This window comes from Polypterus senegalus, chromosome 16 (assembly GCF_016835505.1).
Source record: "Polypterus senegalus isolate Bchr_013 chromosome 16, ASM1683550v1, whole genome shotgun sequence".
Taxonomy (NCBI): domain Eukaryota; kingdom Metazoa; phylum Chordata; class Cladistia; order Polypteriformes; family Polypteridae; genus Polypterus; species Polypterus senegalus.
Window position 1 is genome coordinate 100748318 of NC_053169.1, and position 122571 is coordinate 100870888.

At 43.4% G+C, this 122571-nt stretch overlaps 2 protein-coding genes and 1 long non-coding RNA gene across 5 annotated transcripts; 2 read left to right on the plus strand and 1 right to left on the minus strand.

The window, feature by feature from the left end:
* Positions 1 to 26999: 26999 nt before the first annotated feature.
* LOC120516551 (thrombomodulin-like) lies at positions 27000 to 29374 on the plus strand. The gene has a single exon (XM_039738301.1). The coding sequence runs from the start codon at positions 27573 to 27575 to the stop codon at positions 29130 to 29132; it is 1560 nt and encodes a 519-aa protein (XP_039594235.1). The 5' UTR covers positions 27000 to 27572; the 3' UTR covers positions 29133 to 29374.
* Positions 29375 to 52981: 23607 nt separating this feature from the next.
* On the plus strand, positions 52982 to 98981 carry susd4 (sushi domain containing 4). Of its 3 annotated transcripts, none has more exons than XM_039738338.1 (9): positions 52982 to 53142; positions 53289 to 53705; positions 82237 to 82440; positions 84809 to 84988; positions 87979 to 88167; positions 90227 to 90418; positions 92071 to 92215; positions 95867 to 96252; positions 98946 to 98981. In XM_039738338.1, exons 2-9 carry the CDS (start codon positions 53579 to 53581, stop codon positions 98972 to 98974), a joined length of 1452 nt encoding a protein of 483 aa, XP_039594272.1. In that variant the 5' UTR covers positions 52982 to 53142; positions 53289 to 53578; the 3' UTR covers positions 98975 to 98981. The 3 variants fall into 3 exon arrangements, with proteins under 3 accessions (XP_039594272.1, XP_039594271.1, XP_039594273.1); XM_039738337.1 differs by having other exon boundaries at positions 53542 to 53705; XM_039738339.1 differs by having other exon boundaries at positions 52987 to 53142; positions 53542 to 53705; positions 84815 to 84988.
* Positions 92998 to 120901, minus strand: LOC120516573. The gene is made up of 4 exons (XR_005630864.1): positions 120866 to 120901; positions 116517 to 116789; positions 116027 to 116168; positions 92998 to 93783 (listed from the first exon to the last, which is right to left on the minus strand). It is a non-coding gene; the product is annotated as an uncharacterized LOC120516573 (long non-coding RNA).
* Between the last annotated feature and the right edge of the window lie 1670 nt (positions 120902 to 122571).

Consider the following 122571-nt stretch of genomic DNA (forward strand, 5'->3'; position numbering starts at 1 on the left):
GACGAAGAGCATTTGCTAAAATCAGCCTCACGCAAGGGGGGATTCAGAGGTCGTCATTGACAAATGGGGTATGCGGTAAGTTTAGGGAGGGAGGCGCTGGTTCAAGTCCAGTGAAATGCTTGGAGTTTTCAGGGACAACGTGGACTCCATTTGAACTGCGGGCTCACTGGCCGAGGCGCCGGACTGTAAACGGGCCACGCAAAAATACACAAGCTGGAGCTCTGCGCTAGTAAAGGGTTTTGTGAATGTTTGAAACTGTTAAAAAACGAAAACAAAAGATGATCTTTGATGGCTACGTGTTTTCCGTAACTCATTATGTTATACAGAAAAAGAAAATCTTCCGCGCTCCAATTGCACAGAGAAGGCGAGAAAAAGAAAACAAAACGTCTTGTAAAGTTCGCCGTCTAGTTTTCACTATGAAAGGCCATTTCAGTCGAATCTCACCCTGTGCCACCCTGAAGGGTTCACTTACCAAGATAAAATATGGCTATGTATGTGTTCAGCAGCATTGTTTTCATTATGAAAGGCGCTATATAAAATTACAGGGCTGCCACGTCAGTCACTTCCATGACTGTGGTGACCCTGAAGAAATTACTTAGCCTGTCAACTCCTCATTGAATGTGCGCGTGTTTGTGTAACCAAAATGGCTTTGGATTGGGTCTCACCATGAAAGGCACTATATATAACTGCCAGTTCAATCCCCTCTTTCGCTGCATGACCGTGAACAAATCACTTAAACTGTAAAATAGGAACAGATAAAAATAAAGAGACTTGAACCTTTTTTTTTTAACTATGAAAGGCAAAATTACAAGGTTGTTAGTTTGGTGCCATTCGGATTCACTCTGTGACCCTGAACTAGTTAACAACCATGCCACTGATCTCTTTATGAAACAGAATTATATGTAATTGTACTTTATAGTTATCAATTAATGAAGTGTATGGTAACTTTTTCATTATGAAAGGCACTATATATATTATATATATAATATTATTATTGTGCTTTTTGATTCACTCTGTGACCCTGAACCAGTTAACAACCACAGATCTCTTTATGAAACAGAATTATATGTAATTGTACTTTATAGTTATCAATTAATGAAGTGTATGGTAACTTCTTCATTATGAAAGGCACTATATAAAAGGACAAAATTATTATTTTTTGATTCACTCTGTGACCCTTAGCAAATTATCTATCCACCCAATTATTTATTTATGGAAAATGCTTGTATACAATTGTACATTATAGCAAGGAATTAATGCATGTTTTGTCAAGCTTCTTTATTACGCAAGGCACTATATAAAATTACAAGGTTGTCAATTCAGTGCCTTTTCTGATTAACTCTGTGACCTCAAACACATTATCTACCATGCTATTGATCTCTTTATGAAAAAAAAATTGTATTGAACCGTTTAACACTTAATTTGTCATTTTCTTTATTATGAAAGGCACTATATAAAACCAAAGGGTTTGATTCCCCGTTTCATGGTGTGACCCCAATCATTTTCCCTATCACTTTTCCCATTTTAACAATGAGCATGCAGTCATATTTCAATAGAAATGATGGTTTTCACTGTGAAAGGCGCTATAAAATCACAAGATAGCCAGTTCAGCCCTGTGTGGCACTGAATGAGTTTCTAAAGTTGTCACGTCTGTGGATGAATCAATACGCACAGGTAATCGACTCAGCTGTATCTCAGCAGAAGTAAAGGGCTTAAAAATGGATCTCATTATGAAAGGCACTATATATTTACAGGTTTGTCAGATCAGTTCCCTTTTTCATGGTATGAACCTGAACAAATCACTTAACTGGTCTTTTCAGGAAAACATTTGAACACGTAGAAGTGATTTGAAGTGTTTCCCACTATGAAAGGCGCAATATAAAATGACAAGGTTTTAGGTAAGTTCCTTCTCTGATTCATACTATAACCCTGAATAAGTTAGCTACCTGGCCACTCGTCTGTTTATGAAATTCATCAGCATGCAATTGTACCACAGAGCACTGAGAAAATAAAGTGTTTTGTCAAGCCGTTCTTGATTAATTTGTGAGTAATTGTATCGTACTGCTGTATAAGCTTAAACACGTTAGACCCCCGGGCCACGCATTTCATTGTTGCAATGGAGCATAACGGAACACGTTGAAACGGGGGAGGATTACATCAGGCGAGCTGATTTGTTTAAGTTCTGTTAAGTCACAGCAAATTAATAAGCTCTTGTGGGAACGCGTTGCGTGTTTCTTCAGCAGGCCACTCTGTGCTCTTGACGACACCTCCACGTGCGGCGCGGCGCCAGGCCTGAGCTTAGCAGCCTGCGGAGCCCCCTAGTGGGCAAACGGCAACGGCAAGCGCGGCACGTTCAATGAGTGCGAGGCGCCTGTCCTGACCGAACTCCACTTAATTAGAACCGTTTATCACGAAGGGGAGGCAGCATCTGCGTTTAGTTTGTGCTGCAAAGTCAGGAAGGAAATTCTAGAAGCAGCCTTTCATGCACAAAGAATCCTGCTGAGTTAATACAAAGAATAATAACAGCAGGAAAAAATCAGATACTAAAACAGAATACCCCAAAGACCAAACCCCACCATCTCAGACCTTCACACAACGCGATGCATGTGAGCTAACAAGGCTGGGAACTAAGATGGCCGTTACACCTGGAGTCAAACAAATATGAAGTGCTGTAAATTCAAAGTACAAAAACAAGAATAGACATCCACAAATGTCCACTTGTCTCTATTACAGATGTCTATTGGCTGATTCAGAAACTCCGAGCCTGTAATACACAGACACATGTTAACTAACATGATAGATAGATAGATAGATATGAAAGGCATTATATATAATCCACTATATAATACATAGATGTGGAAGGTATAATGTGACAGACACATACTGTAAATAAATGAATATAAAAGGCATTATATAAGAGACAGATATGAAAAGCAAGGAATGAGAGAGAGGTCGATATTCTGTATGTATATGAAATTCATTCTATAACAGGCAGATGTTTATAAAAGACACTACGTAATAAATAAAGAGACAGATATGAAAGGCACTGTATAATGGATAGAGAGATTTGAAAGGCTATATATAGCAGATAAACATATACAGTACAGGACAAAAGTTTGGACACACGTCCTCATTCAATGTGTTTTCTTTACTTTCATGGTAGATTCTCACTGAAGTCATCAAAACTATGAATGAACACATGTGGAGTTCTGTACTTAACAGAAAAAGGTGAAATAACTGAAAACATGTTTTATATTCTAGTTTCTTCAAAACAGCGACCCTTTGCTCCGATTACTGCTTTGCACACTCTTGGCATTCTCTCGATGAGCTTCAACAGGAAGTCGCCTGAAATGGTTTTCACTTCACAGGTGTGCCTTATCAGGGTTATTTAGTGGAATTTCTTGCTTTATCAATGGGGTTGGGACCAGCAGTTGTGTTGTGCAGAAGTCAGGTTAGTTGGACGATCATTTATTTTTCAACAGGACAATGACCCCAAACGCACCTCCAGGCTGTGTAAGGGCTATTTGACCAAGAAAGAGAGTGATGGAGTGCTGGAAATGGTCATGAAAATAAAGAAAACACATTGAATGAGGAGGTGTGTCCAAACTTTTGGCCTGTACTGTAGATGTAAAAGGCACTAGACAGATGGCGTAGTTGGCAGGATTAGATAGACAGATAGATGGATAGCATAGTTGTCAGGATTAGATTGACAGATAGTGTAGTTGGCAGGATTAGATAGATAGCGTAGTTGGCAGGATTAGATAGATAGCGTAGTTGTCAGCATTAGATAGATTGAATACACAAGTAAATATGAAAGTCAATTAATAAACACGAAAGATTTCTATATAGATTAAAGGTACTATCTAAAGATTAAGAAAGCTAGATATACAGTATGACAGGTGCTAAATAAGTCATAACATAGAGAGTGTGTCCATTAGGTGGCATCTCAGAACCCCAGACCTCAGCCACGACGGCACCCACAGCCCTCCCACCTTCAGAAGACTGTTTTTTTATTTTCTTCCTGCACTTCTCCCAGATGAGCTCTGTCCTTCTCCTCTCTCAACTCCGGTTCTTTGGGTGGGATGGAGTTTCTCCTTTTATGCCTGACCCCGAGTGTACATGTGGGCGCACACATGGAAATCTCAATACAGAGATGCTACCATCTGGTATACAGGGGGAACACATGTGGAGAGGCAGCCTCCATCTGCCCTTCAATTGCGGTAAAATGAAATGCCAGCTACCCCAGTCAAGATGCCTCTACACTTATGTTCTTCATCTATGGTAAGGGTCTCCTGGCCAGATGAAGTACTGATGGGGGCTGGAGCCTATCCCAGCTAGCATATGGCACAAGGCAGGAACAAACCCAAAAAACGGGGTGCCAGTCCATTGCACAACAAACACACACACCATACACACCCTTGGGCTAATTGTATCATTGCCAACTCACCTAATCTGCATATGGAGAACATGCAAACCCCATGCAGGGAAGCACCAGAGCACACACTCCAGTCTCCATTCCCCTAGGCAGCAGCACTACCAGTGACTGTGCCACCATGCCTGCATGTGGTTGTAGAGAATCAATTATTTCCATGAGTTCTCTGCATTTACTTTTCCATTTTTTGCCACAAGCCCCCTGAACCTATCCCAACAGCATCAGGTGTCGGGACGGACCATACCCAAGATGTGACTTCACTTCATTATAAAGCACAATGAGTGAGGCAGAGACTTGAGGAAACCATACTTGCATGTTAGAGGAGTGAGCGAACTGTCATATCTCGAGTAAACCCGCATAGGCGTGAGGTGATATTGCTCATGAAGAAAAGTTGAAAATCATGGAGTAAATCAACCTAAGAAGCAGAATACAGGATCTGCAGACAAAAGACAACAGCGAGCTTTCATTTTCCCATCAGAGTTCTATTAGTTCCACTGAAGATCAGAATTAAATTCTTTAACTGACATCTCCCATACATTCTGAAATTCAATTCATTTCTTAAAATCCTGAAGTCCAAGTAATAGATGCAAGACTTCAACCCTGAGGACAAATAAAGTGCCACCTAATCTAACCTAACCTAATCTAATCTGATCCAATCAAATGTAATCGATGATGTTAGAGCCGATTGCAGCAGCGTATGACAGACAAAAAAACCTGGAGGGAGACCAGCCGTTCCTGGACACATCACCTTCCATTCCAGAGTAAGTCATTAAATGCTAAGTCAGAGTTTGACATTCTTAATTATTCATGAATCGACTGTATGGTGACTAATAATTAAGTCAAGGTACAAAATGAAAATGTATCTGATTTGAGCAACGAAACAGGAAACATTGCGTTAGCTGAGATGATGAGGACTGTGGAGGTGTTCTTACTCAGCTTGCGTCTGCTCTCCAAGTTGTTGAATGATGCGCAAAGTGTGTCCAGAGTAGAAATGGTTTGTTTTTTTCCTTTTGTGGGTCGGGAAGACACTCATAATAAAATGTGAAAAAAAAATTCTAAAATCCTTTTTGACAGGTTTGGAGTGCGTAAGGCCGTTCTTTGGAAAATATTAAAGGATGAGTTAATGGAGTTGGGAAGGAAGATGAGACGTCTGCTGACACTTCATGATTCATCTGGGGGGCAGTTGTGAAATTGGATGCACATAAACAGAGGACCAGATGCGTTTTTTGGATTCTGCTTTTTCCATTACAAGGTCGTAGAGACCTGGGAGTTCACTCTGGGGGCAGTGGGAGTGAGATGGGGGACTAAACCTCGGCGAGACGCCAGACGATCACAGGGTTCAAACACACACATACACACACACACTGGTGTGATATGGACACTGAGGTGCACTGTTTATGAAGGTTAGGGCTGGGATTAGTGCTCAGAAATCCTCACCCCTCCCTTCTGTGGTATGGACACTGAGAGGTGCCATTTTGTTAACTCAAGGGGCGCATGTTCTGGATACTGAGGGAGATCGGGGTCCTCAAAGTCTAATAACACTGAAAGTACTCTGTCGATACCAAATGACCTGTTTTATGTCACTGAAATGGCACACATTCCAGAATAACCCACTAATCCTCACTGCATGATTGACACCGAGGGGCACCATTTTGCTGTCTCAAGGGGCACATGCTCTGGACACCGAGGGAGACCAGGATCCTCAAAGTCTAATAAGACTGAATGTACTCTGTGGATACCAAATGACCTGTTTTACGTCACTGAAATGGCAGACATTCCATAATCACCCACTATCCCCCCATCCTCACGCACGATTGACACAGAGGGGCACCATTTTGTTAATTCAAGTGGCGCATGTTCTGAACGCCGAGGGAGACCAAGGTCTTCAAAGGCTAATAAGACTGAATGTGCTAAATGGACACCAAATGGTATTGTTTATAGAACTCAAGCGGCACACTTTCCAGAATCCTCCAGTGCACTATGGACACTGAGGGGTGCTGTTTTGTTAATTCAAGGGGCACATGCTTGGGTCCTCAAAGTTTAATAGTACTGAATGCACGCTATCTACAACGAGGGGTATCGTTTATGTAAGTCAATCAATGCGCACACTCCGGACCTTTACGCCCTCTCCTCTGTGCATGCAATGGACTCCAAGGCGTGCCATTTATGTAATCGTTTATGCTGCAGAATCCCTCATCCTCAGTATGGGGTGTGTGTGTCTGAGTAGTGAGGGTTCCTGTGATGAGCTAGTGTCCTGACCAGGCCTGTTGCTCAATCCTGCTGAGATAGACATTGGCCACCTCAACCTTGAAATGGATTAAGAATGTTCTAGATTCTCCCTACTAAACTCAGTCCATTGAGGGCCATGGCTGCCTGCAGAGCTTTCAAATGTACCAGAGTGTGGCACCATGTGTTCATTATGTAACAGGTTTAATATTCTTTTCTTGAAGACACACTGTCCAGAGCTGACTACCGGACATCACAGGTCAAAAGGAACATAGCAGGCCACGGGGAGTTAAAGGGGACTCCTATTAAATTCGAGAGGTCAATGTACTGCAGGGGCATCAGGGTGGGCATAGACCTCCTGACAATGATTTTAGTAATTCGTTCAAAGCCACAGAAGAGTTTTGAAGGGCAGTTAAAAATGCAGCTGATTGAGCAGAGGAGCTTCCTTGACATCTGAGGACCACCAGAGGTCATAGCTGCCTGACGTCACTCATAATTGCTGGCAGCCGCACCACTTTTGTAATAAAGTTCCTGTTTCTTTCCAAGTAGAGGTGAACGTTGAGGCTTTTGAACGTACTTTCTCACTTTAGGACTCTGATGAATGCATTTGGCACCCAAAGGAAAGAGAAAGCCAACACATCTTAGATTCAAGAACTTAGGGGAATACAAAATGAGATAATTGTGTGAACGTCTGTGGACAGAGGTGGATGACGCAAACACAATGAATTCCTACTCTGACATCTCATTAGTGGACTTTACTTGCTATTATTTTTATTTATACGCCCGAGGCTCGCTTAATTTTTCCATGAGTGCTTTAATACAACTCACTCAACGTTTTACAAGTAATGTGTGGGCACGACTCCACTACCCGCTGCTTTTCTCCTCTTTCCTAAGTTGAGTACACCATGTTCCTAGACCTTCTCTGTGCTTTTGACAAACTCTCCTGGTTTTTTTATTTCTCACAAACAGGACGCATAGCAATGCTACATTTTGGCACACAACACACTTTATTAGCTCATACTTTCCAGCCTCAAATTCTAGAATCCCAGCCCAAATTATTAATAGGCCACACTTAAACTGGTCACTACATTCCAGTTCTTACACGTCACCTTGGGTCCAGTTTAGGGTTCAAGTGCTTCCCACTTCTGCACTTAGAAGGCCACTGTGGTCAGTCCCCATTTTTCCACCTTGCTTAGATTTTGGAGAAGCGGGACCCCAACTTTTACAACACTTGTTAAAAGAGAACACCACCCTGGGTGTGGTGGAATTCTAACAGATGTCACACTTACTCATTCACAGTCACACTGACTGATTTGCTGGTAATTCAAAATCCTCAATCAACCTGATGTTCCTACTCTGGGATATGGGGGTGTTAATGAAATTACAGTGGACTGAGCCCTTCACTTTCTGCACACATTACGGTGTTGTAGATTTAATTTCAGATGGAGAAATTTGCCATTTTTGCCCATCAATCTGTACTCAATAACCTGTAATGACAAAGTGAAGACAAGTCTTCAGAAAAATTTGCACATTTTTATGGCTACTGTTTTTACTTACCATAGATATTAACATTATTTTGTGAAAAATTATCTTGGTTATTAATACATTATCAGTTGTGTTGATCATCGAATTTCGCCAAAGTATTTTTCATGTTTCACCGGTCACCTTGTTTGCCAAATATTTACTTGGGAATTCGCTGCCTTGCCAGCTTAGACAATTTTTTTTTTCCCAGAGCCCCATGATGCTTCATCATAGGACTGTAGTAGCCAATGCTGGATGTATATAATGAGTACATCATGCTAATTCTAGTACTGGGCTAAAAATTAACAGAAAATTTGTAGAAATATCTTAACACCAAATGCACACGCAGAAGGAAACTGGAAATGTGTCTGTGTATTTGTATGGACTTGTATGTGACCTGAGTGAAATATGTGAGCCGACCCCTTCGATCACATTACCCAGAATGCTGTGCTGCTGATGAAAACAGGAAAGAGTGAAGGGTCCACCTGCTTTAGCATTGTCAGTGAGTGAGAAAGCAAAAGTGTTAGGGGAAAAAAAAAGCAAAGTGTACTGGTGAACACAACTGAATCCATGGGGGGCAAATCCATGGAGAATTCATGCTTCCTGTCTGCCACTTTCTGCAATAAATGTTACTGTTCTGATATTTAATTCTATTAACTTTTTCTCAGGGAGGCACAGTGGCACAATGGTTAATATGGCTGTCAAACAGCGCAAGTCACATTTTTGGCCAAAATAATTGATCCAGCACAGCTCCCAGATGTTTTCCTAGACTTTGGGGACACTTCAAAGACCACTGCACTATTATAATCCACTCAATTTCTCGTTTCTCATTGACTTAATGATTTTTTCTGAGTTTTCTGAGGTGAAGTTCCACAAGAAACTGAACAGGGCAGCCCTATGGAACCACAATTGCCATGCTGTCCTGTGGGTGTCCAAACAGGGCCTCCACATAAGGGATGCTAAAACCCAGTGATGACCTGAGTTTAGGAAGTAATGTTCCACTGTCCCTTATTTCTTCTAGAGTCCCCAGTAGGAAAGAGATCACTAACCAACCCTGCCTGGATGCCTGTCTATCCTGGTCATCTTTCCGCTATGTTGACCTCCCAGTCAGATAAGAGTATTCTATCTTCTATATGTGGGATAATAGTGCCAGTAAACCTGGTGCCCCAGTGTCCCTAACATGTCCACCTCCTGGTCGAGACAGGGAACTTCACAGCTCCCTTCCAGTCCATTTATTATCCTATCTTCCCATCTAAGCTGGGCAGATGGCCCACCCATGAAAACAGCTGGAATCCTGTTAAGGGTAAATTTTTCACAAATGTTAACAAGTTTTTCCTGACCGAGGGGACCACTCATACATGGAAGTTACCAAATAGTATGGTGGAGAGAAAGACTTAAGGGACCTTCAAACTTTGACTTGACGCTATTTTGGAGAAATGATTCTGAAAGGCCTGGTGACCTTTCTCGTTGTTTCAGATGTTGTAATCACCGGTTCTCTATATTCTACAAGAGTGATACCTCCACCCCACACTGTCCTTTCATGCACAACATTTCTCTAACTGGTAGTTTCACCGTCACCATCTGTGAGGAATATTAAAAATGAATTCAGCATACCCTTGGAGGTGAACCAGAGGTTGGAGGACCAAACTGTTTTCTGATAGAATGAATTTATTCAGCCAATATGGAAGTGGCCATGCTTAGTTCCAGTATGTATTTAATAGACCTTCCCTGTGAACATTCTCAGTGACTGGGGTTATGAGGTGAGGGGTGTAGAAAATAGAGTGGGGGGGCAGTCACGGAACAAGATTATTTGAAACCCAGTGGCCTTCAAAGCTTGTGAAATGTCTCCAAGAACTAAACTAAAGCAGCCAACCATCTTTTTCCAATGTAAAAAACTAAAAATAGTGATGTGTCATGGTGTGACAGACCAACATTTGTAATGATCTCAGTGGAACACACTCAGTTGTTGTTGTGCAATTTCACCTCCACAATTCTAGGGTGGAAGTATCAATAACTGACCATAAACAGCATGGTCATCATGAGCTAATCTGATGGCTCATTCACAAGAACATAAAATTTCCAAAAATAAGAATCATTGGATGCTTGTGAAAAATGAACATGATGAATGTGAGCTGATCTCCTTGATAATTCTGATTTCCCAATATGTAGCTACTCTCCTTTTTCAGAAGGTTAACGACGGTCAGACATTTCATACTGGATATCAGACATGAGACGACAAAACCTTAATGACAAATAGCAAAATCAGAAAAGAGATTTCTTCTTTAACTAGCCACGAGAAAAAATGCGGCTCTTATGCCAGGTACTTCTGCCAAGTTCAGGGTTAACTACTTCCCAGCTGATTTCCTCAGATGCTTTATGTTTGTTGGCTTTGCCATCTGAAGTCACTCTTATCTTTAACGTGGGCGAGATAGTGGAGCAATCGCTAGAACTGCTGTCAACATCTTCCTGGTCCTGGGCTCAAATCCCATCCTGGTTTTTCTCTGGAGTTTTCTTATTGATTTCTTAGAATTTCAATTTGAAGTGTAAACAGATGTTTTGTGTATGTAAGCATGTCACCAGAGAGTGGAGGTGTGTTGCATGTTCATTAGCACAACTACTGTATTGAGGACTGGCAGTAACCATCTGAATTCCTCCCTGCCACTGATTGGCAGCACGTTTATGCCCTATAATGTCCATCGATCCTTCCATTTTCAGAGCCTATTTTTCCACTGAATGGTTATGAAAGTAGCCTCAGTCCATTACTGTAAAGGGTACACTCACTCTTACGGCCACTCGATAGTAATTTCCTGTCTTGTGGCTGATCCACAGGGATCCCTTAAAATGGATAAACAGGTTTCATTATGTTAATATCAGTGTCATGATAATCGAAGAGGATGACAAATTCGACATGTGATGAGACAGAGTCTCTAGTCTTATTGGGAGTAACGAAAGGATGAGAAGATGGTAACGTGAACCAGATTCATAGTCAGTGCCAGGAAACGTCAAATTCAAGAGATTGTGGCATCCGGCTGAGGGTGGAGCCCAGCTGGGACGCCCAGGACGACCAGAGGAGGGCTTGTACCTCCTCCAGACCGTGAGGGGGCGACCGCCCTGGTTGTGTTGGGGATAGAGGGCTTCAAAGCCCAACCCTGTATGGACCCGTGGCCACCGCCAGGCGGCGCCCCAGTGCCTGAAGAAACCTGGAGCCCAGCACTTCCGCCACACCAGGAAGTGCTGGGGGGAAGAAGACAGGGGACACCCGGAGGGCTTCCGGGTGCGCAGCTGGCACTTCCGCCACACTGGGGCGTGTCTGCGAAGGAATGCCGGGAAGCAGCTGGAGCCCATCCGGGTTCCTATATAAGGGGCCGCCTCTCTTCATTCAGTAGCGGAAGTCGGGTGGAAGAAGGACCGAGCTGGAGAGAGGCCTGGAGGCGGCCAGGAGAAAGGCAATCGAACTGTGAGGCCTGGACTTTGGGGGATCGGTGCTTGAGGCAGTGGGGGTGCCCGTAACATAAATATTGTAAATAATATTGTAAATAAAAGTGTGTTGGGTGAAGAAATGATGTCTGTCTGTTTGTGTCCGGGCCATGTTCCACAGTGGCGTAGTCGGCAGGATGCTCCATCTGGTGCAAACGGGGAACTGCATTGAAAAAACATTTGTCTGTGGACGGCCCGGTGCAGCAGCGGACCCCACACACTCGCCGTGGGAGCGGTGCGTGCATAACCCCGCGGGAGCGGTTCACCCCATGGACCGCCGCCGGTCTGCTGTATGGCCATGTTTCCCCTGGTTGCGGAGGAAGGAAACTGGACGTTGCCTGAGTGCAACGGGCTCCAAGAGTCACGCTGTCGGGAAGGACAGCCCGGCCGGCGTTGCGACGCAGAAGGCCACACCGAGGCAGGGGCCTCGGAATGACGGGATCCGGGAGGTAAGTGCCCTGCCCTACGGTAATTGGCCCTGCGGGGTCGGCTTTACCTTGTTTTCCACAGGCAGGGACGATCCGGATCCGCGTCCGTGGCAGGAGCACGCCGGTCCACAGGCTGTCGGCAGCGCGAGGGCGGCAGCAGAGGAGGCTGTGAAATCGGAGCCGCTGCAGCTCAAAAACGCGCAGCAGCTGCGAGGCTGCCAGGAGGCACGCCACCGCACCCGGAGAAGGGGAGACAAGATGGCCGTGGACCGGAAATCCCACCCGCTGACAGGCACGGGATTGGCCGGTGTGTCTTGTGTGCCTGCCAATGATTGTACAGAGGCGGGACCAAGGAATGCCAGTCTCGTGCCTGGAAGAGACCTGATTGGGCCAGAGGGAGTGGCCCACAGGAGGCAGATGACGAGTGCAGCTGATGGACAGGTAAGCCCACCGACGTCGGTCTCCCTGTTTTCGCCAGTGGCTCTGCGCGAGCGAAGGAGTCCCTTCGGCCCGCAGAGTCACCTTTTTTGCAGGTGCTTCGTGCTCTCGCTGTCGAGCTGGGGAAGCTGAAGGGGAAGGCGGTCGCGTCATCGGAGACGCCGTGTGATACGGAGGAACGGCGTGACGCTGGAGACTTTGGCCGGGAGAGTACGGCGAGGAAGGTGAGTCTTGCCCTCCCCGTACAGCATGAGGCAGAATTCGCCGAAAATGGCCGTGACTGTAATAAGAGTGACCGGCGACGAGTATGCAATTCTCCAACAGCGAACGCGACGGTGCAGACTGCCTGCGGAGCGAGGAGAACGAAATCGCACGGGTTGGCAGGACAGGAGCTGATGAGTGCCCTGGGTCCTAGCGCCCTGCTCTCCAAGCCTGCAGCAGTCTCCTGTCGCTCTGCAGGGACGCAGACGGGGCTGGATTTGAGCTTTCACCATGCTCAGACCCAGACCGTCAGAGAGGAGAAGGAGGAATCGAGGGGTGAATGCCGGTTCCTCCGATAGGATGGGACGTGTCGCTGGGTGCGCGCGTCCAGTGAAGGGCCGTCCTCTGCAGAGGCAAACCCCTGTGCGGGTGGAGGAGCCACCTGTGTGAGCAGTCCCGCCAAGGACAACTGAACGGGCATGGAACCTGCGGCGGAGGAGCTGAACGGGCAAGTTGCGGGCTGTCGGTGGGATGCTCGGGGCGGGTGTGTCCAGGCAGTGCTTCTGGCCCTCCCTTTTGTCTTTTTGCAGGACCGAGGCCCTGACGAGCATGAGGACCGGCGCCGTTGGAAACCTGCCCTCCTGGAACGGGCTGCTCCACGTGAGGACTCTCCATCGGAGAGCGGATGGTGCCCTGTCTGGCGGGGACTGTGGAGGCGAGAGCGACAGAGACCAGAGGGGTGCGGCGGCCGCGGAGGGGGTGCTGAAATGGTGTGTCCCAGGGTGCCGTGATAGACTCTGGGTACGTAGTAGGACCCACTCCGGGGACGTGCTGCCCTCTCGGGATGTGCCGCTCGACCGACATGTCTTTGCTGGCAGTGGGGCACTGTGGCATCCAGCTGGGGGTGGAGCCTAGCCGGGATGCCCAGGAGGACCGGAGGAGGGCTTGTACCTCCTCCAGACTGCGGGGGCAACCGCCCTGGTTGTATTGGGGGCCACAGGTAGAGGGCTTGGAAGCCCAACCCTGTAGGGGCCCATGGCCAACGCCAGGCGGCACCCCAGTGCCTGAAGAAACCTGGAGCCCAGCACTTCCGCCACACCAGGAAGTGCTGGGGGGAAGAAGACAGGGACACCCGGAGGGCTTCCGGTCGCGCAGCCGCCACTTCCGCCACACTGGGGTGTGTCTGCGGAGGAATGCCGGAAAGCAGCTGGAGCCCATCCGGGTTCCTATATAAGGGGTCGCCTCCCTTCATTCAGTAGCGGAAGTCGGGTGGAAGAAGGACGGACTGGAGAAAGGCATTCAGACTGTGAGGCCTGGACTTTGGGGGATCGGTGCTGGAGGCACTGGGGGGTGCACGTAACGTAAATATTGTAAATAAAAGTGTGTTGGGTAAAGAAATGATGTCCGTCTGTCTGTGTCCGGGCCATGTTCCACTCTTCCTGGCGAAACCCTCCCCATTTATCTGGGTTTGGGTCCGGCACGAAGAAATACAGTAGACTGGTTTGTGCATCCCCTGGTTGCATCATAAAAGCAACAATCATGATCATGTTGTGCATAATTCACGGTGGATAAATAATAAATGGGAAAAATAAACATGGAAATGTTTCCAAATGAGCTCCAAACAATACATTCTACAAAATGATAATGTGAATTATGACATATCCCTCCCCCTAAGGTGCACACTTACGATGAGACCATCAGATTTAAAATGGAACTGATGAGGTTATTAGCAAGCAATTTTAAGGTGGGATATATGAAAGGAAGAATGCGTTCTCAGATGGAAAGGAAAGACTGGTTTATATATGAATGGAGTCACTCGCCAGAGAATGCTATGTGGTCCAATGAACCTTGGACCCAACTTTCGAGGCGGAAATTTTAGATGGATGTTACGGTGCACAAGTCACACCTTCTGTCCTAGCTGTAATACGGGATGAAGATGCCTCCATATGTCCACAAAGGATTTAGAGACCGGATTAGCCTGCAAAAACCACGTCCTTTAAGTGATGAGACAGACTCTCTAAGTTTATTGCGTGTGGCGAAAGGACCAAGAGATGATAAACACGAACCGGACTCATTGTCAGTGCCAGGCAAGGCCAAAACCAGGCAATGAAAAATATATCGAACAACCAAAGCACTGGGGCTGAGTCAGAGGCAGACGATCGATCGAAACTGAAATGAACCTACCACTTCACCAACTTAGAATTGGAACTAACACTACAGATTGTTTTGATTTTTTATCCAACTGAAGGATAATTTCAATATGCGCAATACCTTATGTACATCAGAACTTCCAGTTTTATCACAAGAACAACAATTATGGTCACGTTACCCAAATTTGTGCCGTGTAAATAATTAATGAGAAAAAATAAAAATAAATGCTAATCGTTCTCAAATGAGTTCCAAACTGCGAAAAATAATATGTGCTATGACAGGATGGCTGCAGTTGTTGATCTTGTCACCTGAGAATGTCCGATTGCATGACTGGAAATTGCAGAGCATGACAAATTACATGAATCTGTGACTACCTTGGTTTCCCATTTCCAAAATATTATCCTGACAGCCAGTAATGGGCTGCCTGACAGAGCCGCTGCTGTACGAATGCTTTTCAGGTATGGAGAGTTCAGTCTCGGCCATTCTTTTCTTGTCTTTTCATTCTGCTGTGGTACATAAAACATGAGACATTTACACAGTTGAGACTGTCTTATGGTTGTGACGTCCAAAACCTTTGCACTCCTTTGTTTCTGAACTTATGTGTATTGTAATTCCAGGTGAGCACTCATTGGTTGTCATCTCACACGTGTACACAGAGCCCGACCCAAAGACAACTTAAGACTTGGGGTGAGTTACAGGCTTGTTGGACTGAGTTTCTGGGGATGTCAGACTCAAAGGCCCCCTGACTTGCTAGGATTACGTAAATGAAATCTGCGACTCAAACTTCACTGGAAAAATCGTGTGGTGTAATGGAGGCTTGAGAGTTGCCAGCCCACTTACCCTGGATAGCATCATCTCTGAGAGTCCCTTCTCTGGACTCTAAGTTGACTGATTCGCTTATCTCAATTTGGGGCTAAGTTATTATGACAGATGTGAAGTGAGATTTTTCAGGTAAGGTAAACAGAGGTTTTAAAGTAACGTAACTTTGGGAAGAAAGTTTTGAGGTCAGGTAGATCTACTCATTAATTACTGAGACGTGTCACATGTGAATTAGCACGTGAGTATGAATTTTACTGGACTTTGTACAGTATATGGGACAGTAAAGAATCCTAAGAGCCACTGATGTGTTCATTGCATTGCCAGATTCTGTCAAAGGCAAAGGAAGTCTGAGCATTTTTATGTAGGAAGACATGGAAGAATATGAAAATACTGACCTGTTCAAAGCCATCCAACATCTACAAAATAACATAACCCTCAAATGATGTGTAAGGAAGGGAAGTCTCTCTGAGAATGCACAGATGTTTTCAAGTGTTCATTGTATTAACAACAATCTTGACCAGAAACAAAAGGCAACACACCCCAAGTGGGCTACTCCACATCTCAGTGGAATAAACAGTGCAAAATATATTGCTGTGTGTCAAAGAAATTACTCATTAACAAGTACTTTATCAAAGGAAATGGACATTAGCAGACGCTTCCCCTCATTCAGCTCTTTCTAATATCATCTGTTCAAATGAATTGTTTAAGTGTTTATGTTCTTCTCTTAACAACATAGCAACTGCTTCTGACTTGTTTGCAAAATGTTTTGCTTGGGAATCTCAAGTCAGCCTAAGCAGATTTGGGGATGTGGGAGTCAAACCAACAGTCCCAACAGTCCCAACAATCCCAATTGACTGTCCACTGTCTTTTGAGTGCCTGGCTCTTAAACTAATAACGGAAACAGGTCCTGTCTCACTCATTGTTCTTTATCGTCCCCCAAAATACAATGCATCCTTCTTATCTGATCTGATTGAACTTTTAACCCACCTAAGCTCTTACTCTCAGAGAATTATCCTTCTTGGTGATTTCAACATCCATATTGACATTACTACATCTAAACTGAGAAATGAATTCCTATCCTTACTGGACTGTTTTGACTTGACACAACATGTTGATTTTCCCACCCACTCTGGTGGTCATATATTGGATCTGATCTGCACTTCTGGACTATCTGTTGCCAATATTTACAGCACTGATTTGGGACTCTCTGACCATAAAGCAGTATTTTTTACTGTCTCACTGCCTTTACCTCCTCTTACCTGTAAACGACAAATTTCTTACAGAAACCTTAAAAATATCTGTCCCTCTATCCTTTCTGGATCCATTTCTGATCTTTTACTGTCTGCACCTATTCCGTCAACACTAGATAATCTCGTTGACCACTATAACTCAGCCCTTCATTCAGCATTAGATAAAACAGCTCCTTTAAAACATAAAGAGGTTTTCTTTAAACGTTCAGCTCCTTGGTATAACTCAGAATTGCGATCTATGAAAGCAGCTGGCCGACGCCTTGAGAGAATGTCACGTAAGACTGGCCTCACTGTGCACATCCAGGCTTTCTCTGACCACCAAAGAGCTTACAGAGAAGCACTAACTGCTGCTAAGAACACCCACTATGGCAGAATAATAGAAAGTGGCCACGATAACCCAAGGGTTTTGTTTTCTGTAGTTAATAAACTACTCGGCATCTGGCCCAACTACCTCTTCTACTGAAGTCTGTGAGGATTTCCTCCACTTTTCCGTAACAAAATTAAAGATCTAAATAATTCAACTAGGGTTTATATCTCTCCCTGTTTTCCCACTCCATCCAGCTCCTTCTCTAAGTTCTCACCAGTCACATCTGTTTGTTAATGACCTGCTTTGTAAGATGAGGCCACTACTTGTGTACTGGACCCCATCCCCAGCACACTACTTAAATCCTGCCTTCATGCCATAATCCCGACTGTTACAACAATAATAAACTCATCCCTTGACACTGGCTCTGTGCCGCTCACTTTTAAAATCGCTTCTGTAACCCCAATGTTAAAAAAGTCTGGTCTTGATGCTGACAATCTTAACAATTTCCGCCCTATTTCCCACTTACCTTTCCTGTCAAAAGCTCTTGAGCGTGTTGTAGCTTCCCAGCTCACCAATTACTTAACTCTAATAATTTGATGGAATCCTTTCAGTCTGGTTTCAGGGTGCAGCACAGCTGTGAAACTGCTCTGCTACGGGTAACCAATGATTTGCTTATGGCAGCAGACTCTGGACAAACCAGCATATTAATTCTGTTAGACCTCAGTGCAGCATTTGACACTGTCAGACATGATATTCTACTGTCAGAATGGAGAACATGCTGGGTATCTCTGGCACTGCCCTCCAGTGGTTCAAGTCCTATCTGACTGATAGGCAAGAGTTTGTTAGTCTTGGCAACAGCAGATCCAGCTCGGCGCCAGTCACACAAGGAGTTCCTCAGGGCTCTGTCCTGGCCCTCTTCTCTTCTGTATTTATATGCTTCCCTTGGCCATATTATTCGTAGCTATGGACTGGGCTATCATTTTATGCAGATGATACTCAACTCTACTTCAATGTTAAAAGTGGAACTTCATCAGAGCTTTCTCAGCTCACAACCTGCCTTAGTGAAATTAAAACCTGGATGGAGCAGAACTCTTTAAAATTAAACTGCAACAAAACTGAACTCCTGCAAATTGGGACTAAAATGCAACTTAATAAAATGAGCTCCTTCCCAGTCCATCTTGGTGGTGATCTCATCAGACCTGCCTCCACTGCAAAGAATCTTGGTGTCATTTTTGATTCCTCCCTTTCTTACTCCACCACATAAATCACATTAAGAAACTTTCTTACTTTCACCTCCGTAACATATCCGTGTTCGCTCCTTCCTTCCTTTTCTAATGCTGAGAAACTTGTCCATGCTTTTATCACATCCCGCATAGATTATTGTAACTCGCTGCTGGCAGGTGCCCTTCTAATCTTATATCACAGCTCCAGCTTATTCAAAACTCAGCTGCAAGAGTCCTTACTCGAACCAGCAGCAGCGAGCACATCACACCCATCCTGCTCCGTCTTCACTGGCTCCCTGTGTCTTACAGAATCGAATATAAAATCCTACTAATAACCTACAAAGCCTTAAATAACCTCGCCAAACTACATCAGTGACCTTCTCCATCACTATGTGCCTGCCCGTCCACTAAGGTCCTCTGATTCTGGCAATCTTGTTGTGCCCCCCACTAATCTTCACTCCATGGGTGACAGGGCCTTCAGCTGTATAGCGACTCTGGAATGACCTACAAATTAATCAGGTCAGCTGACTCCATGAATTCTTTTAAAAACAACTTAAAACTCATCTGTTCAGGAAGGCTTTTAGCTCTATTTGACTTCATTCCCCTTCTCTCAGTTTACCTCTCTGTCAAGATGCTCATGTAACCTGTGTGTGTGTGTGTGCAGACCATCAATTCTGTTGTCTGTTAGGCTTTCTCTGAGTTTACTGTCTTAATCTTCTTATTTATTAATTTGCTTTGTACTATGCTATATACTGTATACCCTGCCGTTCTTTCTTATGTTCTGTAAGTGCCTTGAGCATGGGAAAGGCGCTATATAAATAAAATGTATTATTATTTTTTTTTTATTATAGGGGGAGAACGGTAAAAACACCAGACACGACCAAACCGCTTAATCCACAGGACTTGCACAAGGTGACAGAACCTCTTCAGACTACACGGGGCACAAGGCAGAAAACAGCCCTGGAGGGGACGCCACGTCATGTCAAGGCCCCCTGACATTCAATCTGACACTAATTTGGGAGCACAAGTTAGATTAACCAACTTTCAGGATGTGGGAGGAAACCCAAACAAGCAAAGGGAGAATAGTCTACTCCATTCTATTCTATTAAACCATAATATATCAGAGCATTCTGAGGCCCATTGAATTCAGTTGAGGATACCAGTGTGGCAAAACTGGCTGCACTTGGCACAAGGCAATTCTGTTATATTCTGCATTAGGCTCTTTGAGCAGGGTGAAACATGATATATAAAAGAATTATGAATTAGTATTATTGTGTTATATTATATTATACTAGACATTAAGCTCATTACAGTAACGGGCGCTAGAACAGTAGTGCATAAACATTATAAGGAACAGTCTATATTAAATGGCAAGGGACCTTGTATGTGGCTGTAATATGCATCACTGTATTGTGTGCCTTTAATTTTCTCTCTCAGTAATACTGGTTTGTATTTCCGTAAAATGCCTGTAATTTTCTCTGACAGTAATACAGTGGAACCTCGGTTCACAACCATAATTCGTTCCAAATCTCTGGTCGAAACCCGATTTTGTCATAAACAGAAGTAATTTTCCCCATAGGATGGTATGTAAATACAAATAATCCATTCCAGACCATACCAACTGTATGTAAATATATATTTTTTTACATTTTTAAGCACAAATATAGTTAATTACACCATAGAATGCACAGCGTAATAGTAAACTAAATGCAAAAAGATTGAATAACACTGAGAAAACCTTGAACAACAGAGAAAACTAACCCTGCAAGAGTTTGTGCTGTAGCGCTACGAACCGCTCGCTAAAAACACTTGTTTTTAATGAGTTTTAAGCACAGGGAAAAAAATAAACATTTGAAAAATCTGTAATTTAACAAACAACCAAGAAAGGTAATATTGCAACAATGCACGCACGCGCCTGTGTGTGTATGTCTGTCTCTCGCGTGCCTGTGTGTGTGTGTGTCTCTCTCTCACCCACGCACCTGTGTGTGTGTGTATGTCTGGCTCTCGCGCGCCTGTGTGTGTGTATGTCTGTCTCTCGCGCGCCTGTGTGTATGTCTGTCTCTCGCGCGCCTGTGTGTGTGTGTGTCTCTCTTTCGCGCGCCTGTGTGTGTGTATGTCTCTCTTTCGCGTGCCTGTGTGTGTGTGTGTCTCTCTTTCGCGCGCCTGTGTGTGTGTGTGTGTGTGTCTCTCTCTCGCCCACGCACCTGTGTGTGTATGTCTGTCTCTGACGCGCCTGTGTGTGTGTCTCTCTTTCTCTCTCTCTCTCTGCACAGGGAGAGACTGAACACGTGCAGCCTCCCGCGCATGCACACTTCACCAGAAGACACACACACACGGGCACCTAGACGCACACAGGGGTTTTATTAAAGAGGATTACACCACTCCATAGCATATCATATCATCCATCCATCCATTTTCTAACCCGCTGAATCCAAACACAGGGTCACGGGGGTCTGCTGGAGCCAATCCCAGCTAACACAGGGCACATCATAACATTTTCAAACCCATTTAATATGATTGAGAGTTACAACATGGCAGAGTGCATGGAAGAGCCTTTTTGAACTGCATGGGACAAAAGGCAGGAAACAGTGTGGCAGAGGGCGTCAGGTCATTTCAAAGCCCGCCAACGCACAATACGATAAGCATAAGTGCTAACTGGGGAGCCCAAGTCCACCAAACCAGCTTTAGGAGTGTGAAAGAAGAAAATGAGAGCATCCAGAAGAAAACCCAGAAGGACATGGGGAGAATATCCTGTTCTATACTATTATACGTTTTTTTGTTCACAACATTCTATTCTATTTTATCCTGTTCTACAGGCTTGTATCCTACAGCATTCTATTCTGTTCTAGAGAATTTTATTATTCAGTATTCTATTCTAGTCTATTCTATTTCACAATATCATACGTGATTCTTTCCTATTCTTTTCCACAGTATTTTATTCTGCAACATTCTATTCTAAAGTTTTTTATATTATTCCATATTATACCATAAAATATCGTTCCATTCTGACTCCCATTTAATTCAATTGAGGGTTACAGTGTGGCAGAGCCAATTCTGGTTGCACTGGGCACAAGGCAGGAAAAGCTCAGGAAAGGGGGCCAGTTTATGTCAAAGCCCACTCGCACACAATCCCACACTCACACTCATACAGTGACTGCTTATTTGGAATCACAATGAACACAAAGAATGTTTAATTCTATTCTATTCTATTTTACAACAGAAAAGAATTCTGTTCTGTTAATTTAAATATTACAATCACATCCTAATCTGCTCAGTTCCATGTTATATTACGCCATATTATACCACAGCCTACTATCCAATTGCACATCATACCATTTTCTGACCTGTTTAATCCCTTTGAGTGTCTCAGAGTGTCAGAGCCTATTGTGCCTGCGCTGGGCACAAAGCGTGAAGCAACCCCGTTTGGGGCATCATTCTCCCTTTGGGCCCTGTCAAGTAGTCGGAGCCAATCTGCAATTGCCAGTCAGGCTAACCTGCACATCTTTAGAGGTGTTGTTACCCATAGTGAAATGCACACAAACATAAGGAGAACATACAAAACAGCAAATGGATAATGTCTGCGTGTAGGAACTAAACCCAGAACACTGGATCTGTGAGCTAGCAGTGCTAACTACGGTGCCACCCAGGAATGGCACAATATAATATAAAATGTACTTTAAGAGAAAATATGTCTACCCTTTACAGCTGGGCTCCACCAATCTGCAGGCATTTTAAAATAAAAAAAAAGCCACCACACAGGACAGAAAACAAAAGGGCGCAGATTTTTCACTTCCATTACCACTCACTGACAGAGTGTGACAACATGGGTGGAGGGCTGCTGTTTGTTCAGCTGTGTGCTAACATCTTGTGGTAACTCTGGACTTCTCTCGTGAAGATTTTATTATTGGAGGCATATCTGATCTAATTATTCCAGTAATTGGATATATTTTTAGTATCCGAATTCTGCCAAGCAGCACAACATGAAATAGTAACATTAAGCAACACACTGGAGGCCAGTCCAACAGTCCATTATGGTCACAGGAATGGAGATCATTAAATGGCTGCATGGGTGGACAGTCCAGTCCCCCTCAGCCGTGGCACCTTGTCATCGCAGTCCCCTTTTTCTGGTCACCAGCTACAGCTCATTACATTTGTTGTGAATGTGAATCATACCTTGAGATTTTGATTTGAAGTTTCATCTCCAGTTTCACTGACCCTGCAGCTCAGACAAGTCCACAGATCGTCCTCACCATAACTTCTCCACTCACTTTTAAAAAAGGCCCTCAGCTCCATAAACGTCGGCACGGTGAGAGACCAAAGCACATTTGTACTTATCGCGGCCCATTCGATCTGCATGTTGATGTTCTCCTAGTCTAATAAGTGACAGTGTTTGGCCAGTGTCACCTTGCTAATAATGTCACTGCAGAGACTGTGAGACTCTGCTGAGGGAAGAAGGGCTGTGCCTGTTACTACTAACATGAAGAGGAAGAAAAGGAGAAGATGGAGTGTCAGACCTATTGACCAAAAGCAGTGAAGGAAGGGCGAGTGGGATATTCTCATGACTGGGGAGGCCTATATAGGATGACGCATGCTTTTCTATGTCTTCCACATAGTTAGAAACATTTCCTTGCATGGCGGTTTGTCTCCAATGCTAGAGCCATTTTCGCCATGTGGTCCTCCGCATCAACTAAAATCTACGCTTTAGCTATGAGTAAGCAAGTGAGCAGCTAACGGACTGAATGGTCTCCTCTTGTTTCTAAAAGTTGGTACACGGGCACACTGTAGCAGAGGCACCCTTAGGGGTGTGCGGGGGCCTAGGGTTGACCAACCCCACGCAGGGCTGGTTATGTCAAACGCTGTTACCGGTGTGTGTGGACTGTATAAATTTGCGTGCGACTTTAATAAAAATAATGTTAACATACACTGGATTTTCTCATTACAGTATTCAGCTAAATAACAAAATAACATGCGGACTTTTTCAAAATATAATGATATAATCTATTAAAAAAGTGCGCCTCGAGCTCTTCCACTGATGGCGTTGACAGCAATACGGCTAAACCAGTAATAAAACGTTGCTGTGCATTCCACGACCAAACACTTCCCGCACTGTTTCATCTCGGCCTACTGAAGTAAACTGAACCAAAGACTCCACCAAGAAATGATGGTGGGCTCTCCGGACACGAAGGAGTCATAAGCGACAAGCCATCAGTTGTTCCCAAGTCAAAACAGAAGCCAACCCAGCGACTAATGGGCTGTAACTATTTTAGGAAGGGATTATACTTGTGACCCTTTTCGGGTGATGAAGGTGGATGTTGGAATGTTTTCAAAGACGTACATGTACAGAATTTCACTGTGAAGATTTTAAAAGGGTTCCCCTTAGAAACATATCAAATATATGTATACTGGAGAATATAACGTGACAAATCCACTCAAACAGGACACGCGGACCTCAAAAGTGAGGCCCTATTCAGCACTGGGCCCCACTTGCCAACCCCAGATGCCGCTCTTGTACTGTAGTAATCCCCCAAGGAATATTGTCTTTTTGCATGACCTTTGGGGGTCAGAGTGCAGGGTCAGCCATTGTAAAGCACCCCGGAGTAATTTTCAGGTTAAGGGCCCAACAGAGTAGGTTCTTAGGTTTATGGGCCAAACCCTATAATGCAGGGGTGACCAACTCCAGTCCTGGTGGGCCGCAGTGGCTGCAGGTTTTCATTCTAACCATCTTCTTAAGTAGTGAGCCATTTTTTGCAGCTGATTCACTTGTTTTGCCTTTGTTTTAATTGACGTGACGCAGACCCCTTAGTCATTTCTTTTTCCTTAATGAGCAGCCAAACAATAATAAGACACAAAAGCCAGCTCACCTGAAAATAAAGAAAGGTGAAGGTCTCGGTCATGTTGGTCTGCTCAGGTCATCAAAATATCTTGATGGTGATCTTAGAGAAAACAAAAAATCAACAGAACGAGAGCAGAAACAAATTCTGATATTCAATAACGCCTTTAATTAACAGCAAGAATGAAAAAACTGGTTGGAGTGAAACTGGCTGGAGTTTGATGTTCCAATTTAACTGGTCATTCGTTGGCTCGTCTCACATCTCATTTCTGTTTGGCTGCCATTTAATAAGGAAACGGATCAATTCAGTGGACTGAATCCTTAAAAACAGGGCTATTAAAAGGAAGGGAAAAGGAGTTAATTGGCAGTGAAAACTGATCACTGATTAGGAAAAGGGTTAGAATGAAAACCTGCAGCCCACCAGGCCCCTGCAATAATGGAAATGCGGGTCCAGGAAATGGCTGGACGGGTGTAATTAGAACATCTGAACAATTGAGGGTTGTTATGATGTATAAAATCTACTAATTATTCTCTATACTTTAATTATTATATTTTGTTCAATCCCAACAAGATGAATTCAGATGTAGGACACTTGTAGAGGCATTACAATAAAAAAGGCATATCCTCTTCCTTTACACCTCACTTTTATAAGAGTTGTTTACAGCATTGTGCTAAAATGGTTTTACAGCCTGGGAAAGGAAGACTGAGTCGATACCTCAGGATATTGATTACTTTGTGGATGGACATCTGGGACAACAATTTGGTTGACAGTCTGGGAAAAGATAGAGGAAAGAGTCTGAGCAAGATTCATCCATCATATCGACAGCCAATCATCTGTTGTGAAACCACGGCATGAAACTTTATAATAAATATGCCTCATTTGAAAGCAATGTCAGAAGAGAAGCAGTGACGATGGAAGAGCGACATCAGAGAAGAAAACAAAGACACGTATGACCAGTTTTCATCCGATCGTCAGTTAACAGCATTTTAACGAACATCGATTGCTAAATCAAACACCGCCCTGGGACATTTATCCTTGTCATCTCTACTTTTTTTCATAAGCTTTTTCTAAAGACTATATATATATATATCCAGACTTTTCTATCAGCCTTATTTTCTATTATTCTTTGTTCCAGTGGTATTATTATTATTCCTGTATTAAATACCATGCTGCTTTTAACTTTCTGTGCTTTGTCTTAATGTCTATAGAGTGATCGAAATAATAAGTTAGATTGCTTTGAGCACTTGGTGCAGCTGGAGATTTGCCATACGCTTTGTGCTGCGAGGTTTATTAAGGCTGAGGGTGAGAGCTCCACCCAATAGTAGGGAAGAAGATGTCAAGTAAGGCATTCTTGGCTGATAAATGGCCGATAGTCAAGAGTGCTGAAGCTTTGCATGTTTAAATGTATTCTTGTAGACCAAAAGTAATATTTAGGTCTGAGATATCATTAAAACATCATATGTTGTATGTGTCGATAATAAGTAAGCCTCTTGAAGTGCTGAGAGAGTGACAGGTTGTGTTATTCCTAACGCACTTGTGTGGTTTAAAGTGCTAGAGGTTGGTCAGTGTGTGCGTGTCATTCATGGGGCACTGTTGTGGTTAGGGTCTGTGTGTATGCGTATAGCTATGTATGTGTGTTGTGACGGTCGGCTGGGGGGTGTACCCAGCCGGGACGCCTGGAAGGACCGGGAAAGGGACTATGCCTCCCCTGGACCACGAGAGGGCAGTCGCCCTGGTTTGTATGGAGGCCACGGGAACTGAGCATGGAAGCTCAACCCTGTAGGGGGCCATGGCCATCGCCAGGGGGCACCCAGAGGATTGAGGAGTCCTGGACGTCAGCACTACCACCACACCCAGAAGTGCTGCCAAAAGGATTACCAGGGTACTTCCGGGTACTCATGTGGCACTTCCGCCACACCAAGAAGTGCCACAGGAAGATCGTCAGAGGGAACCTGCAGCACGTCTGTGTTGGGTAATAAAGAGGCCACCTTCCTCCAGTCACTAGCCGGAGTCGGGAGGAAGAGGATAAAGCTCGGGAAGGAGGAACAGAGGCAGCAGAAGGAAGGGAGACCCATTGGAAGGTCCGGACTTAAGGGTGATTGGTGCAGTGGCACTATGTGTTGTGCCAGACTGTTTTGTGGACTTTTATGTAAATAAACTTGTGTTTGTTGGACTTATCGGTGTCTGCCTGTCTGTGTCCGGGCTGAACTTTCATATAATATAATCCGATAACGGACTTGATGAGTACCCTTACCCTTGAGAAAACAGGTAAAGAGTAAGTAGAGGGAAATACTATGATAATACAGGGGTGGACAGGCCCTTCAGACCCACAAGCTCAGCCCTCCACTATTGTTCCCCAATATGATGAACGCCACATAAAGCTCTACACAAAAGCACTGAGTGTAACAGGACCATACATGGAAGTGCAATGAAAGGACTGCTTTATCAACCGCCGGTTGACAAAGCAAAAAAGCAGGTCATTGTTATTCATCATTGTCCACTCTGCCAGCCAGCGGGGGTCTAAGTGCTTTCGTAGGGATGCCAGTGTTTCAGGTACTTTTGGCGCTCACTGAGGGCTATTTTAGACCAGCAATGGTGTTTAAATATAAACTCAGACGACACGTGGAAGTAACGCAGCAGGGTCGGATTCCCAGTTGAACAGCAGATTCCCTTTTTTGCAGATGGATCAGTGAGGGTCCCGTGCCGCGGCCGCGTGCTTCTCTTCCACTTCCAGAGCTGTGAATTTTTTCGGTTTACTACAATTCTCTTGGTGAAAACCTTAAAAAAAAAAAGATTTCCTCTCTGACCTAATGCTTCTGAGAAAATGAATGCCACATGCGGAAAGAAGGGGGGATAAAAAAAAAAGGAAAGGATGTTTAAAAGCAGCGTGTGAGTGTGTGTGCCGCCCTGTCTGGCTGAGACTCTTTGTCGAAACAGGAAAGCCAGCGGAAAGCTCCATCGACTCCTGACGGCGCGGAGTGTAATCCAGGATATACGGGGTCCCAGTGATTAAGTACTTCGAGAGGAGGAAGAAGAAGAAGGCTTCACTTGGGCTCCGCTTTTCCTTTCCACCAACAAAGCTAAGGACTTGTTTTGTTAAGTGCTTGAATTTCTTTTTTGTGTTCGTGTGTGTGTGTTGGGTTTTCGTCATATAAACTTTCACCTCGATGGCCAGGATGACCCTGAGGTCAGCGAATCAGAGGGGCTCGCAGCCTTTTTAACGCCAGCACATTTTGCAGCATTGCTCATCGAATCATACAGTCAGAGGATGAAGAAGCCTGCTGCTGGAATTTTAATCGCCCTCCAGCTGGCTCTGCTGGCAGCAGGGCAGCAGCAGAGGAAGATGTTCTGCTTCGTGGACAGCTGCTACAGCGTTCACGAAGAAGCCACGGACTTTCCGACGGCGAGAGCCGCCTGCGACGCCTATGGAGGCCACCTCATGACCATGAGGTACATGCCGGCCGACTTCTTGAGGTCGCTCTCTGGCGAGGTCCAGAAGAGGAGCTTCTGGATTGGACTTTATCTGCCCAAGGGTCGCTGCGTGGATGATTTGAAGAAGCTGAGGGGCTTTCAGTGGGTAACTGGGGGCGAAAGCACCGAGTTTTCAAACTGGAAGGAGACCCCTTTCACGTGTGAGGAGAGCTGCGTCTCGGTTTCTGAAGAAGTGCGGTGGCAGCAGAGGTCATGTCTGGCAAAGGCGGACGGATTCTGGTGTGAGTACAACTACAGTCGTGCCTGCAATCCTCAGGTGCTGCAAAATGCCTCCTTCCAATACGCTGTGGAGCCAACCAAAGAACTTATGGCAGTGCCCCTCGGGACCGTAGGTTTGTTGAGCACGGGGTATAAATATTATTGTGCCAACAGGAGCAATGGTAATGCCGAATGGCTACAAGCTCCCTGGAGCTGCCAACACGAATTGGGAGGATGCAGCCACGGCTGTGAAATGGAGGGCAGCCAACCTAAGTGCATCTGCCCTGAAGGACAACTGCTACATGAGAACAGAGTCACGTGTGAGATACCCGACCCATGCCGGGGCAACCCGTGTGAACACATCTGTGTCCCTGAGTGGGACAGCTACAGCTGCCTGTGCCGAGAGGGTTACACACTGGACAAGGGTGGCTCAAAATGCAGGGATGTGGATGAGTGTAAAAAAGGGCAAGTGTGCCACCCCAGTCAGGTGTGTACTAACACCCCGGGCAGCTACCAATGCGTCTGCCGGACTGGTTTTGAACTGGTGGATGGCAAGTGTGAAGACGTCGATGAGTGCTCCTCGGCGCCTTGTGAGCAGGAATGCCAGAATACAGCGGGCGGGTACCAGTGCTCTTGTTTTGAGGGTCACGCTCAAAACGCAAAAGGAGATTGCGTCGTCTACTGCAACTCGAGCCAATGTCCACCAGAATGTGACCCCAACTTCCCGGACTCTTGTACCTGTCCGAATGGATACATAATAGACGATATGAATGGTTCTTATGTATGCCTTGACATCCAAGAGTGTGATAGCCCTACATACTGTGACCAGCTGTGTAATAACACCTATGGAAGCTACATATGTTCATGCTATGACGGATTCCAACTCCACAGTGACGGCTTTAACTGTTTCCCGATTGACGACGAAGGCTCCGGGTTCACGACATTACCGACTGTATTCACAGTCACTGCCACTCCGACGGCCAACGTCACAATGGAAAAAGTTATACTGCCATCTGTCCTCCTTGGGATCATAGCTTGTGTCCTCATGGTGACCGTATTGGTGACCTTGCTGGTCATCTACATTGTTAAGCGAAAAAGAAAGCAGCACGCGTCATTATACAGCAAAGATGACTCTTAACGAGTAGCCGCGTGTGCCGCCATGGCTGCTTCCAATCTGACATTTGACAACTGCAGTCCAGCTGCAAAGAAAAGTAACTGTGCGAGCTGAAAGAAAAGAAGCAATAAAACATTCCGCTGCAAATGTGGAGCCTGACGTTGTCCAGTGCATGTAACACTAAGAATGGCTTATAAATCCTCTTTTTTTTACTTCTGTAGACTGCAGTGTAAGTTTATTACATTTTCATTATTTTTTTAAATGTCTTTTTATGTGGCTGCAATGTTTATTTAATTACAGGGAGCATCATGGGTAATATCCTACAACCCGACTCTAGCTAAGTGGGTTTGGAAAGCAGATGGATGGATTATGTGTGATCAAGCAAAGACCCACTGGCTTCAAAAAAAGGGCTGGGGTACGAGTTGGTGACCCTGTTTATGTGGTGAACTGAATAAGAAATACACGAGAGGGTGCAAAAATGTATCGGCATGCTATTCAGAAAGGAACAAAGTTGCTGAGGGGGCAGATCTGTCTACCTCTGGTGTTGGTCATTTACTAACCCAATTAATCCCGACCGGGGTTTCTAGGGGGCTGCTGGTGCCTATCCCAACATGCATAGGGCAGAAAGCAGGAACAAACCCTGCACGTGGCACCAGTCCATCTGAGGGTAAACACACGCACACACTCAGACCAGGATCATGGGGGGGTGGAGCCTATCTCATCAAGCATAAGGCACAAAGCAAGAAAAAACCCTGGGCAGGGTGCCAGTCCATCTCAGGGAAAACAAACACACACACATACACATAAACACTAGGGTCAATTTAGGGGTCTAGGGTCACCTGTACGCAGGTGATGGTCCTCAAATGAATACCCACTTCTGGTGGCTTTGGGATCTTTATCGTGCCAGCCGGGAAGGGAAGGGGCTTTGTGGCAGAAGTAGTAGTTTGTGGTCTAGCTGGTGAGCCCCTGAATGGCAATTGGAAAAGGAGACGGCGGTAGTGACAACGAGGTGTAATTGCCTGCCTTTCCAGAGCCCCTCAAGATGTCTCCTAAGTGCACCTGCTTTACAATGTTTAGTTCTGCTGTTAGTACAGAGTATTATGTGTCTGATGGTAACTGCTTTATTTTTGAGGTGTCCAAAATTCTACAACTATTGAATTAACAAGGTTGTGGTGTCTAGGGGGCATCTTACACCCCTAACCTCAGACACAAATGACCACAACTCAGGCTCTGGTCTCAAAAGATAATTTTATTAAGGCATTGTACAATTGTTATAAATGGAGACAATGATGCCAAGCAAGCAGAAATCTACTCCTTCCCTTTTGCCCCTCCTTCTCTTCCCCAGATGAACTTCGTCCTCCACCACTCCCGACTCTGACCCCACAGGTGAGATGGAGGGGGTCCTTGTAAAGCTGGATCATTGGAGTCTTTCTGGCACATCAGCACCATAGCTAGAAGCTCTTCCAGGTCAGACAGGTCTGCAGCTGGACTGTCAGGGTCTAGCTGAAGACCTCCAGATCTCTGTGATTCAGAGAGAAGTGTCTAGCTGCAGATGCCCACAACTGTCATTGAGGAGCTCCACTGAATGGCCAATCAGATTTCTAGTTTTACACAATGCAAAACTCCTACATGACACTCCCGTTACAAGACATGCCTACTCAATAGCTGGCATTGCTCCTGAGTCACATAAGCTTCCCACAGCCCCAATCTTAACCACAGTGTAAGGATGTTTCATGAAAACATCTCACAGGGTACACCTTGAAATGAGCGTGTTGAGAAAGAAACAAATGACTGGGCAACCTGACTGACGTGTAAATCATAGGCTGCTGAATCATCATCAGATATGAGCAATTTGGGTGGCTCATCAAAGGAGAAGAGCTCTGGAGGTCTGCATTTGGAGTGTATTGCTTCCAGTGGCACCTGAGGACCCCAATAGGGCTGCCCTCCAGAAACCTCAACTCCTATGCAGCTCAGTGGGTATGCAAATGGGGGATGGGATGGTGCCACCCAGTATACTAGGGAAACCCACACCCCTGGGAGGTAGTCTTCTTCAGTCCTTCCACTACACCAGTCTCCAAAATAGGAAAGGGAATGGCAAGCAACCAGGCTGGGATGTCCTTCCATCCGCAGCGCCCATCCAGGTTGCCCTACTGGACAGATAATGGAACACCACCCATTCAGGCTGAGATGCCAGTCCATCCACATTATCTATTATAATAGAGTAGGAGCAGCTGTGCTGTAAAGCTTAATGAATGGGCCAATTTAGAAAATTCTTTTCCTGTATAACAGTGACTTTTTCTGAAATCGTGGCAGTTTTATGTTATTGTCACTTTTTTACCTTCAGGGACAAAGTTTATTTTATTAATCTTAAGTTTTTTTGTCCCACAATGCCATTTTTGTTTTGTCTATGTGTGCCCCCATTTCACGGATTATGTTGTTATGACGCATCTCTTGGTCACTCATCGTGACATCTGACATCATTTATATGACAGTTTAAATACCGACACTCCTCTCACTATCCAAGATTTGCATAACAAAACCCATGCATTCCTTTTCTGTGTGTGTTTTTCTAGTATTTTTAAATCCTTGAATATGATCTTTGGTATTTGACGGATGGTGGGGACAGACTGGTTTCCTGGCCAAGATGAACCCCATCCCCTTACCTGGCCACAAGTCTGGGATTTTGGATGGTCAGGGGGAAACAATCCCCTGTTACTGGGTGGAAGCATTCCTGGGCTGGTAAGCTCATTCATGCGCCTGCAGAGCATGCTGGGATTTGGAGTCCTGTGGGGCAGCCCTGATGAGTTATCTGGGTGCCATCAGGGAGAGCTGGTAGGGAGGGTTTTTCCTGACTTTTCGGGGCTCCCTCCTGGCATGTGTCACGGTGGTGTTTGCAGTAGGTCACTGCTCCAATGATCGTGTTTGACCCCCCATCTCACTCAAACAACCTCAATCAATTCACTTAAATGGGAAAAAGTGGGGCACAGAACCAAACAGGTTGAGGAACCCTGAGCTAATGTACCCTCAAACAAAATTACTGAGTTTTTTTTTTTATTTTAAATAAATGCAGGGTTCAAATCCAGCCAGAGTAGCAATTGGGTTGTGACATCACACATTTGTGGGTACAACATAAATTATTCATGCATGCATGAAACAGTTAGGGGCAGCATTATAGTGTGAGGCCAGGTACACTCAAAGTACGCATGTGTTAAAGTTCTGAACACGCATGACGCAAGTCGGACATGTAACGTAAGTCGGGTAGTGACATCCTCATCCAACATTGGCTGCCAACTTGCAAAGCATTATGGTTGCTGGGAAAAATGTTGGTCCAAGCTCTCTGAGGAATTTTTAGGGAAATGTTTGGTGAAATCAGGCAAATTTGCAGCTAAAAACGTTTCAGTGGATTTCGCCAATCCACAATACTTCTCATTTAGTATTTAAGGAACCATCTGTACCAATAAAAAGGAAAAGTTGCTGAAAGTGTGCATATCCTCAAATATAAGACAATCGCTAAATACCTGCAGCGAGGTGATGGGGTTTGGCAGTGGTGACTTTCTGTGCGCAGTGATGGCCACACCAGAGGGTAGTGGTGGGCCTTATTGAGGAAAACACGTAGCATATTGTGATTTTTAAAAAACATACGGCGCTCCTCTGTAGTGTTGTGATCGAAAGGCATAAAGAGAACTGAATTCATTGAATTATGTGCTTTACGCAGCTGCAGAGTAGATCACCTGTGAAGACAGAAGTGTGAACGAGGCATTAAGAAGTGGCATTCCTTGTTTTCCACCACCCCACCCACCCCCAAAATAAAATCTTTAGTGATTTTCACATATTGTAATTGCTAAATCACCTGCAGTGCTAATTTTTGTGTCAAAGTTGCAATACCTGTTCTTTCCATCATTACAAAACTAACATCATACAGGAGAATTTAATAGAAAAGATTAAACTTCTTTTTCTGTAGCTATTCCTATTTTAATATTGGATCGATATTTTTTTTTTTTTTTTGTAATAGACTTCTCCAGTAGAGGTTTCTCAATGATTTCTATGGCCAGATTTAATTCGTGACACATACCCTCTCCATTTACCTGGGCATGGGACCGGCCTCAAAATGGAGTCTGCGTTAACAGAAGGCATAACATTATCGAGAGAATATTACAAATTAACAAAGGCTTTGCAATGCTGACTGAGCCAAGTCTCCACAACGGTACTTACGGTAGGACCCACTGGCAGTGATGTCACTGGTATAGACATGATGGTCACGAGGGGTGGGACTTCTGTCGAATACATCCTGCTAATTGGAGGAGAACACTTGTCAAAATGGCTGGATGTATCAAGGGCTCACCTTACTACTGTTGTGCCCTTTAGTTATGATGGGGTTCAGATGAAGCCTCTTTCTACTATTAGACTCCTAGATTACAGCTATGGAGGATGCTGCTTTGCCTGCAAACCTTCTGACTCCTCGCAGAATGACCACCTCACCACCGGCTCTCCCTTTCTCTTGTTTTGCTATCACGGTGAGTCATGTGGCCCTGATGTCTCCTACTCAGACTCCTACATCCATTAAAGACAAAACAAATTTTAACTTGAAGCCTCACTTTGGAAGTGTAACTGAACACTGTGCAGATAACCAATGCCAGCCATTTAACAGTTTATATGGCCACCCGTGAGATTGCGCTGATTCATGGTTAACTCCTTTGATGGAGATTCCCAGTTACGTGTTTAAAGTTCAAAAGCAGCTTAATGCTGACCAGAGTTACGAGACTAACTCACCATTCTGGTAGCGCCAGGCCCAACAGACAGCAACAAAGTTTTTCCAAATTTCTGTCTCACTGAAGACACTTTTAAATGGCTTTTCATCTTTTCCAAAAATTTGCCATCCAATCCAGAATGGTTTACCATGGGGCAGTAAGCCATGTGGATGGTAGGGCTGCGTGTTTACTAGTAATGAAAAAAAAAAATTAAATTTTAAATGGTACGGTGCCAGCATTTCAGGATTTGTGGTACCGGAAGTTAACGTCACTTTTCCTTTCAAACCCCTGCCAGTCTCTTTTAGCAGCTGTATAAAAACGTTTGTTTCATGGACTTGATGAAATAAAAGTGATCAGGACTTCATGCACATTCCATACAAGCTAGTCAAATTTTACAACACTAGGTTCCACCTTACTGCTTCGATAACATGTTTGGGACTTCACGAAGGACCTCCCTCCATTGTTTCAACATTAATTGTCGCTTCATAGGGAATATTGTTTTGACACAACTGGGACTTTATGGGGAAACCCCCCTCCAATTTTGCTTCAATATAATCTTTAAGCAATGCATAGTATGGTGCAATGGTGCAGTGACCATGGAGGCAAGCAATTACGACGTGAATCAGGAAGACTGGTGTAAGTGTTTCGGAGTTCTCCATTTTTTTCTTTGGAACTAATTTGGTGCTGGTACTGATGTCCAAAAGCTGGTATCAATACTAAAATCAAAGTGTTAGTACTGATCCAACACTAGTAGATACAAACTGAACTAACAATCGTTAGACTAGTACAGGAACTAAGGTTTCGACTTTGGTCACTGCCATTTGCTCTCAGAGTCTTCCTTGTAGATGAGCAGTTCTGACTGTGACTTCATGAAATTGTACTGCATAAGGCAGTTTATTTTTATCTCCTATATAATAAAACAGTAAGGTTTCTGTGTGTGCCCTGTCCCTCTGAGCAATCTGATTGATCAGTTTGGCTTTGGTGACGTGATTGAAAGGGGAAATGCAAGTATGAGACACACAAGGAGGGGATAAGAGGCACACTGAGAGTCGCCTTCAAAAACAGGATGCATAAAAACGGATAATGAGAGTCTGAGAAGGAGGCTTTACACAAACATACTTGAGAGACGGAGCGCCAGTGAAGAGGGGTTCTGACACATATGGATAGAACACGTTGGGCAAAAAAAGGCAAATATTTTGAGATTACTCTGTTTACTTAGCAAATACAAAACGCAAAGTTGACTGACTGAGTGACTCACGCATGCACTCACTGACTGTTTCCCGTTTATTTAAAAAGTGTAAATTTAGCAGAATGGTACATCTAATGCAGTAGCAATCCACTAAGGGACATTTCGATATATCAATATTTAGGGATTGAACTTCCTCTACAATAGGAAAAGTAAATATCCCAAAACCTCAAAAATCCTTGATTGGTGACGTTATAGAAAAAAGAAAATTGGACAACCCGCGTTTTTGTATTTGTCGATGCATGTTTTCATTTGTCAGTATTTATTACTATTATTCTAACGTACGTGATCTACACTATCAGGGAGATTTATGCAAATGAAAGAAGCTGCTGAGGGGCTACGCGAACAGCAGTACTAACCAATAGGCGTGGACAGACAACTGAGAAGGAGTGGTGTCCTGGACAGGAAAAAAGAGACGGGATTGGCCTGTACAGTCAGGTGTGATATGGAAGGAGAAAGTTTGGCAAAGCTCAACGTTTAATCAAGCGTGTTATAAACCACAAGTGCTGGTGCCAGGCACTGTGGCTGTGAGTGTAGGTGCTGTTTTACTAGAATTAAAAGGAGAGGGAGAGAGAAGTTAGAAGCGTAAGTGGCCTCCTCTGATCCAAGACCAGCAGCCACTGATGGCGTCAGTTTAAAATTAACGGGTCCCCGACCAGCTACTCCATTGTCATGGACATTTACATCACTCTGAAAGGGGATCCACAACGCCACCCATCAAAATCATTTACATTTACATGCCTCGACTGCTTACTTTGAATGGGAATCCCCCACCACCACTGTTTAAAATTCTTTACACATCTATTGCTTCCTATAGAATGTTAAAAAATACACAAAAGGTCATACTTTAATGATAAGGTAAACAAATGAAAATCGCCAACATCTAATAACGATAACAACATCTACTCAAATTTCCTACTGATTTCCCATTTTAATTCAATTAAATTGTATTTTGCATTGACTATCAACAAAATTGACCAGGAAAAGCAGGAATTGATCTGATGCCGGCATGTTTTCCTCACAGACAGTTTGTGTACAGCAGCTCCAATGACCTCATACGAATATTACTATTATTTATTATTGGACTTACACCTTCATAAAAGGTGACTTGCCACATTTGAGATGCAATTGGTGACCTTTGCTCTGTTGTTCCAATTGGAGCGCAGGCAGGTGAAGTGACTTCCTCACATGGTGTCAGTAGTGGGCAGGGAATACAAAACATCACAAACTACAGAGGCTGTGATGCAACAACAAGAGATCTGAGTGCGCTGCTAGCAGAGGAGCTAAACTTTGAATCATCACAACAGCAGCAGTACTCACCTACTCCAGCCCTGCTCCCACCCTCACCGGGTTCCTGCACCACTCCACTCCCTGTAAAGGGGCACAATATCAGACAGGTGCTCCTGGCAGTGAACCCCAAGAAGGCTGCCGGCCCAGATAGAGTTCCTTGTAGGGTGCTCAGAGCGTGTGCCCACAAGCTCACCCTTATCTTCACCAAAATCTTCAACCTCTCCTTAGCTCAGGCAGTCATTCCATCCTGCCTAAAATCAGCCACAATTATACCAGTGCCGAAGAGGTCTCCCATCACCAGCCTAAATGATTATCGCCCTGTGGTCCTCACTCCATTAATCATGAAGTGCTTCGAGACACTGGTTCTCCAGCACATCAAGGACTATCTCTCCCAAGACTTCGATCCCTACCAATTTGCAAATTGCACGAACAGATCCACAGAAGACACCATCGCCGTAGCTCTCCATTCTGTGCTGAGCCATCTGGAGCAGCAGCAAAGCTACATCCGAATGCTGTTTGTGGATTACAGCTCAGCTTTTAATACAACCATTCCTGACATTCTCATCACCAAACTGGTCACTCTTGGTCTCCCCCCTCTCACATGTGTCTGGATGAAAGACTTTCTTACCAACCGGCTCCTGACTGTGGGGCTCGGCCCTACCTTTCCTCCATTTGCACATTGAACACCGGTACCCCACAAGGCTGTGTGCTGAGCCCCCTCCTGTATTGTCTCTACACCCATGACTGCAGTCCGGCCCACAACAACAACCTCGCCGTCAGGTTTGCTGACGACACCACGGTGGTCAGACTTATCTCAAAGCGAGACGAGGCAGCTTACACAGAGGAGGTCCTGAAGTTGGCAGCCTGGTGTTCAAAGAACAATCTGGCTCTGAACAACGGGAAAACCAAGGAGATCATTGTCGACTTCAGGAGGCACAGCACCAACTTAGCCCCCCTTTACATCTACAGCAAGTGAGCGGTGAGGGTCCATACCTTCCGGTTTCTCGGCGTCCATATCTCCGCTGACTTCTGGATAGACAACATTACAGCAGTCATCAAGAAGGCTCAGCAGCGGCTACACTTCCTGAGGGTACTCAGAAAGCACAACCTGCTCTCCAACTTACTACTGACCTTCTACCGCTCGTCCATCAAGAGCCTGCTGACGTGCTGTATCACAGTATGGTACGGCAGCTGCACCATGGCAGACAGAGAGAGGCTTCAGAGAGTAGTAAAAGCAGCACAGAAGATCATCGGATGCCCTCTCCCCTCCCTGATGGACATTTACACCTCAGCAGAGCAAAAAACATAATCAAGGACAGCTCCCACCCTGGTTCTGATCTGTTTGACCTGCTGACCTCAGGGAGGCGCTACAGGTGCATCACAACAAGGACAGACAGACTGAAGAACAGTTATTTCCCAAAAGTCATAACCATTCTAAACTCACACATGCACTGACTACACAGTCTAACCCCCCAATCCCTGGACTTCCTTCTATCCATCAACTGTGCAACATCCAATATCTAAATGGTACTGATAATAATAACTGTATACTGTACAATATTATTACTGTCAGGGTCCAACATCCACTACTCACTGCACATGATCATCATTATTGTGCAATAATTAAATAATGTGTTATAATCCAATAGTGCAATAGTTATTCTTTCCATATGTATATTTTCTGCAATTGTTTTTCAACTTTTTGCACCATTTGTTTATTTATTTGTTGTATTCTACATATATGGAGGTGCTGCTTTTAATCTCACTGTACATGTGTATAGTGACAATAACAAGCATTCTATTCTATTGAACCCACAATCTCAGGATTTGAAGTTCAGAGTCTTAAGTAGTCCATCACAGTGCCTGCCAATAATATTTTCACTTGGTTCAAAATTAATAATTCTGTACAAATGTCACACACAAATGAGCAGGAAAGTCTCTGTACTTGTACTTCGATTGTAATACCACCCTGGGATGTGAGGGGGCGCTGCCATTTACACATTCTCCACTTTTCTCTAAAGAACGAAGGATCCGAGAGAGTCCAAGGCACTTGAAGACACACCCACTTCCTCACCAAGCCCCTCCCTTATTGGGATAGAACACACATAAAGTCCACCACTGCCTGAAGATGGCAGTCTGTTACATGGACTCCCGTCTAGGAAGATGATCTCCATATTAACTGCAAATTTTGCTCATCTTGCACACTTTATTTTTACAATATACGGAGATGACAGGCTGGTGACTGAACTCTTCATCTACGTTGTGCCACCTCTTTTACAACAGAAAGGTTCCATAGCACTTCTGATACACCCAACTCACTGATAGCGGTAGAATTGAAGCCCATTGTCTTGTGACAATTACAGTTAATAATACAGAAAGCTCAATACGTGTTTGTGTGCTTGTCCGGTATGCTGGATCCCATAGACTCCATGTTTGTTCAGGGGAAGATGATTGGCTGTGTTTTATTTAGGAAAATGTTCTCCTTGGGGAGGTTTATTTAGCAACACTTTATATTACAGAAGTGTCACTAGGAGGGATTTCCTGACGGCTTCCTACAGTTCTAATGCGCCACTTCTGGCATTTCCTGATTCTCAGTCTCTTTGCGTTTTTTTTTCGTATCTGGCCATGGCAGCAAACACCACACTAGCAATATAACTCATCGCATTTCCAATGACTAGGGAGGGATAAACTTAATGGAATTTGTTTCTTTTATTTGGATAGGATATAATCCAGCTAAATGCATCATTGATAATATCGAGAGGTCACCGGAGTGGTGATGTGGTTAGAGAGGAGCAGTCGGTGTGAACTCTGCATATCATCTCCATTGTGACAACACCTTCTGTGCAAAGAATAAAGTTGGTAAAAATGGTGTGCTGTACATTGTGGGGCATCGGCCATGCTGTTTATGGCAAAATTAAAGAAAATACCTGAGACTCACCTCAGACAACCAACTCACAGCAAGACTGAAGCCATCTTAAAAGTAAAAAGATTATTCAAGTACAGTGGTATGGAAACGTCCTTAAACCCATAACCACATCTCTGTATACATTTATGTTAAAATGTGGTCTGATCTTTAGCGTCATCTTCTTCTTTCTTTTCATCTTTCCCACTTCTATGTGGGGTCAATGTGCTTGTCAAACTTCTCCAAACAGTTCGGCCCTCTGGCTCCTCGCCAGTCAAGCCCTTTTCCTTTAGATCTTCTTTTACTTTATGGTCTGATCTTCATCTGAGATGCAGTAAAGGACAAACACAGGCACGTTAGGCTACCAACACACAAGTCATAGTGCTGTCCTTCTACAGAATAGTTCATCATCAGCCATTCACAAGTGTAGGCTGGAAAAAGTAACAAGGTGAACCCCTTTCAGAAAAAGTTAATTGGATTCTGGAGCCCGACCAATGATATGAGATTGGAGGTGTGGTTAAAAGCTGTTTGACCAATTAAAAAAAAGACTCAAGCATTTTGAGTTGGCTGTTGACAAGAAGCACCTTCTTGCAAGAAAGAAGATCTGCTATCAACCAAGAGCTGTGGATGTGCATAAAGCTGGAAAGGATTACAAAGTCAAAGAGTTTAGATGTTCATCAGACCACAGCCAGACAAACTGGAGACCATTAACTAGTGTGGCAACTCTCCCTAGAAGCGGGCATCAGCCCACTGAAAGGCTCTATATAATAGACAGATAGCTAGATTTATAGCGTAGTTGGCAGGATTAGATAGATAGATAGATAGATAGATAGATAGATAGATAGATAGATAGATAGATAGATAGATAGATAGATAGATGTGAAAGGCACTATATGATAGATAGATACATAGATAGATAGCATAGTTGGCAGGATAAGACAGACAGATATATAGATCTAACACCAAATAAATAGATCACTGAATCAACAAGCTAAGTAAAATGGCAGGCTCGGTTATTAGGCACATTCTGGATCTCCTGGAGGTGGTAATGGAGAGAATTTAAACAAAACTAAGTACCATCATGAACAATGCTGCACATCCTCTCTGTGACACACCAACACGGAGAACTTTCAGACAACGGATTATTCATCAGAAGTGTGTCATGAAACACTACTGGGACCACTTCACACTAACTCTATCTATCTATCTAATCCTGCCAACTACGCTATCTATCTATCTATCTATCTATCTATCTATCTATCTATCTATCTATCTATCTATCTATCTATCTATCTATCTATCTATCTATCTATTTTCCTCAAGCCATAATACAGCAATAAAACACTGCAAACAGAGAATGCTGTCTTCACTACAAGTCAGTAATAAACCCCAGGGGATCAGCAGCTTTCTAAGGCTGAAATGATTCTGTTTTTTGAGGTGACATTGGATTTAAATTTTTAGAAGATATTTTCGATATGCAGTCATAGGATGGATAAAATGGATCCGCAAACAAAATCAATCTGAATGTAGCTGAACAATCCTCTGAAAATAAGTGGTGACACAGTGACACCTAGTGGAAAAGGAATTCATCTTTCCACTATGTGCATTGAAAGGCATCCCCTTAACCACAAATTATTTCTCAGAATTCTTTATATTTTCATTGTCGTTTGTATGAATCTCCTTAAAAGCCAAGATGGCCACAGAGGGAAAACTCTGACAAAATATCCAAGGGATGATAAGATTTGGAAGGTTTGGGGAGCAGGCAGAGGGCAAGCCAAAAGGTCTGTCAGGGTTTCAAAAAGGGCAAAAAAAGAGAAAAGAAAGCACAAAAAGAAAAACAGACTAAAACAACAAGCATCGATACTGAAACGAAATCCACAAATCAGAAATCAAAAATTCATTGCAAAAAATTTCAGAAAGAAATTTCTTTTGTATTTATTGTCATTATTACATCTTAAAAAGCACTGCACGCTACCAGTGAAAAGTTTGGTGTCAACAAGAAATGTTGAGGTTTTTGAAAGACCTTGACATCATTTTTTATCAGGATAGCATTAAATGAATTGAACAACAGAGCCAGAGTCAGAGTCGGACCTCCTGGGCGACACTCATCAGGAGGACAGAAGGAGAAACAGGATCTTTGGTTATACGTGTGTGTATGGGCTGGTTGTTGGTTAAAAGTAAAAACCTTGATTTGAACCTGGGATAGTGTTGGGTTTCAATATGTCAGTGGTTTGGAGCTCAGTGGTGCCCCCTTGAGGTATTTATTTATTTATTTATTTATTTATTTATTTATTTATTTATATAAAGTGATCCCAGCTGTGGAACAACAACCAGGCCAGACGTCCAAGAAAAACGTTTTCTTAACAGTATAAAATGCCCTCGTAAGGTGAACATTCCAGTTCACTCTTCATACAAGAAAGCAGTGAAAAGCTCAGCCCCACTGGCCATTAATAAACATCAACTTCTCAAACCTACAAATTAAGAAACTGCACTCCCACTCAAGCCCCCCATTGTCTCAATGCGCCCTCCTACCTCCAAACTTTCCGTTGGTTTTTTTCCAACCCTCTTTCATAAGCAGCGCCATCAGAAGGCGTTTTCCTAATTAAATAAGAGCGCAGTCCCTGGTGTTTCCCTTAGTTTATGATGACTAACAAGGGACAAACGGGCCGCTTTAAAAAAAATTTGCTGTTGCAGAATTTTGTGAACAGGAAATGTTTGGTCTCTAAGTACGTCTTGTCTCTGCAGTCACTCACACAAATGCTGACTCCGCTTCCCTCCTCCAGAAGTGCCTTCCTGTGTTTTGACATCCAAAAACCAGATAGGAAATTGGAGGATCCCTGCAACTGTCAGATCACTCCCTGTCCGCTCAAAAACGTTCCTTTCCTTTTTCAGATATATTGCTGAATTAATGAATGCTTCCTACAAGACGTCAGGGTGAGAAGATCATTTTTGCTCATTTTTTCCTATGACAACTAAACCCATTGAGGGCTGGGACACTGAGGCTACATTCACACCTCCGCTCCGCTCGTTTACACTCGTATGTGACACAGACAGGACTTTGACAACAGTTCCAATTTGGTTTTTGCATGTTACACATCTCTCAGTCTTTGTTAGCTTAAACTGAAAAGGTTCAACTCCTTCAGTCTCTGCCCTTAGCTCATACCTCTCACTTCTGGAATCAGCCTGGTTGTTCTCTTCTGGACTTTCTCAAGTGCTGCTATGTCTTTTTTATAGTAAGGAGATCAAAACTGAACACAGTACACCAGGTGAACCCTTACAAGTGCATTTTAAACCTTAAACTTAACCCCCTTGATGTATATTCCACACATCCACCTTAATAAGAGGATTATTGTCTGTGTATCTGTGTGTCTGTCCAGTTGCTATGTATCTGTCATTCCAACAGATGGTGCATCATAAGCATTGCCACTGCTTTTACGAATCCCATACCAAATAGCATTCCACGGAGACATATGCATTGAATTTTTCATTCCAGCAGATGGCTAATTACAAATATTACCACTGCTTTTATGAATCCCGTAACAAACAGCATTCAAAAGAGACATGTGCATTGAATTTTCCATTCCAACAGATGGTACACCACAAACATTACTACTTTCTTTACAAATCCCATAACAAGCAGCATTTACATAGACATATGCATTGAACTTTTCATTCCAACAGATGGTGCATCGCAAACATTACCACTGCTTTTATGGATCCCATAGTGAATGGCATTTAACAGAGACATATGCATTGGATTTTTCATTCCAACCGGTGGTGCATCAGAAAACATTTGCAGTAATGTGCTCCACATTTTATTACCACAAATGTTTATGATTCGCCATCTGTTGGGATGACAAATGTAATGTGTTTTATTACTTGAAGCATTACTAAATATATCGTAGTATGTGGTGCATGGCAAACATTAACTCTGAAATTGACTATTTAGATTTCAGCCCATCTTAGACAGGTAGCACAGATAGTTGTGATATCTAACCAAACATCCTGTTTGCTTTTGTGATCGCTTCTGTACACCGTTTTGACGTAGATAGTGATGAGTCCGCTGTGACCCCTAGGTCCTTCCCATCGGGGTACTTTGACGTTTCAGACATTCCAATGTGTACTGAAATCTAACATTTCTGCCTCCTATTTGTAATACTTCCCATTTACTTTCATTGAATTTCATCGTGCCCAGATCTGCCGAGTCCCACATGCCATCTCGTTCTTTTGTAACAAGTTAGCTGATTCTCCTTTACCTGCTCTTCTGTCGAGTTTGGTGTCATCCACAAACTTAACCAGCGTCCTGGTTCTGTCCTTATCCCAATCATTTATGTATATTGCACCACCACTGACCCCTGCTGGACACCACTTAAAACATCACCCACTTCTCAAAAGGTTCCCCTCACCATTTCCTTTTTGATCCCTACGTTTGAGCTCATTTTGTGCCCACCTACAGATGGTGCCCTGAACTCCCACTTCTTTTATTTTCAATCACAAACCTTTCATGTGGTGCCTTCTGAAAAGCCTTCTGAAAATCAAGGTCCATGATCTAATATGCAGTTCTCCTGTCATCGGCTTTTGTTTCTGCCACTTTGAATTCCAGCATACAAGTGAAACTCAACCTTCGGTGTCTGACCCGCCGGTAGAGCGTTTGTTAGCACTCCTGTTCTAGAGGTGGGCTGCTCAGTCTTTTCCTTAACAATTCCTCCTATTAATTTAGCTGTGATGCGTGGTAAGTAGTGTGCCAGTCTGGTTTGAGTCTCAGGAGCAAATTCACACGCAGCAGGACTTTGGCAGATTGGAGACTCCATTTGCTCAAAGGAACATCCTTGAGATGTAAAGGAAGTTCAAAAGGCTGCAAGAAAGACAGCATGGACAATAAAGGCTACGCCAAGAGCACATGGTGATCGTCCAGAGATTCCAAGCCCAATCGTGTGCCACCCATCCACTTTAATTCCGTGCCAGATCTGACAAAGGCGCCATTGCCAGGTGGTTGTAGGCTGAGATCGGAGATTTGTGTCGTTCCGTCTGGGGGCGTCATGGCGTATCTGTGCCGCTCAAAGGGTTCCAGAGCTACTCACATCTTATTTTTTTTTAGTAGAAATGAAAATAAGTAAGTCTTAAAGCCATCGCCAGGCAGACTGACGTTGCTAACTGGAGAGCGTAGGTTGGAAAAGACGCTCCTCTGAGTCAGTCTGACAGTTTGTAGTCACCCACCGCATTAGAAGCTCTGCCATGCATTTATATCGCCACTTGTTCAGTCTTTTGTTCAAAGCCAAGACAGATGGGACCTCCTTCATGTTGGCTGCTGCATTTCTCTGAAGTGTTCACCGTGCTCTACCGCCTATTCGTTTTTTTGTTTTAACCTACACGTGGAATCCTACATGAAGCCACCTCTTGGGCAGCCCTTTTATGTAGACTGGCATTGTTTAAAGGTGGCACTACCCAAACTTCAATGCACCAGACCTTCATAGCTCTTCCTGAATGGGGTGGACCCTCTGGTGGATCGACACAAGTTGCTCCTTGAGGCCGTGCCCGGCCAAGTGCCATGGCATAATGAATCACCAATGAGCGTGGCCTGGCTACTGGGCAGGACCTCGGTGTCTTTTCTGGGTGAGGTGACGGGGGTCCTTCATTTGATTTTCCAAAGAGGTCAATATGAGCAGCAGTTTGTCTGGACCCTCAGCCTAGGACCAATTTGACCCTAATTAACGTGGACAGAATAGCTCCTAGGACCACCGGAACATACAGACCCCTCCATCAGGGTGGAGAAGCGTTAGAGAGTCAGGAGGAACTCAAAGGTAGAGTCGCTGCTCCTCTGCATCGAAAGGAGCCAAACTGAGGTGCTTTGGCCATCTGATGAGCTTTCGGGCAGGTCTAACATGGGACAGCCTTCCTGCTACTGGAGGGCACTCGATTAATGACACCCTCATTCTGGCAGAACATGAAGGGAGTGTTTTTGACATCTAGTCAGTACTCTCTGGGTGGCAGAGTTGATGGCGGGTGTTGTATTTTCAGCTGGGGTGCATATCCTTACTTTATGGCCTTCCTGTTCATTTTTGATGTTTCTTTTGTAGGTCATTTGCTTTGTTTTTTATGCATTTTGTTTTGTGCCAGGGACTGCCCTCTGCCCTACAAAGGTGAAGTATTCCCTCAGCTCCTCGTATCAAATGTGCCTGGGAGTCGGTGAGTTACTATGATGTTTTTTTCTTTCTTTATTTTTTTTTAACTCTGTTTAGAACATTAGAACTTTAGAACACTCTGGACGAAAACAGGCCATTCAGCCCAACAAAGCTCGCCAGTTCTATCCACTTATTTCTTCCAAAAAACATCAAGTCGAGTTTTGAAAGTCCCTAAAGTCCTCCTGTCTACCACACTACTTGGTCGCTTATTCCAGGTGTCTAACGTTCTTTGTGTAAAGAAAAACTTCCTAATGGTAGTGTGAAATTTACCTTTAACAAGTTTCCAACTGTGTTCCCGTGTTCTTGATGAACTCATTTTAAAGTCACCGTCTCGATCCACTGGACTAATTCCCTTTCATCATTCACCACTTCAATTAGGTCTCCTCTTATTCTTCTTTTGTTTAAACTGTAAAAGCTCAGCTCTTTTAATCTTTCCTCATAACTCATACCCTGTAGCCCTAAATCAGCCTAGTCGCTCTTCTCTGGACTTTTTCTTGTGCTGTTATGTCCTTTTTGTACCCTGGAGGCCAAAACTGCACACAGGACTCCAGATGAGTCCTCACCAGTGTGTTTTAAAGGTTGAGCAGAACCTCCTGTGACTTCTACTCCACACATCAAGGCGCTATATAACCTGACAGTCTGTTAGCCTTCTTAATGGCTTCTGAACACCGTCTGGAAGTTGATAGCTTAGAGTCCACTATGACTCTTAAATCCGTCTGATTAGGTGGTCTCTCGATTTTTTGACCTCTCATTGTGTATTCAGACCTCACATTTTTACTTCCTATGTGTAATTCTTTACATTTACTGACATTAAATTTCATCGGCCACCAATCTGCCCAAGTCTATCAGCTGTCCAAGTCCTTCTGTGATGATATAATGGATTCCAAATTAGATAGATAGATAGATAGATAGATAGATAGATAGATAGATAGATAGATAGATAGATAGATAGATAGATAGATAGATAGATAGATAGATAGATAGATAGATAGATAGATAGATAGATACTTTATTAATCCCAAGGGGAAATTTCCATACTCCAGAAGCAGCATACTGATAAAGAACAATATTAAATTAAAGAGTGATAACAATGCAGGTATAACAGACAATAACTTTGTATAAGGTTAACGTTGATTAATTGAAGAGTCTCATAGTGTGGGGTCTCCTCAGTCTGTCAGTGGAGCAGGACGGTGACAGCAGTCTGTCTCTGAAGCTGCTCCTCTGTCTGGAGATGATCCTCTTCAGTTGATTCTCCATGATTGACAAGAGCCTGCTCAGTCGCTCTGCCACGGATGTCAAACTGTCCCGGTCCATGCCTACAATAGAGCCTGCCTTCCTCACCAGTTTGTCCAGGCGTAAGGTGTCCATCTTCTTTATGCTGCCTCCCCAGCACACCACCGTGTAGAAGAGGGCGCTCGCCACAACCGTCTGATAGAACATCTGCAGCATCTTATTGCAGATGTTGAAGGACGCCAGCCTTCTAATGAAGTATAGTGTGCTCTGTCCTGTCTTGCACAGATCATCAGTATTGGCAGTCCAGTCCAGTTTATCATCCAGCTGCACTGCCAGGTATTTACTGGTCTGCACCCTCTGCACAGTCACCTCTGATGATCACGGGGTCCATGAGGGGCCTGGGCCTCCTAAAATCCACCATCAGCTCCTTGGTCTTACTGGTGTTCAGTTGTAGGTGGTTTGAGTCGCACCATTTAACAAAGTCTTTGATTAGCTTCCTGTACTCCTCCTCCTGCCCACTCTTGATGCAGCCCACAATAGCAGTGTTGTCAGTGAACTTTTGCACGTGGCAGGACCCCGAGTTGTATTGGAAGTCCGATGTATGTTGGCTGAACAGGACCAGAGATAGCACAGTCTTCTGTGGCACTCCTGTGTTGCTGACCACAATGTCAGACCTGCAGTTCCGGAGACGCACATACTGAGGTCTGTCTGTAAGATCCATGGCACCAGGTGTGAATCTACTCACATCTCAGTCAGCTTGTTCCTAAGAAGCAGAGGTTGGATGATGTTGAAGGCACTAGAGAAGTCCAGAAATATAATTCTTACAGCACCACTGCCTCTGTCCAGGTAATTGTTGATCCACCTATCTCAGTATCATCTTCAAACTTCACCAGTTTGTTACTTATATTCCTATCTAAATCATTTATAGACATTAAAATAGCAAATGGTGCTTGTGTTTCTTGTGAGTTTTTTGAACCGCCACTCTGTTATTTTAATTTTGCCTTGGATTCTGTATTAGGAATTTGCTTGCTTGGTTTGATTTTGATGCTCTTTGGAGCTCATGGGGCATTTTGTGAGAATAAACTTTTTTTATTATTATTATTTTATAAAGACCCTGTATTTGTCTTTATATCTAGCCAGGGGTTTGAAGAGCTATCCCCTAAGCAGATATTTTTGTAAGTGTTTCCTGGACGCACATACTTGGGGACTCCTAATCATAATGGATGGCAAGTGCCCTGCTGAGAGGGTTGTAGAAACCATGGGGCGTACGTCTCCGCAAAAACTCGACACCCCAGACACAGAGGCACAAGTCCAGCACAAGATGTGTTTATTTATGGTGTGGAGCCCTTCTTGCTCCCTCGCTCCCCACTGCAGTAAGCACAGTCACAAGCACAGAAACACCTTTCATCCTCCACTGTCCAGCTTTGTCTTCTCCCACCTGACTTGGGCTCATTCTGTGAGGTTGTTGGCTCCTTTTTAAGCCGCATCCGGGAGAACTCCAGGTGGCTCGTTAGGGAATTCAGGAATTACTCCCAGTTTGGGTGAAAGCCCAATGTACGGCTTTGCAGTTCCCCCCAGTGGCATCCCTGGAACCCAACAGGGCTGAGCAGACCAATACTAAGTCCCATATTGCCCTGTGGGACTCAGAGGTGCCATTACACCCCATTGGCTGCCAAATAGAAGTTTGTGGAAGACAGCACCCTTCAACAGCCATCTCACCCTGTCCTTCCCATAAGGAAGCATCCCTTTGAGTCAGATGGCCCACCCACAACCCTAACCTTAACTAAAGTGTAATGGGGCCTGCGATGGCCGTTTGGTGATGTTGGGGCTTCAAGTGAGGGACCTGTGGTCTGAAATGCCACTCTGTGGCAGGAGGAAGAATGGCAGATGCAAGAATCCAGAAAGTCAAAGGGTGTGATGAGAAATTGAGACACCTGGATTTTGGAGCTAAACTCGCTATGCCCCACATACTCATTTCACAGATGGTATCTTAATCCACTTTTATTAGCAGACGAGAACTGTACAGAATTTCTATCCAAGCAAATCAATATTTTTTTAGAGACAAATACAGAGGTAATACTTTAGGAAACCCTGAAGGCCTTCTTAAGAGGACACGTTTTCTTCTTTCGGCTGCTCCTTTTAGGGTTGCCACAGCGGATCATCTTCTTCCATATCGTCCTGTCCTCGTCATCTTGCTCTCTCACACCCATCACATGCATGTCCTCTCTCACCACATCCATAAACCTTCTCTTAGGCCTTCCTCTTCTCCACTTACCTGGCAGCTCTATCCTTAGCACCTTTCTCTCAATATACCTCTCATCTCTCCTCTGCACATGTCCAAACCAACGCCATCTTGCCTCTCTGACTTTGTCTCCCAAACGTCCCACCTGAGCTGACCCTCTAATGTCCTCATTTCTAATCCTGTCCATCCTCGTCACGCCAATGCAAATCTTTAACTCTGCCACCTCCAGCTCTGTCTCCTGTGCCACCGTCTCCAGCCCATATAACACAGCTGGTCTCATTACCGTCCTGTAGACCTTCCCTGTCACTCTTGCTGATACCCGTCTGTCACAAATCACTCCTGACACTCTTCTCCACCCACTCCACCCTGCCTGCACTCTCTTCTTCACTTCTCTTCCACAATCCCCATTACTCTGTACTGTTGATCCCAAGTATTTAAACTCCTCCATCTTTGCCAGCTCTTCTCCCCTCATCCTCACCACTCCACTGACCTTCCTCTCATTCACACACATACGTATTCTGTCTTGGTGTTTCTACTGAACTTCAATTCCTCTCCTCTCATATCTTCACCACTCCAGGTTCTCCTTAAACTTCTCCCTACTCTCTCTACAGATCACAATGTCATCAGCAAACATCACAGTCCACGGGGACTCCTGTCTAATCTCGTCTGTCAGTCTGTCCATCACCATTGCAAATAAGATAGGGCCTTCTTAAGAGGACAGATTATCTCGTATCTTTGCCACAGAAATAAATTGGAAACCAAGAAGGTGTTAGAGCTAACCAGAGAAATTACTAGAATAGACCAGGAACATGCCAGGTGACCAAGTGAGACACTTCATAGGAAAAGTTACTCCATTTATCTTTTATTCATTTATCTATGTACTTATTTTTAAGCTGTCACACACGTGTGCATAGGAGGCAGCTGAAGGGCTTAGAGAGGACTGATTATACATCTGCCCGGGTGGGGCGGGTACGCTATTTCAAAGTTCCCTACAGGTCTTTCCTGGGAAATCCCACCAGGTGCCACCACCTCGAAGCGGGACACATCACTTCCGGTCCCGGCACCGAGGACGACATCACTTCCGGCCCCGGGCCCGAGGATGACATCACTTCCGGTCCCGGCCCCGAGGACGACATCACTTCCGGTCCTGGGCCCGAGGACGACGTCACTTCCGCCCAACGTCCTATAAAGCCTCCCGCCGTTGCTCTGGGAGGCAGTTCTGTTTTGGACTCTGTCATGTAAACTTGACTTACAGGAATCATTTGCTTTTGCAGCCAGGAAACCGCATTAAACGGGTGGCTGCCCCAAACCTTGCCCTGCCTCGTGTCTCTTCTTGTTACAAAGCTTAAAGTTTTACTCTGCTGGCCTAGCTCACTTTCTCAGGTGGGGGTTGATTTGTTTTTGAACCATTTTAGTCTTTTTTGTTTTTTGTAAAACTTGGGTTATTTGTATGGAATGTTATTTGATTTTAATATAATCAATTAAATTAAAAAAAGAACTTGAGAAGCGTGGGCCTGTGGGTTCGCCACTCCATGAACAGCACCTAACGGATGCCAGCTGCGCCCTCAAGAGGCCAAGAATAGAATCAGTGTTTGGTGTTTTGGAGTTTGAGTTCCCCTTTGCGTTCATCACTCTGGTTTGTAAATACGCCCATTTCTCCTGGCATTTTACCCCCCCAATGGTAGGATTTGCAGGTCGGGAACTAAGAACGGAATCTTCTAGGTGACCTCTGCCAGTTGTACATCTTCATGCTTCCTAGCGTATGATAAGGAGATGAAGTAGGGCAGAGGTTTGTCTGAAAAATGTCTCGGCTGCTCTCTACAGATTTTAAAAGCTGTGTAAATTTGATTAGAGAACGTTTACATCGAGAAATGGATTACAATTAGCCAGACTCCAGTCGACGGATTTAAATGCAGCTCTAATTATAGCACATGAATCAGAGGACGCTGGGCAGGCAGCACAGCAATAAACATTTTTTATGAACCAATTTCAAGTACGCCAGCACTTTAAGTGATCCTCATGTGGGAATCCCCCACAGGATAAAAGATAACCTTAGAGTCACAGTTTGCACTAAAGGCAATAAAACAAATTAAAAAGGCAAATTTGGTCTTTCGACCATCCTGGAGAAGGACAAGGCCTGTTCTCATGTAGAAATAATATTTCAGGGTTTAAAAATGCTCAGACAACAGCGTCTCGTAATGCAGCCATTTGTCATTGTGAGACGAGCAAAGCACACAAATCCATCCATCCATCATACTATATCCTAACTACAGGGCCACGGGGGTCTGCTGGAGCCAATCCCAGCCAGCACAGGGCACAATGCAGGAAACAAACTCCAGGCAGGGCACCAGCACACTGCAGGGCGCACACACACGGGACAATTTAGGATGGCCAATGCACCTCACCTGCATGTCTTTGAACTGTGAGAGGAGGAAACCCATGCAGACACGGGGAGAACATGCAAACTCCATGCAGGAAAGACCCGGGAAGTGAACCCGGGTCTCCTAACTCCTAGGCAGCAGCACTACCCACTGCGCCACCATGCCGCCTACAGACAAATCATATATTTTTATTTTTTTAAATGTAAGAGAGCTCTTTTTCAAGGAATCGTCAAATCATGCAGATGTTTCTAGCAGCTCCGCGTGTTTCCTTTTGGTTAGAAGTTGATGATGGCATTTAAGCTTCATCTTCTTCTTGTTAGGATTGGTCCACCTGAGCAGCCCGGCCTACTCTCAGTAGATTCATAGCAATAAAATTCATCCATCCATTTTATCAGCCTACTTTTTTGCCAGTTAAAGGCTGAGGTGGCAGATGCTGGCAGATTTAGGTATGGGTGACATATTCAGAATGGTCATTACAGCTTGTGCCGCTCAATCCATTAGTTGGCGCCGTTTCGTAAAGTTAAGGGGTGTCATAAATTTGGCAGTATATATGGATGAGGGGTGGGGGGTTGTTCTTCAGACAACATGTGGGGACCTCCCATTCCCCGAGTCTTTGAAGACTAAAACTGACTGCCTGCTAATGAGGCATGCCATCTGCATACATGTTTATGGCTCTAAATGGGCTTCGACAGGCACTGTCAATGGGCAGCAACAGGAAAACAACACCAGACTGAGCGCCAGACCACCACAGTAGCCATGCCCACCGGGCCATGGCAGAGTCACTCTGCCAGAGTGATCTGGTGGCTGAGCTGAAAGAAGAAACCAAAGTACATGAAGAAAGCTGAGGGGGCACGAGGAGAAGCTGGACACACCGACGCTGACCCCAGTCGTGCTGGTGAGGCCAAACCCTGCCTTTGAGCCTTTTTTTACAGGACACCTCATGGCATCCGTCTGACTGAAGATAAGGCATGGGAAGGTCTACCAGCAGGGCCTTCTAGGTGTGTGCCCGTCACAGCTAGAGGCCTTTGAGCCAAACCCACATTGGGCCAGTGTGGTACTTAATCGGGTTCTGCCAAGCTCACACTGCCCATGGACTGTCCACAGGGGGTGACTGTGTGCATGTTTGTTGGGATACAACCAATTGTACTGTACAGTAATGTAGAATTGAGTATTTTGACTTATATTTATTAAGTACGCATATAAATGGAGAGTTAAATTAATATTATTACGAACTAAACGTGTTATGACAAATGAGCTGAACTGCTTACACAGACAGACAGATTGGTAGCTTGATGGCTCTGTGTAGGTCGACCTTTACAGATCGCGAGTGTGTTTGCGTGTGTTCATTTCTTTCTCTTCGTCTTCCAGCAAGTGCTCTGGCAGGGCCATCAAGCTGCCATCTCTGTTTCTTTCTACATTTCTTTCAGTAGTGGTGTGTACGTGCCAACGTGCCCTCCATCATCCAACTACATGGAAGAAAAAAAAGTCTGAATACTTTCCTGTATATTCATGGAGATTCCAAATACAACATTTTCTTTACTTGAACGCCTTCCTCAGTGAGCACCGAGGGCTGCGGCATCAGTAGCAATGCCTGGAAGCGGTGCGCGCGCGGCGCGTGAACGGCACCCACTCAGAGCGCAGAGCACATTTGTCGGCGTCGGCTCGCTCCCGACACCTGGAGCCGCGCGCTCCCGCTTCCAGCCGCTAATTTTCCTTTGGAAATCAGCCGTGTCCGAGAGATCGACCCCATGCATCAGCAACGGGGGAGGCGAAGGAGAGAGGAATTTTCTTTAATGCTTGACATCTGCAGGTAAGGAGCCCGTCCAAAGCAGTAAATCAAGTCAAGGGCAAGCGATCGAGTCTGTGTCGCGGTGGGTACGGGGGACTGTAAGAGATCAGAAAAGCGTCGAGGACTTCCGCGTCAAAAAAACAAAAGTGCATTGTGTTTCCTGACAGGTCGCTATCAGGCTGTGCAGTGACGGAATGTGGCTGGTTGTAATGAAATAATCCGCTTGGGCACGGAGGCCTATGGGAGTCCACATCTCTGAAGACACGTGCTTTTCAAATTCTTGTCATTGATTACGTTTTACGGCTGCGGCTTGCGAAACTGAAGAGGGACGTTTCTTTATTACCGGCTGTATCACTTCGCAATGACACCGCTCGGGATCCCCGACTAACCAGGAGTGCGCAAATTCATTTTTTCTTGCAGACGATTGCAGCGATCAGATGTTTGTGGGCGGTAAAAGATGCATCACCATGTAATGAGATCAAGGTGTGGAGATCCTCCGGTAGGCTCTGGTGTGCCGCCACTGCTGCGCCTCGTCTGCCGGCTCAGCCTGTTAAGCTGCCTCGGCTCTGCGGACTTTGCTCTCGGTAAGAACTCTCTCTCTCTTTATTCTTATCTGCACGGGGCTTACAGCCGATGTTTGTGGCGTGACATTCTGAAATCCGCTTAAGCGCACTGAACTGGAGTCCGTCCCGGCAGAAACCAACCCAGGACGGGGCGCCAGTCCTCCGCACGACGACCCACCCACCCAGGACATATGGGCCGTTTGGAATATTCACGGGGATGGGGGGCTGGGTAGGGTGTGGGTGAGCCTGCCCTCTTAAAAATAACGCAGCTCTGCAAAATGAAAATCATCAAAATTGTTTTGTGCTTTTTTTTTTAAAGTTATGAATACAATGAAAAGATAATTAGAAAATTACAATCACGTCACATTAATATACAAAAAAGTACAATTTAACTAATTGCATAATTCATGCATACAATATTCTTCTAAATGAATTAAACATAGTCAATCTAACATTTTCTAACTTGTGTAAAGAAATCTTTCCTGTTGTTGGTTGATTTCTCTCTTGTTCCATTCGGTATGTTTGCTTTATGAATTATGATTGTAAATGTATTAGTTACTACATCTTCTCACTTGTGGCGTAGTTCTCTGTCCTACTGCACTTGCTGAACAAAGAAGGCCTCGCCAGATGTTACTAGATTATGATTACCTGTCTTGTAAGTCGCTTTGGATTAAAATGTTTGTCAAGCAAATAAATGTAAATGAGTTATATACAAGGCTATTGAAAATGAAAGAGCAGATTTAAAAAATGAATTTCCAACAAACTATAGAAGACAAACACTTTCCGCACATCACTGGATAGAGGAACGTTCAAAGTTTAAAAATTCAACTTCAAGAAGATTCGAATGACGTCATTTTTCATGCAAGCAGGTGCCCCACCTCATTTCCACTTGGAGGTCCGGCGTTACCTGAATGACACCATCCCAGGACGATGGATTGGAAGAGGCAGACAACAACATTTTGCTCATCGTCTTTGGCCTCCCAAGTCTCCAGACCTTCACCCCCTGAGATTTTGTATGTAAGGGGGTACATTAAAGAAAAAAGAGTGTTTTTTTTCACCCAATCTTCAAGATTTGCGACATCAAATTGAGGAAGCTGTGAATTCAGGAACTCGGGACCCGTTGACTCGTGTGGGGCTAGAAATGGTCTATCGTTCTGATGTTTGTCTCGCCACACGTGGTGCTCATGTTGAGTGCGTGCAACCTCAAGGACCACAGGACCACACTTTGAACGTTCATCTATCCGGTGATGTGAGGAATGGGTTTCTGTCTTATACTGTATGGTTTGTTTGAAATACATTTTTGAAATCTGCTCTTCCATTTTGAATAGCTCTGTATATACACGTTCTCCACTTTTTGGTCCCATTTCAGTGTTTTTGATCCTAAAGTTGGTTTTGGTGACCCATCTTTTGTCCAATTTTTCGGACGTGTCCCCATAAGTCATCCAACAGTACACTCTTAAAATGGCTGGCTCTTTACATTTAATGGTTCCTTACTGGATGGTGTGGTTCTTCTTGCTTCACAGAGCTCTGTTTTATTCTGGGAACGGTTATTTGCATTGGAATTTGACTCTTTGTGCTTTGAAAAATTTCCAAATTTGTAGAGGAAAAAAAAAAACCAAATCTGAAATCTTAAATGTATGGTAGGTATAACCAGCAGGACAGCAGCAGATTAAGAAATCGTGGACTTCGCTTGTGTTCCTGAACGTATGCCTGAAGAGTCGTTTAAAACGTGCGGCCCACTGGTCTGTCACAGATCCTTTACCGGCGATTCAGGGTTCTTCACGCTTACGGAGCTTGTTATGGGTCTACATAGATTAAAGTTGTTTCTAGAACCATCATGTGGATGGGTATTTTGGGGATCAACAAAACTGTTCCCCTATGGCAGGGGTCCCCAACTCCAGTCCTGGAGGGCCGCAGTGGCTGCAGGCTAACCCTTTTCGTAATTAGTGGCCTGTTTTTACTGCTAATTAACTCCTTTTCCATTCACTTGAATTGCCTTGTTTTTTTTTTTTAAGATTTGTTCCCTTGAATTTCTTCATCGTTCCTCCGAATTGCTTCATTTCTTTCCTTAAATGGCACCCAAACAGAAGTGAAATGTGAAGGGAGGGAGCCAACAGAAGGCCAACTAAGTCAGGGCCTCAAACTCAAAACCAATTTTGTTTCTTCAGGCGCCGAGTCTCGTCGTTAATTTAAACCCGTTCTTTAATTTCACAGCTTGTTGCTGCTCTGATTGTGCAATTGCAGACATTTTCAAAACTGTAGATATTCTCTTTTCTGAGCAGATCAGCACTCCTGAGACCTTCATCTTTCTTTATTTTCAGATATTGCATGATGGGCACAGTTTGCTGGTCATGTTTTGCCTCATTTTGTATCTCGTTATTATTTGGTAGCTAATTAAGGGGACTGAATCTTCAAGAGCTGCGGTGGGCGGGCACAATGCCCAGGATTGGTTCCTGCCTTGTGCCCTGTGTTGGCTGGGATTGGCTCCAGCAGACCCCCGTGACCCTATGTTCGGATTCAGCAGGATGGAAAATGGATGGATGGAATCTTCAGTAGCAAGTCAATTGCAGTACTTGCTTTTATGGTGCGCCATTTGTTGGAATGAAAACTGCAATGCATTTTATTAGTACATTGCATTACAAAATACATTCCAATAGACATTGAACTGCAAACACTAACACTGAATACATCCAGACAGAGAGTAACCACTGGATGAGCAGAAGTCAGCTTATCCACCTTAACAAAAGGACATAATGTGTGCCTACCTGTCTATGTGGCATTCCAGTTGCTCTGTCTCTGTTTTATGCCATTTGATATGGGATTCGTAAAAGCAATTCTCGTTTTAATGATGCACCATCTGTTGGAATGAAAATGCAATGCATTTTATTAGTGCAGGCATTACAAAATGCATTCCAGTGGAAGATGCACTGCCAACATTAACACTAAATATTTTCAAAAGGGATCAACCACCAGACAGTCAGAAATCGGCTTATCCTCTTTAATAAAAGGACCAGTGTCCGTATTTCTGTATATCCATCTGGTTGCCAGGCGTAAGGAAGAAAAACTTTAAAAAATGGGTAAAGGTAGAAGAAGGGTCAAAAAAATATATATATATCAAAAATGCTATGGGTCTTTAAAATAAGAAAATTAATCTTATCAGCATATTCTGCTGTCCGACGTTATACCCAAGCAACAGAAGGATGGTAGCAACTTCCTTGAACCCACTTGGGCCACTCAAACCAACATTATAGTTGTAATTTTAATGAGTGATAGCCTTCTGTAGGGGAAAAGTGGATGAGTGAAAATAACGATAAATCGACAAAACCAAAGTTTCAAAAATGACTAGGCTAGTGTCGTTATACTAGGCCAACATGGCCTAGCAAAACTCATTGACTATAAGACTGGTCAGCCGACACTGTGAGGAAACGGACGTCTCTATCCGAAGAAGGAAAAGGGAAAGCATCGGGTGTGCATTATTATACCTGACCAAATGGACAACCCACTTATCAAATAAGAATCCTGAGGTCCACATTGATTATTTAGATTTCCACCCATCTTAGATGAGCAGCACAGCCTTCTAAACTTCTGAAGGCTTGTTATCTGGCAGGGCCCAAACTTGGATTACTCAGATTTGATAATTCACTGACGGCGAACCTCCCCTCGTCAAACCAAAGCTACTCAAGCTGGGACCTGGGGTTGCTCAGGGGATGGAGGTTTTTATAAAGCTCCCATCTCCCTGTCCTTTTCTACCATCTCAGTATCTATTCATGCGCGGATGTTCTTGCTGAGATTACTTTTCTGCTAACATCCTTCATTTGACACCTCGTCTTGCTAATGGGCTTCTACAAGGCTGTGTGTGTGCGACGAGCGACCACAGAGCAGACAGGACGTGTCCACCGTGCTGCTTCTGCACATTACTGGTGTCGCACTGAGTGAGTTCAATTAATCCTGCCGTGTGATCTCAGACGACACAAAATCTGCATTGATATGTTTAGAGGGGGAATCCAATATCCCCCCTGTCAGCAATATGCAGGGACGAGGCACGATGCTCCATCACAAGTGAAGAGTGGCCGCTGAAGGCCAGAGTGCGTGCAGCCCAATCCCTCCTTTTAGATTGTGAGGACCTTTACCAGATGTGTGTGTATAAGTTATTTTAAAATATTTCAGTTCTGAACTGTTTAAACAGTCCAGAAGAGATGATCGTGTATTGTTAAATATTAGCACAAAGTTTTATGTCATCATTTCGAGTCTTCATTTTTAAAGGGGAAACTTCACTGTTGTTTTTTTTTTTTTTTGGTGTAACAATCACCAGGGGTCCATGTCGATCCTGAAACATTTTTTCATGTAAACGTTTTGTATTTTTTCCTCCAAATTATTCATTTTTATTCATCTGAAGTCTCATCACTGTTAAATATTAGTATTGTCTAAAGTTGTTGGTTTCGCGTCTTCAAAAGCACAAGGTGTTTTGCTGTTCACACCTTCGCCCCCAGGAAGCCTAAAAATCAAAAACACGTTCTGCTGTTATAAGTTGCCTTCTTTGTTTTGACGAATCATTCAGTTCAAGACTCAAATGAATGAGAATCGTGTGACTCATTTGTGGGTAATCATTCTGTTTGGGAATCGGACGAACCCCAGTTAACGCTTTGGACCCCCAAAAGCTTGAAAATCAAATTATGTTATAATATTATAAACCACTGGGTCTGCGAGGAAAGAATTATAGAGGCCAGTGCTCTAAAATGACATCACATTCATGGAATTGACTTGCTCTCGATGTCTGTGTAGGCTGGGCGGCTTGTTATGATTTGTGGACGTTTAAAAGGATTTCCTCGTCTCCTTGAGATTTATCATTGACATTCTGTCTGAATATTGAATAATGATTTTTGGAAACAAAGAATTAACTTGTGGCTTAATTTCTTACGTTAGAAGTCATTTTCTAAAAGCCGCATATTTTTTGTGTCTCTTTTTTCGATGCCATCTTTTTTCTGATGAATGACTCAGTTCGAGAAAGAAATGAAGACGAATCTTGTGACTCATTTCTGGGTAAAGATTCAGTATGAGAATAAAATGAATGAAAATCGATTGATTAATTTGTGGGGGCAATAAATCGGTCCATGAATTGATTCAGAAACGTTGGACTTATTCTTGGGTAATGATTTCATTTGAGAACTATAGGCATTTGTGGATAATGAATCGGTTTGGGAATGAAATAAACAAGAATAATGTGACTTATTCATGGGTAATGAATGAATATCGATTGATTAATTCGTGGGGGCAATAAATTAGTCCATGAATCGATTGAGAATCGTATGGCATTTGTGGGTAATGATTCTTGTTTATTTGATTCCCAAACCGAATTCATCACCCACAAATGCTGTATAGTTCTCAGATGGAATCATTACCCAAGAATATGTCCAACAATTCTCAACAGATTCATGGACTGATTTATTGCCCCCATAAATGAATCAATCGATTTTCGTTGATTCGATTCTCAAACTGAACCAATACCGATGAATAAGTCACACAATTCTTGTTTATTTTATTGCCAAACCGATTTGTGTGACTTATTCATGAGTATTGATTCAGTTTGGGAATCAAATCAATGAAAATCGATTAATTCATCTTTGGGGGCAATAAGTTGGTTCATGAATCAATTGAGAATCATTGGACTCATTCTTGGGTAATGATTCCATCAGTATGGCATTTGTGGGTAACAAATTCAGTTTGAGAATCAAATACACAAGAATCATGTGACTTATTCATGGGTATTGATTCAGTTTGAGAATCAGATGAATGAAAATGAATTGACTTCATTTATAGGTAATGAATCACTTTGGGAAATCAAATGAGCGAGAATCGTGTGTGACTAATTCGTGGGTAATGAATCAGTTTGAGAACCAAATGATTAAGAATCATTCATGGATAATAATTCCATCTGACAATTGAACGATACCTAATGACTACTTTGGACCCCCACCAGTTAAGATGTTGTAAATCAGGGTCAGGTAAAACTCCTTTTCTTCATCCCGGAAGCACTTCATTTCTTCTGTCCATGTGACTAGGACATACTTCCGGGGTGTAGGGAAAATAGTTCCTGGGCCTCCCTGCAGCGACTCCTGGCTGCCCCCATGGTATCCAGCAGGGCTGTGCATTAAAAGTCCATTGTCCATAATTCCCTGCTGGAATTCCGGGCACCTCTATGCTGCAAGGAGGGCTCCATCTGGTGGCCTGGGGGTATTGGCCGGCCATATCTCACAACGTCGATCATTTAAAAGCCTGTACAGCAGCTGTCCTTTTGTCTCACTGCTTTGTCTCGCGGGACTTCAAAGTGTCTTCTGAGAAGATCCGAGAAGATCTGCTCTGCATGTGTACCGCACCAACATTTTTTAATTCTTTACAACGTTCTACTTTGTCTTCTACTCTTTGTCCTTTCCAGGCCCCAGACCTGGTTAAATGTCTTTCTCGCAGGATGTATAACGATGCTCGCGTTGTGAAGTGGGAGGCTAAACACACGCTAAGGAGATGCGGTAGGATCAGCTGCTGGCTTGCTGCTGCGTGATCTGCTTGTCGCACTGCGCGTCGATCATTTAAAAGCCTGTACAACAGCTGTCCTTTTGTCTCACTGCCCTGTCTCGCGGAACCTCAAAGTGTCTTCCGAGAAGATCACGTCTCGTCTCCCTCCCAAGATTTTTTTTATAATAGAGAGATGTGTTAATTATCCCTGTGTGATTGTTCTGTCAGCAGATAGACGTTTTGAGCAAAAACCAGGAGATGTGCGTAAAAAAACAATAAATATAAAATGAAACGAAACCCCAATACAAGAGACAATAATTGTGGTTGTGGGAACAAGAGGGTCAAAACCAAAAGTAAACAAATTTCAGAGTTTTTTTTTCCGCACATTGGATAAGGATTTTCCCTCATAAGCCATCGTTTGATCCTGTCGCATCAGTTACGCATGTGTCCCAATCTCTGAGGCCACGCCCCTAGAAACAAACCTAACGACGGGGGGAGTGACACTGACGGCCTTCAAGGACCCAAAAACAAACCATTATAACTGTACCAGTACCAGTGTGCGTGAATGCACCCTGAATAGGAATTGCACCCCATTCCGGGCTGATTCCTGTTTGCATTGCTGCCAGTCCGGGTCAGAGTGTAGGGTGTATATACAGTAAGGGACGTCTCAATGCCAATTTCTGTTGCTGGTTAAAGGGTGTTTGGATTTAACACACATTTAAAACTCCTCTTTAATATGTCTTATTATGCAAGACCACAAAGTGCCATTTATAGCATGTTGTTCCCTGCAGCATTTGTGACATCCCTTTAGAGGCTGGTTGGAGTTATTAATAATAATAATAATAATATACTTCTCATTTAATATGCACCGTACACAGCCGGCTTTGTTAATGGATCACTAAGGAGAAAGTCCATCTGACGTCCCTCAAGGTTGTTCCCGCGGTGTTTTTTATCTTTTTGCTGTGTAATTCTGCAGCTGGCAAACCAATTAATGTTCCATTTTGATGTAAAATGTATGACTAACCTTAACATTGCCATTTCAATTAATGCTTTTATAGTCTGCTTTGTCCTTTTGAAGGTTAAGATTTGAAAAGATCAGCTGATCAAAAATATGAGAGCCAGCACTTGGACGAGCTTTCTGCTCCACTTTACACTGCGTATGTTTCCTGAAGAGGCATTAGCTCTCCTGGAAATGTGTTCTTTTGAAATTGCGGCATATTAAGTAGCTAAACAATATAGTAATATACCAGAAAGGGCGATATCCCTCTCATCGTGATTACGGCGCTACAAGAATCACATGAGAAAAAATATACTTTAGCTTACATTTACTGACGGTTAACGGGGTTACAGACGGAAGGCATATGACAGACTTTATCCAGGTGGGAATCTGGATCAACACAGGCTGCCATTTTTCGTCCCCACACTGGGAGGTTTTTCGGAACTTTGCCGACTCAGCCTCAAAGGGTCTGGCTGTTGTCCGAGGCTTTTATACTGTTCTTGTTCAACTTGCTGGTCCTCTCTGTCTCCAAACAACGGCAGGAAAGGGCTGAACCTTTTCTCCACAAAATACAGAAATATCATAGTGCTTACATGCCAGTTCTCATTCTCCCAACAAGGAAATAAGACTTTGTACTGACAGAGGACAGAACTACTCTTCTGTGTTTAAGCTGAGTATACACTCCTCCAGTTGTCTTTGGCTATCCAATGCTTGGCTAGCAATTCTAACTGCTGATCCCCTGTGTACCAAATTTAACATGCACATGTGAAGAAATCCATACCAGTGAGCACAGAGACAGTGACATTAATATTAAAGAAAAATGTAGTATAACAGCATAGTTTGACACTCTGTGGTCTTTTAACATAAGATCTAAAATGAAAGGCTTCAGGTTAGACTTACTTTATTTGTCCCGAGGGGAAATTCAAAACTTTACTGAAGTTCAAGAGAAGAAAAAAGTGTGTGCATGTGTTTGTGTGTGTGTGTGTGTGTGTGTGTGTATGTATGTGTCTGTCTATCCATCCATCTAATCCTGCCAACTACACTATCTATGTAATTTTATGATCCCTCCGACTACACTAAAATTAATATCAATCTATCTAATCCTGCCATATCTATCTATCTATCTATCTATCTATCTATCTATCTATCTATCTATCTATCTATCTATCTATCTATCTATCTATCTATCTATCATGCATGCACACCAGTGAGTTGCCTTCTCGGCTCATGTAAAGTATGTGGTATCACCCTGGCACAAGAAGCGGGCACTGTCACTACAGAGCTAGATAAGCTTTGCACCTTCCGGTCCTGCCAATATAGTGAGACGTGATCGGGAAGGCAGCATCTTATTTGGACCCGAGAGCCCAACTGTCAGAAATGACCAAAGATCTGTCCTACCCAGAAACCCCGCTAGAAGATGATAGCTATTGCCCGCTTTTGCTTGCTAGTGCCAACCTGTGCCTGTTAAGATTGTTTTATTTTTATTTGATATTAAACAGGGTTTACCCGATTTGCACCACAACTATTTTGGGACTCACTCTGATCTCTCACTCATCCCCCTACACTATCTATTGATATATCTGTCTATTGTGTAATACCTTTCTGTTCTTTCTATCTATCTAATCCTGCCAACTATACTAAATACTGTTTATCTTTTTTACTTTCTGTCTATTATATAGTGCCTTTCATATCTATCCATCTAATCCTGCCAACTATGCCAAATTCTGTTAATCTGATATGCAATATTTATCTAATCCTGCCAACTACACTAAAATATCTATCTATCTATCAAATATATAGTGCCTTTCATGTCTATCTCGTAACCACAAGGGGCACAACCAAGCCCCAACTCCAAGACACAGTAATACCCGACACACTTTTAGAATAAAACAACAGATATTTATTCATCCCTGTGTTTCCATCAATCACCTTTCCAAAGACCATCCAAAATAACCCAAAAATAAACAATTCTTCCTTCTGTCCTACACTGAGTGTTGTCCGCTGCTTCTCGACTCATTGATGTGATTTTATTTTATTTTTTTTTATAAACGCATAACAAAATGTGTAAAAGTGAAGGGGTCTCAATACCCTCTGAACCCTCAGTGTATAATATAGTGTAGTATAGTTCATAGAGCGTTGCCACCATCTACCTTAATAAAAGGATGTGTTTTTTTCATCTCTGTATCCATCTGGTTCTTATGTCTCTGTCATTCCAACAGGTGGTACATCACAACCATTGCACTGCTTTTATGAATCCCATAACAAATGCCACATAACAGAGATGTGTGCACTGCATTTGTCATTCCAAGGGGTGGTACCACACAAACTGATGTGTTTTATTAAAACAAACGTTTGTGATGTGCCATCTTTTGGAATGCCATATGCAATACATTTTTTCACTTCATGCCAAATACAAAATACATTCCAATAGATGGTGCACTGCAACGTTAAACACTGGGGTCTACATTGATTAGTTTGTTTTCAACCCATCTCAGATGGGCAGCACAGCTACTAATAAAGAAGTTAATACTTTAATATGTGGAATTTATTGTGAAAGAGGCCGTTGTGCGCTATAATAAATTCTCTCAGATGGTCACAAAGTGCATCTACATGTAAAGTGCTTCACAGATGGCACCCGTATAAAAAACAATCCAGCAATCTGATAGATCACCACTTGGTGTTAAGCAGCGCTGTTAACGAGGTAATGAAAGGAACCTGAGAAGATTATCCAGCGGTAGCCGCAGATGTTCATCTATGAATTATGTTAATTGTTGCTATTAACAGCATGAAGTGTACGAGAACAACAGTTCACTTAGGAGAATTTCCGTGATGTTTTTGTTACTGCCTATCTTGCGTGCAATTATTGTTTGAGATTTTAGATTTAGTTTTGTCACAATAAGTCACATACAATGTGAATTTGCAAAGTGACATTTTGCAACATCACCTTGAGTTTTGAATGTCCCAAAAGTCCAACTTTCTACCATACTACTGGGTGTTGATCTTCAATGAGCATGTTGTGATGGTCTCTTGGTCGTGCAGATTCTCTATTTGAGATTTCCGTGAATTCAGACCGTATCTGTCAGCGTATGAGGTGCAACTCCTGGTCCAGGCTTTGGCCTTGACACTCTCAGCTGGCAGGAGTTCTGTCTGGCATTTGCTGTACATTGGATTATTGGAGAGACACTCGGGTTTAACCGACTTTATATAGAAGAAGCCATCGTACCTGTTGAGTTCAGGCAGTGTAATAATTTCAAAATATGCGCTACCTCTTTCCCTACTTGTTCTTTCATTCCCTTTCCTTCATATTCACGGGTGTCTGAACCTCTCTTCACCTTCCTCAATTGTGTTCCTGTATACAGCCTGCGTTTCAGACGTTCTCATTATCTATGGAGGTGCCTTTTTTGATTCCAATCCAGTTTTATTCTTTTCATCTTTGAAGATGTCTCTCTCAGCTGTGGAAGGGAAGCAAGGAAGCGGAGAACCGAAAGAAAGTTAGGGTGCCAAATAGGGGTCACTCCGTTTACCACCAACTCCCTGAAAATCATGGCAGCACAACAGACAACTGACTCTGAAGCCTCAACAGCTTCTCAAAACACTCGGCTCTGCCGAGCAGGTCTGGTCTGGGACGTAGTTCCTCCAACTGAGACTCGGATTTATATCTCCCCATCTGGAAGGGGCGTCTCTTGACTGAGTGGGGGCATAATACAATACAATACAATTTATTATTGTATAGCCCAAAATCACACAAGAAGTGCCACAATGGGCTTTAACAGATCCTGCCCCTTGACTCTCTAAGAAGATAAGAAAAAGCTCCCAAAAAAACCCTTGTAGCGGAAAAATGAAAGGAACCTTGGGAAAGGCTGTTCAAAAAGAGATCCCTTTCTAGGTAGGGTTGGTGTGCAGTGGGGGTCAAAAAGAAGAGGGATCAATACAATACAATGCACAGAACAGAAGTAATCCTCAGTACAATATAAAAATAAGAATATTACAAGCACAGAGGGTGTCCTCCTTAGGCGGCTTCTCTGAACTAAAGAGGAGAAAAGTGATGAAATGTTTAGTGTTGGCGCCCCCTTCTTGTCCTGGCAGGTTACTGCATACCTAGTAAGTGATCCTCAGACACCCATGTGCGACACAGCGGGCGCCTTTACTTCTCATCATCCGTCTCATACTCGCACTTCTTCCTCTGTTACATCACCAAATCTAAACACTGACCAATCACAACCAAAGCTACAAACTGACCAATCGCAGCAAAGCCAAAGCGACCAATCAGATTGCTGTGAGGGACTGGACACACAGACCTTTGTGTTTTAGTCATTTAGTCGTTTCTGAGCCGGAGAGGTGCTCAGGATTAGTGCCAAGGGGGTTAAGGGTGGGCAACCTTAACAAGCGAGCCAACTAAGCTGAAGTGTAAACCTGCTGCATGACCGTTACACACTTCAATAGCATTCATTGACTTATCATTAAAAATTGGGTTAGGGCCACTATGGCCATCTTGGACTGATTTTTACAGACCCCCTGTCCAAAGACAACAACTGCACTTGAGCCCCCTCTGCTCCTGCTTATGTTTGTTTATTTTCTTTGAAACTGTAATTTGATTCATTTTGCCAATTGCCTGCATGTTTCTTGTACCCGCTGCACACTTCATTTAATGTACCCACACTTTACATCCCCATGTGGGCTTTGCCTCCTTCATTTTTTCCTTCAGATTCTGCCTTTCGCTTAAGAGTAATATATTTAAGTAAGCTAAATATTTTATCAGAGCTCCAGACCGCTTTCTAGTAATTAAACAATAAAACAAATTGAGTCATTCCTGTTCCAGATCATTTTGAAATTTAAATTTGGTTAAAGCAGAAGCTGAGTAGGGGTGGAAAAAGAGCGGCAGCTGAAAGGACAGCGAAAAATAGTTGGGTGGGAAAAAATGCACAGTGAAGTGCGAAAAAAGTTGCTAATGTGAATCCTGAAGAATGTGATTAAATCGGAACACGCGGGGCGCCGCGGTGGCAAAGGGATTTCTGTAAGCATGCAGGCTGTGGGGTGAAGTTTCCATATGTCGGCGAAGTGGCAACCGCGGGCGACCCCTCCTTGTTGTAAATCCTCACTTTGATGGGTCATGTCCAGTAGGCCAGTCGGGGATTTGCTGATTGCTATCATGTGACTCTGATCAGGTGGTCCTCAATGTTTGGACTTCGTTTAGTTAAGATGTGCGTGTTCTCGAGGTGGATTTGATATTTTGGGTGTAAGACCCAAATCCTTTAAGGTCATGTCTACGGTAAATTCATTTCAAATTTTGCATGGTTTAAATAGAATCCCCTTTAAGCTAAATACTAACGAAATGTTCTTAATGTTTTCACTCTGTGTAACGATGGAATAGCCCTCAGATTATTGTTAGACCGCCAGAAATAAACATAAAGCCCTGTAGCAGTGCAACCATGGGAAGAACTCCATTTCCCAGCAGCCCAAGGGGTATTACCTGCATAGGATGACTGGAACAGAAGTAGGGGCTGCTGGGGATGAAAGAGGCCAGCGGGAAAGTTGAAAAGGGGGGCCAGACGGAGCAACTGGAGATCAGTGTTTTTGTGTATCGTGTCCTACGTGTCGCGTCTGAAAAGTCAGTTGTGCCCCGGGATCGTTTCCCGTTCGGGTGAATGGGCTGTCTCGTGCCTGCCTGTCTTGTGTAGAGTGGTGGATTCATCGTCGTGTGTCTTCAGAGGGAGCGCTCCTGCAAATCTAACCCCTTGCTGCTCAGGACCACCGGCAGGACCGTTTTACTCATTTTCTACAAAAGCTGTTCTCATGATTCTCATCTTCACACCAAACCATTTCACCTGCTTTGGCCGTATTGGACTTCATAAGGAGGTTGTCGTGAGTGTTTGTTGTTGTGGTTCATTGTTATGTTACAACTGTCTGATTGTTGTTGTGTATTGGATTTGCCATTTAATATATTATTTATTCACTCATTGATTTTGTGTGTCTGCGTGTGAGTGTGTATGGGTCGGGCTGCGTGTGTCCCTGGAATCTTTACCAAAAAAATTAACTAAATCACCGTCTCTTTGACGGTGTGAATCTTAGCGGCACCGGACTGCTGCAACCTCAGACGTCTGACCGTTACATCACGGTAACTGTTCCTCCGGCCCTGGTGGTGTGACAGCATATAAAAACTTTAAGAAATGTAACTCTTGACATTTAGAAGTTAAACGGAAAGCTACAGACATCGAACTGTGTGTATTATTAAGTTTCATCATTACTTTTTGTGTGAACCGCTTGCTTTGAACTTCACTAAAATGTTAAAAAAGAAGACATCGTGAGTTTTCCTTATTATTATTATTATTTTTTCTTTAACACAAGTTATGTGAAATGCTGGAATGTTTTTCCAGTAGCTGCTTTTAAACTCTTTGGAACTATTTGGACAAACGCAGCTACACCCGAGTTTCTGTTGTTTCTGAACAATGAACAATCATTCACGTTTAGCTTTAAACCCGGCTTCTGCCGTCATAAAGAAAGGACTTTATTCTTAAAGCCATAACAAGTCAAGTTGGGGAGCATGCACTGGTACTGTGAGTTGGCGCACCCACTACACGTGGAAACAGCTCGGGATCCCGGTTGGCAACCCCCCAGGCAGACACGCGGTCCAGTCCTACCCTCCAGAAATGACCCTCTATCTGCCGCAGTCAGGTGTTACATGGGCGACCTCTTGGCCTGGTCCAGCCACTCGGGTCCCCAACAATCTTACGAGCCGGATCACCCTCGGGGAATCGCACCACATGGCCGTAGTGCCGTAACAGACGCTCCCTCACAACGCAGATCATGTGCCTCATTCAGGACTCCGTGAGCAACACAAAGTCAAACCAACGGTATCCAAGGATTTTCCGGAGAGACACACATGGAGTCCAGTCTTCATCTCAGGTCACTGGATAGCGTCCATGTGTCACAACCATATAGCAAGACAGGAAGCACCAGGACTCTAAAGATTCGGACCTTTGTCCTTTTACAGAGATGTCGGGAGCACCACACACACCCCTTTCCAGTGACCTCATGACCCCCTCATGCTCTCTCAGTCCGTCTACTGACTTCATAGGAAGAGTCACCAGAGATATGAATGTCACTGCCAAGGTAACCTCCCAATGACGAGGTCAACACTCTCTCCGCAGACAGACACCCTGCTGATGGCCGTGCCCAAGAGGTCATTAAAGGCCTGGCTCTTGATTTTTATCAGGACCCTCACAAGCCCAGACACTCGGACTTCTCGCTCAGTCTCTCGAGTGCCCCGATCAGAGCCTCCATTGACTCCACGAAGATCACAGCATCGTCAGCAAAGGCAAGATCAGTGAATCTTTCTTCACCAACAGATGCCCCACAGCCGCTGGACCCCACGACCTTGCCCAACACCCAGTCCATACAAGCATTGAACAGAGCAGGAGGCATAACAGATTAACAAAAATGGGGTTATACCTTAACCTTCTTGGTGTTGACCCCAGGCTTGGAATTGTATGTAAGTGCGGTTATGCCCGAGTCAGGCTGGAGGTGACGTGTAATGATCTGTTTTACAGCAGTAGGCCTGAGTATTCTGCTGCGGGTTTCATGGATGAAATAACATCATGCTGAAAAAAATCAAGAATATTTCTATGCAATCTGAAACTCTAAGGTAAGTCATTAATTTTTGTGTCTGTCTGTGTGTTAATTCGTAAATAACTTAAAATATAAGCTATGTGGCAGTCCAGGGAGATGGATTGTAATGAGAGGAGCACAACCGAACACCAGCACTGACGCAGAGACTACAATTCCCACAAGGCAACAGGAGAGTCCCAGGAATGATGGGAGGACACCATCATCAGTGCGTACAGAGTGGGCTCTCCTCTGAGTGTTTTGTTCTTGACTAATATGGATAACAACTTCACGGTCTTGCTGGATTGTTTTCATTACTTTGTGTGTTTTGTAAATCCATGTTTGGATTTCCAGATTTAGAGTTTTTCCTCTGTTTATTTATGCCCAGTTAACACCCGGTACCGGTTAATCCGTAAATGTTAAAATTAGCAAATTTGCATACTATGCATATATTAAAATATGCATGCAAACATTCATTTTATAGAAAAAAAATCAAATGTACCAGTAAAATGACAGCAATAATAAAATGGCAGTGAAGGTTTATGTGCTTTAAATCACAAAATACAAATATTTTATGTGAAAGTAAAGCATAGGTGTGTACACTTTGTCGACCTTATGCTTAAAACATTCTACATTTTTTACGGTGTCTTTAAAAGCAGACCGGTCATTGATCACTCAGTATCATCATTATTATGAATTCTATTCTTTATCAGATCTTTTATGAATATTAAAAAAAGAGCATCCCTGACCCCTGCTGGACACCCCTTTTAACAGCACCCAATTCCGAAAACGTTCCCTTCACCATAACCCCTTGCTTCCTGTGTTTTTTGAGCCCATTTTGTGCCCACCTTCCAACCACACCTTTAATTCCATCTTCTTTTGGTTATTTTGCCATCCTCTCTTATCAAAATCCTTCTAATAAATAATATCATAGGGACCTCATGTCTTTTTTTTTTTGTTTCCTAATACAATTCCCGCATATTTGTGAGACTCGACCTTCCTCATCTGATCCCATTGCAGACTGTCAGTGGGCACTCCTGTTCTTGACGAGTGTATTGCAAACACTCGACGTGGGGTCTCTCAGACTTGCACTGAAATGACAAAAACAAAAAAGTTCTAAAAGGGGGGCAACAAGGGATGTGCAGAGAATATCGGGACCTCATCTGCATGAAGGACTGATCTGCAAGTCCTCCTAAATGACACCAGGCATCTTAACACCCTGAACGGCTCATGAGAGAAAAGTGAAGGGTTTGCTGTCAACACAATGAGGAGGATTCTGAAAGATGGGGCTTGTGGTTGTGCCAGGCTGTTTCTCAACTTTGCCGTCTGTTTTGAGAGCTTACTAGTCTAATGGACTTAAACGGATAGCTCTGATGTGTCCGTGTAATTTTGGGGAAGCACAGCTACGTTAGTCAGTTACCTGACATTGTGCTTTACGAGTGGCTGTGAGTTGACCACAAAGGGCGAGATTCATAGAAACTACAGGAGCACTGGTTATGAGTTCTCATCTGTAGAAATAAAATTGGAAGTTGTCTGTTCGATTGCTCGCTTATCACGCAAAAATATCTGCCCCTGTTTTCACTAAATTTTGCACGTGTGTGGCAGCCTGAGAACATACAATTCCCCCAAACCCGGACACAGACAGGCACAGAGACACAAGTGTAGAAGCACCACATGGTTTTTTCCTTTCCTTGCCTTTTCAGCACACAATCCACAAATCACCAACAAATACGGCTCAGCCCCTTCTCTCTCTTTTCTTCTTCTCTCTCTTTCTCTTCTCTGCCACCTCCACTCCACGCAAGCTTTGTCCTCCACCTGCACCCGGATCTTCTTCTGGCAGCACTTCTGGGTGTGGCAGAAATGCTGCAGTCCAGGGCTCTGGGACTGTCCAGGTGCCCCCTGGCAGTGGCCACGGTCCCCAGCAGGGTTGAGCTGCCAAGCTCCCAGGCCGTGGACCTCTTGGAATCCAGGGGGATTTGCCCACCTGTGTTTACGGGGGAGGTTTTACTGTGGACATGTTCTCTTCCCCTGGTTCCTTCCATCATAAGGGGTCTCGACCAGGCAAGGCCCCTGACCATCCGCCACACCTGCCTTAAAATAAAGGCTGTAGGTCATATTAGAGGACAGGGGTGTGACAGTCCAGGCGGGCTGCAGTTGCCATACTTTTTGAACCCATGACACAGGATGAGCAGGGCATGGAGGACACACAACACGGCAAGTGGTCGGTGCTTAGGTGCTTTCATTAGCCGGGAGATAAAAATTCAATCAGCCAATCAGTGCAATGCAGTTCTTTAATAAATTATTAATCCATTAAAAAAGAGTGATGATGGTGTAATTTAAAAGCAGAAATAAACAAATAAATCCAAATCAAGGTTAAAAGCCACATTAAAACACCTTTAGGACCTTCTCTTTAAGATCATTATAAGCTTCGATGACTCCTCAATTGTCCCTGCTGCTCTCACTTCTTCAGGTCTTCTCAGCCCACTGGGAGGCCCACCAATAAGCACAATTCTCTCTCCCACGGGCTTCCACTCCAATCATCTCAAGTGGGTCACCACTGGGGTGCCCCGAACCGAGCTTGGGTCCCTTGCTGCCATACTTCACCATCCCCAACCCTGAGCCCTGCTGTGACTCCCACTATAGCCATTTTTTAACATGACCTCCAATAGCAGCCCCCCTCTCCCACTTCCTCACCACTCAGCAGGACCGATATCACTCGCTTTATTTGGGTCCCCACCCCAACCACTTGCCTCCATGTTCTTACTCCTGCTCCTCCTAATGCCGAATCTCTCTATCAGGGGTTCTTAACCTTTTGCTGACTTCCGACCCCCAATGGATTGTCCAATATGGTCCCATACCCCCTTTACTTGACTGTCAAAATAATCATCACCATTCCTTATACTAGTTACCAGAATGAATGGTGGCGCGCAGTCGCCGCCTTTATATACAATGCAAAACGCGCTTCTAGAGTCTTCGAGATACGTACATTGCCAATAAACGAGTAAATACATGCTTGTTCAGTAAATATACATTTATTAAATTTAAATATTGAAATTAAAATTTATTAAATTTAAAATGAAAGTTGTAGTAAATACACACGTGTAAACTTAAATACAAGCATTTGCAGGAAATGTTGAATGTTCTCGAAGATTCTATCGCATTCCATTCACGTCCTACCCAAGTATAACTTAATACATGAAATAAAATAAATACTCGTACCCAGAGATCGAGTTCCATACCCCCAGCATTTGGTTCCTGTACCCCTAAGGGGTATGAGTACCCCCAGTTAAGAACCCCTGCTCTATATACTTTTCGTCCTCTTTAACTGCTGTACTTTTCCCTTTCATATTTGTTTCTCGCTCCTCTTATCTGTTGGCAAAGTATCCTAATTATGACCCGCGAGGAAGAATTGAACATCCTCTTACCCGGAACCCGAACTGCACCATTTTTTTCATTTAAAACTTGCACCACCAAGGACATCTGTCACTACAGATGGTTATAATGAGAGGAAGGCAACCGAAAACCAGCGCTGATGCAGGGACAACAATTCCCATTAGGCAGCAGGAGTGCACTGCGGTTGATGGAGGAGATCACAGGCATGTACAGCATGTTCTTTCTCAACTAATCCAAGTAGCAGCTTGTCTCGCTGGATTAAACCTTTAGTCTGAGAGTACATCGTCTTTCGTTTCTTTGTGGGTTGTGTTTTAATCGTATTGAATTTCCAAATTAATATTTCACCCTGCTTATTTTCATCAGGTACTTTGGCTGGTTAATCAATATAAATGAAATCTCTGTCTGTTTTGTTCACCAATCATGCGCATTTTCACGTAAGTTTGTGTATGCGTTGCTATTGGTTCAACTTATAATATACGTTATGTGGTGTGTCAGGGAGAGGGATTGTAATGGGAAAGGCACAACCCAAAACCAGAAACCAATGTGGGGACTACAGCTCCCATCAGGCTGCAAGAGAGTCCCTGGAATGATAGGAAGATGCAGTCATCAGTGTGTACAAAGTGGGCTCTCCTCTGAGACCAGAGCTGCAGTGTTTTCCTCTCCGCTGATGTGAATAATAATTTCTCGATCTTGCTGCGTTATACGTTTTGTCTACCAGTGAGTCATTTTGTCTTATCATGCATTGAGTTTAGCCATGTTGAATTTCTAAGAGTCAGCTTTTCCCTCATTTAGTCTTACCTGGGCAATGCCTGGTACTATATTTGAAATCTGCTTTACCCATCAACAGGTATGGGATTGTGGAGGGGGTAACCCAGCAAGAACCCCTCAATAAGACGGTAGGCCATGAAGCCGAAACCTTGACAAACTTGAAGAAGAATCTGGATGAGGTGCTGGGATAGCTTTGCTACTAGTCAAACAAATGAGGTTGATGGGTTGGATGGTGTCCTCTTGTTTGTAAGATTTCTCACATTCTTTTTGCATCTGTTTTCTAACCCAGGGTTTCAGAGGCCAGTGCCTATCCCGGCAGCATTGGGTCATGAACAGGAACATTTAGCAGCCATACGACATGAACTTCAGAGCAGGTCATCCATCTGTAGCTAAGCATCTTCAGGCCCGGCCAGTTCTTGGATGGTGAGGCCAGCTAGGAAAAGCTGGGGTTGCTGCTGGAACTGGTGATGGTGATGCCAGCAGCAAGGGGGGTGCTTACCCAGTGGTCCGTGTGTGGATCCCAGTTCCCCCAGTGCTGTTATGGGAACACTGTGCTGTAAAAAAAATAGCGCCATCCTTTGAATGAGACGTAAAACCGAGGTCCTGTCTCTCTGTGGTCACAAGATTTCTAGGCACCCTTCATAAAAGAGTCAGGTGTTTCCCCGATGTCCAGGCTAAATTGCCCACCTCGGCCTTGTTATGCTGACGGGCTTAATCATCCCTTGTCTATATCTCTCACCCCTTCTCCACCTAATAGCTAATCTGTGGTGAGCGCACTGGCGTAAAATGGCTGCCGTTGTATCATCCAGGTGGATGCTGCACATTGAAGGTGGTTGAAGTGTCTCCCCACTCACTATATAAAATGCTTTGAGTAGCAAGAAAATAGATATATAAGTGTCATGTCTTCTTGAAGACAGTCACACAAGGCCAGTTATAATGAGAAAATGTGGGAGAACGTGCCATCTCCACATAGACAGGGACCAGTGTGGGCTTCTTTCTCTCTTCATCTCCTTGCAGTCCTCCAGGCGAGTGTTGTTCAACTCCTCTCCCGAAGTAGCTTCCATTAAGCCCAACCTGGGAGTACTTCCAGTGTCACCCCACTCCAGGTTTGGTAGCACTACCAGGTCAGGTGAAAGTTACTAAAAGTGGGGATGATCTCTCCCTGCAGCTCCCCCTGCTGGCACCCATAGAACACCATAGGGCTTTCTAATAGGACTACAATTCCCAGCGTGCCCAGGAATATCTACACAGGTAATGCCTAAACCCAGCACATCTATCTATCCATCCATCCATCCATCCCTGTCCTGCCAACTACTCTTTCTTTCTTTCTCCAATTAAAAATCAATGCACGTGGGCTTTTATGCTGCATGGCTGATGTTTGGAGACTTCCCAGCGTCGCTCTGCTCTAAATTTTTAATGCCCTTTCCTCTGCACACATTGACTAATGGAGTGACTCCTAGCTGTCTTATAAAGCTGTTAAGCGTTTAAAAGGTGCTATATAACATTCTTCCCAAAGGACATGTCTTTATTGCGTCCAGCTGACCAGACCCTCCATATCTGGCAGGTCTCCATTGTATGTGTTATAAAATTAAGCTGGCAAGTCACAAAATGTTTAAAGGACCTCCTCAGCCTGCTTCAAGAAATGCTTCTTATTAAACCAGGGCATCATTTTCCACAAATTTTTGATTGCACAGTTCCTGTGAAGCGTAGTGTGAAAACTTTAATCCCAAAAGGTTCTTTTGCAGACACACTTCAGAAATTAATTTCTCATTTACCCCGCCCCCACCAAATTGTATCCGTGGAGCAGTGCCAGCCATTCTCTTTGGCTTCATGCACTCTGAAAAGCAATGGGGAAAGAGATTTTTTTTGTTTCCCTAAGCACTGAGATGTTAGTTTGTTGGATGCGAGTCAAATTATAAATTGAAAAAATAAACTCAAAACATTGTGCGGCAGCCTCCAGCCAGGCCGGGCATGATTGCCCATTTCTGTGTTCTGCTAAAAGGGGGTGGGTGTGTGAAAGCATCCATCCATCCATCCATTATACAACCCGCTATATCCTAACTACAGGGTCACAGGGGTCTGCTGGAGCCAATCCCAGCTAACACAGGGCGCAAGGCAGGAAACAAACCCTGGGCAGGGCGCCAGCCCACCGCAGGGCGCTGTGTAAGAGCAATGTAAGTCAAATAACAAACCTTGTTCATAAGTGGAAATGAAAATTGCTCTTTAATTAAACCAAAAAAAAAAAAAAAAAACTATAGTCAAAACACAATTTGGAAACGTCTTTATACCAGGAAACCAAAATGCACTTGCTAATTTCATAATCAACCGAGTTAATTGGAAAAATCCAGGGAAAAAATTGGGGAGCCAATTAGACCACCCTGTTTAATTTTATAACGGGGAAAAAAAACAAAAGGCACTATGGCACCACCTAAGCTGAAATTAGAATAAAACAGGCCCTCAGTGCCCACCATGCAATGCCCAGCAAGGCTCTTACTAATACTACTCATCTTAGGTAGGTCGAGTTGGGCCCTTCCTCTTCTGCAATGTCCAGTTTCAATGTGACACTACCTTTTGAGGGCATCCGCTTTTATGAGGCTCCTCCTTGAAAGGGGCGGGCCTTCTCTGGGCACCGTGGGCAGTGCTCCTGTTGGCTTTGTAGGGTGATGACCTCAGATGTGCAGCCAAGTGTGAAGTGGCCAGCAATGAGAATTGGCAACTTCAAATCTGAGGAGTGCCCTGTCTAGGTTGGGAGGGGGAGGTTTTTTGCGGCACTGTCTTCAAGCAGAGAAGATTTTAATTAACTCAGGGTCTTGTTCACAGATTGACAGGTGGAATCGGAGCAGCGTGGCATGCACATTCCAAGAAATTCAACTGGAAATTGGTGAACCCCTAAAAAGATATCGATTTGATGGACCTGGAATAACGTTCGTAACAAATCTCGTACATTGCATAATCCCACCATTTTCAGGAGGAGGCCATGAGCGGTCAGCAGAAATGAAAGTGTTGGTAATGTTGCATGTAAAATGCAGTAGTGATGATTTTCGGTGTGTCACAACCAACCATTTCTCAGAATTTGCTCCCAACTTGCCCATTCGATTTTTGAGGTAATTTGCAGATTCCACGTACGGTAAATGTTAATGGAAACTGCAGTAATGCAAACTGCTGGTCTCCTTGAGCTGTTGGCGTGATTGATGGCACACACATTGAGATCATTTCCCCAAACTTGAATGAACACACACACGTGAATCACAAGCAGTCAGATGGTCATGGTTAAAAAGTGTATTTTTATTACAGTAGAGGTGAGGTTCAAGACCCCACAGAGGGTAGCTGGCAGACAGGAAAGAATAACCTGAAATGGCACATCCTGAAAGATATTAACTGGCAACTCTGTGCCAACCTGAGTGTGTTTTTGGCCACCCCCAAACAGTTTCACTGGAGGGTCTGATCGCGTGTGAAGGTCTCGTTGTGGCGTTTAGGAAACCTTCTTGTGTTAATGAAGGTCCTTTGCTGACCTCTTCTGGCTCCACCTTAGTACTGCAGGAAAGGGACTCCCTGAGAGGTCTGGAAATCAGCCACACAATGATTTATTTTTCTTTTTTATTAAAACCAGTAGAGAACAAAGTGTAAAATATTATCATATTGAAATAATTATTTCGATATTTGGTGAGATGGTTTTGGGATGGGTTCTGTGCATGTGCTGCTTGCCAAATGCTGGAGTTTGCCAATTTCTGATGTTGCTATAATAAATCAGAGGAAAGTTACATGGAAAACAATCCTAACAGCCAGAAAAGTACAAGACAGCAGAGAGTTGTCGGGATGTGTCAGCTTTTGAACAAGTTGGGAAATCTGAGCCATGGCGTGGCCTTCGGGTGAGTTGGGGGCCTTGGTTAACTGTTGACTAGTTTGAAAGATGGATCATTTTTGGTTTATTTTTTAATGATCTCATTCAAGTGGCAGTGTGCATATTTTTGTTAAAAGTTGTCTGTAAAAGGGAGCCAAGATATCTAACAGAGTCCATCTGCAGACCTCCAGGTTGTCGCTTTGTGATGTTCTGTGATTAAGATTAGGGCTGTGGGAGGAGTTATCTGTAACTGTGATCTGTCAAGTAAATCAAGTGACAGAAACATGCAATTTAATTGGCTGCGGTGGCCTACAGCTGGACCCTTCTGAAAATATCAGTGAAGTGCCTGTTTAGTAAAACGGGCACAATGGTACAATGGTAAGTCTGTCTGTTTCAGTCACATTGTACGTTTAAGGTTAGAGTTAGGGCCAACCCTTACCCCCCTCATTCTTTGTGTGCCTTGTTGCCTTTGCTCATCGGACATTCTAGTCTTGTTTTAAATGCCAGGCAATATTTCTCCTGGGCACGGATAGGTGGCAGACATTTTGTCTTTTTATATGTAGGACAATGTGGGCATTGCCCATTCTGTAATGCTTTATTGGAACGCCAGGCCTGTTTGGATTTAACCAGATTGCAGATATCCAGCGTCATTTTTTCCTCCAACTTACATTCCAAAGTAAGTGGCTGAACTCTTTGAACGAGGACCACACTGCACTTCATCTGATTAACAAAGCTGCTAATTAGTATAGAACTGATATCTTTGCAGAGGCCCCTCTGCAGACTTCTTTAGCCCGAGCAAAGATCTATCATTCAAGGAATGGACAGAATAACTCGCCTGTGAGGAGGCCCTGACTGTGTAACTGGAAGTGACTTTAATCCAATCACGGGAAGACACACCCGTACATCAGTTACAAGAACCAGATTGAAGTTTACAATCGGCGGGAGCTTTTCTGGTGGCCTGGCCTGGCCTGGCATTCTGAGCAACCAGTGAAATAAAGCAATGGTTTTAAATAAGCAGGTGTTATTGCTCTGTAGTGGGCACATATCCTTTCAGTTTAACGTTGGATGGCTTCTTTTCTGGTTTCTGGTTGGATGGTTTTTTGTTTTTGTTCAAGTCAAGTTTTGACTTTGCATGCTTCTCGTACTCTGAGGGTTAAACAGGAGCACTAGGATAAGAGGTGCGTACGTCGGGTGCGTTTGTGATTAAAGTTATGTATGAAGATTGTTTAAAAATGTATAATATACAGTGGAACCTCGGGTCACAACCGTAATTCATTCCAAAACTCTGGTCACAACCTGATTTGGTAAAGACCCAAATTCATTTTCCCCATAGGATTGTATGTAAATACAGTAGAGTCTCGCTTATCCGACATAAACGGGCCGGCAGAACGTCGGATAAGCAAAAATGTTGGATTAATGGGAGGTGTTAAGAAAATGCCTATTACTATAAACGTCAAACTATTTTATAATATTACACATTATGAACCTAATCATGTTTTACAACAAAATAGAAAAAATTAACTAAAAAAATTAACTTACAGTTACAGAATAGTCTGAAGTTAAATGCAGTATGTACTGTACTTAAAAAGTTCAGTCCTGTGATGATTTAAAGAAAGTTTTTAATGCAGTCTGCATTCCTGATGAATGCTGTTTCATTGCTGCCAAGTCTCTCCATCTCTCTCTCATTATGTCGATTCCTATAGCTTCTGCTTGTTGCTCAATGTATTTATTGCAGTTTCTAGAGCCTTAAGTCCTTCACTCATATAGTCAACATCCGTACAAGTGGACGTCTTGCATCCAAAAACACAAAGCTGAGTCTCAGTACTTTAGCGACACCATCTTTATTCAGCTTGAAACAGCAACAGCGCGGTTATTTATTGTAGCAGGATCTGCCACTCTCCTATACACAGACACAGCAGTCAGGCAGGGTCGTGACCAGGTTAGTGACCAAGTAATACTGTGCCCTCCGCATTTGTAATGTTCCTTATTCCTTGTATCACCCATCGACGGCAGGCGCTTATAGTATGTCCGCGATCTTTTCGGATTCGCTTTTACGGCGAACTGCTACAGCGCTGGGAGACTGCGATTGCTTTGGGACGCTCTTCCGCGTATCGTCCTATTGGGTGGAATCCCACAAGAGTTTAGAAACTCACCCCAGCCATGATTCTTTTCAAAGGTAAAGTTCAGGTTTAATTTGTTTTATGTATGTTTACTTTATATTTTGTATTACTCATTTTTTATATAAATAGTTTTGGGTTGTGGACCGAATCATCTAAGTTTCCATTATTTCTTATGGGGAAATTCACTTGATATACGAGTGCTTTGGACTGCGAGCACGTTTTCCGGAACAAATTATGCTCACAAACTGAGTTCCACTGTAATTAGCTGTGGTAGAGTCGGGAGCAACAAAAAATAGACTACGCTCGCAACTTGCAGTTCTTGTTAACGATTGATGCGTTTTTTTTGTTTTTTTTGTGGTGGGACGTCGGATAAGCAAAGGTAGGATAAGCGAGACTCTACTGTAAAATTAATCCGTTCCGGACTGTACGAACTGTATGTAAATATATATAGTTTTTTAATTAAGCACAATAATAGTTAATTATACCATAGAATGCACAGTGTAATAGTAAACTAAATGTAAAAACATTGAATAACACTGAGAAAACCTTGAACAGAGAAAACTAACAGAGTTCATGCTACAGCTTTACAAACCGCTTGCTGTAAACACTTTTTTTTAATGAGTTTTAAGCACAGGGGAAAAAATGAACATTTGTAATTTATACAAAAACTAACCATAAACAACCAAGAAAACTAACTTTGCATGAGTCGGGTTCTGGCATGAAGGAAGTGAGCAGAAACTAGGTGGAGAGGAGATTACAGTTTTATGGTAAAGTCCCACTGCACGATGCACGTCTGACCGAGAACAACGTACTGTACAGGGAGAGACTGAACATGTGCGGAAATCATCGACGCATACGAACAGGAAGGAAAACGAAATAGAGCACAAAGAGTTCACAGCGAATGCACAGGGAGAGACTGAACATGTGCGGAAATCGTTGGCGCATACGAACAGGAAGGGAAACTGGCTTGTTCGTCACCTGAGTGTGTGGTCGTGAACAGATGCAAAAGTTTGGTGAACTTTTTGGTCGTAACCTGATTTGTACGTGTTCAGAGACGGTCGTGAGGTTCCACTGTACTTCGAATTATATTTGGATGTTTTTATGGGTTTTGGTATTTGTTACTGTGTATTTATTTTGTTTTATTATTTGTTTCAAATTTTAGTGACGGGTAGCATATGGTCACATTTTTAACGTGTTTTGTTTTTTTCCCTTTTTCTGTCAGAGAGACTGAATAGGCTACACAAAATGTTTTAATTTATTTTTTATTAGTGAAACACGTATGTGAGTGGAATGATTTGCATTTTTAAATGTACCTGTTGTCCTTTATTTCATGATAATGAATGTGTCTTATTTTTACTTTATGTGAATATTTTAAAGTGCGTCTCTCATGCTCCGACAGTTAAACTTTTGCGCTGCGATAGGCTACGCGAAATGGTGCATCGTTTTTTGTTAACTAAGTGCATTCTTTAAAAAATGCTCAACAGAATTCTGTGTCACGGAGACATTTCTTGAGTCTTTGTCTATTGAGGAAATTCAAAGTGGTCTTTTTTTAACCAACACTTCAAACGTTGTGGACGAATATTCAGCATCGCCATCCAGACATGGACAGCAGCTCGACTGTGGAGATTCCAGGACTCCCAGTTGAAACTGCAAACATAACCTCTGCACTTGGGGATTCCACCAGCAACTATTTTTTGTGGTTCAGTCCTTTTTGCACATTTGTTTTGATATAAATATTATGGAACTACATGGTTTATTTATTTCTGAAGTTTTGCTCCACACTTTATCAGAGGTTGTCTCAAAACTAATATTTAAAACTGAAATGTATGAGTAAAAGCTGAATCTACGGTCTCCTCATTCATAGAAAATTCCAAGACAAAATGGTCAATAAAACTGATGGATACTATGTGGCCTGGCCAGGGGTAGATTTGGGATTCCCAGCCTGAATAAGTTTCCCAGTCCAGCCCTGTCAGTTACATAAGAAATGTGACAAATGAGAGGAGACCATTCAGTTCACTTGACTCTCTCTCGTTGGTTTAGCTAATAGCTAAGCTGTCCCAATATCTCATCCAGGTTCTTCATTAAGGCTGTCCAGGTTTCTACTTCACCTCCATGTCTCGATTATTTGTTCCAGACTCCCACAACTCTTTCTGTAAAGAACTTCTTCCTGATCCCAGTCCTAAATGCACTTCCCGTTAATTTCCACTGATGTCCTCAAGTACGTGATTTACCCTTAAGCTGAAAGAATGCTGCTGGATCTACTTGATCAATGCCTTTGAGTATTTTGGAGACCTGGACAAGGTCCACACATGGTCTCCTCTGCTTGAGACTAAACAGATTTAATTGTCCAAGTCTGTCGCAGTAGGACATGTCTGCAAGTCCCATGATGCACCTGGTTGCTCTCCTCTGAACAACTTCCAGTGCTGCTGTCGTGAGCAGAACTCACACTAGTGAGACCACATCTGATTATATAGTTTGATATATAATATTTTTATGATATAACCTAATTGCTTCTGTACGTTGCTTAGTCGATGAAAATGTGTCAACATTAATCCCTCGATCCCTTTCAGAGGTCTCTTCCTGTAGGTCGGTCTCCCACCTTGTATTTCTAACTGATGTTTCTTTTGTCCACATGTACCGCTTTGCACTTTTCTACGTTAAACTGCATTTTCCAGGTGTTGCCCAGTTTCTGAAGCTTGTTCAGGTCTTTCTTCTTGAACTCTTGTTTGAATGTCCAGTCAATTCAGTTTGCTGCTGGTGGACTCCAGTCAAGTCCTAGAAACATCTCAAGAACAGTTAAAGCAGACAGGAGGATCCTGAGCAAAGGGGCTGAATACTTCTAGAAATGACATATTTACATTTTTAATTTTTAATAACTTTACACACCTTTCTGAAAACACATTTTCATTTTGTCACTATGGGGTAACCTGTGTAGATTGTTGGGCAAAAATGGAAAATGTATTCATTTAAGATTAAGTATGCAACACAAAGTGAAGGGGTCTGAAGACTTTCTGAATCAACAGTATAGCACAGACTACTGTCATCCACGAACCACAGTGAACTCTCATTTTGACGCATCAGATAAAGTAACCATGGACGTAAGGGGAGAGCTTGATAAGACACCTTCTCCCGGGTTTTAGATCAACATAACCCCAGCCTTGATCAGACAACGAGCAAATCCGTCACCGACTCTTCCTTTTATTTCCATAGCCACCAAACAGGTAAGTATTGTGCATAATGGCCATCTGACCGACTTGCCTGACACTTCTTTTATTACCGATTTAATTTATTTATTTTAATTTCTACTAATTTCCTTCACAGATTATCAGTTCTGTGCAGACCCCGGTTTGGTTGAGCATGGAAACAGAACGCCGGGCTCAGGACTCTTCTTTGAAAACGCCGTCGTCCGGTTCAGCTGCCTGGAGGGATACAAGTTGAGAGGCCCTGCCAAGTTTGTCTGCATTCGTCTCCAGAATGGCTCCATGGGTTGGAAGCCTAACCTTCAAATGGCGTGTGTGGCAGACGGTGAGCCAACACCATTCAAACACCTAAATCGCCACCCATGTTTTTTTTTTGTCATATTTTATTAATTCTGTAAATTACATTACAGTGAGTACAAAATGAATCAGTCAAAGGTAGAGAGAGTGCAGCATTCCAAAGATTTATGTTTCATATTTATGTTGTAAAGAATCACATGTAGAAATTATAATGTGAGGTTTGAATACACAATGGAGGGGTCTGAAAATCGAAAGTCCACCTTATGGAAGGATTTAGGAGTCGTAGTGGACTCAACATTATCAACTACCAGACAGTGTGCAGAAGCCAATAAGAAGGCTAACAGAATGTCAGGTTATATAGATAGATAGATAGATACTTTATTAATCCCAAGAGGAAATTCACATATTGTGCCTTGATGTGTGGACTCGGAGTACAAGTTCATGGAGGTTCTGCTGAAGCTTTCCAACGCACTGGTGAGGCCTCATCTGGAATCCTGGGTGCAGTTTTTGTCTCCAAAAAGGACTTAGTAGCACTAGAAAAGGTCCAGAGAAGAACGACAAGGCTGATTCCAGGACTACAGGGAATGAGTTATGAGGAAAGATTCAAAGAGCTGAGCCTTTACAGGAGATGTAGAGGAGACCTGATTGCAATGTTTAAAATTATGAAGGGAGTTGGTCCAACAGATCTTTAAAATGAGTTCATCGAGAACACAAGGACACAATTTGAAACTTGTTTAGGGTAAATTTCACTCAAACATTAGGAAGTTTTTCTCACGCAGAGAACCACAAAAACATAGAATGAGTAACCAAGTAGTGTGGTGGACAGGAAAACTTTAGGGACCTTCAAAACTCAACTTGATGTTATGTTGGAAGAATTAAGTGGGGAGGACTGGCGAGCTTGGTTGGGCTGCATGGCCTGATCTCGTCCAGATTGTTCTAAACTTCTAATATCGGTCAACCTACATCTACTACTAATTCAATTATGTGTGCCCATCAAATTGAGAAAGTAGTGATGAGTGAACAGGATGGTTTCGATTCGCAGGCCGCTTCGTGATGCCGACACTAAAATTCATTTCCCAAATATGAAACGCCAAACTCAATAGAGTATATGGGGGTTTTAAATGTTGTTTTTGGGAATACAAAACAAGGACTACTGCTTCTGCCCTAAAGCCTTGTTTGTTTTTCGATGTTTGCCAGTAAAATCTTTTCTGTTGATACCTCCCGCGGTGGCAGAGTGCGATCATTTTTGTTTTTTAAATATGACAGGTTGCATATTTTTCACCCCAATACACACCATTTTGCACAGCACAATCTCGCCACACAGAGGACCCTCGGTTGTCACTTAGCAACCTAGTTGAGGGTAAGCACACTTTTAGTGAGTTATTTTATTTATTTATTTATTTATTTTTTCCCTGCTAGTGATCTTTATTTAAATATTAAAAGATGAAGAATTAATATTATTTTAATTTTTTTCATTTTTATTACTATTTAATTTAATATTGTTTCTTTGTATCAGTATACTGCTGCTGGATTATGTGAATTTCCCCTTGGGATTAATAAAGTATCTATCTATCTATCTATCTATCTATCTATCTATCTATCTATCTATCTATCTATCTATCTATCTATCTATCTATCTATCACATGAAAATGTATCCAGCCTGGAACTTAACGCCTTCCATCTTGGAAGTGAAACACAGTTAATGTTGCAAAGCAAAACACTGAATTTGGATGCAAAATCAATCCTGTGCTAATCATGACACCGCAAATTCAGTTCTGCACAAATTATTTTGCTCATCCTCACTACCTACCAGTAGGGTTTCCACTTTAAGGCCCAATAGGTTTCTGTACTGATTTAGAGCTGACAGTGAGAAAAAGAGAGTTGGTAGCAAGGCTGGGACACAAATCAAAGCCATGGAGGTAACCAGAAAGACAAGAATAACCAAACGACTTTTGTCAAAACGTAAACTTGAAAATCCCAGCAGCACCTCTAGCATCCCCCATGGAACCCGACAGGGTTACCTAACGGGACTACAGATCCCAGCATGCCCGGCAGGTGTCTGTGTGCGAATCCCAACCTGGGGATGCTGCCATCAGGTATTGGGGGAAGAAAATGTTCAGCTCTACCCGTCTCCCCCAGTCCTTCCATTGCATTGGCATCCCAGCCGGGTAAGGATCCTTGTTCATTCCCAGACAAGATGCCACCTCACGTGTACTGTCCATTACACTACACCACAATAAAGTGTGCAGAGAATGAAGGGTTCTGAGTACTTTTAGGCTCCACCGTATATTTAGATTGAGTGCCTGTCTTTTTTTTGAAAGGGTGTTACAGTCTGTGTGTCTGTGTATGCAGCACGTGTGGTGCTTGCATGTTAACTGTGTTTTCTTTTTCAAAGTAACAGATTGTCTCATTCCATACATTGAAGATGCGGATATTTCTAATCAGACTTACAGACCAGGAGACAAACTGCTCATCAGCTGTCATGAAGGATTCCAGATCCGCTACCCCGACATGGACAATATGGTTTCTGTTTGTCAGGCTGATGGCTCCTGGGACAGTCTGCCGATCTGTCGAGGTGCAGTATGAATTCTTTTGCCTGCTAGCGTTAATTGTTTTAATCTCTGATGCTTGTCCTGGTTTTCCCAGCCTGTGTGTGCTGCAGGAATGGGAAGAGCATTAATGATTTTTGAGAACACACACTGCTCTTGAGATCTGATGGCTGTTTATTTTAGTTTTTCTTATACTTTCTCGTCACAAATGCTACTGTTGCTCGTTGCTTTGCACTTGGCAATTATGAAGGTTGAACGATGAGGGAGGGTGGGCAACTCTGCACACTGTGGATATAATAACACCTTAAAAAAGGCAAAAACCCGAGGGGATTGGGACCAATAATACAAAAGAAGTTGTCAGCAGTCTGCAAGGAATCCCACCAGCATGGAAACCCAATAAAACGCAGCGTGCATCGCTTCACTAAATTAGGAGCCACCTCTAATACCCACCGCAATTACGTGAAAGATAATGAAGCTCTCTTGGAGCTACGAGACAGAAAGCTCATATTTCGTTCCATTGAAGAGACGTCCCTCATCTACTTGCGGTTGCCATGAGTTTTTCTGTTTATTTTTCCTCCATTTATTGCCCGAAACACATTTTCTAAACTGGTAATGAGAACCAATAAAAGAAATGGAAATAATTTGCGGCTGCTCTGATCCGTCAAGCACCGCATGTCAGAATGAGGTGGCAGGCCAATAAATCATGTTTTATACGCTGTCTGCCAGCCCGGCGAGATTAGCGACACGTCTTCAGCTTGTCAGAGTTTAGTATATTAATAGATGAACAGCCTGGTGCTTCCACACGCAACAGAAGAGAAAACATACGGATGTCACATTATAAGAGTACATTAGAAATGCAAATGGAACCAGAGCAGCAAATCCGGTGTAGGTGTGCACGAAGGTATAGAGGCGTTGCTTAATCCGGAAATGAAACTGACCGACCAGAAGAGAAGCCGCCATCCTTGTCCTTGAATCGGAGACATCTGTCACAGTTTGTGGTTTTTGTCCTATGATGCTGTTGTGGTGTGAAATTTATGAATATAAGTTGATAAATATTTTGTATTTCTTTGCTTTGTCTAAATTCTAATGTAATATTAGTGTTATTTCAATAATAGGAACAGCGGCGGTTTGATATTTGGCTAACTAACCCCCTCCTCCCCTTCCCTGCCCCATTATAAGACTGAGTCTTTGTAATTTTATGGCAGGTAACTGCCTAAAACCAGTTTGGCCAGCGACTCTCTCAATCAACCCTTACAGGAAAGCCAAATCACCCAGCTGGGAAGCATCAGCTCAACAAATGGTTTCGGGGACAGGTGTGAAAGGAATTGTGTGCCCCCATTGGTCTGAAGTATGGCTGTTTGGGATTGGTGTTGAATCGGAGGCCATTCCGTAGCACGACGCCCTACTGGTGTAAGGAGTTGGACAAAGAATGTAGAAATTTAGTTGCTTTACCCCTCCCTGTATCTCTCTGTCAGGACGGAACATCTCAAGCACCATGAACTGAGCAGAAGACCACACTGATTAGCCATATTGAGATAAGCATGCGGCCTGTCCTGTAGAAAGCCATAAAATGAGGACCTAACTAGAGGCATTTAAAGTAACTGCAAGCCTGTGTGATGCCTGAAACTACACAGCAGCATTTATCAGGTTGTATGGTTGCCAATATTAAAATTTACTTTGCTTATCGTTATTATTTTATGAATATTATCCATAATACATTATTTAAGTTCTAACTTGCCTCTGGCTCGTCTTTTACTCTGTGTAATTATCTGAGGTTATTGATGTAGAAGGGAAGGTGGGGAGACGTTATAAAGTACAATACCTTATAAACAGTGGCAAGTCTATGGGATATGAGGCCTTCTGACAAAGGCTACCCATTAAAGAATAGGAGAGGAATAGAGAACTCTACCAAGACAAGACAGATGTGCAGTCACCGGTCAGTCATTTTCTAATTCATTTAGTCCTGAACAGGGTCATGGGGGGATCTGCAGCCTATCCCACCTAGTACAGGGCACAAGGTGCCAGTTCTTCACAGGGTGAACACACACGCAGACACACACAACTCCAACCCCACCCTAGGACCAATTTAGCATTGTGAATCCACCTGACCTGCATGTCTTTGGACTGTAGGAGGAAACCCATGCAGAAATGGGGAAGAACATGCAAACTCCATGCAGAGAGGACCCCGGCCGTGAACTCTGGTCTCCTTACTGTGAGACAGCATAGCTACAATGGCGCCACCGTGCCTCCCATCATGATGCACAATTTTGTGTTATTATGATGCATTTCCATGGTCTTCTTTATTTTTGACAATGGCACCATTGTGACACTATTTTGGAACAGATTTTCATGGTGGGCACTATTATTTTGCCTCCTTTCTTCTTTATGTTTTATAAAAACCTCTCCCTTTACCAACCACATAATGTCTTCACTATAAGTGATAGCGCCACTTTGGCGTGGACAAAATCAGCCTCACAATTTAATTAAAAATTTTTATCCATCTACATTACAGGTGTTTTTGTAATTTTTCAGTATGAACAAGAATCCAAACGTATTAGGATGAAACATTACCTGGTGGATGGTGAGCTCATTTCACAATCCCAGGAATAAAGGCAAAGGTCTTGGAAATTGCTTGAAAGGTCCAGCGTCCCTCCCGTTACTGTTTTTGTTTTTGCCTAAAGGGGAAGGTGTAAATGTTGCATTTGTTCCACGATTCTCCAGACAAATACAAGGCGTATCAACTTGGATTACAAAACCACTTGAAACAGCATTAAGGAGACAAAGGATCAATACCATCAAATCCTCCACTCTTATTCCAAGTGAGATCCTGGTGTTATAAAAAGCTAGACGACTGGAAAGATAAATCTCTGAAGTATTTACACAAGGATCTATGATGGTGTTTGTAATGAAATGGACACTGAATAAATGAAAAACCGAAAACAGTACTTTTTTCACTGCTAAAATCTCTTATTTAACTGTTTTTATTTATTTATTTATTTATTTATTCTTTTTTTAGGCTGCCTGAGACCGGTCATTTCTCCACACAGTTACATCAACATATCAGAGACAGAATTCTCCGTCCCGGTGGGAACCATTGTTCGCTACCAGTGTTTTCCAGGATACAAGCTGTCTGGACCCGAGGTTCTCGAATGCATGTACAACTTAATCTGGTCTGAAAACCCACCACGGTGCCTTGATGTGGAAGGTAAAAAAGCTGTAGGTACTCTGCTGTATTTGTGGAAAAGGCATGGCCCATCATTGGAAGGGTGTAGGGCTCCTTATTATGGCCATGTGATTTATATACAGTGTCTGTGTGTGTTGTAAACAAGTAACAAACATGTTAGCAGGAGAGTTGAGGTCATAATCAGGAGGACCCTATTTAATCTCCTTGGTGTTAACCTGAAGCTCGGATTTCTATGGCAGTCTGGTTATACCCGAGTCAGGCTGAGGGAGGACGGAGACGTGTAATGATACGCTTTGTAGAATAAAGATTAGTAACTCTCGGAACAGTACTCTGCTGCCATCTAGTGGATGAAATAACATCAAATTGCTGCAAAAAAACTGAATATTTCTGTTCTTTCAGCCCTTTTATGGTATCTCTAAGGTAGCGTGTTCGTTTTTATGAGTAGGGCGGAGCCTCCGACAAAAATAATCCCGTGGCAAATAAAAAGCCGTAAAGGTTAGCACAAATTGAAACCGGACCATTGCTCGGATTGAGTGTTATTGATGACGAGCGTTTATGATGTCCTTCATTGGTCATCAGGCATTGAACACATAAAGTGAAACCGATGCATGACATGCCACTGCATGGCCGAGCCAGTGTGATATGCCCAGTGCATTTGGTTGTGTGAAGCTTCATCATGATGCAATAGTGGCTGTGCGACAAAACGGCAAAAAGATTGTGAACGAGTGCAAGGGCAGGCAAGACATCAGCCCTCCAAGAGCTGTTCAGTGTTTGTGTTAGGGGGAAATGTGGAAGTCACTAATCATTGCACTGTGGTACCATGTAGTAACATAAGAGATGCTTCAATCGTGCAGTTCTGGCACTGGCATTCTACCCTCAGGGAGGTCTCTAGGTGGTCTCCCTCACTTGTCGTCTTCAGTTTTTCTGGACAGCTGAGTTGTACTGGAAGCTGAACTTGGGTGGGGTGGTTAGGAGTTTGGGCCCCCTGAAAGGTCAAAATTGAACTTTGAACATGAATGACATGAAGGCATTTGACATCGCTTACTCTAATGGCCTGAATTATAATTTGGACTTTGATGATATTGTTAATGTAATGTTAATATAGGCGTTGTCCTATATTGACTGGTTCAGCTGGGAAATTCAGCAGAGCTCCCATTGATGGTTGTAACTTTATCATGTCTACATTTATGGACGACTCAGTCAGACACACCTCAGTGCCTCCCGGATGGAGCAGGTCAGCCAAATCGGGTGCCGTGCCATTCTACCAACTTTAACGAGGGTAGTCTCGGATTGAGCAGACTGCTAGCTGGTCACCTATTGGGATGGACGACAGCCAAACAATGATGGTCTTATTTCCTAATTTGTGTTATCACAGGGTTTGAATGCATTTGTGTTTTATTGTGAAGTGAGAAGTCAAGCAAAATGACCCCTTTTATTGGGTAACTAAAATGATTACAATATGCAAGCTTTCGAGGCAACTCGGGCCCCTTCTGGCAAAATGTGTTTTACTGTTAAATTCAATGCTTTTTCATTATTCAATTAAAAGCTGTGTAGGGGGAGAGTGAGAAGGCGGAGCGAGTCCCAAAATAGCTGGGGTGCCAACCTGGCAAATCCTGTTTAATTTCAAATAAAGCTGAAAAAAAAAATTGAATATAACGGGTGCTCGATGGTGATAAGAAATACCTAAGCAATGTCCTCTCGTCACCCTGTTAGTGGTGTTTTCTGGGTATTGCCAGTCTGGAATCATAGCTGACTGAGGTCACACAGTTGGCTTCTTTGGATTGGTTGTCTTCAAGAGTCTGCGGTGGGCTGGCACCCTGCCCTTGGTTTGTTTCCTGCCTTGCACCCTGTATTGGCTGGGATTGGCTCCAGCAGACCCCCTGTGACCCTATAGTTAGGATGTAGCAGGTTGGATAATGGGATGGATGTCCTCAAGAGGGGGTTTTTCTGCAATGGGAGGGGAAAAGGAGATGAGGCTGCTAGTGACAGCATCCCGGGGTGGTACCACATACCTTAGGTGAGTCTGGAAGGCGAACCTCTGGGGTCTATCGTCACTCTCTTCTTTTGGTTTGAATTGCAGTTTGCCCGCTACCTCCAATGGTGGAACATGGAGACTACATCTGCCACCCACAGCCCTGCGACAGATACATCCACGGTACCGTAGTGGAGTTCTACTGTGACCCTGGTTATAATCTAGCCAGCGACTTCAAGTATATCACCTGTCAGTATGGCCAGTGGTTTCCAAGCATCCAAGTGTACTGCTTGAGATCAGGTAAGTGCAGCATCCATGTGTGGGCCCGTAGGTTTTTCCAGACTCTGATGATGTAATCAGCTGTCTGTCACCTGTCACCTGTGGCCGCTCCATTGAAAGATGCTGTCATTTGGACAGTGGTGTGTGTGTGTGGCTTGTAGCTGAAAGGATGAATACATGGATCATTTATGAATTTAGCAGCAGTAAACTCCACTGAATGGTCACATTTTTCACACCGTTGTAGGAATTCTTCCATCCGCTCACGGCATGTCGTTTTTATTTTGGTCTGGTGTAATGTCATTTTTCTGAAATTTGTACTTTGTGTATACCATACTGTGTTGCGGATTTCATCCAAAATGGATACATTTGCCATGTTTGCCCAGCCACCTACACTCAATAACCCAAAATGACAAATTGAACACATTTGCAGAAAAGTGTACAAATGTATTTCAAATCAAAACTGACCTTTCTCCTACCTAGACGTATTAAGACCATCAATTGATTACTTTGTAGAATCCCCTGTGGCAGCAAATCCAACTTTGAGACGTCTTGTCTAAGTTGCTACAAGCTTTTTATACCTAGGATAGGGCGGATGATGCCATTTTTCCTGGCATTACAGCTCAAGGTCCGTTCGATTGGATGGGAAGCGTCTGTAAGCGGCCATCCAGCTCTCTCCACAGATGTTCAGTGAGATTTAAGTCTGAACTGTGGAACACTCAATCACATGTCCCAAAGCCACTCCTTAGCGGTATGTTTCAGGTCATTGTTGTGCCGAATGGTGAACTGTTGCCCCAATCTGAGGTGGCATGCACTTTGGAGCAGGTTGTCTTCAAGGACCTCTCTGAATTTGTCTTCATTTGTCTTTTGTTCAGTTGTGACGAGTGGGCCTGGCCCTTCCGCTCCATAGTATGATGCTGTCACCTCCGTGTTTAACTGTAGGGATGATATTAGACAAGTGATGAGAAGTGCTTGGTCTTCATCAGGCACAGTCCTCGGAGTTTGGACCATAGAGTTCAGTTTTTGTCTTGTCAGACCAGAAAATTTGTTCTCCTCATGCTCTGAGTGTTTTAAAAAATCATTTGTTAAACGTCTTCTACTCAAGATTGGCCTCCACTGGACTGATGGAGTGATGCCACTTCTCAACAGAAAACTCCAACAGAGCAGCCATTGGGTTCTTTGTCACCTCCCTGGCTAAGGATCTTCTTGCCCGGTTACTCTGTTTGGCCAACTCCATGATGAAATCTGTTTTTTTTCCAAACTTCCTCCATTTTTCAATTAAATTGAGGCCCACTGTACTTCTGGGGCCACTCAAAGTGTTCATCCATCCATCCATTCTCTTCCGCTTATCCGAGGTCAAACTCAAAAGTCAACTCAAACTGTTAGAAAAGGTTTAAACCTGATCTTTGACTCCCCATAATTTCATCACAGAGGTCTATGTAGGGCTCCTTGGACTGTGTTGATTTGGTTTTTATCCTAACATGCAGTGTTAATTGAACCCCCCTATACACAAGTACACATGGGCCTTTATAAATGATGTACAATAATTTCAGTTTGGCCCAGGTGAACTCCAATGCAGTACTAGAAACATCTCAGCGAACACAATGAGCCACACAACAGGGTCTGCCTACATCTAGGAAGGCACCTCCAAGTTACCGATGTCTTCTCTTTCACAGAGCAGCTGTGGCCCAGTTCTCGAGAAACTCTCTTGACAACGTGGAAGGTGGTGGCATTCACAGCCACCAGTGTCTTGATGCTGCTGCTCTTTGTCATCCTCGGCAAGGTGTTCCAGACCAAATTCAAGGCCCACTGTCAGCTAAGGTAAGCAGAGCCGAGCCAGCGTGTATATGGGGTGGAACCCAAAAAGTACCTGAGATTGGAGAATGGCATGGGAGTTGGGTGTATTTTGTGAATCCGGCAGTAGGTTGTGTGTGCCTACAAGTCTGGTTTATAAATCTGCCAGGTGGCATAGAGTGCTGAGTTGGCCAACTGTGCATTTCTGCCATTTATTAGGTACATGTGGGCAAATATTTTAATTTCTCCAAACCACCAGGGCAGACATTCAGAGGAGGATGATGTTTGAGTTTTTCAACATTAACAGACTTATTAGTAAAAAAAAAATGTGTTCCTCATAAACAGACATCTTAATCAGTGACATACCAGTGAAGTGATGAGGAGCAATGAGACAAGTCACCTGCACACACAGGATTGTATGGCAAAGATTTAGTGACCAAAGACAACATGCTTATGGATACAAATTTCTTCTGTGTTCTCCAGATCTTGCACACTGTGACATATTTTTGTTTCCAAAATTTAAAATTGAGACTAAAGGGAAGAAGAATTAGTACTGGGGAGGAGATCCTGGAAAAATCACCTAGACATGTTAACAAAAGAGGAGTGTAGAAAATGCTGACAGGAGTGAGGGATGCACTGAGATGAGCATATCTCATGTCAAGTTGAGGAAATTGCTGAAGGTTTTATAATTTGGAAAATATTTAGGTCTCCTCTCATGTGTTATTGAGTTGTTTCTCATCAGCTCAACATTATAGCAGCCAATTCACCTTTTTGTTCTTTGTTTGACAGATGCATTTATTCCACTTGATTAAAAACCAAAAAAAAACAAGAATATTTACCCTATGTCTTTGTGATGATGATAATTAAGTCGGACTTCCAGAACTAGGCACCAGACATTACAATGATGACCTGGAATAACCAGGATCAATATGTGATGGATGGCCATTTTAGAAAATAAAATGTAAAACTGAGCACACTGACTCTTGCTATGTCCTGAGAGTAGATGTTGTAAAGTTCCCTTTTGGATAAACAAAATGGGTGGTGGTTTCTGTTTCTTCTTCTTCTTCTATTTTAATATTTCACCTTTTGATCCTTCCTTTCTCATTGCTTCAACATATACAGTAATAGAAAGCAAGCTTTTCCTTTGTGGACATTTAGATTTAAAGCAGCAAAGAAACACCTGGCCTAACATACTCCAGTCCTTTTGCTTTTAATCAGGAGGTCTTTTCACACCGATGACACCTCATTTGCTTTCACCTTTATTTTTAGCCCAACTAATTTACTTCCCAGCCACACAATCAGATCTTCAATGTTTACCATCTTTCATAAACCGAGGACTTTGATTTGCTTCTGCTGCGACTCACTGTGTCATTCTGCTGTCCTTATCTCCTTCAGGCAGGGTCTTTAATCCCAGTGGGTAAGAAAACAGCTGGCCTCTACTCCGTGTTTGCCAATTCCTGTTTTCTGTCTTTCTTTTAATTTCTGGAGTTCCTTCTTTAACTTTAATGCTTTTTCTCTTTTTTTGTTCTTTCCTTTTACACCCCAAGTTGCTCGCTTGTCCTTGGGGTGGTCTTTTAAGCTGCCCATCTTCAGAGCTGAATAATACACAAAAACAACATCACCATAATTAAATAAATAAATTAAATGAATTAAATACAAAAAAATAAAAGGATAACAGAGGTAAATAGGGGATAGTGGGTATCTGAAATAAGACTGGAAAAAAATAATCAGCATGGTCACACAGAACAGAATATTTCACATCAAGTTTCTTTTTTTCTTAATCACGATTTCTTGGAGAACATTTATTTTTCGCAGCAATATTTTACATACATAGAAACAGAGCCATCTAAAATATCTCTCAATGATTACAATCTCACTGATACAACATTCAAATTGAAACTGTGACATTCAATTGCTACAAATTAGAGCAATCTGAATGACAGCAGGCCATTCGGCAACACAAAGCCTGCCAGTCCTCTCCAAAGAACTCCAACAAAATCACATCAAGTCCAGTTTTGAAGGTCCCTAAAGTCCTAATGTCTGCCACTCAGCTTGGTCATTCATTCCAGGTGTCTGTGGTTCTCTGTGTGAAGAGAAAACATCCTAATGTTTGGGTGAAATTTACCCTTCACAACTTAACAGTTCCCCAGTGTTCTTAAAGAATTTATTTTAACGTCACCATCTCAATCCACTGCACTGATCCCCACTTCATCTCCATTTGCTTCAACTGTAAATGCTCAGCTCTTTGAATCTTTCCTCATAACTCATCTCCTGTAGCCCTAAATCAGCCTAGTTGCTCTTCTCTGGACCTTCTCTAGTGCTGCTATGTCTTTATGTAGACCAAAACTGCACCCAGGACTCCAGATGAGGCCTCACCAGTGTGTTACAAAGCTTGACCAGGACCTCCTGTGACTTGCACTCCATACATCAAAGTGCTATATAACCTGACATTGTTAGCCTTCTCAATGGCTTCTGCACACTGTCGGGCATTCGATAGCTTAGAGTCCACTACGACTCCCAAGGCTTATTCTTGATTTTCAAACCTCCCGTTGTGTATTCAAATCTCACATTTTTCCTCCCTATGTGTAATTCTTTACATTTGTGGATGATGAAATTTAATGTCCCCGTGACCCTGTATTCGGATTCAGCGGGTTAGAAAATGGATGGATGGATGAAATTTAATGTCAGTAAGTCTGCCCAAGCCTGTCTGCAACCTTCCGTGAAGATATAATGGATTCCAAATCATCTGCCAATCCACCTATATTGGTATCATCTGCACACTTCACCACCTTATTATTTATATTTCTATACAAATCATTTATTTTTATTAAAATAGCAGCGACCCCTGCTGGACACTACTCTTAACATCACTCAACTCTAATAAGTTTCTGGACTTTTGTTAGGCCCATTGAGTTTTCTCACAGCTGGCATGGACAAAGCCATCATCACACAACTGCCTCATTTTTATTTTTAACAGATTTTTATTTTAGCGTGACTTTTGCCCAATAGCTGAATACATTTATTTAGCATATTACAAAAATGCCCTGATTTTATACTTGAGTCAGAAACAAATTTTCTTATTTCTACGCAGATTCCATGTACGAGGGGTGTTCCAAATTTTTCCATCCTTTTTTTTTTTTTTAAACTTGGTTTATTAAAAATTTCAATAACAAATTACCTTTCTTTTTCTACATTATCTCCTTCATTTGCAATGCAATTTTCCCAGTGTCTTACCAGCTTTTTAATGCCCAGTTGCTACTCCTCCCACCTATCGCTGTTTCCAACAAAAATATAAAAGTGCAGAAAATTTTTGAACGTCCCTTGTATTAATTATGGTTTGTATTTTTTATTCAAATCATTTTTTGTTAACCCTTTATAATTTCTTTTCCCAAACATTTTCTTACTCTATTATATTTTTCATTATTCAAAGGATTTTCTGTATCATGCTGCTATTGCATTATAAACCTTGTATCACATTGTATGTGGATTGCGAACAATATTCTGCACATGTGGTTTGCCTCAGGCCACAACCGTCAAACTTGTTATTCAGGATTCCTTTTATCCATTAGTGTCAAAACCAGCTCTTAATCTTGTTAATGCAAAGCCCTCTTGTGTTTCTATCATACCAGGCTGTTTTGCTTCCTTTATTTATACTCCGATTTCTTATTTCCTTCACAGAGAGGCTCCACCAGCTTCAAGTGACCCCAACGTTCTAGTCGTCGACGGAGTCCCCGTGATGCTGCCTTCTTATGATGAGGCTGTAAACAGCTCTACTATTGTTCATCCGAGCTTCCCACCCCCTGCTGGTCAAGGGGAGACATTGCATTCAGAGGATCGAGGCCCCCCTGCTTATCCAGGCCACGTAGAGAACAGCAGGGTTGGGCAGCTTGATGCCAGTGAATATGAAACTTGTGAAAGTTTGTCAAACTCTTCAGATCACCTACAAAGTATGTGTCCATCATCCACATACCCTGGAGGACTTAACAACCTTTCAGAAAGAACCAATGTCATAACATCAACGGCAGACACGGCTTCCACGAGTCCGAGTATCGACATTGCAGATGGTACGTATTCATATGCTGCTTATTGTGCTTCTTTGGTACTTACTCAGCTAGGACTTACCACGTGGCACCTCATGGTGGGTTATAGCTTCCCCTATTAGCCTACCTAGCCACTAACCCAACTTGGTGTCTCCTATGGCAATACATGATAGGAAGGGAAGCTGCCTCACAAGGTTCGGAGAGCACGAGCTCAAAACAATCAGATTAGTCTCGAAAATGGCAGGACACGCGTCATTACTGAACACCAGTGATAAGCAGAGCAGGCGAGATTTGTTTCGTACGGATACAAAATTGACACAATATCTTGTTGTGAGACTCACTGAGAATTAGGGCTGTCAGGACAAACATCACTACTCGAGTATAATTTTAATGTATTGGAAACAAATTATTATTCGAAAGGAAACGCTGACATTCAACACTTTCTTTGGTTTTGTGTTACTCCACACACGCTATGCTGCAACACTTCCCTGTAGTACATTATTTCATGTGGCAAATGAATAAGAGGATAACCCTTAAAATAAAGGAATGTTGAAAGTTCCGCTGTAACAGCAGCACACAGAAGCTCATGCAGTACAACACGTTTACGATGGCTTATGGGTAATTTGAACACACACAATGTAGCACTCTACCGTTAGTCTGCTTGAAGAAAGGGCAAATGAACGTGGACGCTTGACTGCGGGATTGCACCGTTGTTGAACAATGTGCCATCTTGAAATGTCTATGGGCATTTGGGAAATTCACCCAAGGCTGTTGGCTCCAATTAGAAGTGAAAACGGCAGGACTCAACAACAATCTTTACATGGATAGAAAGGTTTAAAGCGTAAAAGAACCAAAGTGTAACCAGCAAGCTCAATGTGGCCGACTGTCACCATCTCACGCACAAGCCCACATCGACACGGCGAATGCCTTTATCAGAGAGGACCAATGGATTACGTTGTCTGCTGTTGCTACCCAATTGGATATCCGTTATGGATCTGCACATACAAGACTGCGGGATGACTTGGAGTACCGTAAACTTTACGCAACATGGCTACCTAAACAGCTATCTGATCTGCACAAGACAACGTTCAGCATCCATTGGTGTATTTCAGCCCAAAGAAATTTCACTACGGCGCATCACTCAACTATGGTGCCATCCCGCAGCTGAGCATCTATGTTCACTTGACCTTGCCTTCAACAAGACCAATGGTAGAGTGCTACACCGTGTGTGTGTGTGTGTGTGTGTGTTCATTCAAACTACCCATAAGCCACTGTAAACAAGTCGTACTGCATCAGCTTCTATTCGTTGCACTTACCGTGTCATTTTTAAATTGCCTTAACTTTTTGATTTAACCTTCTATATACCATGATTGAGACAAAATTGTGGAGAAGTTCAATATTTCTCTCTATTATAATAAAAATATCTTGGCAGACAAGACTTTTTATCCTGCGATGAGATGTGATCTTTGAAGAGACACACTTTGACATCCTGCAAGATGAGACTTTGTGCCAAGAGATTTAGCCACACCCGGGGCCAGAAATACAAGACAAAGAGCAGATGACAAAGTAGAACGTCGTGAAAAATTCAAAATCATTGGCGCCGTTGACATGCAGAGCAGGTGAGAGATAATGGAAGTACGAAAATTAGAAAGTCTCAAAAAAATGAGAGTAAAGATCGTATTAGCCCAAACAAACAAATTATTACTCGGTGAAATAACGAACAGCCAAAAGAGATTGAAAATATTGCTTGGATTTAAACTTTAAGTCAGAGACTTGTAGATCGTCTAATCCGTGTTGCCATCAGGGAAAAGTCGTGTTTCTTCCCAATTAAGAGGTGTATCTGTGAGAATTAAAAGATTTGTTGTTTGGTGAAAGTGAAATCCCGCTAGACAGAATTTCCAGCCCCGCGAGACAAGACTTTATGCAAAGAGATTTGGAAAATTCCCGTCCATATCTAGAACATTTAGAACCACGCACACCGTTCAGTCATTTCTCATTTGGGTCAGTGCTATTGTCAGACACAGTTCGTGTAGAGAGAAAGAAACGATATTCACACACGGGCAGTAATACGTTGCGCTGTCACGATGGAATTCCAAACACGGAATTAAAATTCAATGCGATATTGACGAGAAGGTAAAAGCAAAAAGAGATCAAATATATGGCCGTAGGTGATATGACACAAGTATGTAGATATTGTTCGGCTTTAAACTTTAAGTTGCAGACTAGTAGATCTTTTCCCTGAAGGCAACGTGAATTAGACGAAGTGTTTCTTCCCAATGAAGAGGCACATCCGCCAGAATTAAAAGATTTGTTGTTTGCGAGCGGCAGAGACACAAAGTTGCGGGCGCATAGTGCATGCATTGGGGTTGGTGAGCGAAGCGAGCAGGAGGCGAAGCCCCCTAGTTATAAATTTAAATTATGTGACTAACATCAATATCAAAATTATGCAAATTTTTTTTTTCCAAAAACTAAAATACAGTTAAAAGAAAGGTGACTTGAGCAAAATTAAAATGTGTTTGAAAAACCATGCAGCCCTGAACTGGATTTGGTGGCCTTGACTGCCTGATAATGCATCTTTGTAGACCTGACGTCAAACTCAAACAAAAGTGTGAGATTTGAAATGTCCTCTAAATATCAGTAAACATTTTTTTTTCCCTCTCAAAAGTATGTCTTCCCTTTTCTGATCATTTATTTCATGTTTGCATTTTATTTTTCAGAAATTCCATTGGTGGAAGAAGACTGTTGATTTTTTTTTTTTCATCCTTTGATTTATATACTATCAAATACAAAGTTTAAATACGACAATGGTATTATTCTGTGATCATTGTGTTGGTTTCTTTTGTGTCTGTTGTGAGGGTCTGCAGAGGCCATTTGGTTTTTCCGAGAGACCCTGCTGCATATCGTGGATGCTTTTCTGTGGGCTTGCAGGGACAGGCGGTTTCACTTGAGGGGACTCTAATCTGGAGTCCTCTCTTTAAGGGACAGGCCAGCCTGTGTTTCTGAGGGACCCCCTAAAGCACCTACGGACCGAGGCTTAAAAGGGACCCTCAGCCAGGAGGTCATTGAACTTAGTCAAAGGGTCACCTGGTAAGTGATACAGAGGCCAGATCTATTTTAGAAAAGACACTCAAGGTTGATATTGGGTTAAGGTGGGATTTGTGCGCCCCCATCAGCTAGTCAGGACCTGTCAGGTCAGCTGCTTTATGGTTTTGGTTCAGTATTTTGGAACATCTCCCTTAATTGTGTAACAAGCTGGTGTATTTTAGTTACTTGGTCTTTATACCAAATTTCCTGGATTATAGACCTTCAAATATGCCCACAACTGATAAACGGATAGATGATAAATGCACTTTAGCTATCAAGCAGCAAAAAAACTAATAAAACTCAAAGATGGATATAGAAGGAGCTGAAAAGGAAGTTACTAAGGAAAAAGCAGATGAATAAGACATACAAGTCTATTAACTCCAGCACTACACTTATAAAGCATATAAGAGCAGCAGTTACAAAGGATATCAGGAAGGCTAAAAGGCAGCTGGAGAGAAATATGAAAAATGATCAAAATCGACTCAACAGTTAGCAGCAGAACGAGAATCAAGGAGGAAATGAGAAGGATCAGGAAGAGTAAAGGTCAGCTAAAACATACAGACCGTGAAATAGCAAATGCTTTGAACGTGCACTTTACTGAAGTTTACACGTGTGAAGAAGTAGACAACCTCAACAAAATGATTTGGAAATTGTAGAGAGAGAAGAGCTGCTCTGATTAAATAGGCTGAAATCTAACAAATCCCCAGGCCTGGATAACATGTTATCCTCAAGTGCTTAAGGAAGTTAGTAAGTGCAGATATCAACCCTTGCTGCATATTTGTCAAATAATCTCTGCACACTGGGGGAAATTCCAGAAGATTGGAGGCTAGCAAATGTAACCCCATTGTATAAAATGAGTGACTGGGCAGATCTAAGGAACTACAGGCCAGTAAGCTTAACATGCATCACAACTACATTAATTGGAAGGAATAATTAAGGATAAGATGGAGTAGCACATGTTTAGAATCAGAGTTTTAGAAAAGATTCAGCATGGGCATGGACAAGGAAGGTCGTGTTTCGCTAATATGCTGGAATTCTATGAAGGAGCAACAAAAGCAGACGATCACAGGGCTGCAGAGGATATCATTTGTCTGAACTTTTACAGGTTTTGATATCACATGAAAGGTTAGTGAGTGAACAAACTAAAAGATATGGGATTTCAGGATACAGCCAGGGGTTTGGTAGAAAAATTGACCCAAACACGGAATGTAAATGGGTAATGGTGATGGGAAGAATTAGGTGACATTAAAAGTGGTGTCCCGCAGGAGCCAATACTGGGCCCACTGCTCTTTTTACTTTCTCATATGCAAAGTATAGGCAAAGTAGTGTAATCGGCGAAATATTCAATGTCGAGATTTTTATGAATCTCAATGTTTTACACCTCCCCGAGTCCAAAAGTACCATTTTAGGAATCATGCCTGTGTGTCTGTCTGTTTGTGTATGTAAGCATGATAACTTGAGTATGCTTTTAGTTAGGTTAACCAAATTTTCCATTACAGTATTAGGTACAAAACAGATTTCTATCAACTTTTGGCCTATTCCCATTAACCAAAGGTGGTACTTTACCTTTTATTCCTGCATCTCCAATGTTCATCCACCCATCCATTCTCCAACCTGCTATATCCTAACACAGGGTCATGGGAGTCTGCTGGAGCCAATCCCAGCCAACACAGGGTGCAAAGCAGGAACAAAGCAGGCGCCAGCCCAATGCAGGGCACACACACACACACATACCAAAGCACACACAAGGGACAATTTAGGATCAGCGATGCACCTAACCTGCATGTCTTTGGACTGTGGGAGGAAACCCACACAGAGAGGACCCGGGAAGCGAACCCAGGTCTCCTTACTGCGAGGTAGCAGCGCTACCACCGTGCCAATCTTCAATTTATTCAATTTAACTTTTATAATAACTGTTCAAAGTACAGTGGAACCTCAGGTCACAAACATCTTGGTACACTTACTAACCGGGTTACGACCAAAAAGTTTGTCAGACTTTTTACATCCGTTCACGACCACACACTCGGGTGGCGAACAACTCAGTTTCCCTTCCGGTTCGTACGCGCCGATGATTTTCGCACGTGTTCAGTCTCTCCCTGTACATTGTTTTCGGTCAGACGTGTGTGCTTTCACTGTGAACTCTTTGTGCTTCGTTTCGTGTGCTTTTGCTGTTAACCATGGCCTCTAAGCAAGTGAAGAGTGGTAGTGTTGGTGAGAAGAAAGGTTAGAAGAAAATTGAAATCGAATTAAAGAAAGAAATTATTGAAAAGTACGAGCATGGCATTCGTGTTCCTGATCTTCCCGCCGAGTACAAGAAGTCAAAATCTACGATTTCAACTATTCTAAAGCAGAAAGAGGCCATTAAAGCAGCTGACGTTGCAAAAGGAGTTACAGGGTTAACCAAGCAGAGGCCTCAAGTGCTGGAAGAGGTGGAAAAACTTACTAGTGTGGCTGAACGAGAAGCAACTTGCAGGGGACAGCGTAAGCGAGGCGACGTTATGTGAGAAAGCCAGGAAGATTCATGGGGATTTGCTGCAAGGTTAGTTTTCTTGGTTGCTTATGGTTAGTTTTTATATAAATTAAGGATTTTTCAAATTTTCATTTTTTTCCCTGTGCTTAAAACTCATTTAAAAAAAGTGTTTACAGCGAATGGTTTGTAAGGCTTGTGGCATCCGGCCGGGACTGGAGCCCAGCCAGGACGCCCAGAGGAGGGCTTGTGCCTCCTCCAGACCGCGAGGGGGCATCCACCCTGGTTGCGTTGGGGGCCACGGGTAAAGGGCTTGGGAGCCCTGTAGGTACCCGCCAGGCGGCGCCCCGGTGCCTGTACAACCCTGGAGCCCAGCACTTCCGCCACATCAGGAAGTGCTGGGGGGAAGAAGACAGGGGACACCCGGAGGGCTTCAGGGTGCGCAGCCGGCACTTCCGCCACACTGGGGTGTGTCTGCGGAGGAGTGCCGGGAAGCAGCTGGAGCCCATCCGGGTTCCTATTTAAGGGGCCGCCTCCCTTCAGTCAAGAGCGGAAGTCGGGTGGAAGTGGACAGAGCTGGAGAGAGGACTGGAGGCGGCCAAGAGAGGCATGAAGGACTGTGTGGCCTGGACTTTGGGGGATCGGTGCTGGAGGCACTGGGGGTGCACGTGAAGTAAACTCTTGTAAATATTGTAAATAAAGGGTGTGTTGGGTGAACCTAAGATGTCCGTCTGTCTGTGTCCGGGCCAGCGTTCTCAGGCTGTAGCGTGAACTCTCGCAATGTTAGTTTTCTCTGTTCAAGGTTTTCTCAGTGTTATTCAATGTTTTTACATTAGTTTACTATTACACTGTGCATTCTAAGGTATAAATTAACTATTTTTGTGCTTAAAAATCTTTAAAAAATATATTTACATAAAGCTTGTAGAGTCTGGAATGGATTAATTGTATTTACATACAATCCTATGGGGGAAATTAGTTTGGGTCAGGAGCAAATCAAGTTGCGACCAGAGTTGAATGAATTGCGGTCGTGACACAAGGTTCCACTGTATTATTAATTTGATTTGATTTGTCGTTGATGGTTCTTTAATGGACGCAACATAAAAATATAATCATCGTCTTGCAGTTTACTTCTCAAATATATCCATCCCCATATCTGAGTATACGCGAAAGTCTAGGGGAGACCACTCCCGATTTTTAATTTAAATGAACAATTTGGACACAAATATAATCTGTATGATGGTTAAGCCTGCAGATGATACCAAGCCAAGTAGAAGGAAAATGAACAATCAGCTACGTTGTATCAATGGGACCCGGACAGCACAGTCAGCAGGTCTGTGGCAGATGAAATGTAATGTCAGTAAATGTTAAGTATTACATGTGGGAAGTAGACATGTTAGATGTGAATACACAAAGGGAGGCCTGGAAATCAAACATTAAACTCATTAGAAGGACTTCTAGTCGCAGTGGACTCATCACGGTCTGCACTATCTATCAACATCCAGGCAGTGTGTAGAAGCGCTCGAGAAAGCTAAAAGAATGTTGGCTCATATAGCGCCCTGCTGCGTGAAGCACAAATCAAGAGCGGTTCTGCTGAAGTTAAACGACGCACTGCTGAGGCCTCATCTGAAGTTCTGCGTGCAGTTTTGGTCTCCAGGCTACAAATAAGACGTGGCAATGCTAGAGAAAGTGGTGTGGTGCACCTTTAGGGACCTTCACATCTTGACTTGATGTTATTTTGGATAATCTACATCGATGAGCTCCTTAAACTGAATGGCCTGTTCTCGTCATCACTTTTCTAATGTTCTGTCATGTCCATCAAAGAACAGAGACATTTCAAATATCACAAGTCAGTATAATTCTTAGCAGGATGGGAACTTTTTACATCAGAAAGTGGAGAAACTACTTCTCTGTACGTATTTACTTGTCCGTCCACAAACTAATAGCATTGTGTTTTTTGGCACAACGTGAAAAAAAAAAAAACACATCACTAGCTGGAAAAATTCATAACTACATATGGGAGGAAATCACAGCTAATTGGACAAAGGATGTGGAGAAATGTCGAGCGTGGGTGTGATGACTAGCAACTTCCAAATGGCTTTCACATCAACGGTGCTAGGGCTTCATTCATCCATGCCAAATGTATATTTTATTGCAGTAGTTAGGACTAGGGCTGTGATGTTTTTTAACGGTCATGCTCTTTCATAGACCCCATTGTCACCCTATCGCAGAACAATACAAATAAATTCGTATGGAAAATAATGGCTTGAGAACTCAAACAAAATGCACTAGCAAGGACTAAACAGTGGGTTCAATACAAAGGAATAAATAGAAACTAAATCACCGCTGCCTCTCTGGGTCTCACTAAACCGTTTCTCTGTCCAGGGGGATGAAGGGTCCACTTATCTCTGATCCGTCCTCCGGACTGGGCCTCCAATACTAAAGAGCAGCCCTGTATCATCTCCAAAATTCAATGGCTCCTCGCCCAGTAAGCTTATGGTCATCGAGTGGCTTCATATCCCATCCTTGAGTTACTTCCAAAGCCGTCTAATTACGATACCCCGTTAAGCTTGTGGTGGCACAGAGATGCTGACCAGAATGCAAAGCATGTGCACTGCTGGCATCTTTAATTTAAATTCTGCTTTACGTTACAGTAATACAGTAGGACTACTATGCTGTAAAGGTAGTAATGTGGCTGCTCAGGAGCACGGCAGAAATTAAAAAAAAAAAACTGCATTACCTGGCAACAAACGTCAATTCAGTTATCTGGTGAAGAAACTAAAGTATCATAAATATAAAGAAATGTTTTTATTTTTCCAATGGCTTGTCTCTAAATGCCCTTGAACAAGCCTCAATCACCTTGGTAGCATCCTTACAGATGGTTTAAACAATTTAAAAACAACAAAAAAAACTTGTATTTTACTAAAAGATGGTTTGACCGACCTTGATCTTTCCCAACTGCATTGGGCTGGCGCCCTGCCCGGGGTTTGTTTCCTGCCTTGCGCCCTGTGTTGGCTGGCATTGGCTCCAGCAGACCCCCGTGACCTTGTAGTTAGGATATAGTGGGTTGGATAATGGATGGATGGATGATCTTTCCCAATAGTGTCACTCAGTTCTATTCATAAATGTTAGGACCTTTCGCCATCACACCTTACAGCCACTGCAGGGTGGAGATCTTCCTTCTTCAGTAATTGGAAGCCAACTGGTTGTCATCCTTCGGAGTTGTCCTTTTAGTGACCACCGTGGCCCTGATCCACACCGGAGGAGAGAGGGACCTACGTATCATCTGAGGTATCGGATGCTCCTCAACTTCATTCCCCTGGGCCCCCAGCTTCAACAATAGGTGGCTGTACCAGTCTCTGTGTGTGTATATTAATCAATTCACACAATATTGGCATCACTGAACACAATCTGACCACCTTTGGAGAGAAGTGCAACACAAACATCTGAATGTGAGACTGGGGATACTGGAAAATGGATTTATGGGTTTAAGATGAGTGTTATGGGCTGGTACAACTGGTAGAGTACAAGGACTAAGTGGTATCCGAATGTGACACGCTGCCACTCGCTGGAATTCAAGATTAATGAGGATGACTGCCTTACCTTGAAATGTTTGTCTTCCTTATCTAAACATCTCAAAGCACCATCGTCAAAAACTAGCAGCCAAAAATTGCATATGAATTGTATATATTGGTATTTATTACACTGTATTAATCATCGAGGGGAAATTGTCTTTTCACATGACCTTTGGATATCAGAGCAGGGTCCCTAGAGCAATGTTCAGGTTAAGGGCCCATCGGAGCAGAATCCCTTCTCGCATGTGTGTGTGTGTGTGTGTGTGTGTGTGTATGTGCATATATATACACACAGATAGATTATCTATAGATTATACTGGCTGTCCTATGTGGCTCTGCGAAGTGAAGCAGGACAAACTTTAATAAGCAAAAAAATTAAAATATTTTGTATTGGGAAGAATTTATATTGATAGCTTTCATATCCGAGGGCCTTTTGAAATACAAAAGTTTTGGTTTTGCTCTCAGAGGCAAGAATGTAGCTGTAAAATGTTGACAAGGTACCTCAGGTTGAGGAGACCCTGGAGAGGTGGAGATCTGCTCAAGAGAGGCGAGGAATGAAGGTCAGGAGGACCACCAGGACAGAATACATGTGTGTGAATGAGAAGGAAGTCAGTGGAATGGTGACGATGAGGGAGTAGAGTTGGCAAAGGTGGATGAGTGGGATCGACAGTACAGAGTAACGGGGAGTGTGGAAGAGAGATGAAGAAGAGAGTGCAGACAGGGTGGAGTGACTGGAGAAGAGTGTCAGGAGTGATTTGTGACAGACGGGTATCAGCAAGAGTGACAGGGATGGTCAACAGGACGGTAGGGAGACCAGGTATGGTATATGGGCTGGAGATGGTGGCACTGACCAGAAAGCATTTAAATCTATAGCAAAAGCAGAAATGTTTATAAATCTGTGTGCTTTTCTGAATGTCAAAGAAAAGAAAAAAAAATACCAGCTAATTAAATGAGCTCAGTGTTATCAGGTGCTGTCACTGATCAGGAACAAAAACTGGTTGGAACAAAAACCTGCAGCCACAGGGGGTCCCCAGGACTGAGTTTGGGAAGCACTGCTCTAGATGATGTCTGCTGAACAAACCGATATTGCTAGCTAAGCGGCAGCGAGGTGCGCTCCAACACATGGCGAGAGGTAGAGCGACTCAAACAGAGGCTGGCGTGTGAGTGAGGACGGCCCACCCGGCTCCCTACTCCTGACGTCCCGCCTCCCCCTCCCCTCGGCCCACAGCCTCTCTCTCTCTCAGATTTGCATTACTCCATCAGTACCACAACTGAACTATAATACTTAGCACAATGAGAAATGCTGCAAAATCAACTGAAATGTTTAACAGACTTGTTTCTATAATTTGCTTAAATAGTCAAGTAGACAGTAAGACAGACAGAGAGATGATGGATTTTATATACACACAAACACACACACACACACACACTGGAATCTCGGTTGTTGAGCATAATCTGTTCCTAAAGGATATTTAGAAACCGATTTGTTTGAAAACAAACTATTTGAGAGCCCGAGTTGGCACAATTATAACATGCACTGCAGTACTAGAGAGGCAGCTAAAGAAATAAAAAATAATAATAAAGAAATTAGCTGGGGCCGCAAGCAACCAGCACTACTTTCCTACTAGACCATCACAAGTACAGAAGCACACCAACAAAAGCAAAACTGAGTTATAAAAGATTTATTATCCTCTAAAATGAGGCATTGAACACAACCAAACAACCCCGGTATACATAATACCACGTTGTAGCGCTTCCACCCCCAACACGACTCACAAAACAATTAACATTACACACCACTAATACACAAATGTGAAAACCAAATGAATGCAACCAGAGTCATTTCACTGTTAAACATGATTATTTACAGTCTGTGATGACGAAGGATGCGCCGAGCCGTACCTCCTGTACGGGGGAAACATAATGCTAACTGGTCCCTTGTCCTGGCCTGTCCGGTCCTCTCCCGACTGATTTCACCTCATTCATGTGAAATGAACAATGAGTCTAAAAAATGAACCTGGGGTTCACCCGACTTTTGCAGTGAGTAGATTTCCCTCTTGTCGTTTCGGTGGTGTTTGCTTCTCCTTTGGCTCTGGCACTCTCGTCTCCTCCTTCACGTTTTCCTGCCACAGGTTTATTGGTCGGATGGTCGGCTCCTCCCCTTACGGTCTGTTTTGCCCTTCAAGGCAGGTGCTTCCCCTTCCCCCAGGGTCCATTGGCCGGCCTTGCACATTCAGCCATTCCGTCTTTAACAGGTCCAGGGAAAAGTTCAAAGTGCCAGTGACTCCCCACACATACCCATGACCACCGTTACAAAGTAATGTATAATGGACTCATCCCTTCCTGAACCCAAGATGATTGCTTATTTAAACCTTTATAGCAGTACTTTACACATAAAATCATATACAAAAACAATAAGAATGCATAAAATTTTGCACAAAAATATTAAACTTTATAATTAGATACGATACAGATGAAAATTTAACTTCACTTTACCTGTAGGAAGGAGAGTACCTTTAACAGGTCTTCATGTAGTCGCCTCACTTGTTCCCAGTTCAGGGCCTCAGAAACGCTTCAAAACAGAACAGCTAACCCAAGTGGAGTTAGGGTCTTGTTCACAAGTGAGATGAAGTTATATGCTGGAAGAAGATCAAGACAAGTCCTTGGACTAAACTGTCCAAATGCCAATCCGTCTACAGGACGTCCCCATCCTCACCCATAGTCGAGAACTCTGACGGAGATTGAGGCTGTGAGTACATGTGGCCGAAATGAGGTCCTCGACTAGTGTTGCCGGATCCACACTCCATGACAGGATAAGGAGCTCAGCAATACTAGAAACCCTCAGAACAGAAGAACGGCTCCTGCAAGTCGAGAGGGAGAGGCCTGTCAAGGTGGGTTGAGCATCTCGTTAAAATGCCACCGCGGTCATCTCCCATTGCACTGTCGTAAGACCCTGGATATGCTGGAAGGAATATATTTCTTAACAGCTATGAGAGTGCTGGAGGATGTTACTAAGGACAGGGTGTTCTCGTCATCCCAGCTTAGCTCAGCATGTTGCTATAACAGACATCAGCGTGCAGAGTGAAAATGGTGATAATGAGTTTTTTTTTTTGTCTCAGCACTTTGAGGGAGTCCTCCAAAGGAAGTCAAGATCGCTTACAGCTTGGATGAGTCGGCCTAACCTCATGAAAATTACAAAACCGTCAGCGACTTTCGTCAATAGACCTCATTACCTTTATTTATAACGCACAGGTGAGGCCTCATCTGGAGTACTGGGTGCAGTTTTGGGCCCACCAGACATAGCAGCACTGGAGAAAGTCCAGAGAAGAGCAACTAGGCTGATTCCAGGACTACAGGGGATGAGTTATGAGGAAAGATTTAAAGAACTAAGCCTTTACAGTTTAGACCGGACCTTTACAGCAGACCTGATTGAAGTGTTTAAAATTATGAAGGGAATCAGTCCAGTGGATCGAGACGATTATTTTAAAATGAGTTCATCAAGAACACGGCGACACAGCTGGAAAACTTAAGGGGAATTGTCACACAAACAGTTTTTCCTTTCACAAAAAACCAGAGACACTTGGAATAAGCGACCAAGTAGCGTGGTAGACAGTAAGACTTTATGGGACTTTCAAAACTCGACTTGATTTTATTTTAGACCAGGGGGTCCTCAATCACGGTTCTGGAGGGCCGCAGTGGCTACAGGTTTTTGCTCCAACACAATTGCTTAATAAGAAGCTCTTATTGCTCAAGTAACACTTCTGCTTCACTTTAGTGGTCTCACTCATTAAGATTTTGAACCCTTATTGCTTATTTTAGTCATAAACAGCCGTAGTCTTGGTTTTTAATTGCTTCTAATTAGCAATAACATGCAAATGACAAAAGAGACCAGCATTTCTCCATTTCTCTTGTTACCATTGTCACCTGTGTGTATTTATCAGATACTATTGGGTTTAATGAAATACTTGGAAGGAAAGTGAAGAGAAAAAGAAGTGAAGGACTGAGAATTACTCGTCCATTTGGATGATCTCCTTAGAAAGGGGAAGAAAATCTAGGATATGAGAATGAGCTGACATAGCAGAGTTAACGCACCAACAAGCCATGAAATGAAATTATTGTGAAGAATTGCTTTCTAATTAAGCAACCGGGGTGGAACAAAAACCTGCAGCCACTGCGGCCCTTCAGGACTGGGATTGAGGACCCCTGTTTTAGAAGAAATAAGTGGATAGGACTGTCGAGCTTTGTTGAGCTGAATGGCCAGTTCTTCTCTAGAATGTTTTAATTAATGTGATGGGCATGACTCTAGCCAGAGGTGAATGGCCATCACAATAATCACCCGCAGATTCACTCTCCACTTCCCCTGTGGTGCCGCAGCAGGGTTTGCCCATCATACTCTCACTGTGGACCTCATGAGGCACAACGAGTTCCATGCCAATCCTACACTCCACACCCAGCGGTGGCTGCTCATGAGAATCAATTCAGACAAGAAACTGTCGCCCTGTGGCTCTCTGTGCCAATCTCGCAGTAGGCCTGCTGATCCAGTGCTGCCTCATCCGCCATGCTGTTCTGTTCGGACAGAGTTTACCACTTTGTGAGTAGCTCGAAAAACAGAACAGAAAAATGAGTCTCCACTGAGAAGAAAGGGATGTGCCAAATCGCTCAGACATCCCGGACTACGGACACACGACAGTAAATCAAATCACAAACAAAAAAGAGAGACTGGAAACCACCGAGGCACCAGACTGGCAGTTGCACAATGTGGAAGTCACAGCAGCAAATCGCACAAAATATTGCAAGCTACGTGAATATATTTTTTTTTTACTACAGAGTGGTAATCGTAATGCATTTACATCATCTCGGGTAGAGGTCAGCGGCACTGCACTGAAGATGCAAGGTGCGGCATGAGAGGTGGCACAGCCTCAGCGCTCACCCCCTGCTGTCTAAAACTTCACACTGCTGGAGATGCCAGTTTCACGTGATATAGACCACCACCAAAAGAAAAAAAAAGAATAGAAAATGTCAAGTTTGTGGCAGAACAGGAAAAGATAATTGCAGCAAATCAACTATTAAGGAAACCCGCAAACAGACTTGGGCGGGTGATCACTTCTCAGTGGGAAGTTGTGATAATGGAGCATAACATTTTCAAACCCAACTAATCCAATTCTCCGCCATGGGAGTCACAGCCCGCCCGGGAAACACTGGGTGCCACACAAGAACCAAAACTGAACAAGACGGGCCCGTTGATCTCAGGGTCAATGTACAGGCTCACGAGTGAGGCCAACTTGGAATCGCTGGTTAAACTAACTGAACGCGTACTTGGAGATGTGGGAGGAAAACGGAACAACCCAGAAGGAGGACCGGGCCCTGGATAGACAGTATGAGGCAGCAGGGCTCACAGGCCATTTCCTGCTGGTTTCTCTTTGTCCCCGGCACAATCAGCCATAACATTCAAACCACTTAGTAGTTAAGTGAATAACGATTATCTGTTACAAAGGTCTCTGTCAAGGGGTGCGATATATTGGATGGTGAGTGAACAGTCAGTTCTTGAAGGTGATCTGTTGGAAGCTGAAAAACAAAAATGGCCAAGTGCAAGGATCTGAGCGACTTTACCAAGAGCCAGACTGTGACGGCTAGACGGCCGGGTCAGAGCATCTCCAAATTATCAGGTCTGGTGCGGTGCTCCTGGTACGCAGTGGCCAGTATGTACCAAAAATGTTCCAGCTAAGAACTGATTGGTCATTGATGCACCTTGGGAGTGAAGGCTAGCCTGTCCATTCGGATCCCACAGAAGAGCTACTGTGGCACAAATTGCTGAAAGCCTCAATGTGGGCCGTGAGAGGAAGGTGTCAGAACAGCCAGTGCATCTCAGCTTGCTACATAACCACAGGCCAGTCCGAGTGCCAATGCTGACCCCCCCGCTCACTTCCAAAAGCGCCTACAATGGGTTTGTGAGCATCAGAACTGGACTATGGAGCAATGGAAGAAGGTGCCCTGAGTCTGATGAATCACGTTTTCTTTTAGATGGCCAGGTGTGTGTACGCCATTTACTTTGTGAAGAGATGGCAGGAGAATGCTCTACGGGAAGAAGGCAAGCCAGCAGAGCCAGTGTGATACTCGAGGCAATGCTCGGCTGGGAACTCTTGGCTCCTGGCATTCATGTGGATGTTATTTTGAAACGCACCACCAGCCTTAAAGCTGTTGCAGGATAATGCGCCAGACTCCCTGTAAAAAAAAAAAAAACTTTCAAGAATGGTTTGAGGAAGATGGCAAAGAGTTCAAGGTGTTGACTTGGCCCCCGATTGCAATCCGATCAAGCATCTGTGAGACGTGTTGGGGAAGAATAAGTCCAATCCACAGAAGTCCCACCTCGCAGCTTACAGGACTTTAAGGATCTGCGGTTAACGTCTTGGTGCAGACACCACACGGCACCTTCAGAGGTCTACTGGGGTCCACACCTTGACAGCTCAGAGCTGCTTTGGTGGCACAAGGGTGACCAACGCAATATTAGGAAGGTGGTTTGAATGTTGTGACTGCCTACACACACACACACACACACACACACACACACACACACACACACACACATACATTATATACTAGACGTTCCCCGCGGTATTAGTGAAATGGGGCAAACTTTAAAATAATCAATAAACAAAAAAGGTAGCGCTAGCTAAGCAGAGGTAAGGAACACTCCAAAACACAGAGGTAGAGTTAATCCCACTCCTGACGTCACCCTCCCCTCGGCCCACAGCATCTCTCTCGGATTAGCGGAAATATATCACTCCTGCAAACGAACTATGATTCTTAGTGCGATGAGAGAAGTCGCAAAATCAACTGGAATGTTCAAACAAATTATAGGAGAAAAACCCAATCTAAATCCGTTAAGTAGTTCTCTTGTTCGCTCGCTAAGTGGGGGGCAAGATACACCCCAAGGCTGGAGAATAACTGAGGAGGGTCCTGCCTGCTACCCCCTCCCCTCGGCCAGCTGTGAGTTTCTTGGATTCGCACAAATCAATTGCTACAGGAAGCAAATAGTGACACATGGCACAATGAGAGAAGTCGCAAAATCAACCGGAATGTTCAAGCAAATTATAGGGGGGAAAAAAAAAAAAACAATCTAAATCCGTTAAGTAGTTCTCTCGTGAAAAGCGGACAGAAAGACACAGATTGGATGATACAGATCGATCTCACACACACACACACAAATACATTGTGAAGAAAGAATTGCAGACAGCACACTCAAAGATTTGGGGTGGAAGCCCCGTATAGTAGAAGGTCCAGAGCAGACTTTCCAGACTGATACATTCAATAAATCAATCGAACAGTGGTCATTTCAGGAGGTGAATGGATTTTTATAGTGGACTGGCAGGAAATTCGATACAGAGGGCATGATGGGAAAACGGAAGGGCGGAAATGACGTAGAAATTTGAGGCCAGAAGTGCAGTCATCAGGGGAGGTCAGAAGTAATGCCTTTGTTATTGTGTGTGTGAGATCGTCTGCTTGTCTTCAAGTACGTTTATTCTTCTGTGTTTCTGTTCAATATATGAGAGAGAGAGAGAGGTTAGGCGCACTCCCAAGAGGAGGAACGAAAACTAAAATTAATAAGCATGTTTTTGAGATGTCGGAGAAAATTCACATACACACAGTGGATAAACTTTTAAATTTCACATAGGTTGTGTCCCCGGGGTGCTGGGTGGGGGGCGGTGCGACTGAACTCATTCCTTCCACTATGAGGCAGCAAAAGTTCAAAACATTCAACAGAAGGCTTTGTGCTTTAGTTACACGCGACCACGCCCATTGTGTCTGATGCCCCGCCCACCAGCAATAATCTTAACACCGGAGTGTAACGGAGAGTGAGATTATTGCCTTGTACAAAACCCACTTGTGCATGCGGGTGACATTTATATATTCATATACACATACATACATCTATACTAATAAAAGGCAAAGCCCTCACTCACTCACTCACTGACTCATCACTAATTCTCCAACTTCCCGTGTGGGTGGAAGGCTGAAATTTGGCAGGTTCATTCCTTACAGCTTCCTTACAAAAGTTGGGCAGGTTTTATATCGAAATTCTACGCGTAATGGTCATAACTGGAAGCAGTTTTTCTCCATTTACTGTAATGGAGATGAGCTTCAACGCCGTGGGGCGGAGTTTCGTGTGACATCATCACGCCTCCCACGTAATCACGCAGTACATAGAAAACCAGGAAGACCTCAAAAAGCGCTGAAGAAAACATGCATTATATAATTGAGAAGGCAGCGAAACAATAAGAAGCGAGCGAGTGACATATACAACCATATTCATGAGTTCTGCTACTCGATGTAAACCTACACTTTAAATTAAGTTCATAGACAGGCTGCCGCTGGCGTTTGTAATTTAGTGCCTGCCCATATAAGGCCGTCCGTCAGCGGCAATCCAATAGCAAACTGCCACTAAATATTCACGGGTGAAGGACTGTGCTTATGGAGAGGAAGATGAGATGGTCAGGGTGGTGTTTGACACAAACTCAGCGAAACTGCGAGAGAAAGTTTTAAGTGCCAGGACTAAGGTAACATTAAATACAGCCATGGACATAGCACGAGATGGCACCAGCACAGCTGGGAACCTTGATGCATGTACACCGAGTGGCTCACGTGAACTGACGCAGTGCACAGATAAAAGCAACAGTTCCAAAGCGCTGAACAAAACCGAATTACACAATTGAAAAGGCAGCAAAAATATGAAGCGTCTGATACATACATATTCATAAATGCAGCTACTGTGGAAACAAAGCACACGGTGGAAAAAGTCAATGTCCCGCTAAAGGAAGACAGTGTACAAAAAACCCGTGCATGCAGTGTGTCAGGTCTCAGATAAAGAAGAAGACGAGCTGTTTATTGATGCAGTAAGAAACGAATCGATGAATGAAACCTGTCATCTTTACAACGATTGACAAACACGGAATGTAACTTGAACACAACACATCCTACAAATACGAACCTGATTGAAAGAAATAATGATAATCAAATCCTTGATGACAGCAACACTCAGTAACACTCACAAAACAAATACTGTATATTGACAGTCATGTTACGTTATTTTTAAAATGTTCCCTTTTCTTTTTCTACCTTTTTTAACACACTACTTCTCCGCTGCGATACGCGGGTATATATATGTATGTATATATATATACCGATCTACATACTCGAATAATGGATACTTTATTCGCCATCAATGATTGTTTTGGTAAAGCCATACTCAGTGTATTCATTAGATGAACGGTAAAAAAGTAAGAGCGAGGAGAGGATGACTCATTGAGGCATGCAGGCTGTAGTCTTGCGTCAACTCTATCTGAATTGCGCGATCACATTTGAAAAAATATATCTTTTCAAGTTGTATTTAGTCCATATGTGTCAAACTCAAGGGCCGCGGGCCACATCCGCCCGGCGTAATTATATCCGCCCGAGATCATTTTATATACTGTATTATTGTTATTAAAGCCCGAGTATATGAAGCGCTGGTAACACAATAAACTACAGATCCCATAATGCAGCGCTTCAGCTGCCTTGCCGAACACTTACCGCTTACTAGAGTTATTGCGCACTGAGTTTGCACGGCGCTTTGGTGACTTTGAAGAACAAAAAAAGTCCGTCTACATGCGGCTCGAACCTTGTGCATGTTTGGTAGCACATATCTGTGTGAGAAGCTCTTCTCAGTGATAAAGACTAACAAAACAGCACACAGGAGTCGCCTCACTGATGAGCACCTGCAATCCATCCTGAGAATCTCCACAACACAGAACCTCACACCAAACAGAAACGAACTTGTGGCCAAAAAGATGCCAGGCGTCCAGCTCTAAAATGACATCTGAGCAAAGACAACTGAATGATTTGATTTGATATTGCACGTAAGAGCGGGAGTCAACCGTTTTAACAAACAGCGTATTGCACTGATACGAAATAGCTGTGTGTGTATATATGTAGATATGTATGTATATGTATATATATGTTTATATATGTGTGTGTATATATGTGTGTGTATATATGTAGATATATATGTATGTATATATGTGTATATGTATAGATATGTATATATATATATGTTTATGTGTGTGTGTAAATATATATATATGACAACAACACTCATCACTCACAACAGTGACAAAACAATTACATTGACAATCATGTTACGTTATTTTCAAAATGTTTCCTTTTCTTTTCATTGCTTCTTTAACACACTACTTCTCCGCTGCGAAGCGCGGGTATTTTGCTAGTACATACATAAATGAGAAATGCATTGTGATGAAAAAGTACTTGCTTCCTTCCCAGTATTAATACAAATGTTTTGACACTGAGTATTTCTAGATCTTCAACCAAAATGAAATTATTACAGAAATTGAACAAAACTGAACAAATGATTTCTTTTTTTTGACTTACAGTATGTCATGAGCACAATTATGCAACAGCAAAGGGAAACCAACTGGTGATATCTGGATTTAGGCTGAAGTTCTGCAATGATGCAGGAAATCAGGAAGTGGCACAATACTTTTAAAAACACTGCATATGTACTAAATATATACACACACACACACAAGGTATCCGGTTTTGCCCGGTTACATTTCTACAATGAACTAAGGAGAGAAATCAAAGGTTTGTCTGTTTTTTTAAATGGTGACCCTGTTGTTCTTACTTTTTGTCCCATCTGTCATCCATCGATGTCTCCTCTCTCGTGTGTCGAGATTTTCTTCCTTTTGGGTCCGATTGGATGGCAGAAGTGCATCTGTGGATGCTGTCAAGTCCAACTTGTCCTCTGAGTTCGTAGTGCATAAGCTCTGAAGAAAAGCCAACAAAGCCGACGTTACACTTCCACTCTCGATCGAGCCTCACCTGACGACCCCTTCAAAACCGCACAAGACACCATTTTATATCACAGGTGACAGAATGTTCAGGTGTTTTCAAAGGTGGGTCAAAATTTTGAATTCTAAAGTAGTGTGCCTTGTCTGTAGGGTCCTAGTGAGCAAGTATGCAAAATTTGTTCCCGATCATTCAAAGGGAGTTGGATTGACTGTACGTCTGTCTGCATGTTCCCTATACAATTTAATATACACGTACTGTATATAGTAATAGACATCATGGATGGACAATCAGAGGGTCTCCGACAATGGACAGTTATCACTCACCTCCTAAGCTTTCAGTCCTTTGAGATGCGAAAGGAAAGCGGAGCCTGCAGAGAACATCCACTCGGACAAGGAGGCAGGAACAGCAGCTGTGTTAGCGGAGGTCCGAGTATCCTGTGGTCCTGGTCAGTAGCTGCGCTCCCCCGGACTACAGAATTAGACGTCGAGTCACGTGGTCACTCGTTCCTTTCTACACACTGACTGTGTCACCCTGAGGATGTCACGTAAGCTGCAGGTCAGGTGACCATGAGAAGAAACCCAAAAAGCCCGGAGCACCTTGGGAACAAAGCAGAGCAGATTCAGTTATTGATTTGTCAGCCCACAGCGTCCATCAGTCATCAGAAGGAAGCGGACTGATTGACTTTCTAGATCAAGTAGAAGACACAGAAGGCTGCAAATGTCTGTCACGATTTCGGCTTTCCATTCATTATCCACAACTGGCTTTTGTCTCCCAGTTCACAGCAGAATGAGGGACAATCAGAAACCATCAAAGAGTCTGATGGGCCTGCAAAGAGATCAAGGAGTTCAATTCAAGGCAGAGTCAGGAGATCACATCTGACAATTAAGAGGGACATTTGTGTTTTGTGTTGCCAAATATTTAATGGGTGCAAATAAATTACTGGGACGGAGCTGGGCAAGGGGGCATCAAAAGCCACAAAACGATTTCACAACCAACACTGAAAACTGGTAACAGCTCTGCAGGTTTGACAAAACACACAAGCCTTGGTGCTTCGCTAGACGCCATGTCTTCATCCACAACACAAACCCATAAAAATGTCAGGTGTGAATACCCAAAATGCCTGGAAGGAATTTCAAATGACAGGAACTCAAAAGGGGTTTCACAGATTAATGTCGTCCATCCATATTCTAAACCCACTTAATACAAACCAAGCTGACACCAATGACTTTCAAAATAAACCAATGAATGAAGGATTTTCAGTTTTAAAAGCAGAATGGAATTTTAAATTTATAACAACCTAATCGAACATCCTCAAAGCTGCGTAATCCAATTCAGAGCCACGGAGGCTGCAGCCTGTCCTGGCAGCACCACGGACAAGGCAGAAATCAGCCAGAACCTCACAGGGACTTCAATTTCTGTATTCTGCAGTATGAAGGATTCCAAATAAGTAAAATCGGTCCACATTGCGCAATATCTGTAAACCGTACATGGCTTATCTCGTGGAACATAAATAAGACCACCAGGCGGAAGAACTCCAGAGGAATGCTTGGTATTTACACTGATATGGGGGCACCCCACACAAATATTTGCACACTCCTCTAGTTATTGACTGCCTTCACCCAGGGGTTATTCTAAATTCTCACTCTTCAACATTTTATAGGATGACAACCTTGGACGTTGACACAAAAGTACTGAAAGAATGAATGTCAATAAAAGCAGAGGTTCTGCCGATGGTGGCAAAAAAACAGACAAGCCAGAAGGTGGTCAACCAAAAATAAATAAATCAAGGAAACTTCTCACTGTGAACAAGTGCTGGTATGCACCCTGAGACCGAACTGCCCGCCCTGTACCTAGCTGGGTCAGCCCAGTGCCTTGTGATCCTGAACAGGACTGAGAAAATTAGAGTGACAGATACATGAATGCTCTCCACTAACATTTATCCACCATTATAAAAGGATAAGTGTCTGTGTGGCCGTCCGGTCGCTATGTACCTGTCATTCCAACAGATGGTGCATCACAAACATTTGTAGTAATGCATTTTATTACTAGAAGAGTTTGTGATGAGCCATCTATTACAATAACTAAGGCAATGCATTTTATTATGATGAACATTATAAAATACATTCCAATAGATGGTGCACTGCAAACAATAATACAGAGGTCTGTATTGATTACTTAGATTTAAACCTGTCTTTGTCAGCCAGCACAACTAGTCAACTTTAAAGGATAAGCGTCTGTGTATCTGCATCTGTCCAGTTATGTCTCTGTCATTCCAACAGAGGGCACATCATGAACATTTATAGGAATAAACTACACTTCATTTGTCATTCCAACAGATGGTGTATCACAAACATTTACACTGCTTTTTCGATTCATTTACCACGTGGCACATAACAGAGACATATGCATTGCATGGTGAACTGCAAATATTAATGCTAAGGTCTACATTGATATCTTAGATTTTAACACCATTGTTTGTGCAAGGCCGTCCTAGCAGCATCATAGGCCACGGCACGGGGCAAAGTAATGCACTGGGGCTCCTGTTTGGATAGTAAAAAACATACATAGGCATCAGAAACATCGTGGGCCCTAATCCACGTGGGCGCCCCCAGCCACTGCCCATACGTTAAGACAGTCCTTCAATGGGTAGCACAGCCACATTAAAGGATACCTGTGTGTGTGTGTCTGGCCAGTTATTAGGTCTCTTTTGTTCCAAAGGATGGTACAACACAGACATCTGTGCCAATGAAATATATTGCCTTTATCATTCCAACAAATGGTGCATCTCAGACATTAACACAGCTTTTGCAAATCCCTTACAAAATCGCATATAACTGAGATATGCTTTGCAAACGTTACCTCTGAGGTCAACATGGATTACTTAAATTGTACTACAGACTATATATGTTCATGTATGTGTGTGTGTGTGTGTGTGTATATTAGTCCCGTAGGCGTCTCCTCGTTTCTTTCTCTACTTGCACGCCGTAACCTACACGGAGCCCCGGGCGCTGCTTCTTTTATTGTGAAATTCCACCTCCTGAGGCTAAAAGTGCCCCTGCCTCAAATTTCATTTGATGTTATTTTGTCAAGGGAGATAAAAATAAAATTATAAAACTAAAATCTAAACTAAATATTTCTTTGCCCCCCAGGTATGTTTTTCACATCGATTCGTAAGCGACTCCCACGAGTCCACGGAGCCCAAATGCTCGACACGACGCCAGCTTTGGACGGGTCTGTCAGGTTGCGCATAAGAGACGAGGTGGTGAAATGTTTAATAAAAATACACACATCACCGGCTGCAATAAATAAGTAAGTGATGTGGGCATTGGAAAGGCGTTAAATAATTATTAGTAGCGGTAGTATTAGTGTTATTATTATTATTATAAGATTGTATTTCCTACCAGAATGCATAAGAACAGAAAGAGATACAGTAGCAGTTTGCGCTTTGGAGGATCTCCATTTTCCTGACTCACTGCACATTTTTGCTTTCCTAAAGAGACTCTTAGGTCCTGAGGCTCCTGACTTGGAATTCATGCAGTTGAAGCCCTGGACGGACGGACAGACGGAGCGTTGGTGGATAACAAAAACCTCAGTTCATATAGCGCCTTTAATTCAGATATGCAGGGCATTTTACTACGAATCGCCTCCGCTTAATATTATGAGATGCTTGTGAGATTACAGAGATCTTGGACTACCCACTACCCCAAGACAACATATTGGGTTTTCATCCAGAACTGAATTTAGAGTCGGGCTGAGCGAAATGGTGACGTTTGGCTTTTCCTTCCTCCCTTCTGTATATCAAATTTCACCACAGGGACACAAAACATGCGTGGGAGTGTTGGTGTGTACGGTAACACGTGGCGCGAATTCTGCCCTTTAAAAATAAACCCGTGAGAACAGTTTTTATCACTGAAGCAAATAAATAAATAAATAAATCTCTTCATATTTCAGGGGGTAAAGCTTAAGAAATGCGACATATTTCAGTCGCTCAGCTGCCCTAACGCCAACTCTTCAATGTTTCGTGCGTCAAGCGGCCATCCACGCGGTTCAGATGCGATTCAAGCCCCGTAAGGCAGGGGAACAAAAAGAATTTTATAGAGGCACATTACTTGAATATATGAATATCATTTTTTTTTCCACTTAAGCCTATCTGTTTTGCCTGGGAGTTTGGATAAAGATTTTGCTTGTGTCTAAAAAGTCACCCTGCTGCTTTGTCCTCTGTGGGGTTTTTTTCGCTCGAAAACCTCAACTAAAAATTTTAAAAAATGTCCACTACTGCATTTAAAAGAAGCAGATGGCAGAGTTGCAAAAAACGAGAGGTTAGAAGACTAAAGCCAGTGCGATGTTGTAATCGAGTTCCCCGCTGGGCCGGCCCTCCGAGCTCCGTCCATTAAGCGTCTTTCCTGCTCATCCGCTCGCACGCCGCAGATCGACGGGCGCCCCAAGACGCAGCCGCCGCTTCCGCGATCGGAAAACTGAAGAAGAAGAAAACGAAAGTCGGGAGTCCCTGAGCTTTGGTACTCGTACGGAAAAAAAAAAGGTAAAACACAACTGCTGCTTTTCTTTTTTCCCTAAAAACGTTCCCGATTTGTTGCTTTCTTTTTAAAACGGGTTAGGACAGCGGATAACGTTATACAGACAAACGCAGATTTAACGTTTGATTCCAAGTCACCTGTCTCTGGATGAGTGCGACTCGTCCGTCGGTCTGCTACACGTGAATGAGGGGCTGTCGGACTGCGTTTGTTTCTTACATGAATACGCCATGAGTTTTTACTGCTCGGGAGTTTCCTTTCACTTGTAAGGAGGGCACGTAAGGAACGTAATTTACCGGGAAAGTGTCGCTAAACCACGAAGCCTTTTAATTTTTCTGAACTTGCTGCTACCCAGGGAAAGGGATCAGAGTTCAGTCGCCCACCTGGTCAATGCATGTGTCAACTTTGTATTCTCCCTTTCTCCCGTGCCAGTGTGAATTTTATTTCAAATCCCAGAAACCTGTTAAATTTTAGGTATGGGGAAAATTGTTTAGGCAGACAAGTGGATTGACTGCATCCAGTTGAGGGTTTGGTGTTGACGGAGCCTAAACGAGTGGGTTTAAGATAAAGAAGCCAACGCTGAACGCGGTGCCAGTCCACCACAAGGGCACACATGTGGGCACACACCCACACTCGTACAGTGAAGTGTTACGAAGAAGTGAAAAGGTTCATGTATCACTAGATGGCAGCAGAGAGAGAGAGAGAGAAAGAGTGTGTGTGCGTAATGGAAGAAATCCTTCAGTATTTTCTCTTCGTTGTGTTGTTTAGGGTGGCGCAGTGTTAGCGCCGACGACTTTTTACAGCCCTCCTTCACAAGCACCTCACTACTGTATGAGTTGGGACTTCGTGAGTACACGTGAGCCCCCCCACAGTGGACTGGTACCGCACTCAGTGTTGGCGTCTAACCCCAACTGCCACCTGGATAGGCCCTGTCCTCACACCCCTAAAGTGACTATTCATTTATTCACTCCCAGAGAGAGAGAGAGAGCGAGGTTAGGAGAACTCCCAAGGGAAGGACAGAAAAAATAATAAGCATGTTTTTGGGATGTCGCAGAACATTCACACAGACACAGGGGGTAAACTTTTAAATTTCACATAGGTTGTGTCCCCGGGGGTGCTGGGAGGGGGGCGGTGCGACTGAACTGCGATTCTTTCCACTGTGAGGCAGCAGAAGTTCAAAACTTTCAATAGAAGGCTTTGTGATTTAGTTACACGAGTCCACGCCCATTGTGTCCGATGCCCCGCCCACCACCAAGAATCTTAACAGCGGAGTGTAACCGGGCGCTCGCGGCGCATTTGGTGACTGACACCCTGGGCGTCCCGTGACTAGGGAAGCAAAGTCGAGTTTTTTGAGTGTTAATCACGAAATCTTCTCCGTGTCCATCATTTTTCTCTTAGACCCTAAAAGCTTCCGTACGGACTCCATGGGTACTGCGGGCTGCATTTCTACAGGAATCGCCCGACATTAAAGTCGGCGTATGTCTTGGTGGAGGGCGAACGATCTTAAACAATCGTTTCAAGTTTAATTAACGAAAAAAGATCAAAGTGTAAAAATGTGCCACAGTCTAATGACGACTTTAGAAATTTAACGCAATGCCCCCCAAATGGCGAACAAAAGCCTCGTATTCACTTTAGGGATATTTGCGCAACCAACGCCATTTTCGGAGTGTGCTGGAAAATTATCGACCATCCCAGCCGACGGACGCCGATCGGCCAGGTCACGGATTGGTTCCACCAAGTTAATCGGTTTTAAAGTTTCTAACTTCCGTTAGAGACGGTAAGGCGCGCAGTTTTGCGATCATTGATACAAAAGATGCGTAGGAGTAATAATACGGGATCCCGAAAG

What these genes read in the sequence shown, in the direction of transcription:
- LOC120516551 (XM_039738301.1), top strand. Translation starts at nt 27,573, where the DNA reads ATGAAGAAGCCTGCTGCTGGAATTTTAATCGCCCTCCAGCTGGCTCTG.
- susd4 (XM_039738338.1), top strand. Translation starts at nt 53,579, where the DNA reads ATGCATCACCATGTAATGAGATCAAGGTGTGGAGATCCTCCGGTAGGC. An exon ending in AATGGCGTGTGTGGCAGACG is followed by an intron (nt 82,441 to 84,808) that starts GTGAGCCAACAC and finishes TCTTTTTCAAAG; the next exon opens with TAACAGATTGTCTCATTCCA. An exon ending in GAGTATCGACATTGCAGATG is followed by an intron (nt 96,253 to 98,945) that starts GTACGTATTCAT and finishes TTTATTTTTCAG; the next exon opens with AAATTCCATTGGTGGAAGAA.